The 144,179-nt window shown below is 40.2% G+C and overlaps 4 protein-coding genes across 7 annotated transcripts in view; 1 reads left to right on the top strand and 3 right to left on the bottom strand.

Moving 5' to 3' along the window:
* Positions 1-5,552, bottom strand: part of IL4 (interleukin 4) — a 7,843-nt gene extending 2,291 nt beyond the window's left edge. Inside the window, exons 1-3 of the mRNA XM_019756017.2 lie at positions 5,389-5,552; positions 5,068-5,121; positions 156-284 (exon numbers count right to left, since the gene is read on the bottom strand). Coding sequence (XP_019611576.2) covers positions 156-284; positions 5,068-5,121; positions 5,389-5,520 — 315 coding nt within the window. The 5' untranslated portion in view covers positions 5,521-5,552. The remainder of the gene's footprint in view (positions 1-155; positions 285-5,067; positions 5,122-5,388) is intronic.
* Positions 5,553-16,411: 10,859 nt separating this feature from the next.
* IL13 (interleukin 13) lies at positions 16,412-17,535 on the bottom strand. The gene is made up of 3 exons (XM_019756024.2): positions 17,296-17,535; positions 16,926-17,030; positions 16,412-16,595 (listed from the first exon to the last, which is right to left on the bottom strand). Exons 1-3 carry the CDS (start codon positions 17,533-17,535, stop codon positions 16,488-16,490), a joined length of 453 nt encoding a protein of 150 aa, XP_019611583.2. The 3' UTR covers positions 16,412-16,487.
* Positions 17,536-28,372: 10,837 nt separating this feature from the next.
* RAD50 (RAD50 double strand break repair protein) lies at positions 28,373-125,581 on the bottom strand. Of its 3 annotated transcripts, none has more exons than XM_019756106.2 (25): positions 125,170-125,580; positions 123,217-123,300; positions 108,725-108,876; positions 103,717-103,902; positions 103,180-103,384; positions 93,115-93,243; positions 92,711-92,876; positions 90,679-90,872; positions 90,059-90,265; positions 88,372-88,554; positions 87,688-87,845; positions 84,780-84,955; positions 84,027-84,264; positions 78,473-78,662; positions 77,977-78,103; positions 77,313-77,506; positions 75,548-75,658; positions 75,037-75,129; positions 74,851-74,964; positions 60,731-60,858; positions 58,558-58,782; positions 39,960-40,045; positions 39,266-39,408; positions 36,802-36,935; positions 28,373-35,359 (listed from the first exon to the last, which is right to left on the bottom strand). In XM_019756106.2, the coding sequence occupies exons 1-25, from the start codon at positions 125,296-125,298 to the stop codon at positions 35,173-35,175; spliced, it is 3,939 nt and encodes a 1,312-aa protein (XP_019611665.1). In that variant the 5' UTR covers positions 125,299-125,580; the 3' UTR covers positions 28,373-35,172. The 3 variants fall into 3 exon arrangements, 2 of the variants coding, with proteins under 2 accessions (XP_019611665.1, XP_074169589.1); XM_074313488.1 differs by having other exon boundaries at positions 35,217-36,212; positions 125,170-125,581; XR_012489778.1 differs by lacking the exons at positions 28,373-35,359; positions 39,960-40,045 and having other exon boundaries at positions 36,801-36,935; positions 125,170-125,581.
* Positions 125,582-127,281: 1,700 nt separating this feature from the next.
* IL5 (interleukin 5) lies at positions 127,282-136,308 on the top strand. Of its 2 annotated transcripts, XM_019756016.2 has the most exons (4): positions 134,521-134,658; positions 134,848-134,880; positions 135,736-135,864; positions 135,974-136,308. In XM_019756016.2, exons 1-4 carry the CDS (start codon positions 134,521-134,523, stop codon positions 136,076-136,078), a joined length of 405 nt encoding a protein of 134 aa, XP_019611575.2. In that variant the 3' UTR covers positions 136,079-136,308. The 2 variants fall into 2 exon arrangements, 1 of the variants encoding a protein (XP_019611575.2); XR_012489510.1 differs by lacking the exons at positions 134,521-134,658; positions 135,974-136,308 and adding an exon at positions 127,282-127,385.
* The last annotated feature ends 7,871 nt before the right edge of the window (positions 136,309-144,179 follow it).

The raw sequence follows: 144,179 nt of genomic DNA, 5'->3' as shown, positions 1-144,179 counted from the left end.
GCCTAGAGCAGCACGTGGCACCCACGGAGCCTCAGCAGTACTTGCTGACGAACGAACGGGTTGATTGATGAAGGGCACTGTCACCCGGGAGGAACTCTCAGAAGGGAGGCTGCCGCGCGCCGGGAGCCCCGCTGTCGGCACCCCAGCGTACTTACCATGTTGGCCATGCTGCTGAGATTCCTGTGAAGTCTGCTCAGGTGTTTCGTGGTCTTGCACTGGTGTGTGTGGTACATCTGCCGAAGCTCTATTGCGGCCCTGCAGAAGGCTCCCTTCTCAGTTGTGTTCTAGAAAGAGAAATACCACAGCCATGTACCGGCTCTATTTTGAACATGGTGCAGAGATTTTTCCTTCTGCTTTCTTTTTTGCAGGAGGACACGTGGAGAAGGAAAGTTTGCTCCACTGTGGGTCAGGGATTCAAGGATTCCTGCCGTGGGGATGACAGGCTGCTTGCCACAGCCATAAACCTCTGTAAACAACCTCTCCCAGTTTCCTGCAGATGCAGCAGCCTTTCCTCAGAAGCTCCCAATTTCTTTTCCCTTCAAAGGTTTTGCTGAAAGGGTGCCTGAATAAAGTCACCCAGCTAAGCAAATGACAGAGTGGGCATTTGAATGAAGAACCACCCGTCTGTGGCCCAGGTCCGTTCACATGGTGCAAGATGCCTGCATGACTCATAGTCAGATTCTGCTTTTACTCATTCCTATAAGCTTTTCCTGGAAAGCCTACAGGCTTGTTGAATAAATGGATGCCCGTCCTTCGACTTGGCCAGTGCTGCTGTGGCCATACTTTCCACTTAGCCCGCCCCATGGGAGATGCGGAGTGTGTAGAAACTCAGGGTCCAGGTGAGGAGAGCAGACATTTCTGCATAGCTAGAGGTGAGTACCAGGGTCAGAGTGAGATGCCCCAGGAGTCTGGCCTTGGGAGATCAGGGAAGCTTCTGAGAGAGGGTGCCATCGAGCTGGGCCTGGGACAGGGCTTCTGTCAGGGGACTTCGACCTTGACATGCATGGTCAGACCCTCCTTGGAATGCCGGCAGCTCTGCTGTGGGTCTGGCCACGTGGCTCTCCCTGGGGACGTTTGGGCCTTAGAAGAGGGCATGAACAAGCGGGGAAGCAGATCTTGTGAACCTGGGAGAAGGCTGTGTCTCAGTGTGAACCAGGCCTGGCGTGTCCTCTCATTTCCACTGAAGAACAAAGTCACAAAGCCTGGAGAATGGTCTTAAGCTTCAGTCTGCTCCAGCTCGGACAAAGCTATCTCTACCCTCTGCCAGGACATGTTCTAGTCCCTTGCCACTCAGAGTATGGTTCATGGGCATCACCTGGGAGCCAGGTAGCAATGAAAAGTCTCAGGCCTCATCTCAGACCCACTGAATCACAAATGTGCATTAACAAGATCTCCAGGGGATTCGTATGAGAAGAACTGTCCAAGCAGCTTTTTAAGTTCTTAGCAGTCTCATATTTTTTTCTGGTTATCAAGGTGATGCATGTTTACTATAAAAATAATATATTCAACAAAAATGAATTCACTCATTATCCCACCAGCCAGGGATAACTACTGGTAACTCTCTTCCCAGGTTTTTTAAATACCTTTTTTTTTTTTCAAAATAGGGACCAGCTGTTGGTACTGCTTTGTAGCCTTTTCACACTTAACATATAGTACAAGCATTTCTTAAGTTGTTCATTGGTATTTGGAACATAGGATTGAGAGCTCTGTAGGAACCCATGGCATATGTGGACCCTAACAGATCAACCCCCTATTATTGCAGTTTTTCCTTCTGTAAATAATGTTGCAGTGAATCATCTGTGTAAATCTTGGTGTTTATCTCTTGTTTCTCTAGGCTGAATTCTACAAGCACCAGAATCCCAGACTACAAAAGCTTCCCCTTTCCCCTGTGGGGCCCATGGGGAAGGCCTTTGGAAGGACAGACATATTTAATGAGCTGGCTGAGAGGCCTCCTGGACCCTGGAGTCTAGTTGGAAATTTAAGAGCAGCACCAGTATCTCTGGGCTCAGGGAGTCAGGAATCCTCCCATAAATATGGTGCCCCTGGGGGTAAGCAGAGGTGGTGAGACCAAGTAGAAGGCAGCCACTACCACAGGTGCAAATGTAGGAGACCCCCGTGTGGTTGGAGGGAGAAAGTGAGGTTTAAGAGGACAGGAGACAAGAGCCCCTGTGCTTAGCTTCCATCAAAACCTAAAGAGACTTTTCTGACACTGGCTTGGAGCCTGGAAATTAAACTGCCTCTTAGTTTTGCGTATACAGCCATATAATATAGGGAAAAACCCTGTAAAGATACTTGTGAAAGGACTTCCTAAAGGTAATTAGGATACAATAGGAACTGAAAAGAGTTTGAATCAAATGGAAAAACTTTACAAAAAAATCCCCCAAAAACTAATTCTAAAGGCCTTTTTAGCTAAGGGCCTTAACATTTTAGTTCCATTCATATTGAAGCAACAGGATGACACCCCATCTAGACTGCTTTCAGCTGCTTGTCCCGCTCTCTACTTGTGTGTCTGTCATAGCTCAGGGGCACACTTTGATGACAGCCTAGCAGACCTGCAGTTCAGAACTGCTCAGGAAAAGAGACTCAAAAGGGAGGCCCAGGCACAAGCCATAGGAAGCCCACCCCTCAGGGGAATGTCAAAACGGCCGCTTCCTTCTGTGGCAGTAACTCCGTTAGAGTTCTAACTTGGTTCTTGACTAGCTTAATTCAGGGCCATAAAAATCCAGTCCTATTTGTGCTGTATCCCTTATCTCCACTTTTAGTCAGCCAGTACTGTTTATGGAAAATCCTCTACTTTCACTCAAAAAATATATATATTTGAGGGTTGGCATAGAGCTCTCTGAAAAATTATGAACTTTAGCTCTCTTTGGTAGGAAATACCTCCAATTAATGGCACACCCAAGAAATCCTCCATAGACCAGCCTGCTTTTGCTTGCTTTCCACTTTGCTGTTCCTCAGACCACCTTTATTTCATAGACACCCGGTAGGCATTGCCCATGAAGCGCAGGATTTAGATCCGCACGTTCTTGCCAGCAACTGCCGAGAGCAGGATGCTACCCAACGTGGAGATACAGGAATTCTTGATCCCCCAAAGAAAGTTAATACAATGGATGCGGGAAAGATGTTCCTCTTTGGGAACACAAAGAAGTAACTTTCCTTCCCACATACCACCTTTGTGGGTTTTGAAAAGCACAACCTTTCCTTGTTCTGAAATATCCTGATAGATTAGTAAGCAGCGCCGAGTCTTTGAGGAAAAGAAAAGGATGGAAAAATGCGATTGTTAGTCTGGGAGGAACAGAAGCAGGTCGGGGGAAGGCACCTGAGGCAGGTCAGAGTGAAGGAAGGCAGCGGGGATTTGTTTTAGGAGATGTCTACCTGTGTGGTGAGGGAAGTATGTGAGAACCCAATGAAGAGGCGGGCCAGGAGTGGGAGGAAATGGCGTGGGCAGGGCTGCAGGGTGGCTGCGTCTTCTAGAGACAGCCCGGGTGGGGTGGCCCGGGCTTGGAGTCTTGGGGGGTTTTGATCATCTCCAACCGCTGGCCCCTCCCTCTTAGAATTATTGCTTCTCTACAACCAGTTTTTGCCTTTAATCAAGAGTTATATCATCTTACAATAACACTTTCCACTAACTCAGGAGTTGGATAGCAACCAACTTTCAAAATCACTTTCATTTCTTCAGATGTGGAAACTGAGGCAAAAAGAGGTGTGCAAATTGACCAAAGGCTACACAGCTAGTTAATAGCAGGACCGGGGCTGACACCACAGGCTGTGTCACTTTCAGACCCTCAGCACGTTCTTCTTGGAGCCCTGCCCTTGGCTTTGGTAGAACCCACTCAGCAGTGTAGGCGCCCCCTGGAGAGCCTAGAGCACAATGCAATGGACTCCTGGCTATTTTATATACATATATAAAATATTAACATCACATAAATGTATAAAATTATACATTCATATATAATTTTATATGTATGTAAAATTTCCAAGTCCTTACTTACAACCTATTTGATGGACAGAGTCTGATCCATGATAAGATTCTGAAGGACAAAATTATATATGTTCTTATATAATATATTATACATAATATTATACATAATTACATTATGCTAGTATATATTAGTGTAGATCAGACTCCTGGAATACTCTTAAATGAAAGGAGATATTCAGGTAAAGACCTGAAAAACAGTTTTCTCACGAAGCAGGATGGGCCTGTTTCATGGCCTGGTCCTGGGCTATGGCCCTGCCCAACCCACAGGGCTGCACTGCTGGCCAGGCTGCCCCCTCGGGTACACACGGAAAGCAGGTGGTTAGGAGACCCTGGTAAATTGAAGCTTTGGGTTTTTCATTCTCAGTCGTGTGTTTCCATGAAAACAGGAACTGGAGTGCACAAAGCTATTGATAGGCTGTAGTCAAGTGTTTGTCAGAGAAAACGCACTATCAGCTGTCAAATCTATCTCCTCCCACTGCAGATAGAGGGGCGGGGGTGAGGCGGTGCAGGAGGTGGAAAGGCAAGATGCCCGAGCAGCCTGAAGCAGGGATGGTTGGACCCCACCTGGTAGGATGGTCCGGACCAGGCTGGAGGGCAGCCCGCAGGCCAGAGCAAGGAGCCGGTGGACTGCAGAGCAGGAGGGCTCGGCAATACCTTCTCTGTTGCCATAGGAAGTCTCTTAGACAAAATGAAAGCTCCCTCAACCTGTAATCTCAATATCTGCTTTTGTGAGCGTATTTTCGGAAATGTACGGGCCAGAAAATTCTCTCTTCCAACAAGCGCTTATCGAATGCCTCCTATATGTCAGGTACTAGGCTGGGGCTGGGTGAAACCCTAAAGAGCTCTGCCTTGACCAGGACCTTTGGATTACAAGATCCAAGCTATCTCTTACACGTCTTCTAAATCAAGTGAAACCAGAAACACCAAAACGTATTTTGAGAGTAAAGATCAGAATTCTCATTATAGTTAATTTGGGCCCGTTCGCTTTCTGTTAAAAAAAAAAAAGTTTCCTGTCCAAACACTTATGGATGGCTGTCCTCTCCCAAGTCACCCATCTGCCGAAGCCGACCTGGGGCAGTTCTTACCTTTGGGGCAGGCAAGACTTCTGCTACAGTCAGCTCCATGCACCCGTCCTTGGTCTAGGCAGGAAAAAGAGAGCAAGAGACAGTTACCTCCAACTGTACAGACTACGTCCAACCAAGCATCTCTCCCTCCCTCGAACTGAGAGCACGTCCTACAATCCCTCAGAGAGGAAAAGTGCCAAGCGAGAAGTCTCTGCTCTCCCATCCTGCCACCAACCACCAACTACCAACTTCTCTAGAAGCTGCTATGCTCCTCTCACAGTCGAAGAAATACCCACGGCATCACCCAACATCTGGAGAGATGGTGCCAGATAGCTTACTCACCTTTGCCTCTGTGAGGCGGTTCAGTGTTTCGATGATCTCCCGCAGGAGAATGCGCTCGCGCCCCTGGATGCAGTTGCCGGTACATGCTAGCAGGCAGAGCAGAGCTGGGACCAGGGGGGAGGCGAGATGCATTAATAGGTCTCTATTTGTAATGACGGTGTGAGACAATTAGTTTACCAGGTGAAGCTAACAATGCAATTCTGACAGAGATATCTCTATATATAGATTTAAAATTGCTGAAACTGAGGGAAAATGAGTTTACATTGGAAATTTTCATTACACCAGGTTGGGGCCAATCAGCGCCTCTCTTCCAGGAGAAAAAAATGCCTCACAGAAACAGGTAAAATGTTCCTGTGAAATCAGACCAATAGGAAAATGAAACTTTTTTAAAAAATTAACTACAAAGTATCAGCATAGGAAATTACACCATAATTTGCTCTTTAGATTAATCTTATCAGCTTGGGGTTATGCTGGCTTTTTGCTTTGAAGGAAGAGGCCACAGGTGTCCGAATTTGTTGTAGTGCAATCCTCCTGGGGAAACACAGAGTAATATCAAGAAAGCTTGACTTGAATGGTATTTCAACCTGGCTTTTTCCAAGTATGGGTGGCATCTTGGAAACTTTCCTTTTGTGGAAGAGCTGACCTGGGGTTCTTTCTCTGGGTAGAACGGAGGTAATGACACAGATCCTCTCCACTCCTGGCGCTCAGACAAGCCGCTCTTCCAGGTCTAGGTCTTTGCCAAAGGACGGGTCACACCAGGTGGGGCTTCGTTTGGGTCCCAGCAGGTCCTTAGGTCTTTCACAGTAAGGGGGTCCTACACAAGTTAGGACCATCCCAAAGTTTCAGGAGTGGCCACTGTTGAAATGGAACTTAACTACACGTTCAGCTCGTTAGGAAAAAGAGCCGCAGCCTGACTGATCTACAAATCAGCTGTCTGTCCATGCCCCACCGTCCACCCTGCTGCCTGAGCCTGATTTCCGGGACCTGGTGAGGTGCTGAGTATCTGCTCTGTTCACTCGGGTGCTGCAGGATTCCTGTACCCAAACACGGCACGCTGCTTTCTCCTGGAACCTTCCCTTCCCTTTCCTCTCCACTTCCGTCTCTTGGTTTCTGACCTTCCCCTCTGGGAGATCACACAGAAAAGAATCCTGCTAAGGTCGTTCCTGCATTTTGGATCTTACGACAGTGCCTTGTGCTCTTTGAAGGAGAAGACCTGTCTTATTGTATCAAGAAGGTCCTTCCATCATTTTTAGGACGTGTCCATGGAATGCGCCACAAGTTTGCCAAACTCACACAATGACTCCTGACGCCAACTACGGGGAGTTGGGTCAAACTTCACAGGTGAAGGGCACAGCCTCTACAAGACCGCCTGCACTTCACACACCAGCTGCAAATTTGGGGGTTTCAGTCCTTGCATATATTGTGACATGATTACCTTAAGAGAACATCTGCCATCTCATACAGATGCAATGAAAAAAGGAGAAGACAAAAAGTTCTTTTCCTTGTGATGAGAACTCTAAGCTGTACTCTCTTAACAACTGTCCTCATACACACCATAGAGCAGTGTTAACTGTAGTTGTCATGTTGTAATGACATCCCAGGGCTTTATCTTAGAACCGAAAGGTTGTGGTTTTTAACCACCTTCATCCACCTCTGGTAAGCACAAATCTAATTTTTTTCCTATGACTTTGTTTACTCGTTTTTAGATTCCACCTATAAGTGAGATACAGTATTTGTCTCTCTGTCTGACTTACTTAACTTAGCATAACGTCCTCCGGGTCCACCCATGTTGTCACAAATGGCAGGATTTCCTTCCTTTTTATGGCTGAGTAATATTCCAGTGTGTGCGCGTGTGTGTCACATTTTCTTTATCCATTCATCCATCAGTGGACATTTAGGTTGTTTCCATGTCTTGGTTATGGTAAATAATGCTGCATTGAATATGGGGGTGCAGATATTTTTTCACGTTAGTCTTTTTGTTTCCTTTTGTTAGTGTATGTGTATCCAGAAGTGGAATTGCTGGGTCATATGGTGGTTCTATTTTTAATATTATGAGGAAACTCCATGTTGTTTCTCATAGTAGCTGCACCAATTTACCATCCCACCAACAATGCACAAGGGTTCCCTTTGTCATCACTGGTTTTTGTCATCTCCTGTCTTTTCAGTGATCATTCTAACAGTATGAGGTTTTGATTTGCGTTTCCCTGATGACCAGTGATGCTGAGAACCTGTTCATGTGCCTGTTGGCCATTTGTTTATCTTCTATGGAAAAATGTCTATTTAGGTCCTGCATCCATTTTTTAAATTGGATTATTTGGGTTTTTGCTAGGATAAGTAAATCCTTCACTATACAGATGGGTGGAGTTTATGAGAAGGGTAAACAGTTCCTTTCAGGACAGGTGGGGACTTCAAATTCAGGTTAACTTTTATTTGGAGTAAAAGGGTACATACATATTCCTTTCTTGAGGAAAGGTTCAAGTGAAAACAGCTGTGAACTTGGGAGTGCAGACACACTGGAGGAGTGTCCGGGTGTAGAGTACACCTCTGCACACCCTGGGGTTTGAGGGCAGCTGGAGAGGAGGGAGGTCAGCAGGCTCCTCCTGCGGAGGAGTTGTGAGAGGTGATAGAAAAGCCATGCACATATTCTGCAGTGATTTTTGTGAGCGCCTGCCTTCGCTGAGGACCAGACCCCCGGCTGGGGGCTCTGGGGGCACACGTGTGAGTCAGAAAAGGAATGTAATATGGGAACCAGTAGCTCAGAAGCAGAATACAGCTGCTTCTTTCCTTTTTTCAATGGTCAGATGAGACCAGGGGGAAAAGGACTAACTTTCCAGAACATCGAGGAGTGGCCAGAATGTCCCCTCAAAGGGAATAAGGAGAAAATGGACCATACTTTGCAGTGTGGCACCATGGCAGCTGTGCGTGTGGCTGGCTGGGCAGAGGCCAGGAAGGAGGGGGTCAGGGAATGCTGCTCCCAGCCTGCAGGAGTCATGGGCGCTAACGGTCCATGGCAGGCGGGTGGGCATCAAGGCTCAGAGAGAAACTGAAGACTCTGTTGGGTATGTCCTGTGTCAGCCATACACCCGCTCCCCTTTACCCTGCGTGAGAGCTGACAACCAGCATGGCCCCGTGGGGCTGCAGAGCTTTCCTCTCAGGCTCTGGAATGTACCAGTTATAAGCGCTGGGCTTTGACGTTTAGCTAACAAGCCTCTTGTCAACAATGCGATCATGGGCAGATCACTAACTCTCTCTGGGTCTCAGTTTCCTCACCTGTGAAATGAGAATAATGTAACTCCTCCTCACGGGATTCCTGTGAGGAATGAGTGAGCTATTCCGTGAAAAGTGCTAGGCACACGTCACTCCATGAAGGGTGCCTGTTCCTGGACGCCTCCATGGCACACAGTGGGCCCAGGCAGCCCAGAAGTGCTGGCCGCTCTGCTTTGTCACCGTGACCTTGGCCACGCCACTCAGCTCCCGCCTTAAAGTGGGGGTGACAGTAATACCTGCCTTGTGAGGTGGTTCTGAGGAATAAACACGTTAATGTTTTTAAAGCAGTGAGAACGGTGCCTGGCACATAGTGAGTACTCTGTAAATGACAGTTCTGTTGCTATTATTCTTCCCATCTTTGGTTGGTCAGATGACTATGGTACTTAATCTATTAGGCAAATCCGAGTCTGCACAGGACCAGGGGGAGTTTGGCCAGTGATCACGTCCCCACACATGTCCTCCCTGGATGTGTCCCCTTTATAGTTTTTGAGGTCCTATCCTTGTTTCAGGGAGTCACCTTTAGTTGCTACACTGCAGCCCTCACTTATGTATCTGGATTCAATGCTTTCAGGCAGAAAGCATTTAATGGAGGAAAGTAGGTACTTTTAAAATGTTGGGGGTGTGGGTGGAGGAGCAGGCTCCAGGCTGGGCTTAAAACTTTGAAGAAACGACCCACAGGAAGGACCACTACCCTGGAGGCTGCCACTGCAGGTCTGAAGTTCAAGGACACATGCCTGAAGCTGCAATCCAGGGATCCCCAAGCTGCTGCCTCAGCTGCTTCCAGGCACCCACAAAATGGCTCCAGGCACCCAGCTGGGGGGAGCAGGAAGATGGCATCTGCCTCCCGCCTGCCTTCCTTCCGCAGCTCCCTGGAGAACAATTCACACCCAGATTCTAACTTCAAGGGGGCCTGAGAACTGAAGTTGCCAGCATTCAGGGGGAAAGGTATGGAGGCTGAGCAGGGCAGCCCGGTGAGGATTCTTGCCCCACCCTGAGCCTTGCCGAGCTCAAAGCTCCTCTTCCCTCCTCTTCTGTCAGCTGTCAGGACAACACGCAGAAGGAGCCCTTTCAATGCCTCCTGGGCTTATTCACGAAAACCACTCAGAGGCCTCCAAGAGTGTGACGTTAGCAGAGACTGGAGTGAGTGAGCCCTGGCAAGGAGCAGGGGGACCGCACGTGGACGATCCTGGAGGCCCTGAAGAAAACCAGGGGGACGCCACTCAGAACACTGCCCCGTCCGTGCACAGGGCAGGGCAGCGGGAAGGAGCGCGGTGGGTCTGAGGTCCTCAGCAGGGCAGAGCGTGGGTGAGGGCCGTGGGCCCTGGAGTCAGGGGGACCTGGTCGTTCTGAGTCCCAGCTCTGCCGCCTACTCTCTGGGGGATAATAGGGCTGTGGGAAGGTTACATGAGGTAATAAACATAAGGTGCTTGGCGTGATGCCTGGCACACAGGAAGCCCTCGGTAAATGCCAACTATCATCGTCATTATTGCTGTAGTTTATGCTCATGATTATCATTGGCTGCATATGGAGGTAAGGAGAGTGAGAAGTCACAGGGGACCACAGTTTTCTGGCTTGGGGACCCACTGTTCACGGAGATGGCAGGTTAACTCCGGACACAGAGAAGGGTCTGGGTTGTTGACACAGAGGGTGAGGAAACCAAGGGGACGAGGGAAGGGAGGAAACCAAGGCCCACAGCACTCCAGCGACAGGGCAAGGAGAGAAGACAGGCTGACGAGAAGCCTGAGACAGTCTCGGGGAGAAGTGAGAAGTCAGCAGGGGCAGATGGTTCACAGGGCAGGTGGAATAAGGGCACATGTGCTTCCGCTGGATTTGGTGATAGGAGGTTATCAGTGACATCACAGATACAGTATCTGGAGTGCAGACAGGGCACATAGATGCCTGGCGGGGGTGGGACTCACGCAGTGGAAACAGCAGTGGGGATGCTGCGGATGTTTTCGAGAAGGGGTGCTGGCTGCGAGGGGTAGGCGATCCATCACCCATGATCAGTAGTTATTTTATAAATGGCACTCGCTTGAGCACAGACTTCCCCAGCTCAGTAAATGGCAACCCCACCCTTCACGGGGCTCACACCACCATAAAAACCTCCTGTGCTCCATATCTAGTGGGTCACCCAAGCCTCTGCCTTCCTACTGTCTTCAGAAGTGAATGGAAAGCCCATTTGCATTGGGGTGAGGGAGGGGCCACGAGCTGATAGCTGGTGAAGCTGGGCGATGGAGAACCAGGATTTACTTTTGTATGTGTTTAAAGTTTCCCATAATAGAAGATTTTTAAAACTTATATGGATAGAAAAATTAAATATATATTTAACATTCATGTTACATAAAATACATATGTTTATAATTTTACATGGCCTATGTTCATGTAAGTGATCCAGACATAAGTGTATGTTACACAGACAACGCGCGCGCACACATACATATCTCCGAATCTGACCACATCCCACCCCTCCACTGCCACGTCCACCGTCATTTCCCACCTGGGTTTCCACAGGAGCCTCCTAACAGTCATCCTGCTCCCGCCCTTGTGCCCACTTTCCGCTCTTCACGCCGCAGCCAGAGGTGCCACTCCGCCCCCTCCAGCAAAGCCAGACCCCGCAGCCTGGCCTCCTGCTGCTCCAGTTCTGGCCACACAGATGCTGCTGGAAGGAGAATCCCAGCTCCCTCTGGCTCAAGACCCTGCTGTCCCCTCCCCCTGCATGTTTCCCTCTGTTATGCAGAACGCCTTTCCCCTCCCTCCACCCACACCTCCTGTGCATTAGCTCAGCCGGGAGGACTTCCCTGACCTGCCCTCGCGACAGGCAGCCCCTCACGGCCCTTGCAGCCCCTGCCGCCTCATTGCCCTCGGAGCACCCAACACCACCTGGACGCTCTGTGTTCTCGTGTTTGTGGGCTCTGTTTTGTTCCCCGGGTCCCTGGCGCCTAGAAGAGGGTCTGGCCCCCTGTGAAGCCTCGTGGGTCCTTGTGGAAGGGATGGAGGGGGCTCCACTCCATGATGGGCAGCTGAGACTGGGCCTTCGTCACACCAAGGGACCTCAGGGGCACAGCAGGGACTGGGAGCCAGGGCTGTTTGGACCCTGAAGTCCTGTCCCAATCCCCTCCAAAGGGACAAGGGACCAAGGGGAATCTGGATCCAAGACAGGCAAGGCCTTGGACTCGAGCTTTGCTGAGTGGATGGTGAAGGAGTCTGTAGACCATTGGCTTCTGTTTTCTTTGAGAAGCAGATGGACAGTCGTTCTCCTGAGAGAGAAGGAAGCTGGCTGAGGAGACGGCAGGACCTCTCCATCTGTCCCCAGAGGATTGATGTCACATCAGCCTCAGATCTGGACTGGCAGCCCAGCCTTTCCCATGTCATCCCCGGGTCCCCCTGCCCCAGCCTGGTGGGCCCGGGCTGGATGAAGACCCCCAAGAATGGATGCCTTTCCCACTCTTTGGCAACACGGGGTCTGATTGGCCCGAGGGTCCAGCCCAGAGGAACAGGGTTGCTGGACCTCCTGGCACCCAGGCCTCTGCAAATGTCCCTCTTCTCCTGAGACAGCCGGCTACGAGGGAGGGGCTGGGACTGCACGAGGGGGTGCTGCTGGCCCCTTCCCCCCAGTTGTGATCAGGTCCCTCATGACCAGACATCAATTTCATCTTCTTGTTGTTTTCAATTAAATTTGCCTTTGTCCCCCAGTGGGAAATGAATGTATGCTCATTATAGAAAATGTGGGGAATAGAGATTAGAAGAAAGAAGAGACAATACATGAGAATTTGCCTTCCTAATGTATCACTGTGGCTCCTGGCCAGAGCCCTGGGCTGGGCAGGGGGCATGGACCCTCTGGCTGGTGTGGTCAGCAGGCCATCAGGTACCGCAGGGGACTCCCCTCTGGGTTTCAGGAAGAGCCATTGGGCCCCAGGCTTTTGCAAGTGACGCAGAAAGAGGAGCTGAGGAGAGCGGCTCTATTTAATTTTGGCATCTACGTCACGGGTGACCACACCGCAGTGTTTGCCCAGCTAGTGCACGGGCGGGGACCGCCCTGAAGGTCGCTTTGAGACTCACTTTCCACAAGAGAAGGCACCGTGGAGGGGAAGGGGGAGAGCGCAACAGAAAGTGAGGTTGTAAGTAGAAAACTGCTTCTGGGATCTCTGGCTTCGTCATGGGCCCCCCCCCCCCCCCACCCGGCTGCCGGGAAATCAGTCGATCTGGGAAAGTTTGTTGCAAACTCTTTGCTCTGCTGCTTTGGGTGGAGCCGAGAAATGAAGATAATGAGGCTTTATGAGTTTTCTTTTTCAGAGTAGGAGTGGGCCTCGTGTGTGGGAGTGGGGCGTGACCGTGGATACAGCCACCAGTTCTGACACTGGCTTGGCCCTCTAGAAAGACTAGATAACTGGTCAGCGTGTCCCAGGCCAGGCCGCGCCCCAGACGTATGGTCGGCCTGGACCAGGCTGGGCCTTCTTAGACGGGCGTCAGCTGAAGGGAGAAGGGGTTTTTGAGTTTGCTTTAACTGACCAGCTGGATTAAGATCGTAAGCAGAAGGAACTTCCCTGTTGATCATAATGAAAAAGTCATCAGCTGATGGACTCGATAAACCCATCACAATATGCAGGCCCCTGTCCTCCTGGGTCCTGAGCAGTTCAGAGGGCCAGCCTCAGACAACCCCCAAGGTGACTCGAGTACTTCTGACACCTCATCTGAGCAGCAAACAGAGGTGTTTGGTGCCAAGTTCACCGGAAGCTCATGTGTGTCTCATTTCTCACCTGAGCCCCCACCCCTCTTTCAGTGAAACCTCTCAGGCCTGGGGTTCCTGGGGTGTCAAGGGGCTCCCCACCTTGGGCCCCACGACCAACATCTCCCTCCCACTCACCAAGCACCCTGTCTCTTCCCAACCCCTCGCCCACCTTGTCTCTTTGCTCAGGGGTCACCTCCTCCATGAGAGAAGCAAGAAGACATAGGCAGAGAAAACTCCCAGCAAACACCCCGGGGGTCAGTCCCTAGGGGCAGACACTCCCAGTCACAATGGCTGACTCAGACCTTTTGGTTCTCTTTCTATTTTTCCTTTCTCACTCCTGTCTGGGCCCACCTCCCTGTTGCCCCCAGCAGTGGTTTAGCTGTGTGGCTCTGTGAGGTGTCTGTCTTCTGTGGAAGGCCCTGAGCCCCTCCAGCTCACTGCACAGCACCCGCCTGTGACCACAGGTCCCCAGCCGGGGGTGGGGACAGTCTCAGAGAGCGGGCAGAGAGCTGCCGGTAGCTGAGGATGTGGCACGCCGCGGACCCCTAGTGGTGGAGCCCGGCGGCTCTGCCGGCCCTGTGTACCCAGCCGCGGGGACCTCAGGATGGGCTGGCTTGGAATATAGCCTGGGGACCCGCCCCCATGCCAGCCTCAATTCCAGTCTCTGTTCTTGGGAGAGTCACATGGAATTTCACCAGAAGACTTTCCATCTCCCTTTTGGACAGACAGGCCAATGCTCTGGTTGGACAGAGGACATGGGTCAAAAGTGATGCTGCTGGCAGACGGATAGCTAAGTTTTGTATTTAAATAAATAAATCTTCTATAAATATCCTCTGGCCTTAAAATCCTCGAATCTCTGGATGGAGAGGGATAGGGGAGATCTTGCCTCCTATCCCCACCCCTGACTTTGGAAGCTCCCACCCTCCCAGGATCCAGCCTCCTCTCCAGACGCTCCTTTGCTTAAAGACGCCTTTCAGGGGCTTCGCCTTGAGCTCATGTAGTGTCTTAGTCTTCGCTGGCCCGGGAGGCTGGTACACCACAGGCCACAGGCAGTCTCAGCAAACGTAGTGTGAACCCCGTGGGACCACAGAGACCAGTCCGGTCCCTGCTCTGGACAGCCCGTGGGACACTCAGCTCCTGTGCCCCCTCCCCAGGCCGAGCATCCCTGGCATCCTGCACTGTCACTTCTGGCTTCTCCCGTCACCTCCGCCTGGGTGCAAGTGAGGAGTCCACCCCACGGCTGTCTGTCCTGGTCCTGCACCCCCTGGACAGGTCTGGCCATGGCCTCTGTTGCCTGCGGCAGCCGTTGCTGCTCCTGGCTGGCTGCTTCCACTGACTTCTCACTGGAGCTTTGCTATGCTGTCCCCGTGTGGCTCTGGGGACAGAGAGAACACCTTGCTGCCACTCAGTGTTGGAGGTTGGTCTCTGATGGCCACCACCCACCACAAAGGCCTTCCGTCCTGGGGTAGCGCTCCGCTCTGGGCTCCTCCCAGAGAGGCCTAGTAGGAACCACTGCTGACGGTCATGACCATTCGCTGGGCTTGCGGAGCCCGCTGCTCCTGGCACTCCCGCTGCTGGCCTGGGCCAAAGAAGAAGCAAAACGCCATTTGACCAGGGCCCCTGACCCTGGGTCTCTGTTTCAGCTGCTCCACAGTCCAGAGGCCACAAGTCAACTGGTGTGTCTTCCTTCACAGAGGTGGTGAGTGCATTCTCTAATGATGAGAAGTGGTTACATTGAATAGGCTGTCCCTGGAAAGTAGGTAGTGAGCTCCCCATCAGAGGAGGTGCCCAAACAGGTTGATGACAAGATCATAAAGGTCATGCATTCAGGCCAAATGACGCTTGGACAGAGGGAGGCAAGAGTTGGAGTGAATTTTAGAGTTGGAGTGAATTTTGAGTTTAAAGTCCTGACGTTACTCCTTGTGTGACCTTGGGCAAGCTACCTTCTCTGCTCTGAGCCTCAGAGAGGTTATGAGGGAGACTCCAGAGGCTGTGTAACTCACTGAGAGCTGTGAACGAGACACCAGAGGCTGGCCATTCCTAAAGAGCTGTGATCATGAGATGACTTCTGAGGTCCCTGTCTGCTCCAGACGCCCTCCTTGGACCTTGAGAGCCTGGCCCAAGCTCCCTCTCCCTCCCTGCAGGTGGTAGGTGGGGGCGCTGCCTCCAGGCCAAGGCCTCCCTCCCAAGGGGCTGGCTTGCTTTCAGCACAGCTCCTGTCACTCACTCCCCCTCCTCCAACAACTGGCTTGCCTCCCCAAGAGCTCCAGAGTCGTAAGAACGCAGGCCAGCATTCAAAGGCCAAAATAAAAGGCAAACACCATCGGCCCTCTTGCCACCATCTTTATTTCTGGCTTCCAGCGTGACAAAGTCAATGAAAGAACTTATTCAACGACCCATCTACACAATCCACACATACCATGTACAGTGTTCTAGGCTGCTCATCTATATATTATTATCTCTGATAACATATTTTAATACTTAACTTTAAATACAGGAAAAACAATAAATTACTCCTTGGCTGAGGGCTGACTGCCCTGCTGGCTGGCAGGACCCCAGTGAGGTAGCAGGATTTTGCACACGGTACTTATTCCCAGGGATTCCTTACACCCACTGCTTTAGTGCTAGAGCCCCTCCCTAGCCCCGGTTCAGACAAACACACTTGTTTAAATAACACACAGTAATAAATAAGACCAAGAGGAAATATGCCTGAGCCACTCTGCCTCAGCTGCCCCTGTGGCAAGTAGATCCCGCTCCCACGGTGTGTCTGGCAAGGGTGGCACCCACTGTAATGCTACAATTTGCTCTAAGGAAGGGAAAGTTGTGTGGGGCAACTTTTTTACCCTTGTCCACCGAGCTTGGAGCCCCGGATGGAGGAGGCCCCACCAGGCTGAGCCCCGGGCACCAAGCCAAGGGGCCGCTGGATTGGCAGGGCTGAAGGCAGGCAGCATGGGCTGAGGTCTAAACTAAGGCGATCTTACCCCCCTCCCTCCCCCTCTTCCCTATCTCCCCAAGAAATTTCTGACATCTGAAAGGAAAAAGACTCAACAACTTAAACAGTCAGGGTCGGCTTCTGCCGATAATACTGCTAGCGTTTCATGCTTCAGTTGAACTTTCCGTGGCGAACGACTTTCCTTGCGTGTCGGAGCAGGTCTTTGGCAAATCGGGAAACCTCGATTTTGGTGTGTCTGATGGGCTGGCTGGAAACCTGCTGTGGGGCAGAGGCCGGTGCGTTAGTGGGACAACGCCAGAGGAAGGACGACCGACACCCGCCAGGGGCTTTCCGGGGACAGGCTTGTTGGATCCTCACAGAAGCCCCCATAGGTGTGTACTGTCATTACCCGCATTTTACAGATGTGGCTACTGAAGCACAGGGAGGAGTCAGGAATCCTCAAGCCCAGGTCTGGAAATCCCAAAGACCATGTCCCTGCTGCCACAGTGGTCCCCCTCCCCGCGGTAGACCCTCAGCAGGTTCCCCTGGAGCTCCCTGGTGAGCCCAGGGCTGGCAGGAGGCAGATGCAGGTGGGGGCAGGGGCCTTACCCCGGCTGAGGGCTTGTGGGAGCACAGTGTTTTCAGTATCCTCTGTGTCTTTTGGATGGCGCGGCAGTCAGAGACGTTGATCAGAGATTCCAGGGCTGCACAGGACTGCAGGGAGGACAGTGTGGCCTGTTAGGCTCTGCTGGGCACCCCCAGCCTATAGCTTGGGTGACACCTTCAGTGGGTTTACAGGAGGAGGGGGACTGAGAAACCTGGCAGAGCTGGGTCTGGGTGGGGGGAGGGGCCCCGATTATGAGGGGAGAGAGAATAGGTCTTGCAGCTTGCTTGGAATCCCCAGCCCTAAGAGCAAGGCTCAGAAAAAACAAGCCCAAGCCTTCAGCCACCTCCCTCCCAGCTTCTGAGGGGTCCTTACCCAGTTAGCCGTCAGGTTGACGTGCCACACCATGCTGCCATTGCAGAGGGATGCCTGGGGGAGCAAAAAGACAGTGAACTGAATGCTGGCAGGGGTCCCAGGCCTGCCCCAACCAGCCCAGGCCAGGCGTCCATGGGGATCAGGCCCCACAAGCATCCGAGGTGTAGCACTGAGGCAGGCCTGGTCCCCCTCACTGTCCCTGAGCCCCATTTCCTGCTCTGCACAGTGGGGGAGACCCATCGTCCAGGGTGTTTGAGCCGAGAGAGGAAGATGGAATGACACAACCAGTGAGGGACATGCCTGTGTGAAGCTTGCCATAGGCAGGGCATGAGGACATAAGATACCAGGCAGGTCAAAAGGGGGCCTGTAGGAAGAGCCAGGCCAAGCAGATGGGAGGCGGCGGGATCCAGTGTATAAACATCCCGGCTTCCGAACTGGGAGGCAGTGCAATTTGGAGCATGTCGGCCAGGCCTGGTTTGAATTAGGCTTTTGTGAATTAACCTCACGGAGGCTTAGTAGTGAAACAGGGTCATCATACCTGCCTCTTGAGGTGGTTGGCAGTGATGAATAAGATATAAAGCACCCAGTACCAGGCCTGGCATGTAATCAGTGCCCAGAAAATGTGAGCTGTCACCACCGGGGACAGGAGCTGACTCAAGGAACCATTCCTTAAGAATGGGTTTAACTGAGATGCTGTGAAAATGGCTGTACCATTGCATTCAAATCCCGTTGGCAAAAGCGAAATGGTTCTGAGAGGGTGCTGGCCTGTCTGCTTTCCTCTGTTCAGAAATGGCTAAGTAGGAGCTGGCAAGGCCAGGCCAGGGGAACAGGTGGTCCGTCCATATCGCTGCACCCTCCAGCCTGGGTCCTCTCTCTCCCTCATGGCCCAGCTTGTCCCCTGGTCCATGGCGCTTCTTTCTGACCCACAGGCATCTTAGCACCAGGCCCAGCCTTCCTGGCCCAGACCGTAACCTGTTCTCTTCTGAGAGTCACCCACCCAGCATCCTCAGAGCTGGGGCCCTGGCCAGCAGGCACTCACCTTCTGGGTGATGTTGTCCAGCTCCTCAATCAGCTCCCTGAGGACCGTGAAGGTAGGCACAGGGCCCGGGGAGGCGAGACCACCAAAGCAGGTGAGAGCAATGACCAAGGTCATCCAGAGCGCCATGGAGCCCAGAGCCAACACAGGAGTAACGAGGAGCAGACGTGTAGGTGGGCTGAGCTGACTGACTTGTGGCCTTGGTCTCTTGTGGCAGCTTTTATAGCAAGTGTGATGTTTCATACCCTGGTCTCCGCTTTGTCAAGCACTATCTATAAACCACATCTTTACTTATCTTGATTTTACTTTGTGGAAAATCCAGCATCGCATAAAGGAAAGAGTTTGATTTCTTGTGGACGTAATATTGAGAGGGGCTTGGGGCAGTTTCCAAGACCTGGACGGGTTCGCTCCGGGAGTAGGTGAGAGGGCCTTGAGGGGGCCTGGAGCTCCGGCCGTCTTGCTTGGTGACCAACCCTGAGTGCTTGCCCAGCTGCTGTCCTCAGACCCCTTTGAGTCACCACTGTGCTTGGGCAGACAGAGCTATGACCACCAGACACGGGAATTTGGGGGTTTTATTTTTCAATGAAATGATCTCTTGCGTTACCAAAGTAATACCTGCTTTAGATACAAAATACAAATGGAAAAAGGAGCAGAGTGAAGTTCAGTTCTTTTGGCTCCCCTGGCTTCCCACTGGCTCCATAATGGGAAGGATTATAACAGTTCAGATTCCCAGGTCTCTACTGAAAGAGCCAGTCAGATTCAAGGATCTTCCTGGGAACTTTCCTTCATTCCAGGGCTTTGATGATGACCGAGTAAAGGCGCCCCTCCCAGACCCTCAGTGTGGGCCCATCCTGCTGGGAACCGCTTCATGTGCTAGGTTGGTGGGAGGTGGACCCAGCCTTAGCCCAGGTCAGAGTGTAAACGTTCAGTGCCTCTGAGACCTGGAGCGACACCTTTGCCCATCAGTCTCTGTGGTACCAACCTCTAGCCTCTGGGGGCCTCAATTTCCCTTCTGAACAATGAAGGCCAGCTTCTGGGTCCCTTGCGAGCAGTCCGGCCCATGCAGGGCCTCTGCCAGGAGCCCTTCTCCTGCTCATCCCACGTGTCTCTAGAAGTTCTCCAGAAACCCCCACAACAGAGGCTGCAGCATCTGCCTATTGGGTGCTGATGCCAAGCTCTCTCCCTCACTCACTTCCTCCCCTAAGCCAGTGCCTCCCTCTCCAGGCCCCCTCCTTCTGCCTGCTAGCTCAAGGAGCCTCTGTCATGCCCCCAGGGGGGACTCAACCTCCTCAAAAGGGTCTTCCAAGAGATGCGGGAACTGTATCTCTTTCTCAGAAGTTTCCGAGCCTTGCAGACCCTCTCCTGCCACTAGTAACATGATGCCCACCCTCTCTTGTCCAAACCCCAAGCTGCCCACCCAATTGCAGGCCCTGACTATGGAAGCCAGCCCTGGACCCGCGTGGCCCTCCAGTGCCCGGAGTGCTGCCACCTGTCTGTGTGAGCCTTCTGTGGGCCTCAGTTTCCTCATCTGTAGAATAAGGCCAGTGGCATCTCGCATGGGGTCTCTGTGATGGGGAAAGAAGTGGGGAACCACCGTGGGCTGTGCAAGTCCCAGAGCCCTGCATTAGGATGAGTCAACGCCTCCCCACTCGCCAGGACCAGCAAAACCCAGGCGGGGAGCGGTGGGAGGTGCACCCCCGCGCGTGGGAGAAGGCGCGCTGGCCCGGCGGCCGCGGTGATGCCCTGTGGAGATAGGGGCGCGGCCTTATGTAATTGCGAGATGGGGCCGATACGCCGGCTCCGTGCAGCCCAGCCCTCCTCGGCGGCCTCGGGCGGGGGCCGGTGCGGGAGGGAGGGGTGAGGGCGCAGACCCGCTTCTTGGCGAAGCTGCGCTGCGCCGGACCCTGCCTCTGGTCCACGAAGGTCGAAGGCCAGGTAGAACCCGCCGGGCTGGACGCGCGGGCCCCACGGCGCCCAGAGCGCACTGGCGAGGCGGTGGCGAGTACGTCCCGCTGCCGGCACCTGGCCCAGGATCCCCTTGGGGCCGAGGACCCTGCGGAGGGACGCGGCCCAGCTGCCCGCCCCTCCTCCTGCCCTGCCACCGAGGGCGTCCGGGCCGCGCCATCGGCCGCGGCTCCGGAGACCCTTCTGGTCCTCAGCCGTGGGACGAGACTGGCTGTCCGTGTCAACTGGTCTATGTTGCTATTTCTTGATTTTCTGCGGGGCGCCATTCACACCCGATAATTGTAATCAACACAAACCACAGAAGGGCTGCTCCGGGCACTTGACACCCGTGGCTCGCACCCCCCGACAGCCCGCGGCGTGGGCTCCCGGGTCGGGTCTGGCAAGTGTACACCCGGCGCTCAGGAGGAGCCCGGCTCGCGCCGCCGCGCCGTCCCAGGGAGGGGTCTCTGGGGCTGAGACCGCCCTTCCTTCCAACGAGCCCGCCCTGCGCAAAGTTTCGGAAACCTTCCTTCTCCAATTTTTTCCGACCTTGGGTCTGGGTTGGAAAGAAAAAATGTCCAGTCAGTAGGAGTGAAGGCTGGGCGAGTTGTTTTTAATAATGTTAAACATCTAACTTATTACAGTTTTAGTTTTATGGAAGTTATACATGCATGTAAAAATTTTAAATCAAATAATTCAGGCGGTTAATGAAAAACAGCAGTTTTGAAAATCAGTTCTCCCTGGTCTGTTGCATTTCTGCACGTCTTGTGGGTGAGGCACACTGGCTGCCATACTTTGTTCCCTACCGTCTTTTTAAGGATGTTTGTATAACAAATGGCCTGGGAAGAGAACGTCTTCCTCTGAAGCAAAAGGCAGGCTGATTTACTGACCATTAGTAAACATTCAGGTTCCCTGAGCTCGGGCTTCTGCTCCTGCAAGGCAGTCAGTCCACTGCGTGTGCAGGTTCCATCTGGCTCTCTTGGCATCACTCCGTGAGAAGTGGGGTTCGGGGAACAAAATTAAAAATGCCACTACTGTGCGTAATAAACTGTTCTTTGTCTCTTCTGCCAACAACCATGAAACTGACGGACTAACTTGTGAGTAGGGTAAAATCTCACATTTCAGTTGTTGACAAGCAACGCCCCCCAACCTCTTCTCCAGAGGAATCATGATTTTAACTGTTTCTTTTGATGTTTATCTCCTCCACGTTTCAAAATTTCTTGGCTTTTCAGGTGTAGCCATTACCTGTGGTCTACGATGAATATGTACGTCTCCTGAGTCTTCCCCGTTCTCCTTCCATCTGCATCCTTCTTTATACCATCCTAACAATATACGTAGATCATAATTTGGGTTAAATGCCCTGTTTACCATTTATATAATTATATGAATATACTCACAGCTGAAATATGGTTAACTACGATAATTTTTCTTTTCCATCAAAACTATTTTCCTCTGGATTTAATAATTGTCTTGTTTTTCCATTTGCTTAGTTTTTGTGTTCATCTCAGTGATTTAACCCTAAATTCTACGCCACTTATATAAATCTCCTCTCAAGAGATTTGGGTAAATCAGTTATTCTCACAATTTCATCTTCCCAACAAAGTCTTCCCTGGAGCCTGCTGACATGCTCTGAATGGACAGCTGCCCCTGACCCTTCTACACAGCTGTCACCCTGAAGTCTCCTGCCACCATTGCCCTGGAATTCCCTTTGCCTCTGTCCTGTGTGATTCTTCTATTACTTGCATCCCAGGTCTTCGTCTTTCTTGGGGGGACACATCCTAATAAACACAGAATTTCAGGCAGGAAATAATTTCCTTTCAGAATCTTGACTGCCTGCTATGGCCTCCTGTCTTCCAGTACTGCTGTGTGGATGTCCAAACGCTTTTTTGAATCCAGATCTTTTCTAACTCTCTCTAGAAATTTGTAGGAAATTTTCCTAGTCCCAATGTTCCAAATTTTACAGTGATGTACCTTACTATAGTTCTGTTTTCATCTATGATGACACAAACACAGTGGGACCTTTTAAACTGAAAACATGTTATATTCTGGGAAACTGTTTTTTGAAAAATAAAAATTTCTGTTACCATTTATTAAATTTTGTAAGCCATTGCTTTTTTTAAAACTAGGTTTTATTTATTTATTTATAGCAGTTTTGGATTCACGCCAAAATTGAGGAAAAATTACAGAGAGTTCCCATATGCTCCAGGCCCGCATGTACGCACAGCCTCCCCCATTATCAGCGTCCCCCACCAGAGTGGTCCATTTGTTACAACTGATGAACCTACACTGACACATCATTATCACCCAGAGTCCATAGTTCCCATTAGGGTTCACTCTTGGTGTTGTAGCCTATGGGTTTTAACAAACGCCATAGCCACCGTTCTGTTATCATACAGAGTAGTCTCACTGCCCTAAAAACCCTCTGTGCTCCACCTTTTCATTGCTCCCTCCTCCCTAATCCCAGACAACCTCTGATCTGTTTACTGTCTCCATCTGTTTACTGTCTGCCTTTTCCAGAATGTCATATAGTTGGAATCATACAGTATGTAGCCTTTTCAGATTGGCTTTTTCTACTTAGTAATATGCATTTAATTTTCTTCTATGTCTTTTCATGGCTTGATAGCTCATTTCTTTTTAGCACTGAATAATATTTCATTGTCTGGACGTATCACGATATTTATTCATTCACCTACTGAAGGACATCTTGATTGCTTCCATCTATTGACAATTGTGAATAAAGTGCTATAAACATCCATATGCAGATTTTGTGTGGATAGAAGTATTCAGTTCATTTGCATAAACACCAAGCAGTATGATTACTGGATCATATGGTAAGAGTATGTTTAGTTTTGTAAGAAACTGTCAAACTGTCTTCCAACGTGGCTGTCCCAATTTTGCATTCCTACCAGCAGTGGATGAGACTTCCTGTTGCTCTACATTCTCATGAGCATTTAGTGTTGTCACTGTTTTGGATTTGAGTGGATTTTGACCACTCAAATAGGTATTTCATTCTTGTTTTAATTTCCATTTCTGAGCAGCTTTTCATGTGCTTACTTGCCATCTGTATATCTTTTTTGGTGATGTGTCTGTTAAGGTCTTTGGCCCTTTGTAAATGTGGGCTGTTTTCTTGTTGAGTTTTAAGTGTTATTTGTGTATTTCGGAAAACAGTCCTTTATCTGATAATGTCTTTTCCAAGTATTTTTCCCAGTCTGTGGCTTATCTTTATTCTCTTGACAGTGTCTTTTGAAGAGAATTTTAAAAATTTTAATGAAATCCAACTTGTTATTTCATGGATCGTGCTCCTGGTGTTGCATGTAAAAAGTCATTGCCAAACCCAAAGTCACCTACATTTTCCTATGTTATCTTCTAGGAGTTTTATAGTTTTGTATTTTACACTTAGGTCTGTGATTCGAGTTACTTTTCTTGAAGGGTGTAAGGTCTGTGTCTAGATTATTTTTTGCACGTGGATGTCCAGTTGTTCCAGTACTATTCGTTGAAAAGATTATCTTTGCTCCATTGTGTTGTCTTTGCTGCTCTGTTAAAGATCAGTTGACTCTATTTACGTAGGTCTCTTTCTGAGCTCTCTATTCTGTTCCATTGATCTATTTGTCTATTCATTTTTCAGTACCACACTATCTGATTACTGTAGCTTTATAGTAAGTCTTGATGTAAGGTAGTGTCAGACCTCCAACTTTGTGCTTCTTTAATATTGTGTTGGCTGTTCTTTTGCCTGTCCATATAAACTTTAGAATCAGTTTGTTGATATCCATAAAATAACTTGCTGGGAATTTGACTGGAATTGCATTGAATCATATATCAAGTTAGGAACAACTGATATGTCAACAATAGTAAGTCTTCCTATCCATGAACAATGGACTATCTGTCCATTTATTTAGTTCTTGGATTTCTATGAGAGTTTTGTAGTTTTCCTCATATGGACCTTATACATATCTTGTTAGATTTATACCTAAGTATTTAATTTTTGGGGGTGCTAATGTAAATAGTATTGTTTTTAATTTCAAATTTCACTTATTCATTGTTGGTATATGGGAAAGTGATTGACTTTTGTGTATTAACCTTATATTCTGCAACCCTGCTATAATAGCTTATTAATTCTAGGAATGTTTTATTGATTCTTTTGGATTTTCAACTTAAATAACCATGTTATCTGTGAACAAAGACAGTTTTATTTCTTCATTCCTAATCTGAATACCTTTTCTTTTCTTTTCTTTTCTTATCACATTAGCTAAGACTTTCAGTACAATGTTGAAAAGCAGTGGTAAGAGTGCCTTGTTCTGATATTTGTGGGAAAGCTTTGAATTTCTCACCATGAAGTGTGATGTTAGCTGTAGGTTGTTTTTTTTTAAGAAAAAAATTTTTTTTAAAATTTTATTGGGGAACAGTGTGTTTCTCCAGGGCCCATCAGCTCCAAGTCGTTCTTCAATCTAGTAGTAGAGGGCGCAGCTCAGCTCCAAGTCCAGTTGCCGTTCTTAATTTTTAGTTGCAGGGGGTGCAGCCCACCATCCCATGCAGGAATTGAACCAGCAACCTTGTTGTCGAGAGCTCATGCTCTAACCAACTGAGCCACCTGGCTGCCCCTCTGGAAGCTCAGCTGCAGCTCATTGTCTTCAATCTAGTTGTGGAGGGTGCAACTCATTGACCCATGCGGGAATCGAACCAGCAACCTTGTTGTTGAGAGCTCACGCTCTAATCAACTGAGCCATCTAGCCGCCCCTAGCTGTAGGCTTTTTTTAAATATTCTTTATCAAGTTAAGGAAGCTCCCCTATATTTTTAGTTTACTGAGAGTTTTTTTTTTGTTTTGTTTTGTTTTTATCATGAAGGGGAGATAGATTTTATCAATCTCCACATATTTGGGGATTTTCCAGCTATCTTTCTTTTACTGGTCTCTAGTTTAATTCCACTGTTGTCTGAAAGCAGACATTGTGTGATTTCTATTCTTCTAAATGTGTTAAGGTATGTTTTATGGCCCAAAATGGTGATCCATCTTGGTGAACTTTCTGTGTGAGCTTGAGAAGAATGTGTGTATTTCTGCCTTTTTCGGTTGTTGGATGAAATAAGTCAATAGATGTTCACTGTATCCAGTTGATTGATGGTGCTGTTAAATTCAACTACATCCATACTGATTTTCTGCCTGCTGGATGTATCCATTTCTGATAGAGGGATGTTGAAGTCTCCAACTATAATAATGGATTCATCAACTATAATAATGGATTCATCTATTTCTCTTTGCAGTTCTATCCATTTTTGCCTCATTCAAAACTGACACTGTGTTGTTAGAGGCATACATGTTAAGGATTGTTCTTTTTGGAAAACTAACTCCTTTATCATTATATAATGCCCCTTTTTATCCCTGATAACTTCCATTTGTCTGAAAGTATGTTGTCTAAACTTAACATCATTATTAATATAGCTACTCCTGCTTTCTTTTGATTAGTGTTATCATGGTAGATCTTCCTCCACCATTTACTTTTATTGTATATGTCTTTATATTTAAGGTGGGTTTATAGTTGGGTCTCATTTTTTGACCCACTGTGACAATCTGTAATTAATTGGTGCATTTAGGCCATGATGTTCAAAGTGATTATTGATATAATCAATACCTACCATAATTGTCACTGTTTTCTATTTGTTGCCCTGGTTCTTTGTTCCTATTTTTGTCTTCCACTTTTTTCTGCCTTTTTTGGTTTTAATTGAGCACTTTGTATGATTTAATTTTCTTTCCTTGATTAGTATATTAATTATACTTCTTACTTTTTTGGGGGGTTACCCTAGAGTTGGCAATATACATTTGCAACTAATCCAAGTTCATTTTAAAATAAACTTCATGGGTAGTATATAATAACAAAGTAATCCTAATTCCTCCCTTCCAAACCTGTTCCTTATTGTCATTCATACATATATAAAAATAAGCATGTATGCTAATATATGTTATGTGTATATGTATATATGTTTATATAAAAGCATACACAATCAGATACATTGTTGCTACCATGTTTCCCCGAAAATAAGACCTAGCTTTAATGTGTCTTTTGGAGCAAAAATTAATGTAAGACCCGATACTATATTATATTATACTATATTATATATTATAAGACCCGGTCTTATATTATAGTAAAATAAGACCGGGTCTAATATTAATTTTTACTCCAAAAGACACATTAGAGCTGATGGTTCGGCTAGGTCTTATTTTCAGGGAAACACAGTATTACTATTTTTTTTTTTTTTTAGATTTTACTGGGGAAGGGGAACAGGACTTTATTGGAGAACAGTGTGCACTTCCAGGACTTTTCTCCAAGTCAAGTTGTTGTCCTTTCAATCTTAGTTGTGGAGGGTTCTGTTCAGCTTCAAGTTGTTGTTCTTTCAGTCTTAGTTGTGGAGGGTGCAGCTCAGCTCCAGGTCCAGTTGCCGTTGCTAGTTGCAGGGGGCACAGCCCACCATCCCTTGCGGGAGTTGAACCGGCAACCTTGTGGTTGAGAGGACACGCTCCAACCAACTGAGCCATCCAGGAGCTCAGCGGCAGCTCAGCTCAAGGTGTCGTGTTCAATTTTAGTTGCAGGGGGCAGAGCCCACCATCCCTTGTGGGACTCGAGGGATTGAACTGGCAGCCTTGTGGTTGAGAGCCCACTGGCCCATGTGGGAATCGAACCGGCAGCCTTCGGAGTTAGGAGCATGGAGCTCTAACCGCCTGAGCCACCGGCCGGCCCCACAGTATTACTATTTTAAACAAATTGTTATGTTAGCTCAATTAAGAATATGAAAAATGTTTTTATTTTACCTTCACTTATTCCTTCTCTGATGCTCTTCTTTTCTTTATGTAGATCTAAGTTTCATAATTTTTCTTCTCTCTAAAGAATTTCTTATACCATTTCTTGCAAGGCAAGTCTATTAGCACAGATCCCCTCAAGTTTTGTTTGTCTGAGAAGTCTATTTCTCCTTCAGTTTTGAAGGGTAATTTCAAACAACCAGCCATTGGGCTGGTTGTTACATTGGGGGCCCTCCCATGGCAGCTTCTTTAGGTCATTTTTGGCAGCCAGAGCAGCTTCCCTAGAAAAGATTCTCCCTCTCTTCAGCCTGGCTGCCAGCACTTTGGCAGCCAAGGGCAGGTAGAGAGCTGAGCATGGGGATCTTAGCATCTGTTGTTCACTTAGCACCCTGATTTCAGCACAGCTAGGCCACTCTCAACTGCCTAGTGTTTCTTGGTCCAGATACACTCTCCTGAGAAAAAATGCTTCCATCTTCTGCTGGAGTCGGGTCACTCAACTTTGAAAAGTAGAAATTGGGATCTAACTGCTTCTTAAACCAAGTTTTGACTTATTTTCACCATTCCCCATCCAGAGGTACTTGATCTTCTGCCAATTCCTGAGCATTTGGGGGAATATGTGCATCAGAGCAGGTCTTCTCTGTAGCTAGTTTAGGATTCGGTTTTCTTGGTGCAGCCAAGTAGTCTGCCTGCTGTCAATCTGCTTTCCACCTTTCAATATGTTGTTGATATTGCCCCTTTTGGTGGCATTTTGGTGGGTTTATACCTTTAAAAAATTCTGTTACTGTCATTTTAGATTATCAGGTGGAATTTTGTGTTCACTCCACTGTTTTGGCTTGGAATATATTTTTAGTGTAGAGAATTTAAGAAAGACACAAGCAATGAAAAGCAAACACTAATCTCACACCCCTTTTACTTGGCACTGATAAACCCCAGTATCTCCTAATAGCTCTCTTTCTATGCACATTCATATTCTGTTACAAAACTGGGATAATATATTATATAAATTTACTGTCTTTTTCACTTAACATATAGAGGGGCATTCTCCAATGTTAATATACTGTATTAAAAATTATACAAAAATGTTATTGTGTAAAGTTCAGATATGCAAAGAAAGAAAAATCCCCCCAAAATCCCAGCTACCAGAGAGATAATAATCCCTGTAATATCTGTCATTCTACTTGGGGGATATGTATATGATAAGGAGTTTACTCCCAAACTAAAAGGGAAATCTTTGCCTTTGCAAATATTCAGCCTACTGTGGGAGACATGTTTTAAAGAAATGATTACAAAGAATTCACAGAACAATTACAAGTTCATTCATTCATTCAGTAAATATATTTATTAAGTGCTTCCTGTGTGCCAGACACTACACAAAACGGCACAGTCCTCACCTCTTAAAGATACATTCTAGTGAGTGGAGGCAGGTAACTATATAATTAAGTATAGATAGATATAGATCTGTTCCCCTCATTTGTACTGCTGTCATATAAGTTATATCTTTATACATTATAAACCCGTCAATAGTGTTTAAATTACTTCTTAATGCAGTTATGTTTTAAATCAGATAGAACAGAATTAAAAACCAAAATGCATTTATACTTTTATTTTACCTATGTATTTACCTTTACTGGAGCGCTTTATTTCTTCATGTGGACTAAGGCTAGTTTCATTTCAGCTTAAAGGATTCTCTTTTTAGTATTGTAGGACTAGTTTGCTGGATACAAATCATGTCAGTTTTTGTTTATCTGCAAATGTCTTAATTTCTTCTGTTTGAGGATAGTTTTACTGCATATAGAATTCTCTTAGTCCTTTTCATTCAGCATTTTTGTATGCCAGCCCCTGCCTTCTGGTGTCAATTGTTTCTAAGGAGAAGTACCTGTTAATTTTATTGAGGTTTCTTCACTTCTTTCTCTTGCCACTTCCAAGATTATCTTTGTCCTTGTTTTTGAGTTTGACTGTGACACATATAAGTGCAAATTTCTTTGAGTTTATCCTACTTGGAGTTTGCTCAGTTTCTATGAAAATTAGTATTTTTTCATAAAGTTTGAAAAACAAATTTTGGCCACTAGTATTTCAAATGCATTTTCTACCATTTCTCTCTGCTCCTCTGTGATTCTTATTGCGCTTGGTACAAGTGGGTATGTTGATATGCTTGACAGTGTCTCACAGGTCTCTAAAACTCTGTTCACTTTTGTTCATTCTTTTTTCTTTCACACTGGATCATCTCAATTGAGCTGTTTTCAAGTTCATTTTTTTTTCTTCTGTCAGTTCAAATTCACTGTTGAGCTCCTCCAGTGAATTTTTATTTCAGTTATTGTATTCAACTCCCTAATTTCTATTTGGTTCTCTTTTTAAAAATGTAATTTCTATCTCCTTAAAGATAGTCTCTGTTTGGTAAGACATCATTCTCATACTTCCATTTAGTTCTTTAGACATGGTTTCCTTTAGTTCCTTGAACATATTTATACTGACTTAAGTCTATGAGGGCTTCCTCAGGGACAGTTTCTATTGACTGCTTTTTTAGACTGTGTATGGGCCATATAGTTCAGTTTCTTTGCATATCTTATTTTTTGTTGAAAACTGGACATAATGTGTCAACTCTGAAAATCGGATTATCCCCCTCCCCAGGGTTTGTACTTGTTGCTGTTTGTTGTTATTGCTATTTGGTGACTTTCTGGACTAATTATGTAAAGCAGTATTCTTTGTCATATGTGGTCACTGAAGTCTCTACCTAGTTAGCTCAGTGGTAAGTTAATGATTGGACAGAGATTTCTTTTGATGCCTTGAACTAATAAGTTTTTAAGCCTTTGTTGAAGAGCTGTGTGTATGAGAATGTGTGTGTGTGTGTCTGTGTGTATGTGTGAGAGAGAGAGAGAGACAGAAAGAGAGACAGAGAGAGACAGAAAGAGAGAGAGAGAGATTGAGATTGTTTTTTGGTCATGTTTTCAATGCTTCAGCAATTTACAACTGTGCCTTAGCCTTCACTTCTTGCATGAGTCAAATTTCAAGGTCAGCCAGAGGTCAAAGTGTTGGGCCTTCTCAGGTCTTTCCTGAAAATACACAAAGCTCTGACACACACATGAACTTCTGGATTCCCAGGAATATGTTCAAGCTTGTCAAAGCCCCCATGGACATCTCATTCCTTATTTTTCCTTTTTTTTCTTACTCTCTTGTTGGCCCCAACTAGTAATGCTGCCTCTGGCAGTTGCAGCATTAACCAATTACCATTGATTGCCTATAGCAGGTAGGGCTGTTGGTGGAGTGAGCTTGCGTCAGCTCTAATAAAGACAGGCACTAAGGATGAAGAGTTTCAGTGAGCTGCCAGACGCATCGAAGAGCAGCAGTTCTCTTGGGCTGAAGATCTGGGGGCACTCCAAATCCATTCTACTTCCTCCAGTGGCTGCTGGCTTTTCATAGGTACTGTAATTATGTTGGTTTTTAAAGCTGGCAGAGACACAGGGAGAGGGGAATGTGGTTATGGCAAGTTAAAATGCACTGGCTTTTCTCACCTTGATTCATCCGTTTTCCTTGAATAAACACTTTTTGGCTTGTTGCAAGCCTTTAGTTAATTTCCAAAGTTCTAAAAAAATTTGTTTGCCAGGGTTCATTGCTTTTATGGAGCCGATTATTGGCAGTCCTTACTCTTCCCTTATGGCAGTAGAAATCTTTTATATACCAAAACCATAAATTCACACTGATACTTTGGATTTAATCTAACACTACAGGGTTCTTTTTATAGTCTTTTCCCATTCTAGATATGCAAACATCTTTGAGAAATTCAGTTCTTATTATCTATATGCTTGTTTGATTTTGGTATATAAAGTGGTTTCATAATTGCTAACCCGCACACCTGTGAGAAATATTTACTTTCAAAAAGATGATAGCTGCTGTGTTGAGAACTGTGGGGGGCAGAACCAAATCAGTTAGAGTCATTTGGTGGTTACTCCGGTTATTTGGGTTACAGATGATGGTGGTTTGGGCCAGAGCAGTCAGATTCTGGATTTATTTTGAAACTTGAACCCACAGCATTAAACTATGGATTGGATGTGGGATATGAGATAAATGGAAGAATGATGCCAAGATTTTTGCCTGAGCAACTGAAAGAATGGAGTTGCCATGAATTGAAAGCCTATGGGAGGTGCAAGTTCTGGGGGAAAGCCTGGTTTTGGTTATTTTAAGTTTCGGATGTCTATTAGTAATTCAAGTGGAAGTAAATGTTGGGTATGCAGCTCAATGTGAGTCAGGAGTTTAGAAGAGATCTGGACTAGAAACTTACTTGTGGAGTAGCATCTAGGCGATTATTAAAGTTGCTGTCAGGTAGCTAATACACCTTGCATAGCCGTTAGTGACCGCTGAGAGTATGTACACAGCCCCCTTCTCTTGCCTTAGGTGGGATAATTCTGAGGCATGTATTTTACCAAATTTCGCAGAGTCTCCCTGTGGGATTAAGTCCCAATTACCTACTATGGTAGCTGGCTAAAGAACACTCTTCATTGGCTGTCTCCTTATATAATTTCCAGTCTCCTACTGTGCTCTGAGAATTGGTCTGCTGTTTTTTCTCGTGGTACCTTTATCAAGATCTTTCGCTTGAATCATTATTTCAGGTTCTGCTCTGGGAGAACCCAAACTAAGATAATAATTTTAAGGCTAGGAGTCTGGATGAGACCACCAAACAAGGGAATGTGGAGAAGCAGAGGTGCAGACTCAAACTGAGCACTAAAGCACCGCAACCTCAGAAATTTAGGGAGATGGGGAACCAGCATAGGGAACTGCATGTGCAGGGAGAAGGCTGGGGGTTGTCAGGGCGGTGTGAGGACAGAAGAGGGGCCAGACAGGAGAGGGTCTATGCACGACGGTGATGTCCTGATGGGCCATGGAGTCTAAGGTGTACAAGGAGAGAAGGCAAGAGGGAAGTGAAGAACTGAAAAAAGTGGTAGAATCAGTGCACCGACATTCTGGTGGGCTCAAAGAATTGCTGGGGTTGGAGGCCCCAGGAGTGAACTGTAAAGTACCAGGGCGTTGTTGGAGCATGAGATGCTTCAAATCGAGGTTGTGGAGGTTGCTGTTGTTATTAAAAGGACTGGGGTCTGGAGTAAGACTATGGAGTGAGAGTCTTCTCATTGGAGGAAGGAAGGAGGAGCTGAGGCCAGGGAGTTGTATCATCATTTGGATACTGAAATCACCAATGACTATGAAATTAGTATTGGAGATGACAGTGAACTGGGAGCTGAAACTGTCAATGAGTAAGAAAGGGCAGTGAAGCAAACTGCAACAAGAAAGTAAACTGAAGGTGAAATTTTTCCTGAACACATGGTACTTACTATGTGCCACACAGTTCTTAGTTTATAGTCTTTTAATCCTTGTAACCCTACAAGATAGGTACCGACTTTACCTACTTTTACAGATAAGGAAACAGAAGCAAAAGAGGATGAATGACTTGCCTAATCCCAAACCTAGTGAGTGGTGGTGCTAAGATTTGAGTCCAAGTATTCTGGCTCATATTCTTAACCTCCATCCTGTAATACCTATTCATTCCAAGTGTGAAGGACAGGGCTTAAATGGGAAAGGGGGAGAAGAATGATCTAGAAGTAGCAATGAAAAGTAAGGGCACCTGCCCCACCTCCAAGCCCAGTGATACAAGGAGACCAGGAGAGAGAGCAGTGCTCTCAGGAGGGCTGCAAAGGTAACTGCATGCTTAGGAGAACACCAGACTCGAAATTGGCAAGTCCATTTTGGTTTACAACTATTTCATTGCCTATTATATTTATCTTGTATTGCCTTTTTTCATCATTCCTTATTGCAATGGCTTTCAGAACCTGTTGATAGAAGCTATCTGGTTTTATTATTTAATGGGAATGTTTCATCTTTTGCTATTTACAGTTGAATTTTGATTTGATGGCAAATAACATTAAGAAAATATTCTTTGAAATATCTTAAGTTTGCTAAAGCTAGATGTTGATATTAAATAATGGCCAGTATTAGGCATCTATCAGAATTTTTCCCCTTTGGCTTTATGATGTTGATGATTTATGAACAAATTTCTCATTTTCTGAAATATTCTTGCACTCTTGGTGTGTTTAATATGACTGGAATTGATTTGTACTTAAATTTATGAATTCCTGGATCTGAGCTCTGAGAACTGTTTTTTCTTGTGGTACCTTTGTCAAGATCATGCTAGATCAGTAAATAATGGGTAATTTTACTTTTTAAAAGTGAATTAGGATGACTGAACACTGTCATGAGAAGGAGCCTTGGGCAAGCAGTTGGTTGGAGTGGTGGCTATGCTGCTTGGCCCTTTCATCCAGGGATGGGGTAAGGGTTTTTCAACCAGCCTTTTTCATGTGAACCACAGAACACAGGGAATGATTTGAGTAACTCTTTTTTTCAATTCACTCAAGGACAGTATGTAACTAGTGTTTTAGAAGTATAGAAATGGATTACATAATGAGGATACTATATTAGTTTCTTACTGCTGCTGTACAGATTACCACAAACTCAGCAGCTTAAAACAACACAAATTTATTCTCTTATAGTTATAGAGGCCCAAAGTCCAAAGTCAGTTTTACTGGGTTAAAAGTCAAGGTGTCAGCAGGGCTGGTTCCCTTTAGAGGCTCTGAGGGGAGAACTGGTTTCTTTCCCTTTTTTAGCTTCTAGTGGTCGCTTATAGCCCTTTCTCCATCTTCAAAGTACATCACTCCAGTCTCTGCATCTGTCAACACAGTGCCTTCTCCTCTTCTGTAGTCGTTTCTCTTTGTGTCCTCCTTATAAAGATACTAGTGATTCTATTTAGGGCCCATCAGGATGTCATATTAAGATTCTTTTAATTACATCTGCAAAGCCCCTTTTGCCATATAAGGTAACATTCACAGGTTCCAGGGATTAGGACCTTGGTATCTTCGGAAGCCATTATTCGGCCTGCCACAGATACGTGAGGACTTAGAGCTTAACTCTCTTCTAGACCCTGGCTGAGAAGGGCTGTCTAGACCATATCCTCACTACGTCTGCTGATGGCACAAAACTGTACCACATGACTGACAGATAAAACTCCACAAAGTCTAATCCAAAAATGTGTTACTTGGTAGCATTCTGTGTGCAATGCTTGTAAAAGGCTTCAAGATGTCAGCTGGCAATTCTAAGAAAACGTGTGATTGGGCTTTTGCTAGAAGTGACATCTGGAGTGAAAATGAGAGGCCTACACTTCCAGATCTGGCTGGACACCACTGGGAGGAGGTCATGACTTTGTGAAGGAGTCTTGCTTGCCTTCCCCCCTAGAACGCACATTTGGAGAGCAATCAGGGTTGACGGTGAGCCTGAGACAATGCACAGGATAGACTTAAGAGTTAAAGACTTCTTCATGACAGCAGATCAGGCCCCAAGTGAAGGGAGGCCTTGCTCGTGGTCAGTTTTCCAAAGGTGCATGTGTGCAGTGGGGAACGTCCTCTCACTAGAGAGAGCCCTCAGTCTGGATGACTACCTACAGAGATATGGGGAGAGGGAAACAGTGGAGATGGACCCAGCTTACTTAAGGTTCCTGTCAAATCCTGAGCCCCATTCAACTACTTAAATATTAGTTGGGGAAACAGGCCCAGAGAAGGAGGTTACTTGGTTGGATTTATAAAGTTAAGAGCAGAGCCATATATTAACATCTCATTTACGGTCATCTCCAGATATTAATACTCACTGGTAACTCAGTTTCTTAAAACCGTATCCAAAGAAACAAATTAGGTGGTAACACTTAACCCTGCTTTTTCATTTTTATGCCCAACCCATGAATTGTCAAGGCAGCAAGCACCTCTTCTCAACAGCGCTTTGAGAAGTGCAAGGCAGTCGCTGCAGGGCCCAGGGAATCATACATGATGCTGGGGAGGGAAGGGGAGAAGCAAAGCCAAGTGTGCTGCTGAGGGCCTGTGCGAGGCTTCCGAGGGGAGGGAGTTCGGAATCCATCCAAATTTCATGTGAAACAACTTTAATCATTTTAGAACCTCTCAGACATTCAAAACCTAGATACAAAGCTCCTTTTAAAGAACATATTTTCTTACTGACTAGTTGATACCAGAAATAAGCAGTTGCTTGACGACTTGTGTTTCTAAGGCGTTTAAGTACTGACTATTTTTAATGAACATAAGATCCCAGGGAGCTAACACTGCATTTCACAATCTCTGAGCACTGATCAATGTTCTTCTTAATCCTGTAGAATTTCTCCATATATTCAGATCGCCCTAAGAGCTCCACAAAATCTTCATCGTGAGTGATTACCAGGAGCTGGAAGTTACGTTGTTGTGAGCGACTTTTTATTATCCTGAAACAATATATTTAGAACAATTAATTACTAAAGAGCATAAAGAACTTTCTTTAATTTGAATAAACCACTGAGAACCTTGTCAGACACATGACCGTGTGTGTGTGGGACGACCAGGCCTTTCCTGTGCCGTGTGTCAGGGCTTCTGACAGCCCTGCAGGAAGTGGGGGATGGGCAGGGTCGACCCAGGCCCCCGCCCAGGCAGGTCGGATGGAGCCCCACCTCCTCTCCAGACAGTGGGGATGCATGCCTTGATTCTTCACCTAGGTCTGGCTTACGGACTTGTAAGAATATGTGATCTAGTTTGTTCCAGAACACAGTTTTTCTTACTACAGCAGGTGGAAATGTTTTACTGAGTTTTTCTTAACACCTATGCTGTTCAACTTTAGGAGTCTTTAGTCCTTTGCCTGGGGTTTTCTTGACCTGTGACTAGTTTTCTCTGGAAGAAAATAAAAATGTTGTTAAAAGACAGACTACAGGCAAGGGGAATAACATATGCTGCCTTCTTAGGATCTGGCTCTACTGAGAATTCTGCCACCACCAGTCACTAGATGCATCATTAGTATGACACACAGGGGGCCCGAGTGGGTGTACTGAGAATATTTGTGCTTATTACCTATATGCTGAGGTAACTAGCTATGAAACTGAGACCTGAAAGACTTTTTCTTTTAATTAACCACTTCTTTACCCCTTACCTGAAGGTGGATGCACTTGGGTTTCAAAAGCACTAGCGCGTACTTGCTGGTTACTGGGCGATGGCTGGAGAAAGTTGGCTCTGTGGCCGCTCAATTCTCCTACTGGCCCAATCCGGGCTGTCAGACAGGAAACATTGTGTCTGCCAGAAGGAGTCTACCTGGAGTTAGGAGTACCCGGAATAGCTTCTCTACTTCTGGGGAAGTGCCTTTCCTTCCCAGCACAGTCCTTAAGAAGGGCTGCCCATCCCTAGAGCCCGCCCCCACCACAGGTGAATGTGGTAAGAGGTGTGTACTCTTTCTGGAGCCTACTTAACCACTAATACACTTTTTGAGTAAGAGCTGTCTGTCATTCCTCACAGATGCTTGATGCATGTGAAAAGCTGGGGAGACAGTCCAAAACCACTGTCACCACTTAGCAGTGGCTTAGCAGGTCACGCAAACTCCTGTACATGACATGTGGGTTCCTCTGGTAGGTTTACAGGAAAGCCAAACCCAGCCAGAAAATGATCACCATGAGTTTCCTATGAACACACTTGGGGAGACAGATGCAGCTGTGTCTGGAGTTGCTTTTCACCATCTCGTTCTTTTTAAAAATCTGACAAATTACTATCAAAATGTAAAGCCTAAGGTCTGGCACCAACCAGCCTTTCCCAAGGAAAACACATTTAGAGAGGGGTTTCATCACAGAACTCTCTTAATCTTACTTTAAAAGCTATCATAACCTATCCCCACATTTGAGAAACTTACTCAACCAGAGCATGTGCAAGAGATTCAATGTTTTCTCGATCGAGATTTGTTGTTGGCTCATCCAAAGCAAGGATTCCACAGTTCAAGCAGAACGTCTCAGCCAGAGCCAGGCGAATAATGAGCGAGGCTAATACCTGGAAAAAAGCACCGAAGCTGAGCGGCACTGCACAGACCTTTTTCTCACTCACCTTAGCAAAGCACAGAGACCTGGCTTAATCTCTTTAGATGGGAAAGGTCACAGGGTCACTGACCTTAGGTAAATCACTGCTCTTTTGCTTAGAAGAGGCTGGCACTGTGCCCAGGCTCTGATGCCCTTCCAGAAGGTGAACTATCAGGTGCATAATCTCAGCCTATCATTTGCAATAAAGTGAAATGCTAAAGGCAATGCTGACTGCCCCCCTCGGCGCCCCCCCCCCACAAATCACAGGAGCTATAACAAAACTTGAAATCACACATGTGAATCAGAAATGCATTACCATTTATCTGTAACTAATAATTTTAATAATGGCATAAGATTAACAATCTTACAAATTCACGACCTGGCTATTTTCTTGGTAATAGGATTTGTTAGAAAACTTGGACACATTACATTTTTCAGAGCCTCAGAGACCTTTTCTCTCTTAGAGACTTCCTTAAATCTCTACGTTCTGTGGTCCAAACGAGGCACCTAACCCACATCATGCTCTAACCCACAAATGTCGGTGTATATAATTTTGAGAGAGAGGATGAATTCCTGGGTCAAGTATCAAGAGCACATAATTATGACTTTATTTAAGCTCACCTGTAGTAAATCCAAGTAACTGAAACTGAGGCACTTCCATGGTTAATAGAAATCTAATACTAAACCCCTCTGACCCAACTGAAACCATCTGAGGGTACGAGAGACACAGAATTAAGAGAGAAGAACTATTCTAGGAAGTCTAAACTACCTTTGTGTGAGCTGTAAATTCCCCCTCCCCCTGAATTGTGACTGAAGGAGCATCAGTGAGTGAGTTAGTGGTTTTAGAGCAGTTTACAGCTTCTTTTGATGCCTGGGGCAGGCTGGCAGGTTGCAAAAGCCAGGACCATCCCTTAGCCCTACAGACAGCCCTTCCTTCCTGTATTTGAACCCCACTGCTGCCACCCCCACCCCCACACACTCAGAAGGGAGTCTAATGGCGCTCCTGGCCCACTTCTACCAAACTATTTGTCTGCCTGCTCCCCCAACACCAAAGAAGCATTTACTGCAAATTAATTTTTATAATTTAGAGTAGCTACAGGAAATCTTTTGTTCAGAAGTTATTTTTGAAAGTATTTTTAATACAAAGAGATGTTTCAAACTATATTTTCTCATTCACAATTACCACTAAAAATCACCAAAGCAAGTAGGAGATACTGGTTATAGGTCAAAAATTTGTCATTTTTTGCAGACTGATTTAAGATAATAATCTGCAGATGCCTTAAATTGGTATCAGCTGTCTAGGCTGACAACAAAATACACACTGCATGCATGGACAAAATGCATGGACTATCTTTGGGTAAAAATAGTAAATTATGAAAAGACCTCAGATAAAGTGAACATCCATTTCTAGAATTTTAAAATTTTAAGAAAATCAAAGGTCCAGAGATGTCAAGTATAATCTGCTTCTAATTTGAAAGGAGGAAGCTCAAGAACCTGTGACATCCTGAGTACAAACCTGTGCACAGTGAAAGGACTCAGCCTTGTTCCCAAGGATGGCAGGCCCCTTTCCGGACTCTACAACTTCCTGATTTGCTTTGTGCTCCATCAGCAGCCTGTGCTCTCTTCCCAGAGCCTCACGTAGAGCCAGGTGGCCTGGCCCAGCAGCTGAGGCTCTGTGTGAGGGGGGGAGAGGCAGGGGCTTCTGTGGGTATCACAGCTTCTGGCTCTAATAGACTCTTCTTTTAGATGGTCTGCAGGCCCAAAGGCTAGGCTGGGGGCGGGGGGGCTCTCAGTCTTATAACGGGGCTGCTTTCTCAGTGAGACTCTCTCATGCACTGTGATGCCTCATCTGGCTCAACCTAGGATCTGGTTTGCTAATACTGTATGCCACTGATTCTGACCCTCCCCCATCCCCGACTTCTCTGAAATCAGGACACATCTTATAATCACAATTGCGCTTTTTCTTTCTTGCTGGCATATAAAATAGTGGTGTGTCTACCAATAACATAGTAACCTTATTCTCATAAGGAGTGCTGTGAAACAATGGTCTTCATTGAGCCTACCCTGTGAGAATGTTTCAGGCCCTTCTCCTAAGAGCCTACTTTACATAATGTTGCAGGCAGTTAGAAATGCGGGAGTGTAATGAGGGTAGCCGAGCCTGGTTTACTTTACATGGCAGCCAGGAGCGCTGTAAGGAGCTTCCCGCCATTCAAGGGCAGCTTCGGGTGCCTCCACCACCCTGACATTTGTGTCTCTGTCCATTCTCCGGGGAAAGGCGACTCCCTAGGTTCCTGTGATACCTGCCTTTTGTCCGGCACTGCATCGTCCTCGCATATCCAATGCTGTGTCTCCCTTCAGCATCACCACTCGGTAGTTGTAATTCCGCCTTTTATCAGAAGCTGATACGTTCTCATCGGCATCAGACCGAATTTCTATATATTCGATATCTGACATGAAAGAAGATTTCAGACAAATTTACACTCTGTAGCCTTTTGTCACTTGCAAACATCAAATAAGCCTGGGAGCGACGTGTGAGCGACGTGACATTACAGGGGAAACCCTGGCTGTTTGGAACCTTTCTCTCTGGCTGAGGAGTCACAAGGTTCCTGGGCCAGAAGCAACCCAGATGCCCCAGCCATCAGTCCCAGCTCTGCTTCTCTGACTTAGTTCCTCTATTAAGAGTTTCCTCTTGATGGTTTTCTTCTTATCGCATTTCGGCTTATCCCTATCTACCCTTCAGCAGAACCTATTATGTCACCAGCTAAATATAATGTACACTGTAGCCAAATATGTAAGTCCTGTCAAGGCTCTAGAATAGAAACTTTTGCATTTTTTCTTGCTATAAGATATTGTCAAGATAAGAATTCTTAGAAAACCTCAAAGAGATGTTCCGTAAGGGGTCCTAGAGGTAATCCTGGCATGATGAGAAGACGGGGCAAGAGCTGGAGACAGGGCTATGGAAGAGCACTTGTGATACACCTATTTATTAGTTAATCACCTTGTCCGCGATAGGTACTGCGCCAAAGGTCACGAATGATTTTATTGATTTCTTCCATTTTCATACTGTGAAATTTCATTATTGCTCTGGAAAAAAAGCCATGGGTACTTTAATGGAATAATATGATAATGTATTATTATGTATAATAGGAATATATTTACAATATATGAAGTATATAATAATGTATATAATAATAATGCAAGTAACACCATAACAATTTCATGAAATAACTTCCCCAATATTTTCAGTGATAAAAGTAGGCTATAGTAAGAGCTAGAAAAAAATAAGACCCAAACCTTGCTTCTTGGCTAGTACTGAAAACTGCCAGGCATGTTTCCAGTGCTCCAGGGTCCCCCGCCTTCTCTATGTTTACTATGATATGACAAACACTCCCTTAAATACATACTTAAACAGAGTGAAATTTTCAGAAAGCAGTTTTATAGACTTTTTCTTAGCCTTATTGGAAGGACTGTTTCCAGTGATGACCACAGGTCACACAGGAAGACCTGCTGCTGGACGGGAGTGAGTTAAAGGAGTAAGGGAGGTGTACAGGGTCCCTTAGTCTACGGGGAGATAGGAGAGTCTTTGCAACTGCCCTTTTCCGCTCCTGTTACTGTCAAGGTTTACCAAAGCCAGCCTCTCAGGCTGCTTTCAGTTCTCAGATCTGCGAGGTTTTTATCCACTAGAAGCTTTCATTCAGAGAGGGTGATTTAGAGGCTTAAGCTGAACTGAAACTCAGAACTTTTATTTTCCCTTCCTAGAAGATGGAGAAATCGTAACTCCAAATATGTGTACCCCTCCCTGCCCCCCTGCAACACTGTTGAAAAAACAGTAGTTTCTGAACACTAAAAAGAAATGTTTGTAAAAAACAAAAGTAGCCTGTCAAAATCTGACACTGTTCTTACTACAGTCACCTTTCATCAAAAAGCCCTTAGGTTCTTTGGAAGTGGGTTTATGAACTAATAAATGTTGCACCAGTGACAAAGAGGAAAACATCACTGCCACTACCATACAAAGGATGTGAGGAGGCCTTACTTCCATTTGCAAGCTCTTATCTGATATATACAAAAAAAGAAACTGAACGTAATGCTACTGCCTCTTCATAATCATTTCGTGATCTTCTGGTTCACCAGCAAAAGAGAAAGAAATGACTCAACATAAATACACTTTAAATATCAGATGAAGGATTCTGAAGTAATAAAGACTGGGAAAAACCATATTTTGCTTGTTGATGAGAATGCAACAAGTCTCCATTTTCTACTTTATACATCTACCTCAGCCTAACATTTTATACTCCCTTTAAAGGGTGGAGACAAAACTTCTAAGTATTTGCTAAAAAAAGAAAGAAGAAAACCTCAGAATGTTCATGTAATCCATAGCTTTATACATTATAATCCTGATTTTGGAAATGACTTTTTTAAATAGTCATCTTTCCATTCCAGTTAAAAATCTTCCATAAATAACATAAACACTTCCAACAAGCTCCAGGTGGAGTGCGGGCATCCAGGCTGCAAACACACTCTGCCATGGCTCCCTGTACAACAGAGGGGTTGCATCCTAGCCCATGGGTAGGGCTGCTGAGACAGCACTGCAGGAAAAAGCTTTAGTCCTGAGAAAGATCTACAGTCAGCAAGGGGTGTATCAGATAGTTGACAATGCCTAGCACTGTTGGCTGAACCGTTAGCTTTTGTATCCTCTCTGTCTAGTTTGAGTTTACAGCCCCACAGTGCAACAGCAGGGGATGGTTAGGGTAACTCCATTGATCCACTTGAGGGAATAACAATAATAATAGTTGTTACTATTGAGGAGATTACTTTATGTGAGGCACAATTATGCTAAACAATCATATTATCTCCTTTAATCCTTACGACAATACTGGGAGTTAGGTCTGGTTATCTTCATTTTACCATTAAGAAAAGTGAGATTTGACGAAGTTGGCAAGTTGTTCTAGATCAGAGAAAAGTGGTGAGGATATTAATAGCCCTTGAATATGAGAATTAAAAAAAGGCAGTCAGAATGCCATCTTTAAAGCCACCAAGCTCAGATAGTTTTATGAGTAAATGTTATCAAATCTTCAAGTTACACTTAGCTCTCCAGTACATAAAGTATTACATAGCAAGGAGAAAACAAGGAGAAAAAAGTATAAGCCTATTTTGCTTATGAATATAGATACAAACATCCTAAATAAAGTCAAATTTAGTGAGGGTATGAAAAACAATATATCATGGCCAAGTAGTGTTTATCCCAAGAAAGCAAGAATAATACAACAGGAAAAAAAGTTGAAGATGATTTGTTGCGTTAATGGATTAAAAGAAAAAAACTGATTTTCTCAATAGCTGTCAAAAAGTATTTATTATAACACTAAGTTTTGATTAAAATCCTCAAAGAAAATAGAGGTAAATTTTCTTAATATGACAAAATCACTCTATCTGATATCCACAGCAGCTTCAAATTTAGTATTAAAATACACAGAAGTGTTCCTCTGAAAGCTAAGAATAAGAGAGAGAGGCTTCTTATTACAGCTATGCTAAAATAATGTCCTGGAGAGCCCTAACAATTCAGTAACATAATAAAAAGAACTGAAGAATAAATGAGGAGAAAAAAATCCCAAAACTTTCTGCAGGTGATATAATTGTACACTTAGAAACCCTAAGAAATCAACTGAAAAACTATTAAGATTAATAAGGTGGTCAGAAATAAACATACAAAATTAATAGTTTTACTATCGAGTAGCAAAATCCAATAGGAAACATGATAGAAAAAAGGACCCTATTGACAATGGCAAAAAAAACTATGAAACACCTAGGAATCTAATAGGTACAGGATCTAGAGGAAAACGCTACAAAGCTTGACAATAGCACAAAAAGAGCTGATTAAATGGGAGAGACATACTGTAGGGTCTAAATTGGGAGATACAATATTGCAAAGATGTCCATCTTCCTCAGTAATCCATAAAGTAAATGCAATCCAAACAAAACTCCCAACAAGATTAAAAACATTTTTTTAAATGAAATTCATAAGGTGACTCTAAAGTTTGTATTTCAGAAGAATAAAATCACAGTACTGGGACAGGAATAAAACAAAATAAAACCAAATACATACAGAACTTCAGTTTATAAATGACATTTTAAATCAATAGGAAAGGTTTTAACAGTGTTGGAGAGACGAAAAAAATAAATTTATATCACTATCCTTTATCGAACCTCAAACTCCAAATGAAGGATTAAAAGTTAAATAAAACTATCAGAAGAAAACATTTTATAATCTTAGGACTGGGAAGGCCCTTCTAATCAAGAAGCCATAAATAAAAAGACTAAAGATTTGCCTACCTAAAAATTAAGTCACAAATAATACAATAGAGAAAGTTAAAGGACAAATGACTAACTAGGAATAACTACTTGCAATGTACATGAATAGGATTAATATCCAGAATATAAAAAAAAGTGGTACAAATCACTAAGAAAAAGACAATCTAATTGGCAGAGAAATATGAATAGGCAATTCTCAGAGAAGAAATACAAATAGCCAATGTATGAAAAGATCTTTAACCTCACTAGTAAACAGAAAAATGCAAAATAAAGTGAGAGGATTTTTTTATGTAAGCAGACTGGCAAAAATTAAAGAGTGATAATATGAAATGCAGACATTGAGAAAGGGATACTTACATATATGAACGTAAAAGATTTTCATCGCATGTGAAGTGAATGAAAAAGACAACAGAAAAATAACTACAGTGTGATACTATTCACATACAAACAAAAAAGATGTATTTGTGTGAACATACATGCAAAAGCACTCTGAGGGAAATAAAAATGTCACCAATGTAACAATATTTAAGTGCTGAATAAATGTTAGACAGTGTCATGGAAATGAACCATGCTGTCATTTGCATAGTAATGGAATACAGGGAAGCATAAATATCGGTGATACAAGGCTGAATGGGTTAAGTGGTGGAAGTCCTACAAAATATTATGGAGCACAAAGGAAGGAAAAATCACATGTTTGGGAAGGGCTTCATCAAGGTAACATTCCAAGGAGAGATCACATGGGAAACTGTGAAGAGTCTTAAGGGAATCAAATTGTTCAGTTTGCTTAGAACACAGTGAGTACTGAGAGAAGAAATGGGAAAGGCCAGCTATGGGACTCTGTCCTAAAATTAGCAGGAACAGAGACCACCACCTTTAGGAAAATTAACCTGGTAGAAGTATAATAACCTGAAAGGAGGGGTAAGAGGTGGGGGAAGCTACCCCAATAATACAGGTAAGAACGAGGAGGGTCTGACTTAGGAGGGGCTGTGGGAAACAAGCAGCTCTGCGCAGAAACCCTGTGAGAGCAGATTGTTTGTTGATTGACAGATACCGGCCCACAAATTAACCCCTTTTAGCACCTGGACTTTACAGGTAATTAACATTTAAGAATGACCTTGAAGGACCATGACCTCTAGTAAACAATCATTCTACTGAGGCAAAGATATGAATTTCATGGGCTGGAAACTGTGTGGGTAAGTGGTCATCAGCCCCCACACTGTGCCTGGGATGCAATCGCCCAGCTGCATGCATATACAAACTCACATGAAGTGGTATGTTTTGTGAAAACTGAGTCCCAAAAGAAAGTGTAAAGGTCTAAGATCTAAGAATATAGTGGTTTATAAATTATTTGGTCTTATATTTAAATACTCTTAAGAATCTGAAAGATTTCCTTAATAATTTCAGTAACAATAGATGGCATTTTATGAGGACAAATGATGGCTTTATTAGTATTGATAATTTTGGTGATTCATGTAAGCCTTAGATGTGATCCTCACAAATGACAAGGGCCTACCAATTTCCTGCTTGAAAGAGGGTACCTTGAGGCCAGAAAGACAAAAAGACATGTGCCAGTGAAACTATTCTGTATACTATAATGGTACATACACATCATTGTACATTTGTCAAAACTTAGGTATGCAATGTACACCACCAAGAGTGAACCCTAATGAAAACTACAGACTTGGGGTGATTATGACATGTCAAAGTAGGTTCACCAAATGTGCCGCTCTGGTGAAGCATGCTGATAATAAGGTAGCTTTGGTTGTTGGGTGGGGGAGGAATATGGGAAATCTCTGTACTTTCTGCTCAGTTTTGCTGTGAACCTAAAACTGCTCTAAAAAGCCTATTAAAAAGAGAGAGAGATAGAAAAAGATACACGCCAGTGTAATGTGTGGAGCTGTCTGCATCCATGTCCCTCTCCCTTCTTTATACAGACACCTCCTTTAAATGTTAGGATGACTGTACTGTCCTTTAGCACCTTTATACCATGGCTGCTGTCCCAGCAATGAGATGATTTTCCTTTTGGTTCTAAGCTGTCCAACTGCATCCCACACTTGGACATTTAATGAAAAGCTTCTGAGTTATCTTCTTCCTAAGCATACATGTGTTCTAGGTTGACATCACAAATGAAACAGGTTAGGCCTCCACAGGACAATAATTCAGGGTTTTTGCTGCTGCTCTGAGGCCACTTTTTAAATCATCTTAGGACTTAGTCGTTAGCAGAGAACTGAATGCCTGAAATGCAATCATTACAGAGCAGTATCTAAGGGGTTGGAAAAATATCATCTACACAGACCAAAAACCTCAGCTGCCAGGAGAAGACCTTTCCAGGCCTGGCTTCTTTCATTATTTAAACCAGGGGTGTCCAAACTGTGGCCCGCGGGCCAACTGCGGCCGCAATCCATTTTTAATTGGCCCACAGCAAATTCCAAAAATATATTTAGTTTACTTAAATAAACCAGGTGAGGCAATACGTACTTCACCTCGAGTGAGTGGCCCGGCTGTTTGTGTATTTTACCACATATGGCCCTTGGTGAAAAACGTTGAAAAAAGTTTGGACATCCCTGATTTAAACCATCTCCAGCACTCAAGGTACTGAGTAAGGTTAGCTACCATTTTGCAAAATTTGAACTGATGCTCAAAATGAGAAGTACACATAAAATGGCAAACCTTGTGGATTTCCAGTCTCAAGCTATTTTCTTGAATAAAATATTGATTAAGAGGGCCAAATACAAACATGCCTTTGTAATAAAAAATACTAGTTCAGAAATATGAAGATATAGTAAGTTAATAAAAATTAACCAAGGTGGAAAAAAGTACAAAAGATTATACTTTTATAAAGGACATTTCCCAACATTATTCTCATCCTTGTATTTAAAATTGTATCAAACTTTGAGTTGCTAAAAAATTGGCTATGACCGTTATTCATTATTACATTGGATACTCTTCCCGACTGCCCTGGTACTTACTATTGTGAAAAATTCCTTTCTCAAAATTTCAGAGGAAGCCCTCTCATATCAGGGAAATGGTATCATGAGTATCACATTCTGAGTTTCATGTTCCAAATTAATAAAGATTTTCATTATCTAGCAAAACTAAAAATCCCTGATTTGCCACATTTAAGTTGCACATTTAAAAGAAAAATGACTCTTTTTCAAGATAAAACCCTTAAGACTATTAAACTAAATACTTAAAACCCTTAAAACTATTGAATTAATTTCCTTTAGCCAGACTCCCCAAAAAATCAGCTTTTAAAATTCAGGCAATAGTTCAACCACAAGTGTAAGATAAATATTTGGTTAAAAAAACTGCAGTGAGTGTAAAAAGCGACTGCCTATCTTTTGGTTTTGCAATCAACCTGCTCGCTGCTTCAGGGGCTGCTGATGTGAAACTGCACACCCATGGTGAGGAGGAGAACGATGGCTGTGAGAAGTGGGCCCAGCCACGGCCTCCACGCACGTGCCAGGAGCTAGGCTCTGAACAGACTCACAGGTTTGGCTGCCTTGGATGCAAAACTGTAAAAGTTACATGTCGGCACTTATCAGTCTCAGAAGAAGTGTGGCTTTCTATGCAACATTCCATGTTTGGAGAAGAATGACAGTGGAACACTGGGCATAGGGTAGAACAGTATATTTTGAGTGATATATTCTACAATCATTTAATTTTAATCGACGTATTCTATTAAGGGGAAAAGAAGTAATACATTCTAAATGATGGATAACTTCCCCCTTCTCATCTAGTGTGTCTCTGACCACTGGCAATACTTATAATCAGTGATGTTTTTAGATGATTACTAATAACAGATGGCAATCTGCTTTTCTTGAAAATGCATTGCTAATTTCCTGTGTTACCTTGAATAGACAGTTGAATGCAACAACTGCACTGACTGAATGCTTCATTCTAAGAGGTGAAACAACGAGGGAAATTTTTACCTCACTTTATTCTAGGTGAGAGGGCAGAGTTAAGGCTCACAGTATAAACCTTAAGAAGGCCACAGTTGGCAGGCACAAGCCCACAAAGACTCAATTTGGAGGAAATCTGTACCACTTCTTTTCTTCCGATTACCAGATAACAGAACTTGGTAAACAGCTTAGCTTTACCCCTTAAGTAAGCCTAATTGCTGGAAAGTACCCCTGTACCTCCCTGCCTCCGCAAGCCCCTCACATACCCTCACTCTATTCAGTGTGATGCCTCTGTGATGGAGGCACTTTTCTCTACTGAAATGCCCTTCCTTCATTATTCAAGGCCCAGGTCAAACACAGACTATGGTCTCCCCTATTGGGCTGTTAGCAGTTTGCAGGATGGATGGCATGATATCTCTATCTTCCCAGAGCCTGACAAGAGAGAACAGAACAGGGATTTATGAATGAACGGGTGCCTTACTGAAGGTGTTCCTCTTCTTCCTGCTGTCACTGGCCCTCAGGGTCTGTAAAGATATCTGGGGGGCTCCTAGGTGTAGTTTCCTATTCAGTTACTGCATATGAAACCCAGGTCAGCAGTCAATGTACTAAGTAAGTGGAAGAGCTACCTTGAAGCAGAATATGTGCAAGTAAAATTGAAAACAAAACCCATCAAACTTACCTAACTGGGCCCCTCATTCCCCTTTAGCCATGACCCCATTTTACTGCTCCCCTTTACAGAAGAACTTGTTGCAAGAATTATCTATACTCATTGTCTCCATTTCTTACAACCCATCCTTTCCTCATCCAACTCCAAGGCTTCAATTCCAATCAGGCCACTGAGATTGTTCTGGAAGTGATTAACAATATCTATTTTGCCCAATTCAAGGGTTGGGTCACTTTTTTTTTTTTAAATTTCAGTGAGTTTCTGATTTTTAAAAAAATTATTGAAAATTATAGTTGACATACAATATTACATTAGTTTCGGATACACAACATAGTGATAAGACATTTAGATACCATACAAAGTGATCATCTAATAAGTCCCATACCCATCTCGCAACAATTATGACAGCATTATTGACTATATTGCCTATGCGGTACTTTACATCCCATGACTACTTTTATAATGGCAATTTGTGCTTAATCCCCTTCACCTTTTCACCCATTCCCTCACCCCCTCCTATTAGATGACCATCAGTTTTGTTCTCTGTATCTATGAGTTAGTTCTTGTTTTGTTTAATTCATTTTTTAGATTCCACATATACGAGGTGTAATAAAAAAATATGAATATTAAAAAAAAATTATTGTAGTAAAAGACAGATTGCTATTAATCCCCCTCAAAATACTCCCCCTCTCTTTGAACACACTTATCCCATTGTTCTTACCACTTTCTGAAGCAGTTCTGGAACTCTTCTTTCATGAGTGTCTTTAGTCGAGCTGTCACACCTTCTTTGATGTCCTGAATCATTTTGACTTTGGGGAAGAGCCAGAAGTCGCACGGTGCCAGATCCGGTGAATAAAGTAGATGAGGACACACCGTAATGTTTTTATTTGACAGAAATTGCCGTATACCAGAAGTGATGTGTGACACGGAGCATTGTCATGATGGAAGATAATTTACAGCACACTTTAAAACACACCTTTTCTCAACTGTAGCTCACATCCAACTGACTGCACCGAACAAGCTGAAACTTGTCACACACTGTTACTAAGGGTCGACGCACCACTTCCCGTATTGAAGATCCCTGCCTTTCCGTTGGATGGGACTCAGCAGCAGCATTCACCATAGTTTTTGATCACAACGGAAAGGCTCTGTGTCACACATCACTTTTGGTAAGGCAATTTCTGTCAAATAAAAACATCATGGTGTGTCCTCCTCCACCTTATTCACCAGATCTGGTACCATGCAACTTCTGGCTCTTCCCCAAAGTCAAAATGACCATGAAAAGTAAATGTTTTGAATTGATTCAGGACATTGAGGCAGCCACAACAGTGCAACGAAAGATACTCACAAAACAGCACTTCCAGAACTGCTTCAGAAAGTGGCAAGAACGATGGGATAAGTGTGTTTGAAGTGAGGGGGAGTACTTTGAGGGGGATTAATGGTAATGTGTCTTTTACTGTAATACATTTTTAAACATTCGCTATAGTTTTTGATCACATCTTGTAAGTGAAATCATACGGTATTTGTCTTTCTGTCTGACTTATTTCACGTAGCATAACACCTTCTAGATCCATCCATGTTGTTGGAAATGGAAAATTTTCATTTTTTTTTAATGGCTGGGTAATATTACATTGTCTATACCTATCACATCCTCTTTATCCATTAATCTACTGATGGACACCTAAATGGCTTCCATATCTTGGCTACTGTAAATAATGCTGCAATACACATAAAGGTGCATTTATTTTTCTGAATTAGTGTTTTTGATTTCTTGGGATAAATACCCAGTAATGGGATTGCTCAGTCATATGGTAGTTCTAATTTTTTAAGGAACCTGCATACTGTTTTCCATAGTGGCTGTACCAGTTTACAATCCCACCAATAATAGTGCACGAGGGTACCTTTTTCTCCACATCCTCATATCTGCTACTACAACTTCTTCTTTTGGATAATAGCCATTCTGACAGGTGTGAGGTGATCTCACTGTGGTTTTGATTTGCATTTCTCTAATGATGAGTGATATTGAACATCTTTTCATGGGTCTGTTGGCCATCTGTATGTCCACGTTGGAGAAATGTCTATTCAGGTCCTCTGCCCGTTTTTAATGGGATTTTTTTGATGTTCAGTTGTATGAGTTCTTTATATATTTTGGACATTAACCCCTTATTGGATAAATCATTTGTGAATACCTTCTCCCACTCAGTAGGTTATCTTTTTGTTTTGTTCATGGCTTCCTTTGTGGTACAAAAGTTTTTGTTTGATATAATTCCATTTATTTTTTTTTCTTTTGTTTCCCTTGCCTGAGGAGACACATGTGAAAAAATACTGCTAAGAGCAATGTGAAAGAGTTTACTGCCTGTTTCCTTCTAGGAGTTTTATGGTTTCAGGCCTTACATTTAAGTCTAATCCATTTTGAGTTTATTCTTGTATATGGTGCAAAAAGGTCATCTAGTTTCATTTTTTTGAATGTATCTGCCTAGTTTTCCCAGCACCGTTTATTGAATAGACTGTCTTTATCCCATTGTATATTCTTGCTTCCTCTGTCATAGATTAACAGACCATATAGGCATGGGTTTATTTCTGAGCTCTCTATATTCTGTTCCATTGCTCTACGTGTCTGTTTCTATGCCAGTACCATGCTGTTTTGATTACTATAGCTCTGTAGTGTAGTTTGAAATCAGGTAGCCTCCAATTATGTTCTTCTTTCTCAAGATTGCTCTGGCTATTCGTTGTTTTTTTTTTTTTTTTGTGGTTCCACAAAGTTTTTAGGATTATTTGTTCTGGTTCTGTGAAAAATGCCATTGGTATTTTGATAAAGATTGCACTGAATCTGAAGATTGCTTCAGGTAATATGGACATTTTAACAATATTAATTCTTCCAATCTCTGAGCATGGTATATCCTTCCATTTAGTGGTGTCTTTTTCAATTTTTTTTCATTAATGTCAGATAGTTTTAAGAGTACAGATCTTTTTGATGCAACTGTAAATAGGATTGTTTTCTTAACTTCTCTTTCTTATAGTTCGTTATTAGTGTATAAAAACACAATCAATTTCTGAATATTAATTTTGTATACTGCAACGTTACTGAATTCATTATTAGTTCAAATAGTTTTTTGATAGAATCTTTAGGGTTTTCTATACATAGTATCATGTCTTCTGCAAATAGTGACAGTTTTACTTCTTCCTTTCCAATCTGGATGCCTTTTATTACTTTTTCCTGTCTGACTGCTGTAGCTAGGACTTTCAATACTATGTTGAATAAAAGTGGTGAAAGTGGACATCCTTGTATTGTTAAAAAGCTTTCAGGTTCTCACCACTGATTATGTCAACTGTGGGTTTGCTATATGTGGGCTTTATTATGTTGAAGTATGTTCCCTCTGTACCCACTTTGCTAAGAGTTCTTTTTATTAAATCATAAATGGGTGCTGAATTTTGTCAAAAGCTTTTTCTGCATCTATTGATATATTATTTTTATCATTTAGTTTGTTTATGTGGTGTATCACGTTAATTGATTTGTGGATAATGAACAACCTTACATACCTGGGATAAATCCCACTTGACCATGGTGTATGAGCTTTTTAATGTATTGCTGAATTCAGTTTGCTAATATTTTGTTGAGGATTTCCGCATTTATGTTCATCAGGAATATTGGCCTATAATTTTCTGTTTCTTTTGCTGGCTTTGTTATCAGATAATGCTAGCATCAAAAAATGAGTTTGGGAGCTATCCCTCCTTTTCAAGTTTTGGAATAGTTTGAGAAGGGGAGGTATTAATGCTTCTTTGAATGTTTGACAGAATTCACCTGTGAAGCCATCTGGTCTAAGATTTGTTTGTTGGGAGTTTTTTGTTTTGTTTTTGGTTTTTTAATATTTTATTGGGGGAGGGGAACAGGATTTTATTGGGGAACAGTGTGTACTTCCAGGCCTTTTTTCCAAGTCAAGTTGTCCTTTCAATCTTAGTTGTGGAGGGTGCCGTTCAGCTTCAAGTTGTCCTTTCAGTCTTTGTTGTGGAGGGCGCAGCTCATCTCCAGGTTCACTTCCCGTTTCTAATTGCAGGGGGCACAGCCCACCATCCCTGAGGGACTCCAACCTGCAACCTTGTGGTTGAGAGGACGCACTCCAACCAACTGAGCCATCCTGGAGCTCAGCGGCAGCTCAGCTCAAGGTGCCGTGTTCAATCTTAGTTGCAGGGGGTGGAGCCCACCATCCCTTGCGGGACTCGAGGAGTTGAACCGGCAACCTTGTGGTTGAGAGCCCACTGACCCATGTGGGAATCAAACCGGCAGCCTTTGGAGTTAGGAGCATGGAGCTCTAACCGCCTGAGCCACCAGGGCCGGCCCCTGTTGGGAATTTTTAGATTAATGATTCGATTTTGTTACTAGTAATGGATTGTTCAGAATTTCTATTTCTTCCTGATTCAGTCTTGGAAGATTTTATGTTTCTAGGAATTTATCCATTTCTTCTAGGTTGTCCAATTTGTTGGCATAAAAATGTTTGTAGTATTCCTTTATAATACTTTGTATTTCTGTGGTGTCGGTTGTCACTTTTCTACTTTCATTTCTGATTTTATTTATTTTGGCGCTGTTTTCCTTGATGAGTCTAGCTAAAGGTTTATGAATTTTCTTTACCTTTTTAAAGAACCAGCTCTTAGTTCCATTGATATTTTCTATTGTTTTTAAATTTTCTATTTCGTTCATTTCTGCTCTGATCTTTTACTATTTCCTTCCTTCTACTCACTTTGGGCTTTGTTTGTTCTTTTCCTAGTTCTTTTAGGTATAAGGTTGAGATTGTTTGAAAAATTTTTTGTTCCCTAAGGAGGTAGGCTTGTATTGCTATAAATTCCCCCCTAGAACTGCTTTTACTGTATCCCATAGATTTGGGGTTGTTGTATTCCCATTTTCATTTGTCTCAAAGTATCTTCTGATTTCCCCCCTAATTTCTTCCTTAACCCATCGATTATTTAGTGGCATGTTGTCTACTCCATGTTTGTGTTTTTTTCCCAGTTTTCTTCTTGTAATTGATTTCTAGTTTCATACTATTATGATGGGAGAAATTGTCTGATATAATTTCAATTTTCTTAAATTTACCGAGACTTGTTTTATAGCCTAACATGTGGTCTATAAAGGAAACTATTTCGTGTGCACTTGAAAAAAAATGTGCATTGTTTTGGGTGGGATGTTCTGTAAATGTCTATTAACTTCACCTGCTCTGTGTCATTTATGGCCACTGTTTCCTTATTGATTTTCAATCTGGACAATTTATCCATTGATGTAAGTGGGGTGTTAAAGTCCCTTACCATTATTGTATTACTGTTGATCTCGCCCTTTATGTCTGTTAATATTTGCTTTATGTATTTAGGTGATATTATGTTGTGTGAGTAGACGTTCACAAGAGTTATATCCTTTTATTGGATTTATCCCTTTATCATTATGTAATTCCCTTCTTTGTCTCTTGTTACAGCTTTTGTTTTAAAGTCTATTTTGTCTAACATAAGTACTGCTACCCCATCTTTTTTCCATGTCCATTAAATATCTTTCTCCATTACTCCACTTTCATCCTGTATGCATCTTTTGATCTCCAGCAAGTTTCTTGTAGGCAGCATATGCTTTGGTCTTTTTCTTTTTAATCCATTCAGCCAATCTATGTCTTTTGATTGAAGCATTTAGTCCATTTACATTTAAAGTAATTATTGATAGGTATGTAGTTATTGCCATTTTATTGTTTTCTGGTTATTTCTGTTCCTTTCTTCTATCTCTCCTCTTGTACATTGATGACTGTCTATAGTGGTTTGTATTCCTCTTTATTTTTTGTGCACCCATTATATATTATAGATTTTTGGTTTTTTGGTTACCATGGGATTCATATACAAGTTTTGTTTATAGCAGTCTATTTTAAGTTGATGGTCACTTATAAAAGTTCAAATGCATTCTAAAATCACATTACATTTTTTACTCAACCCCTCATATTTTTTTTGTCATATTTTACATCTTTTGTACATATTTTACATACTTTTGTGTATGTATCCCTTAATTTATTATTGCATTTACACATTGTATTATTACTTTTGTCTTTTAACCCTCATATTATTAGGTTGGTGCAAAAGTAATTGCAGCTTACAAGGTTAAAAATACGGGCCGGCCCAGTGGCTTAGGCGGTTAGAGCTCCATGCTCCTAACTCCGAAAGCTGCCGGTTCGATTCCCACATGGGCCAGTGGGCTCTCAACCACAAGGTTGCCAGTTCGATTCCTCGACTCCTGCAAGGGATGGTGGGCAGCATCCCTACAACTAAAATTGAACACGGCACCTTGAGCTGAGCTGCCGCTGAGCTCCCGGATGGCTCAGTTGGTTGGAATGCGTCCTCTCAACCACAAGGTTGCCCGTTCGACTCTCGCAAAGGATGGTGGGTTGTGCCCCCTGCAACTAGAAAATGGCAACTGGACCTGGAGCTGAGCTGCACCCTCCACAACTAAGACTGAAAGGACAACGACTTGACTTGGAAAAAAGGCCTGGAAGTACACACTGTTCCCCAATAAAAGTCCTGTTAAAAAAAAAACAACAAAAAAAAACTGTCTTTAAAAAAATAAATAAAAATAAAATAAAAGGTTAAAAATAATTGCAAAAACCGCAATTACTTTTGCACAACCTAATAATTTTGTAATTCATTGACCCACAACTTTTAGTAAGTATTTGCCTTTACCGGTGAGATTTTTTTCTTTCCTTTCCTATATTTTATTTTCAGTTTTGGCCTTTTGTTTTCCACTTCAAGAAAGTCCTTTAACATGTCTTGTGATGCTAGTTTAATGGTGATGAACTCCTTTAGTTTTTGCTTGTCTGAGAAACTTTTTATCTTTCCTTTAATTATGAGTAATAATTGTGCTGGGGAGTATTACTGGTTGTAGGTCCCCCCCCCCTTTCATCATGTTGATTATATCTATCATGCCATTCCCTTCTGCCTACAAAATTACTGTTGAAAATCAGCTGCTGGTCTTATGGGGGCTCCCTGGTACATAACTGCTCTTCTCTTGTTACTTTTAAGAGTCTCTCTTTATCGCTAACTTTGGGCATTTTAATTATGATGGTCTTGGAGTGGGCCTCTTTGGCTTCATCTTGTTTGGGACTCTCAGTACTTCCTGAGCTTGTATGTCTATTTCCTTCACCAGGTCAGGAACGTTTTCAGTCATTATTTCTTCAAATAGGTTTTCTATCCCTTTCTCTCTTCTTCTTGGACTCCTATGATGAGAATGTTGGTACACTTGATGTTGTCCCAGAGGTCCCTTAAACTATCTCATTAAATTTTTTCTTTTTGCTGTTCCAATTCGGTGATTTACATTACCTTGTCTTCCAGATCACTGATTTGTTTTTTTTGCATCATCTAACCTGCTGGTTACTTCCTCTAGTGTATTTTTCATTTTAGTTATGGTATTTTTTAGTTCTGATTGGTTCTTTTTAATATTTTCTGCCTCTTCGTTGAAGTTTTCACTGAGTTCATCCATTCTTCTCTTGCATTTGAGAATCTTTATAACCATTGTTTTGAACTCTTTATTTGGTAGATTGCGTGTCTGTTTCATTTAGTTATTTTTCTGGAGTTTTGTCCTATTCTTTCATTTGGAATATAGTTCTCTGTTTCCTTATTTTGGCTGTTTCTCTGTGTGTTTCTATGTATTAGGTAGATCTGCTAAGTCTCCCAGTCTTGAAAGAGTGGCCTTATGTAGGCGTCCTCTTTGGCCCAGTGGCACAGTCTCCCCCTGTCACCATAACCAGATGCTCCAGGGGTGTCCTGTGTGGGTTGTGTGTGCCCTCCTGTTGTAGTTGGGCTGTGACTGCTGCGGCATGTCGGTGGGTGGGCTTGTTCCTTAGGCCTCCTGGCTGTGAGGACTGGCTGACTATAGTGGAAGAGCTATTGTGTGGGGGCTGGTCCCATGGAGCAGGAATCCCTCCAGCAGGACTCTGATGCCAGGTGAGGTTGCCCATTGGGTGTGTCACTTGTGGAGCTGCTTGGGTGAGGCTCTGGTGCAGTTGTGGCTGGCCACCAGGTATGTCAGGTCTGGAGCCTCTTGGGAAGAGCTCTGGTGTGGGTTGTGGCCAGCTGCTGCCACTTGTGCCAAGTTTGGGGCCACTTGGTAGGAACTATGATAATGTGAACTGTGGCTGATCCCTCTTGTGCTGGGCTTGGAGGCGCTTGGGAAAGATTATAATTGAGCTGAGGAAAGCTGCCACTTGTGCCAGGCATGGGACTGTTGGGTGGGAGCTATGATGTGAGCTGAGACTAGCCGCTGCTGTGTTGAGTGTGAGGGTGCTTGGGAGAGACTGCAGTGCAAGCCGAGGCTAGTCACCACTTGTGTGGAACTTGGGGGTGTTTAGGAGAGACTGTGGTATGGGCTGAGGCTGGCTACTGATTGTGTGGAGGGTCTGGAGTTGCTGGAAGAGGCTCAGACCAGGTGAGCAAGTTGGCTGGGATAAGGCAAACAGTGTTAGCCAGGTTAGTGGAGGGTGACAGATTTTGTGCCCACCGATGTGAGGCCTGCTAGGGGAGAAGAGCTCAACCAAGGAACAATGACATCTGCCAATGCTTCCATCCCCTGAGAGAATTCCAACTGATGCCTGGCCTTCCATCCTCATCCTAAAGTTGGTCAATTTAATTCCCTCCGTATGATCCAGGCACTTCTTGAACTGCTGCCTCTGTGATAGAGCTTTGTGCGAGTTTTTGTGCAAACTCTTTAAGAATAGCATTTCAGTCTCCCACTGTCCTTCAACTCTCCTGGATATCCCTGCTGATGTTCAAAGCCAGATGTTATGGAGACTCCTCTTCCAGCACCAGTGCCCTGGGATGTGGAGCCTGGTGTGGGGCTGAGACCCCTTGCTCCTCAGGGGGAACCTCTGAAGTTGAGCTGTGTTTATTAATCTCCACACTGTGGGTGTGGGACTGCATCTCTGCCCGTCTTACCTATCTAACAAGTTCCAAGGTGACACTGATAATGCTGCTCCAGAGCTACTCTGAGAGTCAATGCATTTGATTTTAAAATATGCATGTTAAAAATTTAAAGGTAAACACCTAAATAACTAAAGTAGAATATAATTATTTACAATCCAAAGGGAAAAAAGAGGAATAAAGAAAAATAATTCAACCCCACAAAAGGAAGAGAATAGGAAAAAAGACAGAAATTAATACAACTCTGTTAAGTAATCATCACAATTAATTGAAAGGACTAAATTCACCAGTTAAAAGACCAAGATGGTCAGACTGAATAAAAAACAAAATTCAGTTATATGCTGAATATATTAAAGTTGTAGTAAGTAAAACAGTCTCAGCAATGGCACAGAAATATACAAAATTACCAGTGAAATAGAATGGAAAACCCAGAACTGATATATGAAATTCTGATATGTGACATACGTGACACTGCAGATCATTAAGAAAAGGATACTCATAAACAGAGCCAGGATAGTTATCCATAAGGGAAAAATGAAATTGGATTTCTACCTCATATTGTACATAAAATTCAACTTAAGATTAAATACTTAAATGTGAAAAGCAAAACTAAAACGTTTTGAACACAACATAGTAGTAGGGAAGGATTTCATAAAGACATAAAAAAAAGCTAACCAGAAAAGACTGGTAAATTCAACTACCTTAAAATCAAAAATGTTCATTAAAAGACACTATAAGAAAGTGAAAAGATAAACACAAAAAGCTTGAGAAAATATTTATAATACATATAACTGAAAAAGAATTAAATGTAGAAGAGATAAAGAATGCCAGCAAATCAATAAGATGACCAATGATACATTAGAAATGGGTAAAAGACACAAATATTTCAAAGAGGAAACAAAATGATCAAACATGAAAATATGTTCAACGATATTAGAAATCAAGAACTGCGAATGAAGACCACAATGATTTACTATTTTAAACCTCTTAGATTAACAAAAATTAAGACAAAATCAATGTCAGAGGATGTGTCAAAAAATCCTATACTTTGCTAGTGGTGAAAACTAGTAAAATTATTTTGGCAAAAAAATTAACATTATTTTGTAAAATTGAGCATATCCTGCAACCCATAAATTTTACACCACACATGTATTCTATGGAATCTCTTACACCTTTGTTCCAGCAGACATGACAAGAATGTTCCTAGCAGCAAGGGTAAAGACCCAGAAACAACTGAATGTCCATCTACAGGAAATGGATACATAGTGGTATATTCCCACAATAGAATTCTGTACGTCAGTGAAGATGAAAGAACTACAGCTACAAGCAACATACATATATAAAAACAAAAGAAAATTTAAAAAAGCAAATCCTAGAAGAATACACAGAATATGATATTTTTAAAAAGCTCGAAAAAACAACATACATAGAAAAAATTATTTTTTTTAAAAAGCATAGAAAGCAAAAATCTGTGCCAGTGGTTACAGGGAGTGGGAATGTCAGAAGGTAGAGATAAGGAGGAACATTTAAGTGGATGCCAGTTAGTGATAATGGTAGAATTCTTGGGTTGGGTGTGTGTGTGGGGGGTGGTATCATGAACACGCCTTAGTATTAATATGCATTATAACTTACCTTCATAATTTCAGCATGTGTGTGTATCCCATACATATACATAGTTTTTCATTCTTTGGTATGAATGAAATATAATTAAAAAGTAAGAAAGGAAAAAAATATGACTAAAATATACTAGTTGATATTCATTGCAATGGGAATCAAATCCCCAGCCCAATACTTACTGGTCAAGGGTCTTATAATAAATGTCCAGATCCTTATTCACAAGCTCTGTTGTTCTCATAACAATCATCATTTCTCTATACTTTTCCTCAGCATCTCGAAATTGAGGTTCTCGAAGCTCTTTCTTAAAACGAATAATTTCTTCCTCATAACCTGTCTGTCGCCCTGTTGCCACACTGTGATTTCTTTTTATGCTATCTATTTTTGATTCCAATTCCTGATGTTCACTATAAAAGGGAAAAATGACAAATGAGGACTATTTTTAGGTTTTAGCAGCCTGAAGTGGAAAAGCCAGATCTCATTAGAGAGATACATATCATTTATCATTCTCTTTATCAGCATATAACAGAATCTCTCCTTGCTTTTTAAGGCTTCAGTATGAAAGAAAATTTTCTTCCTTCCAAATCCCTGAAACATCCCGTTTTCTAAACAACTGATTTTTGTGTGCTGAATAAAGAACTCTCATAACATGTGAGCAGTGAGAAAGTTCCTGCCTTTTAGACACTGACTAACCTAAGTAAAGCACTGTTGGTGATTAATATTACAAATTCACAAACTTCTCAATGTGAATAGAGAAAATGCAAATACAAATACTGACAAGTTATTGAATAATAGGTGTCATAATTTTTTCACAATGTCAAAACAAATATAACTTTATCTCAATTAAACTAATTTCTACAGTAATGATTATTAAAAGTTTGTACTCCTTTATGAAAACAAACTCTCTAACACAAGTATACAAAAAAGACATAACCCTGACCCAAAATAGTAAAATATCCAAACTTTTCTGATAACTTAATAGATAATACAGATTTTAATATATCCTTTAAAAATCTTCATTCACTTAACAATTACCCTTTTACATGCCAACCACTGTTCTCAAGTTCATGAACATCGTTATAGAATTGGCTTGATTATCTGTTTTGTTGACATTTTTGTTGTGTCCTGGTTGAAGAAAGGTTTGGAAAAGAGCAGTTGTACTTAGTAGTTTTAATGGATGCAAAAAGCATTGTTATGTACCAATCACAGAAGGAATTATAAAAATATCTGGTTTTGGTCTTTGGTAGCAAAGAATAAATTGTTTCACTTAAAACTTTCTTCTAAAAGCTTTACTTTTTCCAACTTGCCACTGAGAGCACTAACATTACAGCGTTAAAGAGCTGAGGGCTGGGAGTTGGGAAATCTGGGTCACATTCCTGGCTTTCCTCATCATTTCCTGTGATACTTTCTGGGTCTCAGTGTCCTAAAGCATAAAAAAATGAAGAAGCTGAAGAGCACTTCCAGTTATGAAGTCTAATTTCCTCGTTATATGAAAGAGATTTTAAATAGCCAAACCAAGTTTTTACAATAACAGGATTAACCATTTGTTAGGTTTTATAAATTAAATTAAAATTACAATTTACTATATTCTTTAGAAAAACTTAAGCATTCTTTGATTCAGATTTTGGTGTAAAGTCAAGAAGACAAATGAAAAATCTACAAGGAATGGCTGAGTGAATGAGAGACCTATATTTAACCAGCTAAGGTGGTTCAAAAGTATTTGGCGAGCACAATTTTTTGTACCAGTCTAGTGCCTTAGCATCAGTCGGGTTCTTACAGAATTCTTAAGGCAACTCTAAGGCAGAGAAGGCAAGAATAAAATCTTTTCTGCTGCACTAGGAAGGTAGCAACTACCAATAAGACCAGATTAAAGAAGAACCACGTGAATCTTAAAACAAACAAACAAACAAAACAACCCCACCCTGCCCTAGTTGGCACACAATCACAACTGGGACCAGATAGAAGGGTCTCCAACAACAAATCACTTTGGCAATAACTCCACTAGCAATATTACAGATTGCACAAGCTCGGTCGCAGGCAGGATCCACAGGGTCCATATATTCTTTTTGCTCAATACCATGATCTTGTGAGGCAGGCTAGCAGAAATCTGTAGATGTGGCATTTTTAATCCTGCCCATCTTTGCAGTATCACTATAAAGTCTATATCACTTCTTCATTAATTTAATTTGTAAGGCCATGAAATATATTTGCATAAAAATACTGTCCACCTTCCTGTAAGTCTCAAGGGACACTTATGCTAAAGGCTTAATCCTTTTTTAAAAACATGTATTGAATAGTCTTCACAATTCAATAATAAAGGCCTGTATGTAAACAAAAGACTTTTTAAAAACATACTTTTTCATTTGTAAAACTTGCATTTGACCCATTTCCTTCAAATGTTGTTTTCTTTCTTCTTCAACTTCTTTCAGTTCTTCATTTCTTTTTCTTAATGTAAGGTTATCCTGCAGCCATCTTTCTTGTATCTAAATGTAAGTATTAAACCAGTTAACAAAAATAATCAAGTAACCAACATGTGATTCATAACAGGCAACTGCTGACAGGTAGTGATAATTCTGCCTTACTTAGAATCACGTTAAAACTCCAAAGAGGGAGAATAAGCCAGTGTGAAGGAATCTTCAGGCCTGGACTAATCTGGAAGGCACACATATACACAAAACAGAGATTTAAATAATTAAACAAAAATATTAACTAGATGTTTAAATATTTTATACCTATATCCCACTGGATCATCTTGCATAGGAACCCTATAATGGAGCCTACTGAACTAAAAGATCACAAGAGACCAATACTACTATCAAAGTTTCCCCCTAATTTTTTTGCCTACTTCTATGTCTCCTAATGTATGCAAATACTTAGATATTGTTTTAAGTATGTGAGATAAGGTCTTTACATTCAAGCTGACAAATAATAATCATACAAGGCAGTAAAAAGTGCCACAAAATAGTATATACTTATGTATTTGATGACACTTTTCTGGCCATTGAATTTAAAATTTTAGGAGTTGGCTGCTTATTTTGAGTAGTTTTGTCCTTAAAAACAGACCTAATCACTTAGTAGCAGCAGCAGCAACACAAACACAATTATTTCAGTAGTTTGGCTGCTGATTATAATAATAGACTATGTTGTCAAGAAACAAACATTAGTAAAAAAATTTGTAAGTTGACTCTGAAATTTAGAGAAAAAATAATGTTGGGTTGGTCCATAAAAGCAGCCTGATTATAGAAAACTCATCACAAGTTCAAAGTCAGGACTTCTCAAAGATGGAGCTAGGAGTAACTCTTGTCCAGGAGGTAAACTCAGTCATGTGGGAAGTGGAGGGAGAGGCAGATCTTTGGCAATATCTTGTTGTCAACAGTAATGCCAGAGTCACCAGGAAAATAGGATTTGGGACGTGAGAGAGAAGAAATGGAAGCCAAGACATGTGCTTAGTGTTCTTATCCAACCCTGCCCATCTATGAATCACTATTTTGAGGTTGTTTTGTTATTAACTGGCATTAAGGCTACCTTCAGTTTTACTGGAAATAACATAAACATAGACCTATCTATTAAAGGCATCATTATAAGCAGTTAAAGGTGATTAAATAATACCGTTTCCCCGAAAATAAGACCTAGCCGGACAATCAGTTCTAATGTGTCTTTTGGAGCAAAAATATAAGACCCAGTTATTGTATATTATATATATTAGAAAGACCCGGTCTTACAGTAAAATAAGACCAGATCTTATATTAATTTTTGCTCCAGCTGATTGTCTGGCTAGGTCTTATTTTCAGGGAAACACGGTATGGTTGTAAATATCCTTTTGTTGTCAAAGCAACCTGATGTACCACTTCAGATGCTGTGACTCTAAAATTCTTCCATGAGGGACTATCCTTGTACTTTTTCTTTATTAGGAAGAAGAGAATGTGTTATTGCTTGCTTTTATCTATTATGTAACACTAGAATTTGCTTTCATGATTGCAAGAAATAACTCCTTTCATAAATTATTTTTCAATTACAGTTGACATACAATATTATATTACCGTACTTTCAGGTGTCTAACATAGTGAACAGACATTTCTGTGCTTACAAAGTGATCACTCTGATAAGTCTAGGACCCATCAGATACCATACAGATTTACTACAATATTATTCTCTATATTCCCTATGCTGTACTGTACATCCCTGTGACTTATTTCCTAAGTGCCAATTTAATCCTTTCACCTTTTCCACCCACCTCTCCAACCCCCCTCCGATCTGGCAACCATCAATTTATTCTCCGTATTTATGAGTTCTGTTTTGTTTGTTCATTTATTTTGCTTTTAGGATTCCACATATAAGTGAAGTCATATGGTCTTTGTCTTTCTCTGTCTGCTATATTTCACATAGCATAATACCCTCTAGGTCCATCCATGATGTCACAAATGGCAAGATTTCATTCTATGTTATGGCCAAGTAATATTCCATTGTGTGTGTATATATATATATATATATATATATATATATATATATATATAGCTCACATCTTCTTTATCCTTTTTTTTTTTAAGATTTTATTGGGGAAGGGGAACAGGACTTTATTGGGGAACAGTGTGTACTTCCAGGCTTTTTTTCCAAGTCAAGTTGTTGTCCTTTCAATCTCAGTTGTGGAGGGCACAGCTCAGCTCCAGGTCCAGTTGTTGTTGCTAGTTGCAGGGGTGCCCACCATCCCTTGAGGGAGTCGAACCGGCAACCTTGTGGTTGAGAGGATGTGCTCCAACCAACTGAGCCAGCTGGGAGCTCAGCGGCAGCTCAGCTCAAGGTGTTGTGTTCCACCTTAGTTGCAGGGGGCGGAGCCCACCATCCCTTGCAGGACTCGAGGAGTTGAACTGGCAACCTTGTGGTTGAGAGCCCATTGGCCCATGTGGGAATCGAACTGGCAGCCTTCGGAGTTAGGAGCATGGAGCTCTAACTGCCTGAGCCACCGGGCCGGCCCCTTCTTTATACATTTTTTAATTGATGGACACTTAGGTTGATTCCATATCTCGATTATTTTAAATAATGCTGCAATGAATATAGGGGTGCATGTATCTTTTAGATTTCTTTGGGTAAATATCCAAAGTGGAAGTGCTAGATCTTATAATAGTTCTATTTTTTTATTTTTTCAGGACCCTCCATACTGATTTCCATAGTGGCTGTACCAATTTGCAATCCCACCAACAGTGCATGAGGATTCCCTTTTCTCCACATCCTCACCAACACTTGTTTGTTAATTTATTGATGATAGCCATTCTGACAAGTGTGAGGTGGTATCTCATTGTGGTTTTAATTTGTATTTCCCAGATGATTAATGATGTTGAGCATCTTTTCATGTTTATTGGTCATCTGTATGTCCGCTTTGCAGAAACGTCTCTTCAGTTCCTCTATCCATTTTTTTAACTGGATTGTTTATTTGGTAATAAGTTGTATGAGTTCATTATATTTCTTGGATATTAACCCTTTATTGGATGTTATCATTGGCAAATATCTTCTACCATTCAGTAAGCTGTCTTTTCGTTTTGTTCATGGTTTCCTTTGCTGTGCAAAAACCTTTTTAGTATAATGTAATCCCACTTGCTAAATTTTGCTTTTGTTTCCTTTCCCAGAGGAGACATATCCAAAAAAATATTGCTAAGAGTGATAGCAAAGAGTTTATTGCCTATGTTTTCTGGTTTTGAAACTTATACATATAAGTCTTTAATCCATTTTGAGTTTATTCTTGTATATGGTGTGAGAAAGTGGTCTAGTTACAAGTTTTTTGGGGTTTTTTTTGCATGTTATCTGTCCAGTTTTCCCAACACCATTTACTGAATAGATTGCCTTACCTCATTGTATATTCTTGCCTCCTTTGTCATAGATTAATTGACAATACGGGCATGGGTTTATTTCTGGGCTCTCTATTCTGTTCCATTGATCTATGTGTCTGTTTTTATGCCAGTATCATGCTGTTTTGATTACTACAGTCTTGTAGTATAGTTTGCTATCAGGCAGCATGATATCTCCAACTTCTTTCTCCAAATTGCTTTGGCTATTTGGGGTCTTTTATGGTTTCATATAAATTTTAGAATTATTTGTTCTAGTTCTGTGAAAAATGCCATTGGTATTTTGACAGGGATTGCATTGAATCTGTAGATTCCTTTGGGTAATATGGACAGTTTCACAATATTAATTCCTCCAACACGAGTGTGGTATATGTTTCCATTTATTTGTATCATCTTCAATGTCTTACAGTTTTCAGAGTACAGGTCTTTTACTTCTTTGGTTAAATTTATTCCTGTTTTTTTTTGTTGTTGTTTTTTTACACAATTATAAATGGGATTATTTTCTTTCTGATAGTTCATTATTGGTATATAAAAATAAAACTGGTTATTGAATATTAATTTTGTATCCTGCCACATTTATCAATTCTAATAGTTTTTTGGTGGAATCTTTAGCATTCTCTACAAAGTATCATTTCATCTGCAAATAATGACAGTTTACTTCTTTCCAATTTGGATGCCTTTTATATCTTTTTCTTGTATGAATGCTGTGGCTAGGACTTCCCATATTATATTGAATAAGAGTGGTGAAGAGTGGACATCCTTGTCTTGTTCCTGATCTTAAAGAAAAAGCTTTCAGCTTTTCACAGTTCAGTGTGATGGTAGCTGTGGGTGTGTCGTATCTGGCCTTTATTATATTGAGAGTTTTTAATCATAAATGGATGTTGGATTTTTGTCAAATGCTTTTTCTGCATCTCTTGATATCATCACATGGTTTTTAACCTTCATTTTCTTTATGTGGTGGATTGTGTTGATTTGTGGATATTGAACCAGCCTTGCAACCCGGGAATAAATCCCACTTAATCATGGTGTGTGATCTTTTTAATGTGTTACTGAATTTGGTTTGCTAATATTTGTTGAGGATTTTTGTATCTATGTTTATCAGGGATATTGGCCTATAATTTTCTTTTTTTGTAGTGTCCTTGTCAGGTTCTGTTATCGGTAATGCTGGCCTCATAAAATGAGTTTGGGAGCCTTCCCTCCTCTTCAATTTTTTGGAATAGTTTGAGGATAGGTATTAATTCTTCTTTAAAAATTTGGTACAATTCACCTATGAAACTATTCAGTTCAGGACTTTTGATTGTTGGGAGTATTTAGATTACTGATTCAGTATCTTTAGTAGTATTCGATCTGTTCAGTTTCTTTCTTCCTGATTTAGCCATGGAAAATTGTACGTATCTAGCAATTTATCTATTTCTTCCAGGTTGTCCAATTTGTTGGTATATAATTGTTCATAGTATTTCGTTATAATCCTTTATATTTCTGTGGTGTTGGTTATCACTTCTGATTTATTCACCTTTTTTTGGTGAGTCTGGCTAAAGATGTTATCACATTCTTTTCTTAAATCTTGTCAAAGAACCAGCTATTGTTGAACTTTTCTATTGTTCAAGACTCTATTTCATTTATTTTCACTCAGATCTTTATTATTTCCTCCCTTGCACTCTGTTTAGGCTTTGTTCTTTTTCTATTTCCATTAGGTGTAGGTTAAATTGTTTATTGGACATTTATCCTGTATCTTGAGGAAGGCCTGTATTACTATAAATTTCCCACTTAGAACTTCTTTGCTTATGTCTCATAGATTTGGGGTCATTGTGTTTTCATTTTCATTTCTCTCAAGGTATCTTTTGATTTCCCCCTTGATATCATTGTTAACCCATTCATTGTTTATAGCATGTTATTTAGCCTCCATGTGTTTGTTTTTGTTTTATTCTTGTATTTTGATTACTGGTTTTGTCTTACTGGGATCAAAGAAACATGCTTCATATGATTGCAACTTCTTAAATTATTGAGACTTGTTTTGTGGGCTAATGTGGTCTATCCTGGAAAATGTTTCATGTGTACTTGAAAAGAATGTATATTCTGCTCCTTGTGGGTGACATGTTCTAAAAATATCAATTAAATCCATTTAGACTCATGTGTCATTTAAAGCTACTGTTTCCTTGTTGATTTTCTGTCTGGATGATCTATCCATTGATGTCAATGGGCTGTTAAAGTCCCCTACTATTCCTATCGATCTCTCCCTTTAAGTCTGTCAATATTTGCTTTATATATTAAGGTGCTGCTATGTTGGGTGCATAAATGTTTACAAGAGATATAACCTCTTGTTGGATTGATCCCTTTATCATTATGCAATGTCTTTGTCTATTGTTACAGTCTTTGTTCTAAAGTCTATTTTGTCTGATATAAGCATTGCTACTCCAACTTTTCATTTTCATTTGTATGAAATACTCTTTTCCATCCCTTTACTATTAGCCTGTGTTTTTCAATCTGAAGTGAGTCTTTCGTAGGCAGCATAGGTACAAGTCTTATTTTATATCCATTAAGCCACCCTATGTCTTTTGTTTGGAGCATTTAATCCATTTACATTCAAAATAAGTATTGGTAGGTATGTAGTTGACATTTTGTTTTCTGATTGTTTTTGTAGTTTTTCTCTATTCCTTATTCTCGTTCTCTTGTGTGTTGATGACTTTCTATAGTGTTGTGTTTGGCTTCTTTTCTCTTTATTTCTAATATGTCTCTTGTAATTTTTGGTTTATGGTTACGATGTGCATCATATATACCAAACTATGTTTATAGCAATCTCTTTTAAGTTGATGGTTGCTTAAGTTCAAACACATTCTAAAGTCACAATTTTTACTCACCCCCTCCATTTTTGTTTTTGTCATTTTTTACTCCTTGTGTGTGTGTATGTATGTGTATCCCTTAATTTATTGTTGTAGTTACACATGACCTTCCTACTTTTGCCTTTTAACTTTTGTACCAGATTTATAGTTGATCTACTGCTTTTACTGTGTTTGCCTTTGTCAGTGAGAATTTTTTCCTTTCTTGTATTTTCTAATTCATATACTTTATCTTTTCTTCTTAAAGAAGTCCCTTTAACATTTTTTGTAATACTAGTTTAGCGGTGATGAACTCTTTCATCTTTTTTTGTCTGGGAAGTTCTTTATCTCTCCTTTGATTCTAAATGACAGCTGGCTGGGTAGAGCAACCTTGGTTGTAGGTCCTTCCTCTTCATTACTTTTTGACTATTTTATCCCAATCCCTTCAGATCTACAAAGTGTCTGTTGAGAATCAGCTGACAGTCTTATGGGAGCTCCCTTGTAGGTAATTACGTTTCTCTTGCTATTTTTAAAGGCAAAGATTCTCTTTGTCTTTAACTTTTCACATTTTAATTATGATTTATGTCTTGGTGTGGGCCTCTTTGGGTTTGTTTGGGACTCTCTGCACTTCCTAGACTTGTATGCCTATTTTCTTCTCCAGGTTAGGGAAATTGTCAGTTATTATTTCTTCAATGTTTTCTATCCCTTGCTCTCTCTTCTCCTTCCGGTACCCTTATCATGTGAATGCTGGTACACGTGATGTTGTCCAGAGGTCCCTCAAACTATTCTAATTTTTAAAATTACTTTTGCTGTTCTGATTGGGTGTTTTTTGCTACCTTGTCTACTAGATCACTAATTTGATCCTCTGCTTCATTTGATCTGTGGTTGATTCCCTCTAATGTAGTCTTCATTTCAGTTATTGTGTTCTTCATTTCTGACAATTCTTTTTTGTTTTCTATCTCTTTGTTCAATTTCTCACTGAGTTAATCTATTCTTCCCCTAAGTTTATTGAGCATCCTTATAACCAGTGTTTTGAATTCTGTATCTGGTAACTTGCTTGTCTCCATTTCATTTAGTTCTTTTTCTGGAGTTTTGTCCTGTTCTTTCATCTGAGACATGTTTGTCTTCTTAATTTTGGCTGACTCCCTGTGTTTGTTTCAATGTATTAGGTAGATCTGCTATGTCTCCCAGTTTTGGTAGGGTGGCCCTATGTAGTAGGTGTCCTGTGCGGCTCAGTGTGGCACAGTCTCCCTGGTCACTTGAGTAGGGTACTCCAGGGGGTGTCCCTTGTGTGGGTTGTGTGTGCCCTCCTGTTATAGTTGAGCCTTGATTGCTCCTGGCATGTCAGTGGGTGAAACTGACTCTCAAGCTGACTGGTTGTGACAACAGTGGACGAGCTGTTGTGTGAGCGCTGACCCCTTGGAGCGGGATTCACTGCAGTAGGTCTCAGGTGCCTGCCAGTCAGTTCTTCGGGTATGTCATGTGTAGAGCTGGTTTGATGGTGCTCTAGGGTGGTCTGAAGCTGGTCACTGGGTGTGTTGGTTCTAGAGGCTCTTGGGAGAGGCTCCAGTGCAGGCCAAGGTCAGTTGCTGCATGTGCCCAGCCTGGTCAGTTCATAAAGTGATCTGCAGTTGGCTGCCACCTGTGCAGGGTTTGGAGGCACCTGGGAGAGGCAATGTTGCAAACTGAGGTCAGCTGCCACTAATGCCGGGCTTGGGTCCACTTAGCAAGAGGTACAGGACATTCTGAGGACAGCTGTTGCTTATCTAAAGTTTGTGGACCTTTGAGAGATTTCAGGAAAGTCTGCAGCATGATCCAAGGCAGTCTGCTTATGTGGAAAAGTCACTGAAAGAGGTTTGGGTGGGCTGCAGGAATTGGGTGGGGTGAGATCTCAGGTAATCACCAGGGTGGGGTGAATGGTATTAGCCATGTTAATGGAGAGCTCACACTGGGCACCTACCTGTGCCTGCTGGCTGGGTGGTGGTGGCAGTGGTGGAGTTCAATAAAGGAAAAATAGTACTCTGTGCCCGGAGTGAGCTGCCCTGACTCCTGCCCCTCCAGCCCTTGTCCTGAAGCTAGTCAATAGTTCTTCCGTGTAGGTCCCTGGTACTGTTGGAACTACTGCACCTTTGCTGAATCTCAGAGTGAGTGAGTTTATACGCGAGTTAAGTCTGTGCCTGGACCCTTTAAGACCTCCATCGCCTAATTCTCTAGCAGCCAGTTGTCTTTCTCCGATACAATCCCCACTGGTTTTCACAGCCAGATGTTATGGGGACTTCTCTTCCTGGTATTGGTGCCCCAGGACGGGCGGCCCAGTGTGGGGTTGGGGAGACCACTGTGAGGCTGGGACCTGTCACTCCTCAGGAGGTACCTCTGCAGCTGAGATATCCCTCCCGATTCTAATCATTACACCATTGGTATGGGACTGCCCGTTCTGAGTTTCCGCACCTCTTGCCAGTCTTGATGTTAGTTCTTTACATCTTTAGTTATAGGAATTCTGTTCATCTAGTCTTCAGGTGGTTCTCAATGATGGTTGTGTTGTAATTCAATGTGGTCATGGGAGTAGGCAAGCAGTGTTTACCCTATGCCACTATCTTGACTGGCAGTCACCATGAAAGAACTCTAAAGGGACATCACATTTTTGGGCGCAATTGACTTTTGGCATGAAATAGTGTTCCTGGTGTGTTTACATGCATAGTCACCAAAAAGGTAGGCATTTCTTTCTTTTAGGTTAGCAGCTATTGCTCTTGCTTTCATATTGAAAGACAGTACACAGCACATTAAAGATCACAGGCTTCGAAGTCAAGTACCCCTAGGCTCAAATCTCAGGGTTACAACTTTCAAACTGGATGACTTTGGACAAACTAAATTCTCTGAACCTCAGTTTAAGTGTAACATGGTGATAATAATACCACCTATCATATATAAGATTGAGTTAATGTGTGTAAAGTAATCAGCACAGTGCCTAGCTCAGTAATTGCTAATGAAAGACTTTTGGGTCATATCTGTCCTTATATTTTAAGAAGTGAGAATTCCAGTTACCAGGTCGTACAATTAAGTTCACGGATTCATCCTAGAAAAAGTGCTACATACCTCATTGCTAAATATCACTACAGTCACCTTCGAAGTACTCCCCTTGGGAAGCTACGCACCCATGCCAGCACCTAGTCTATCCTTCAAAGCAATTTTGGAATTGTTTTTTTGGAATGGCTATCAGAGCTGTCATCATATTACCCTTGATGTCCTGAATGTCATCCAAATGTCTTCCTTTCAATAATTCCTTTCTCTTCTGGTAAAGGTCATTGGGAGCCAGATCAGGTGAGTAGGGAGGGTGTTCCAATATGGTGATTTGTTTACTGGCCAAAAACTCCCTCACAAACAGTGTTATATGCATTATCGTGATGCATGAACCATGAACTGTTGGCAAAAAGTTCAGGTCATCTAACTTTTTCACACAGCCTTTTCAGCATTTCCAAATAGTAAACTTGGTTAACTATTTGTCCAGTTGGTACAAATTCATAATGAATAATCCCTCTGATATAAAAAAAGGAATTATCCCTCTGATATTATTGCAGTAAGTTCATGAACTTAATTGTCAGACCTTGTATATTCTATAAACTATAAAGTATCAGAAAAAGGCAGGAACAAAAACCAGCTGCAGTTATAGTACACCAGAATTGTTTTTCTATTATACTAGCATTTGACAATGTAGGGTCAAGTTCTACCTCTGTTACTATTTTCTTTTTTTTTTACTTTGGGTAGTAAGTTAGGTCACCTCCAGTTCTCTTCATCTGAAAAATGAGGGAGGCAGATTATTAAACTTCCAAAATTTTTTTCTGTGGACTAAATTTGGTAGGGTGTCATCATGTACATAAGCTACTACTAGGCTCCTCAATTCTTAAATATTAATCCCTATCATCCAGCTCAGATGACAGTTAATGCATGCAGCTGGCCACCTAAAGGAAACATAAAAATGAGCTGTATTCTAGGTACCTATGATGGAGCAATACACTGAATAGACTACAGTCCAATATCCACCAAACGTCTGGTTGGGAAAAATGCCTTTTATAGAGGATTGTCTGAAAGCTATGCAGCACTCTAGCTCAGTTATTAATAGTTATAGATATACATCAAAACCCTTGAAGGTATTAATGCCTCTGCCCATGCCCCAGAGATCCTGATTTACTGGTCTGGAATAGAGACATAAACGTGTATTTTTAATAATCCAGGTGATTTTTTAAAAAAATTGAGATGTAATTCATATACCATAAAATTCACCATTTAAAAGTATACAATTCAGTGGTTTTAGTATATTCATAAGGTTGAATAGCCATCACCACTAATTCCAGAACATTTTATCACCCCCAAAAGAAACACCATACCCATTAGCAGTCACGCTCTAATCTCTTCTCTCTCCTTCCCTCCAGTTCCTGGCAACACTAATCTGCTTTCTGATTTGCCTATTCTGTACATTTCATATAAAGAGAATCATACAGATGTGGTCTTTTGTGATTGGCTTCTTTCACTTAGCATAATATTTTCAAGGTTTGTCCATGTTATAGTATATATCAATATTTTCTTTTTATGGGTGAATAAATTTTATAGGTCAGTTTGACTGGGCCATGGGATGCCTAGACATTTGGTCAAACATTATTCTGAGTGTGTCTTTGAGGGTGTTTCTGGATAAGATTAACATTTGAACTTAGGACTGAGTAAAGCAGTTTGCCCTCCCTAATGTGGGTGGGCCTCATCCAAACAATTGAAAACCTGACTATTAGGTCTCAGAGACCTTGACTTACAGACAGAGCTATGTCTGCAAGAAAACAACAAAATGTCTGTTGGCCTGCACCTACAGACAGAGCCAAATCTGCGATAACAGAAAACGCCACAAAACAGCTACTGGCTTGCAGGCAAGTCAGCATTTTCTGTCCAAACAGTGCTCCCCTGTCAGCACAGCCCCTTATAAAAACCCTCCTCACCCCCTCCCTCGGGGCTGCACGTCTCCTTTAGGTGTGCAGCCCGGACTGTAGCGGTCTTTGCTCAGTCTGATACACTTTTCTGTCTTACAATAAAAACTTTCTTAACTTGCCTGACCATGCATGTTCTTTTACTGGCCGACCTATCACTGACTATCATAAAAAAGTTGAGTAAGAGGTAACTCCTGCCTGACTGTGTGAACTGGGACAGTGGTCTCTGCCTGCCTTTGGACTCAAATTGAAACCTCAGCTGTTCTTTGGCCTACTGGCTCTCCTGCTTCTCAGGCCTTCAGATTCGGACAGGAACTGTAACATCAGCTGTCTCCTGAGTCTTCAGCTTTCCAACTACAGATCTTAGGACTTCTCAGCCTTCACAATCATGTGAGCCAATTCCTTACAAGTTTATATGTGTGTGTGTGTGTGTCTGTGTGTATGTGTGTGTGTATACACACACACACATTCATTCATCCACCCATATCCTGTTGTTTGTTTCTCTTGAAAACCCTAATACATATGATATACCACACTTTGTTTATCCATTCATCAGTTGATAACCATTTGGGTTATTTACATATTTTGACTATTATGAATAATGTTGCTATGAACATTCTTATACGAGTTTTTATGAGAACGTATGTTTTAAATTTTCTTGGTTAAGTTCTTAGTAGTGGGAAAAAACAGATATTTGTGATGAGTGCCCCTCTCTAACCTTTGCTCTCTAAATATTCTAACATTTATTTTAGACTCCAGTTACACCACCCTCTATGGAACCTCATCAACGGATGATAAAGATCCTAAAACACACTTTAAAAAAATAGCCCCATGAAGTTTGCTGAAGACATAGTTTTTATCAATCTATAGTGTCTTCCTTCTGTGACTGCCTATGAAGACATTTTTCTCTGCTCTCAGTACAGGGAACTGGTTTCCTTTTAGCTTTGAGACAATGTGAACCTTAACTAATTGTAACTTCCTTTCTTCATATGACTACTAGAATCTTTAGCAAGCATATCAGATTTCACGGCCTACATTTTATCTACAATAAGTTTTCACTTGTCATCAATAGGTTCTGCAACTTTAAGTCAAATGATATATAACAAAACCAATTTTACTACATAGCTTAAATGATATATCACTGGTTAAGTTCCTAGGTATCTCATCAACATTACAATGAAACAATGTTATTCAAGGATTTGTTGTACTTAACGGCTCTCCTTGTCTCATTTTCCCATTAATTTAAAATGTTATTTGGCATTGCTCTATGTATATAACTTAGTAAATGATTTCTGGAACAAAGTAGGTTATAGAAGTAAACTAATACAGTCAGAACCTCTAAGTTTAGAACATCAACATGAAAAGGACCACAGATTGGTAAATCTTACTCATCTTAGTATACGTATATGGAGAGATATTACTGATTTATAGATAGTGATTTTAAATAGGGAACCCACATATAAGCTAGTACTAAGTATTTTGTTATATATGCATCATAAATTTATATATTCAGCATATATTAGACGGCAGAGATTTAATTTACCTCTGACTCATATTCATATATTTGAAATTCCTGGCACTACAGTCAGAGATCCTCTAAAAAGCTGATGTGGCTAATCTTCAGAGAATTTAACAACCACTTATAACCAAGTGATTAAAGCATTCAAATAGCAAATTTTGTTTAAAACAGCAGGAACAGAGAAATTGTATACAGTTGACCTTTGAACAACACAGATTTGAGCCGCACACTTATATGCAGATTTTCCCCAAAAAATACCTGTACTTTTTTCAATGACGGTTGGGAGCGGATGCAGAGGGTCAACTGTATGCACTGATCTATACCATTTTATACAGGAGATTTGAACATCCTCAGGTTCTGGTGTCTGTGTGGAGGAGGAGGGAGAGGGTTTCTGGACCAATCCTCCACAGATACTGAGGGTCAACTAAGTTTTGGGGGAGTCAAAAGTTATACACGAATTTTTCACTGTGTAGGGCATTGGTACCAACCCCTGCATTGATCAAGGATGAATCGTAGTTTTTAAAGGTATATTAACTATCAGGCTTGCATAAGGCATGTTGAAGATAGTTTCTCAATATGATTTTAATTATATTATGGAAATCAATTTAATACAGAAAAATAAATGCTAGAGGAATCAACTAAAAGATGATTTAATATATATTTTACCTACAGACAACTTTTAAAAATATATTATTATACCTCAATCCCTGTTTTGTGTGATTTATCCTATATAAAAATATGTAAGAAAAAATAGATATATGTAGGATATTTACTGCCACAGTTTGCAATAAGGAAAAAAGTAATCAAGTAAGTTATGGTACATATAACTAAGTTATATGGTACATACAAGTAAGTTACATATAAGTAAGTTCTGGAATATTTTATAATCATTAAAAAGAATATTATGAATCTGTGAATTGAGTTGATAGGTAAACTCAAATTGCAAGTGAAAAAAGCAAGGTGCAGAATATGTGTGGTATGAGCTCAACTGTAGAAGTAAACATACCTACACACACACATATATTATCTATCTATCTGCTGGTATATGAATAAGAAACTCTTTAATAACAAACAAAAAGCTGTAACAGTAATGACGTCTAGAAGTGAGATTGAAATTAGCAGAAAGGGAGGGATACTTTTAATTGTAGGCTTTTATGTTTAAATTTTTACCAATAGATTTTTTTATTGAAAATAAAATAAAAAAGAATATGTTATTAGAATTGATTTTATCTATTATTTGAATTTCTACTTAATGGACCTATTGAAAATAAAAGTACAAAATGAAGAATATTATTGGTCTAAGTGATACCAAAAGCCATAAACCAAAAAGACCTACCTTCTGTGTATCGATATCTTGCCTCATGATTCCCATTTCCTTATTTATCTTTTCTTTGTGTTGCTCACAGTCACTTAGTTGAAGTATTACTTTATTAAGTTCAGTTTCTTTTTGCTACAAAGAAGAAAATTCTTTAAGCACAAGAAATAAAAATATAAACAAATAAAGTTTTAAGTTCTTAATTACCTTCTTATAGTCGTCTTTCCCATCTTGAATGTAATTCTCAATGTTTTTCACATAAACATGAATATTTTTAACGTTCTCTTTAATGTCATTCATCTGTAGAAAAATATTTATTAAATATAGACTGGTTGAGGACCAGGGCATTTAAGATTTATTTCCAAGGAAATATATTTAAGTAACAAAAACTTAATTAGGAGAGCACAGTAAAGCACTGGCTTGGAAGTTAGGAGCCTTGGGTTCTAGTTTTCATCACCAGCAAATTTTATGATCTCAGACAATTCCCTTTATAACCTATGGGATTGGATTAAACAGTCTCAACTTCTATTTTAGGTCAAGAAGCAAACTAAGTTTAATCCTTATTTTAACAAGAATTTTTAAGGTCAAGATTATATCACAAATCTAAGAGTACTGTATCTTATCATGTTAATTTCATGTGACATAATGGTGTCCAACATGGTGCTGTGAACACAATGTTAGTATATATATTTGGTCAGAAACATATAAATGATCTTACTTTATCCTGTGTTACTTTGTTGCTTGTATTTTTTTTGTAGATTAATTCTTCTTTTTCCTGCTGGAACTTTTCCAATGTTGTTTCCAACGGGCCTACCTGCTCTTTAGCATCCTAAAAATATAAAAAACAAAGGCTTATATATATTCCATTATCTTATTTCGGATATCAAGATTTTACAGTCATAAAAGCACTTTCCTATGTGCCAGGGTTTAAAAATCAACTCATTTGCTTCTTCCAACAACCCTACGAGGAAGGTACCATTACTTTCATCCCACAGTTCAGATGAGCAAACAGGCATAAAATATCTGTCCAGAGTCACAACAGCCAGTAAATAAAGGAGCCAGGATTCAAATCCCATCCAGCTCCCAAGTCTCTCTCTGAGCCACCGCGATATACTGCCTCAGCCACTGTCTCAATTCTTAATCTACATCATGTACTCCCAATTATATGAGCATGTGGCTTCAGGTTTAAGTTTTTATGAGTTTGCAGGGGCCCAGCCTGTGTGACCAAAGAACAAGGAAGCTCATTCACTCCATACCTCTCTTTTATAGGGGGGAATATGACTGTAAAGGACACTGTTGTCCTTAAGCTTAGTTTGCTAAGACCAACTAGTATTTTACGGTAAGAAAAATGTACTAGTACACAACTATATTAATGTGTACACACCAATGTTGGAAGGAAAGGGGCTTTTAAGTGACAAACTAGTTTACTAATCAGAAATCTGCATTATTTAGCCTTGTAATATCTCTACAGCATATTATATGATAACCATTCAAAACAATAATGCTCAAACATTTTAAGAACCTGAAATATCTAATGAATCCACAAAGGTAGAAAAGAATATTTAGTATTACCTCAATGCAGGTGTATTTTATCGTATTGGGAAGTGAATGGGGTAGTGTGAAGTCAAATGTAGTCGATGTCGGAAGACCTAGTATCTGAAATTAACCCTGCTATTCTTACTTAGCTGTGTGAACTTGAGGAAGTCACGGGACATCTAAAAGTCTCAATTTCATTTTCTGTAAAAGGGGATTTAGTCACATATCTAAAGAGGGTTACTGAGACACTAAGTGGCTTATTGTCAAAGTGTTTTATAAACACTAAAAATTATACAAATGTAAGGTAGTACTATTTTATATCATACTCTAAGCCTCTGATACTTTGTAATCTAAAAATACTTAAGAACATTTATAGTAACTGCAGATTCAGTAATATATTTAGTGCTTACTAAATGTATATAATTATGAAAACCTACGTAAGATTGTTATTTCTAAAACTGTTCAAAAATGTAATTGGTTGGGTCTTAGATTTGATTAATCAAGATGAGGGATTCCAAACGGGTTCCACTCCATGTAGCAACTAAGTGCCTGTTCACTGTTTTGGGAAGGATTCCAAGACTACATCTGAAATCAAATAGGAAAGGTGCTATGACTGAGAGGCAGTGTCTGACGTGTATATAGAATCTGTAAATAAGACAAAGCTCCCATACAAGCAGAAATCCTTATACAGAGTTAGCCACCACCTCCAATAACAGGAAGTTCACTAAATTAACCAGGCAGCCAATGCTTCCTTATTATGACCGAAATCCTTCTCCCAGAAATCTTTACCTGTTAGTACAAGCTCTGTCACCCAGGAGCCACACAAAGAATTACTATACCATTTTCATTTTATCCTTACAGTAACTATAATTCTAATTACTACAATACTAAGAACATTTCATACATTTGAACTAATTTTAAAAACAAACATGTACGAATATTCTTACCTTTATCTCTCTGTGTAAGGACTGAACTTCAGTGGATAATTCCACAGACTGCTCCTCCAGTTGCTGACGACGTTGTAAATTAGTGGATATCTGAAGTTTCTCTGATTTGAGTTCATTTGTGACACTTTTTAGGTGCTGAATCTGTTCCTGCTGGTCCTGTATAAGCTTACGATTCAATTCAATCTTACTGGAAACTACAGAAAAATGTATTGACACAGTGATTAATGTGAGGGTACAGAAAATGCTATGAGCAGCATCCTTCCAGTTTTATAGGTCTATTGAATCCACAAAGGCTGGTTTCTATGGGTCCCACCTACTGCAACAAAAGTGCCACAAGAACCCTGCAGCCCCCAAACCAGCTCTCTGTCCTCTCCTGGATGATGAGTATCAAATGAGCTGTCCTCTTTCTCAGTCATACCTGCCCTGTGGGTATGACTGAGAAAGAGGACAGCTCATTTGATACTCGTCATTCAAAATGTGTTGTGCAAAGAGAGGAAACTGAGGAGTAGTGATGCTTCTGAGAAAAGAGAGTGCATACACTGCAGGCTGGAAGGAAGAAAGGCAAGTTCCTTGTCTATATAACAGGTGTAACATTTATGGTAACAAGCATATGCTGGAAGTGTTGACGTCTTTAATGGGAAAGGGAGGAAATAGACTGTATTACCTGTATCTAATTTGTGTTGTTTTTCTTGTTTTTCCTGGTTTACTTGTTGAACAGTTCTATCCAAGTCTAATCCTTGTAGCTTAGCTGCTTGTTGTGCAATTTTTCTTTCAACGTCTTTAAGTTCCATCTTAAGAATAAAACAGTATTTCCTTTAAGAAACTTACTACATTGTCATTACTCAAAAATCTTTAAAAATTAATTGCTATTATTTTTTAATCTAAATTTACAACTACTTTGAGATCAATTTGAACAAAGTTTAATAGGATGAAAATGAAGTTAATTTTTAATAATTTCAATGATGTAAGCAAAAGCAAGCAGACTGAAAATGAAAATAAACAAGACTACTAATTCCTCATAATCTATGAATAATTTAGGATGGGGAACTCTAAACACAATCTGTGCCTGAATAGTGGCTACTGTTCTTAACACTCTCACACTTCACACTCAAACCACCATGAAACAAGTTTTATTCTACCTCAAACTACAGTAAACTTACCTGGAACCTCTCCATAATTGTAACATCTGTCAGACACACTTTAGCACTTTCTTCTTCAGGCATTATTGTACCCAAGAGTGTTTCCTGTTCTTCTATGTCATTCTTTAGGCGCTGTATGTCTCTATTGACATTCTGCAGTTTGTTTCTTAATTCTGGTATTTCCTTCTCTTTCAAATCAATTATGCTTTGCCTAAATAGAAAACACAGTTAAAAATTAAGTTATCTATTGTTTTCTCAAGAGACGGAGGTTATGTATTTTTGGCAATAATATCACAGAAGCGATACTATACCCTTCTCAGGGCATCATATCAATGGGTACATGATGTCAGTATGACTTATTACTGGAGATGTTAAACTCACTCACTTGGTTAAGATGGTGTCAACCAGATTTATCCATTATAAAGTTACTATTTTTCTTTTTGTAATTAACAAATATCTTAAGAGATACATCGATTGAAACTATGTAATTATCCTGTTTCTCCTCAAACTTTTGCCCATTGATTTTAGTATCCACTGGTACTTGTTGCTCATAACAATTATTACTATGTTGTTTTCCAAACAGCTATATTCTACAAATTAACTGACAACACTCATCAAAAGTGTCAAGATGATGAAAAACAAAGACTGAAGAACTGTTACAGACTGCAGGAGCCTAAGGAGAGATAATAACTAGATGCAGTGTGGGATTCTGGATTGAGTCCTGAAACAAAAAAAAGACATTTATGAACAGACTGCTGAAATTCAAATACGGTCTGTAGTTTAGTTAATAGCATTCTACCAATGTTAATTTCTTGATAATTGTATTACAGTTACATAAATTGTGATCATCAGAAGTTAGGTGAAAGGTTATGCGTGAATTCTCTGTACTATTTTTGTAATTTTTCTGTAAGTCTAAAATTTTTTTCAAAATAAAAAGTAAAAAAAGTGATGGAAAGAAGGAAGGAAACTGTATAGCCAAATGCTACATTGGGGTTTACGGCACAAAAACTGTTAACTCAGTTTACTGCTGCTATTCTAGCTAATATGACAGTTACTATATATATGTTTGTTCTCATTATTTTATTAAACAACCCTTTTATGGTTAAGTAGAGAAATAATAAGAGTAGACAAAATTCACACTAAAAACATTTGTCTTAAATCTTGGCAGCCCAGTAGCGCTAACTAGGGAGAATTTTTTCCATTTTGCCTTCTAAATTCAAGATGTCTGAGATGACCTGGGCCTATGGAACAGAGCTATTCCCTGATACTGGAACACAGTGCCTTCCCGGAAGCTTATCAAATCCCACCCAATCTTCAAGGCAGTCTAGTCTCTCTTCCTAGAAGTCTCCTCTCAGAACCAGCTTTTACTTGTCTCTTCCTTCTCTGACTGTGTACACTCACTTCATTACCACCCAGCTTAGCACTTGAGCATTGTCTTTCTCATATAGTTTCTTCTTTTCCTGGTTTAGTGTCCTTTAAAATTTTTTTTCAATTATAGGTCACATAAAATATTAGTTTCAGGTGCACAACACAGTGATTAGACATTTACATAATTGACGAAGCTGCTGACACCTCTAAAACAATAAAACTTGTATTTTATCTTTTAAAAAAGCTATCAAGTTTATTTCAGAAAAATTCCAAATTCTTAATTAAAGTTAAATTAGTACAATAAATTGAATTGGTTTCTAATGGGAGTCTTATAATAAACTAAGGGAAAAACTAGAAACTCAGGGGTTAGCTCTTGCCTACTGCTATTGAGTTAATGTTTTTTAAAAAGTCTATACTATGACTAAAAAATGCCAACCTGAATTGATTTGTGACAACAGAAGACCTATAATTTTTTACACCACAGAAATGAAAAAAATTCCAAGTAAATCTGAAGGCATGCGATTATGAGTAACTCCATGCTCTCGTCACTTCCTAAATGCTGTGATCACAGACCACAAGTTAGCCTTAAATTATGTGCGCAGTACCTAAAAAGTGACACAGCTATGATAGCCAAATGACAGTCAAGCATTAACTTCACTGGGGACATCTTTGTGGAGAACTACAGACATCCATTCCCAGTTTGAACCTTAGTTTTACATTTTCACACGCGCACACACACAAAAACCCTTATCGATGTGGTCCAGGTTTTGGTGCTTTCTTTTTTGGTCATTACCTAAGATGTTAAAAATTAAGTATTCTAAGAAAAAGTAAAGATATATCCCGAGAATGGGCTATTGAGACCTATTAGAGTCTCTATTTTTTCAAAATTTTCAGAAAACTCAATTCACCTATTTTTGTGACAGCATTTCTTTTCCAGGGGGATTTTAGTAAAAGAGACCAACACAGATATAGTACTGAAAAAACCTTTGGGAGAAATGGAGAAAAACATTAGTTGAGTTTTTATTTAAATGAGGTGTTACAATAAATGAACCTGAGTTAGTACTAAGTAAAATATAAACAGGTATAGTTTTATCTGACATTTTACTCATGACGGTGGTCTTACACGTATATTAAGTGTTGGTAAGTTTGGGGCTTTAAATGAAAGTATTAGTTTCCTCAAAGAGGATAAGCAAAATTTGTCTCCTTACTACCCCTCTGAGCTCATCTTCAACCATTTTCTCCTTTGGCCGTCAGGTCCAACACGCCTGAGGGATTTTGCACCACCTGGAATGCTCGTCTCCTGGAAGCTGCATGGCTGGCTCCCTCACTTCTTAGATCTCTGCTCAAATGCCACCTTCATCAGTTAACTCCCCTCCTACCACCCCTCAGGTACTATTACCTTACGCTGTATTTTTCCCCACGGCACTGATCATCACCTGACAGACTATATATTTAATTTAGCTTCAGGTCATCTTATTTTATGTGTGGTGACCAGAACGGTACACAGGAGCCACTCCAGATATTGGGGTACTATGTGGATTAAAGTTAGCTACAAATTCTTTGCCACGCCTCCCATCAAGAGGTGAAGTCTGTCCTCCCATTGAATCTTGGCAGGCTCTGTGACTACTCTGACCAACAGAAAACAGCGGAAGTAACAATGTGCCAGTCTCTGCGCCCAAGCCTTAAGAGACTTGCAGCTTCTCTTTACTGTGTCTTAGAATATTTGATCGTAGGATACGTCCTTTGGTAACACAGCCACTATGCTGCCCAAAGCCCATGACACATGTGGAGGCCATGTGAAGACATTCTGTTTGACAGCTCCAGCTGGGCTCTCAGCATCAACAGTCAGCATCACCGCCAGCTACGTGAGCAAGCCATCATGAATGTCCAGCCCAGGAGAGCCTGGAGAGGACTGCAGCCAACATCTAACTGCCACCACGTGAAAGACCCCAAGTGAGAACCACCTAGCTAAGCCCAATCATTCCACAAAATCCTGAAAAATCATAATAAATCGTTGTTGGGAGGCACTAAGTTTTAAGGAGGTTTGATACACAGCAATAACTAACTGAACCAGATATTACAGTTCTTGTTCATTCAGCAAATAGACACCAAAGTTAAAAACCACAAAGAATTATGGAGGTACAACAATGAATAAACAAGGGGAGCTGCGACAGCAAGTGTCCCAAAATATAAGTGTTGATTTCTGCTATTTAAAATATATCACTATTACAGAACTAAGCTCACATTTCCTCGACATGCACTTTCTACCAACTTTAAATTTTATCTTTTATTTTATCTTTTACTTTTTAAGATATTGCCTTACTCCTCTCCTTCCTTTTCATTTTCATACTACTGCTTTTGTCTCCTTATCATCTCTCTATAGCCCCAATTATTTGGTTTTCACCCTTGATGACATTAGTTATCTACTGTTGCAGAACAAAATAGCCTACAACTTAGCAGCTTAAAACAACAGCACTTATTTCTCACAGATGTGAGAATCAGGAGAGGTATCTGGGTACTTTTGACTCAGGTGTCTTGTTGAAGCTGCAGTCACTTCAAGGTCTGAGTGCTGCAGAATCTGCTTCCAGACGGCACACTCCCTCACATGGCTGTTCCAAGGCCTCAGGTCCTCACCAACTGGGGCCCTCCACAGGGCTGCTCACATGGCAGCTGGCTTCCCCCAGATCCAAAAGAAGAGAAGAGCAGAGCAGGAAGCCTTAGTGCCTTATGTAACCTAATCCCAGAGGGACATGCTATCACTTCTGTTGTATTTTATTGGTTACACAGACCAATCCTGGAACATGAAGACTATAGAAAACTATGAATACCAGGAAGTAGGGATCAGTGGGGCCCATCTTGGAGGCTGGCTACCACAAAGCACACCTTAGACCTGTCCTACATTACCTGAAACTCCTCTTTGGTTTCTAGGATAACATACCTTCTTGGTTTTTCTGCTTCTAGAGTTTTTCTCAGTCTTATCCATTTGATACATTAACATTAATTTTCCTAAAATACACCTCTGATTAAATCCCTCAGAATGGCTACTCATCACCTATCAGTCAGAGTGGTAACTAAGCCTGAATATAGTACAATCCTGTCTTCCCAATTTACGGGAATCAATCCCTACAAATAACTCCCCAAACTCCAGATACTACCTCTATTGTTGTATAGGTCATACTCTCCTTCCCTTTATATTCATTGCTCTCATTTCCTTCTCCCCTTTCCTTCTCTTAACTGGGTTGAACCAACTTCCCTATGGTTTACATTCCCCTTCCTACCTTCTTCTCAAAATCCTATTTTTTTTTTTTAATTCATTGGGGTGACAATTGTTAGTAAAATTACATAGATTTCAGATGTACAATTCTGTATTACATCATCTATAAATCCCATTGTGTGTTCACCACCCAGAGTCAGTTCTCCTTCCATCACCATATATTTGATCCCCCTTACCCTCATCTCCCACGCCCCACCCAAAATCCTATTCTTTATTCCATAGTCCACTGGCTTCTCTGTTCTTAATAAAGTACTTAATTGGTTCCAACAAATGCATTATTTAAGTACTTTATTTAGCCCAGCTTTCTAAATGTCTAATTCTGAGAGCTTGTCTCCTTTCTTAGACTGTCAGCTCCTTGAGGGTCATGTCTTACTGGTCTGTCTCTGTGACCAGCTCTGTGCTTTGTTCTTGGGAGGCACCAAGGCAATCATCACACACTTTCTGATTCTATTTTATTTATATATAGACCATTGTCTGAATTTCTTATAAATGCAAGGGAAAAATAAACAACAGAAATACTGTGATTCATTCTTTTTGAAAGTGCAAAAGACATAATATAGTTTAAAATTTGTCTCCTGGTGAGCTTTTCAGTCTAATTCTTTTGCTGGGTTTAAAAAGTTACATCAGCAAAAAGTTCTAAATCTGTCAAAATTTTTGCCCTAGCCAAGACTCAGAAATTAAACATACACACACACACAGATTGTATCTGCCCTATGACTAGAATCAGAGGTAAACTTGCCTTTAAACAAAAGAATTATTTCTTATCATGTAAGTAACATGAGATGGGGCATACTGGCTCAGAATCCTGACTTGAACTTTTATTCATTCAAGACGTATTTACTGGTCCCCGCCATATGCCAGCCATCAGATGGGCATCTCTGCAGTGCTGTGGCTGTTGCTGCTATGTGTGCGGTAATAAGCCCCTATTCTCACCTCATGGGCACAAGCCCCAGCATTTCATCACGCCGTTTTTCTTTTTTCTTTAGATCTGATTCTGTTGACTTGAGTTTATCTGGAGCAAGCCTCAGCTTAGATTGCAAATCACTGATGACTTCTTGTAATTCAGCTTCTGTCTGAAATACTCTCTGACAGACGGGGCAACAGGACTGATTGTCATCCGTTAGCTGAGTAATGAATTGGGAGTAAACTGCTGTGGCTCCAGCCAGCATGGCTATTTTAAGAAAATAAATATATATTTCCAGTGAGAAGAATATAAAATGTAATTTTGTCAGTATGGTTACATCATCTTCTGTAAATATATGACATTCTTCTTGCTTTATAAATACATTATGAAAGAAATTGAAATTCTCTGATATGTAAATATTTTTCCAAAGGGCATAATACATTCAGACTGTACAAATTATTTTCTGGTAACACAAAATGCATAACACAATGTTAGAGCTGTGCCAAAAACTGCTCTAAGAGCTTTACTTCCATAATCTCATTTACTCCTCCCTGACAGCCAAGGTGGTAGGTAATTACATCTTCAGCTGATGAATCTTAAGTATAGGAAGGTTTCTATAATTTGCACAAAGTTACACAACAAGTAAGTTGTGGAACCGGGACTACAACTTAAGCCATCTGGCTCCAAAACCAAGTTTTTAAATCTCCCATTCTTACTAGGTACCTGTCCATGAAAATTCAAAAGTGTCACAGTGCCTTGATAATATAAAGCAGGTAACTTACCTCGTTGTTTTGAGGACTTTTCAATTTCTTCTTTAAGTCTGTCTAAATCACTTTCAAAATCCTGGCTACCACAAACATCAAACAGCTTATCTTCATAACTGGACAACTGCTCTTCCTTCCTTTTTAGCTCATTGTTTATATGATTTTTATTTTGCTCAGCTGAAGCTAGTTCCTTGCTAAAATAAGAATAAACATGGATTACAATGTTAAAACATGAGAAATGAGTTTGAAAAGTTTGAGTAGGTAGATATACGACAAATTCGGCCAAGAAACATTACAAAGGTGTGTTGCAACCAAGTACTTTTTTTTAGAAGTCACGGCAGTAATCACTTCCACATACATGAACTATCTCCCCAGGACACTCACTTGCCAACAGTGGTCATGGACCTGCTCCCAGAGAAATGGGTAAAGTAGGTGAAATTCTGCCTGGTTTCTAGGGGTTCACAGTCTTAGATCTTGAGTTAAAAGCCTCAGCAAGGAGAATATACTTGCTGGATCTATTGGCTGTATCTATTGGAGGGGAATATTCTCCTACTTCCCTTTGGACCCTTTCACCATATTACTTCCCTCCCATAAAAACGTTTCCTTTGTCACCTCCTTCTTGTTGTCAACTACTTACATCCTGATCATTTAATCCCTCTCATTCATCAAAGACTTTGATCACGAGTACAATTTATCTCCAATCCAACTCTTAAATATCATCCTAGCCAGCCTTCAATGCCGACATATTAGGTTGGTGCAAAAATAATTGCAGTTTAAAAGGTTAAAAATAACTGCAAAAACTTCAATTACTTTTGCACCAACCTAATAGATCAGGGTTTTTCAATTTGCAGGTTAAGATGCACTAGGAAAGTCATGTGATCAATTGAATGCTTCAAACTCAGCGTATTTTTTTAAAAATGAAACAGAACAGAATATATTGCGGTAGATTGTGCATAGTTATGACAAAACTATTTTGAGAAATCTGTTTCAGATAAATGTGTGTGAGGGCACATGTGCTTCATATTGACACTTCCCATTGTTTGAGTCATAGTAAAAATTTGGAAGACATCCTGACCACTGAACACTGCTCACCAAGGTTACCATCTTAGCAGCACCAAAAACTGCTGACCTCCCCCCCACCCCCGTGAAGGACTATTTCCTCAAGGCACCCCACACACCCCACACAGCTGGCTCTCACCCCGGCTGCCTGGGCATGTCCCAGTTTCCTTTACTTGCTCCTTTGCCTGCCAACAGTTTACATGTTGGCGTTTCCCAGGAGCCTGACTATAACCCTTTCTCTTCTCTTTGCATAACTCCTTCAAGGTGGCATGACTCCAGTTATCACTTACAAAGCAACAACTTCCAATCTTCTGAACTTCAAACTGCAATATTCTATTCCCTAACAAGCATTTCCACAATAAATACAAATTTAACACAGCCCAAGCCAAATCCACTATCTTCCGCAAAAATGTGTGTGGAATTTTTAACTTTCTACCACCACTCAAGGTGACATTTAAAAAAAGCAATCACTTTTTTTTTTTATTGTGGTAAAAAACAACACGTAACATAAAACTTACCATCTTAACCATTTTTAAGTGTGCAAGTACAGTAGTGTTGACTATATGCATATTATTGTGCAACAGCTTGAATAGATGAGTTTTGTCTTGCAAAACTGAAACTCAACACCCAGTGAACAGTAACTCCCCTCTCCCCCTTTCCCCAGCTCCTGGCAACCACCATTCTACTTTGTTTCTAAGAGTTTGACTACTGTGGGTACCTCATATAAGTGGAATCACATATTGTCTTTTTGTGACTAGTTTATTTCACTTAGCATAATATCCTTAAGCTTCATCCAAGTTGTAACATATGAAAGGATTTCCTTTTTTAAAGTTGAATTAATATTCATTGTGCGTGTGCACACGTGCACACACAAACCAAATTTTCTTTATTCATTTGTCTATCAATGGACATTTAGGTTACTTCCACCACTTTATTATGAATAATGCTGCAATAAACATGAATTTGCAAATACCTCTTCAAGATTAGGTTTTCAATTCTTTTGACTATATACTCAGAAGTAGAATTGCTGGATCATCGGGTAGTTCTATTTTTAATTTTTTGAGGAACCTCTATACTGTTTTCTATAGGGACTGCACCATTTTATATTCCCACTAACAGTGCCACAAGGGTCCCAATTTCTCAATATTCTCACCAACACTTGGTATTTTCTGTGTTTTTGAGGCCATCCTAACCAGTGTAAAGTGATAGCTCACTGTGGTGTTGATTTGCATTTCCTTGATAATTAGTGATGCTGAGCATCTTTTCATATGTTCATTAGCCACTTGTATTTCTTCTTTGGAGAAATGTCTATTCAAGTCTTTTGCCCATTTTTTAATCCAGTTGTATTTTTTTTTAATTTTTGAGTTGTAGGAGTTCTTTATATATTCTGGATATTGCCCCCTTATCAGATACATGACTTGCAAATATTTTCTCCCATTCTGTAGGCTGCCTTTTCCCTGTTTACTGTTTCTTTTGCTGCGTAGACGTTTTTAAGTTCAATGTAGTTCCATTTGTTGAGTTTTGCTTTTGTTGCCTATGCTTTTGGCGTCATAGCCAAGATATTATCACCAATTACAATATAACAAAGCTTTTCCCCCTACGTTTTCTTCTAGGAGTTTTATAGTTTCAGATCGCGTTTTAATAAAGAAGAATTTTAATCTTCTCACTTAATTCTGCAAACTTTCAAAGAACAAGAGGCCCAAAATCACTATCTGTTACCATTTTACTTAATTTATAAAATATAGGAAAACCAAAGTCAATTAACAAGACATACCATTTCATGACAATACATAATTTTAAAACAATTAAAAATGGAAGCATGAAATAAGAGATTTCTATTACACCTCCAAATGTTGCAACTACTTACTTCAATTTGGCAAGTCTGTCCCTGGTCTGATTAATTTCTTTTGATTTACTATGAAGCCAGTCTTCAAGCTGTTTTTTGTTGGGAAAATACCCTAATAATGAATTTAATTCATCACTGTGTCTAGATTTTATTTTTCTGATTTGTTCATCTTTGTCAGTCTATAGAAAAAAAGAAAATCTTTTAAAAATAAAGCTCAATATTTCCACATAATATCAAGACCAAAAATAAATTCTAGATTGATTAAAGTTCTAGGTTTAAAAAGTAAAACTATAAAAATGCAAGAAGTATAAAATTTCTTAAAGTCTTATAGTGGGGAGAACCTTGCTAAGCCATAAGAGAAAAGACTAACAAGTCTGATGATATAAAAATTAGAACTGCCATATATTAGGTTGGTGCAAAAGTAACTGCAGTTTTTGCAATTATTTTTAATCTTTTAAACCGCAATTACTTTTGCACCAATCTAATATATGATAAAAATTAACAGCAATGTGCGCTATACTTCTGTATTATTTTTTTTGTAATTAGAAAATAGTTTTTAAGCTTGAAAGTCTATTTTATAGAAAATTAAGCTCACTTGTACTCTAAAATATAAACACTGACTAAATATATCATTAGTGTATTAATTATGAATGTGAGCTAAGCTATTTTAAATATCAGAAATTAGAAGAAGAAGAAAGGTCGTACTTTGTCTTTGGTCAGCATCTCCAGCTGGGTGCGTGTTGTTGTATGATGGTTTAACTGCTCCATCTCCTGGTCCAATTTACGCAGGGTCCTATCCAGATCTGCTTTCTCATATTGAAGGCTTATTACTTCTGTTTTTAGAGTTTCTACATTGTTGTTTTTCTCAGCCTTGCTTAGCTCACGTTCCTTATCAATAATTCAAACAAATACACAGGTTTATGTAGTTTGTGTTAAAATAATGACAAAGTGCATTAGAAACCAACTATTCACTCAGAATGATCAAAATATAACCGGTTGCTTTTATTCAACAGAGAAAAAAACATAAGGAATAAGCATTTTAAGGAAAATATTATAAATCTTATACTATGTTATAATGCTAGAGAATCAGTGAATAAATCTGGAAGGGTCAAACAAGGGGGTGGAAACGAGAATTAGTGCAAAATTAAGAAAAATGTGGCCAAGTATATACAGTTCAGTGACTCTTAGTCAACACTCACGTATTTATCAAGTACCCATGTAACTCACTGCATTGCTGGGCATTTAGAAACTATAAAAATAGTATAATAGGGCCGGCCTGGTGGCTCAGGCGGTTAGAGCTCCATGCTCCTTACTCCGAAGGCTGCCAGTTCGATTCCCACATGGGCCAGTGGGCTCCCAACCACAAGGTTGCCAGTTCAATACCTCGAGTCCTGCAAGGGATGGTGGGCTCCGCCCCCTGCAACTAAAAAATTGAACACGGCACCTTGAGCTGAGCTGCCTCCCGGATGGCTCAGTTGGTTGGAGCACGGGCTCTCAACCACAAGGTTGCCAGTTCGACTCCCACAAGGGATGGTGGGCTATGCCCCCTGCAACTAGAAACGGCAACTGGACCTGGAGCTGAGCTGCACCCTCCACAACTAAGATTGAAAAGACAACAACTTGACTTGGAAAAAAGTCCTGGAAGTACACACTGTTCCCCAATAAAGTCTTATTCCCCTTCCCCAATAAAATCTTAAAAAAAAAAAATAGTATGATATGGTCCCTCCCCATTATTATGATAAAGTGCTCAACTGACAAAAATGTACAATAGATGTTAAGTTAGGGAGCAAAAAGAAATGTTTAAATTATCAATATGGGATCTGAGAGGGGGATTTACCAAGCTTTCGGATACTCACTTTGGTGGTGGAGATATGAAGGAAGGTGACAGATTAGAAACAAGGATGAAAATTTAGAAATTCATGAAAAGAATAGTTGGGCTAAGAAAATTTCCACCAGAGAAAGTGATAACATGGCAATAATCTTATGAAATCTACAGTGTGTAGAACCCAGAGGGAAAATATTTGTGTTTTTTTTTAACTTAGGTAAGTGGTTCTTAACCAAGGTACTCATAAGAATCACCTAGTTTTGTTTTAAACACACACTTCCATGCTCTACTCTTAGAAACTGATTTGGGAGGTCTGAAGTAAGGTTTAAGCGTAAGTATTAATAAAAAGCTTCCTAGGTGATTCTAATTCTTAATCCACCAGGTTCCAGAACCAAAGAGTTGAATGATTAAGATATCAGGTGAATTTGTTTTACATGAGATTGCTAGACAAGGTTGATATTTTTATTAACATGCCATAACCTTAGGATTAACAACAGATAAAATACTTCAGAACGCAAGATTCTAATTACACCTTAAAATTATTAGATTACTCAAATAATATCTTACAGCTTTTGTGAGCTCCTGGTCCAGTTCAAGAATCCTGTCTGAAGATCCTTCCAACTGCTGTAATTCATACTTCACATTTTTCAGCTCATTCTGCTTCTTACTTAGGATTTCTGATTTTAGCTCAATTATTCTTCCCAGTCCAATTTTCTTATCCCTTATCTCATCTATCTGTTTTTGTTTCAGAGTTTCTTTTTCTGCAAAATCATTCTAAATACACAGAAGAATGAGTATTAACAATTTTTTCACTAAACAATTCATTAAGCAACAGTTTCTTCATTGTCAAAGTGAATATGCACACTGAAGAAAATATTGAAAAGTATAAATATACGGAATGGACTTCACTGAGAGATAATCATTATTAACTCTAAGCAAACTTTTTCTTTACCATTAGTTTTGAAAAGAAATTTTACTTAAAATCAAATTTAAAAATGTAGATCTGCATTTTCTTCATATTTTTATCCTTATACACATTAGAAAATGTGCTTCCATAAAGGGTTTTTCTATCTTGTAGCAGAGTCTATCCTAACATTAACCCAAAAATATGACAAAACAAGGTCCATCCAAAAATTGAAACAATTCAACTAGAGAATCTGACACAAACAAAAGAAAATAATTTTTACCATCAGTTGGCTGAGAGTTTCTGCTTCCCTTTCTTGTCTCTCTCTCACAAGTTTGTGAAAATTTTTAATCTGTCTTTCATTGAATGGTCCACGCTCAAAGCCATCCAATTCTAGATGTGTTGCCAAAGATTGGATTAATGAATCTCTAGCTCGGATATTTTCTTGATGGCGATCTGCTTGCAGCTGAAGACGACCTTTGAAAAACCATAATTCTTTTGTTTACCTGACTTTTTAAAAATCGAGATAATTGTGCATTCACATGTAGTTGTAAAAAATAATACAGCAAGATCTCTTGCATGCTTTGACCAGTTTCCACAAATGGTAACTGTGATATTGTGATTTATAAGAAATACATATTTGGTCTTTGTCCTTGGTTCCTGGCACAGAGCTCTAAAACTCTTAGAATTTCATGAGTGGTAAGAGTGAGAGGAGTGTCTTGTTATTCACAAATCCCTTTCAACCATTCCTGAATTTATTTCTAATGAGGTGATTCTTGGAGGATGGGAGCTGGTTATCAGAGGAACCAACTGTGTGATTACTGTGTTTCCCCGAAAATAAGACCTAGCCAGACAATCAGCTCTAATGCGACTTTTGGAGCAAAAATTAATACAAGACCCAGTCTTATTTTACTGTAATACAAGACCGAGTTTAATATAATCATAATATAATATAATGTAATGTAATGTAATGTAATGTAATATAATATAATATAATATAATATAATATAATATAATATAATACTGAATCTTATATTAATTTTTGCTCCAAAAGACGCATTAGAGCTGATTGTCCGGCTAGGTCTTATTTTCGGGCAAACATGATAGTGAGCAGGAATTTTTAGTATCTTCCTCTCCAACTCTGAGGAGGGGCTGAAGATTGAGTTCATCACCAATGACCAACAATTTAATCAATCATGCCTACACAATGGAACTTCCATAAAACCCCTACACGAGGTTCTGAGAGCTTCCAGGTTGGTGAACACATGGAGGTGCTGGGAGGGTGCCACACCCCTTCCCCACACCTGGCCCTATGCATCTCTTCCATTTAGCTATTCCTGAGCTGACTCCTTTATAATAAACTGGTACTGGTGGTTCCGAGTTCCATGAGCAGTTATAGCAAATTATTTAACCTGAGGAAGGGGTTGTGAGACCGCCTGATTTATATAGCCAGGTGGTCAGAGTACAGGTGACAAACAACCTGGCCCTTTCAATTGGCATTGGACATAGGAGGCAATCATGTGAGATTGAGCCCTTAATCTATGGGGTCTGTGCTAATTCTGGACGGTTAGTGAAAGAACTGAATTACAGGACATGCAGTTGCCGAGAACTGGATATTTGCTTGGTGTGGAAAAACCCACAGATCCAGTATCAGAATTATTGTGAGTAGAAAAACTGTTTTCTTTTAGTAACATTTTGCAAAACTATACATTTTACAAAACTATACTCACTTAACGTCATGGATAGGTTCAGCTTTAAGTAAAATGACATACAATGAAACCAAGTTTACCACAGGCTAATTGATATAAACAAGAGTTAAGTTCCTACGCATCTCAAAAACGTTATAACGAAATGCTATTATATATTACATACTACCTATTGTAGTATAATATCAGTAATAGCACTGGTACAATCTATCAATCTTGTTCAGATTTCCCCAGTTTTACTTGTACCCATTTGTGTGTGCATTAAGTTCTACATAATTTTATCACCGCACTGGCTCATATATCTACCACAACGGCCAACATACCAAATAGTTCCAATACCACAAGAATCCCTCTTGTTGCTTTTATAACCATAACCACACTAACCTTTTTCCTGTCCATCCTCCTACTAAGTAACCCTAGCAAACACTAATCTGTCCTCCACTTCTAAAATTTCAGCATTTCAAAACTGTGACATAAATGGAAACACTGTATATAATCTTTAGAGACTGGCTTTTTTCACTCAGCATAATTCCCTGGAGATTCATCATTCACGCAGAAAATACATAATATTACAATAAAAAAATAGATCATGTAGACACTTTGTCCTACCCTGTTCAACAAGTAGTTCTGATTTTTCTTGATTGAGAAGCCTAGATTCTTTATTTAATTTTTCCAGTTCACGCTGACAGTCTACCAGTCTCCTTTCTTTCTCCCTTACTGTTCTCTGGTGATTGTGATATAAGTCATTTAGTTGCTCATCGCTCCCTTGAAAAACCTATGTAGAACCAAAATGAAGAGCTTCAGTGAATAAGCATAAGAAACTATCACTCTGAGATACAAAATATAAACCAAAGCTTATTCAATATCCTTTCTTTTAACATATACATGGAAGTAAGGCAAACATCACAGTTTGTACATTTCTTTCAAAATATGGGTGGCAAAATGGATTCAAATGAGGTTCACTACAATAATCTCAAAATTTTGAAGTAGAACAAAATTCTACCATCACAAACCTTTTCCATTTTCTGTTCCAGTTCACTATTATCTTTCTCCATTTGCTTCTTTCGGCTTTCCAAGGCTTTAATTTCATTGTCAAGTTTCATTACTTTAGAGAGATTGTGTTCAATTTCTTTTAGACGATTCTGAAAATAAACAAACACTCTACATAAATAAAATTACCTATAGTTTACACTACAGATGGATGAAGAGAAATAATACGTGTGAGGGCCAGGCACTTAGAAATGATTTCATTTAATGCTAACGATGCTGTAAAGGGGGCACAGAGAATCTGACAGTTAAGTAACTTGCCCAACTTCTCAGAGCTATTATAGCAAAGAAAAGCAGGAATTAAACTCCAGTTCTAACTCCAAGTACATGCCCTGTCTTCAACACCTCCCATAAGTCATTCATTCATTTGGTACTTAGAGCTACATTATGTAAAGTTCCACATTTTAAGAATTTAATCCTCAAAAGGCTATTTATTTTTTAAAAATTAGAACTACTGAGTGGGCTAGAAACTCATGGTGAGTCACCAGTGCATTCTGAGCCTGTGGGTAAATTTACAAGGAAGATCAAACTTTAATTCAAAGTTTGCTCAAGCACAGCGGACTCTGAACAAGCGACGTGTGACAAATCATCTCAGTGGCCTGCTTCTAGGGAGAGCTGGCTGCCCCATCTCCTAGGAATGTGTGTGCCCTGGCTCACAGTGTTCTCTCTTTGATGATGCTGGGTATACTCTTCCACTGTTTGCTACTACAATTCCAAGACCGACCAATTCCTCTTCTAAGACATCTACAGAACCTAATTTTTAAACTAACACATTACTAGTGTTTAGATATGAACTATAAGCTTTTAAAGCTGCACCAAAACACATCCTCAACTTTAATGCCATTTAATAAAATTATACTAATACCAAATCTTGTGATTAGTATATTAATCAGTATGTAATCACCATAAAAACAAGAACTTTGTTTACTGTGCTCACTGATGTGTCACCAGCACATGTAATAGGTGTTCAGTATGTTAACTAAATGAAAGAATGGGAGATTTGAAAAAAGTAATTTTACAGTAACAGTAAGAGCTATCATTGATCACCTACTATATTGCAGGTATTGTACTAGGTGCTGCTATACATTCTCTTTATCCCTTATGAGGCTGTATGTGCTAAGAGACTCGGACAACTTATATGAAGCTACACACTTAGCAATAAGAGATTAAGATTGGGAGGCAGGGTGATATAATGGTTAAGTGTGTGCTGGAACAACTGGACATCTGTATGCAAAAAAAGTAAACCTCAACCTTACTTTGCACCATATTAAAAAATTAACCTGAAAAGGAGCACATACTTAAGTGTAGGAACTCAAACTACGTATAAAACTTCAAGAAGAAAACACAGAAGACAATCTTTGTGACCTTGGGTCAAAGATTTCCTAGATAGAAAACAAAAAGCACAAACTATAAGAGAGAAAATTGATAAAATGGACTTCATCAACATTAAAAACTCTTCCCCTTTGAAAAGCACAAAATATTTGCAAAATACATCTGATAAGTGCTTGTATCCAGATTATATGAAGAACTCTTAATATTCAGCTCAGTAAGGCAAAAAAATCACATTGAAAATAGGAAAAAGTTGAACAGATATTTTATCAAACATTCAGATGGCAAATAAACACATAAAAAGGATGCTCAACATCCACAGACATTAGAAAAATGCAAATTAAAACCACAATGAAGAAAAAAATGCTCAGAGATACAACCACGTGTGTATTATGATGGCTAAAATAAAAAAGACTAACAATACTAAGTGCTGACAAGGATGCAGAGCAACTGTACTCTTAGACATTGTTGGCAGGACGATGAAATGGTACAGTCACTTTGAAAGATAGTTTGGCAGCTCATAAGGTTAAACATACACTTACCACACAACCTAGCAACCCCATTCCTAGGGACTTACTCAAAAGAGATGAAACATATTCCAAACAAAGACCTGCACACAAAAGTTTACAGCTTTTTTATTTGTAATAGCTAAAAGCTGGAACCTAGTGTCCATCACCCAGGGAATGGATGAACATACTTCAATATATGCATACAGTAAAATACCTTCAGCAATATAAAGGAATGAACTACCCATATATGCAACAACATAGGTTAATTAAAAAGCAACGTGTTAAGAAGCCAGACCAAAAAAGATTACTTATCATTCAATTTATGTGACATTCTAGAAAAAGCAGAACGATAATGACAGAAAACCAATCAGTGGACACGAAAGACTGGGAGGGGAGGAAGGGGCTAACTACAAAAAGACTTAAAAGAACTTTTTGGGGTAATGGAAATTTTCTGTATCTTGATTTAGTGGTGGTTATGCTACTACATTCATTTGCCCAAACTCATTGGACTATATACTTTTAAAAGGGTAGATTTCACTATATGTAAATTACACTTCCACAAATCTGACTTTACAAAGTATGAGCTTAGGAATCAAAGAGGCCTGGACTCAAATCCTGGCTTTAGCCCTTCCAGTGTACACACTTGAGTCTCAGTTTTCTTGCCTATAAAACCTCATAGGGTTAGTGTGGGGCTTACATTTTAAAGCACTTTGATCAGTGACTGCCATACAGTTGGCCTTCAACAAATGGGACCATTCACGTCACTTGTGAAAAAAATTCTGTGTTTCAAAAATATCTTTTGAACAGTCTAACAAAGAGTACTGGATTGATTCTCTGGAGCACTGAATACAGGCATACCACATTTTATTGCGCTTTGCTTTATTGTGCTTCAAAGATGTTGCATTTTTAAAATTGAAGAAAAGACCCTCCACCATCAAAAAGATTACAACTCGCTGTATTGCAGTGGTCTAGAATCAAACCTGTAATATCTCCAAGGTATGGCTGTATTAACACCTCTGCTTTGGTACTCTACTTCTCAGAAACTTCTTGGCTTCTCTCTAGCAATGTTTTCACTGCCTCTTGGTGGCAGTAACCTCTGGGCTTGAATCTGCTGTGACATCTACATGTTTCATTTTCTAAATCCAGCCAGTCATCAGATCCTATGGATTCCTTCTTTCTCATCTGTGTTTTGGCTCTATCCCCAGAGTACACAACCTAATAAAAGGGGCTAAGATAAATTTGCAAACAACAAAAAATATAGCAGAGTGTTTCAAGCTTAGTCATTAGTGTGAAATGAGACAAATGAATGGGGAGGTTGGGCTACCAGGTATACCAAGACCATGAACTTGAGGGTGGAAAAAATAAACAAGAGGGCCAAAGGGTGTTTTTGAACTTGAAAACAAGTTTCTCAAGCAGTTTGCACTGAAGTCAAAAGAAAAACAGCTAAATGGGCCACAGTCAGGGTAGGATGGTGTGGGATGGAAATAAAGTAGTTTAAGAGAGGCTTCCTAAAGATGGAGGGAATCTATAAAAACGGGAAAGCACAAATTATAGTGCAGCAGTGAAATGAAGCTGTCTCTGGATGGCTGCTAGGAAGGTGATTTGACCCAAACTTTATGTTGAGTTCTACGAAGGGGAGAATTCTCATATATCAGAGCTAAAAAAGGACTTTGAAAATTATCCACTTAATAAATACCTATTGAACCACCAGAGAATAAAATTAAACCCTTGGAGAACTAGTCAATATTAAACATAAGTAAAGAAATTTGCAAACACCTCAATTTCCTACAGCCTCAGAATCCTGGCACCACTCAATAAATATGAGGTATTACCACAGACCTCTCTTGACATTAATTCCTATACAAGGGCTCCATTTCAACTATGTGGACTTCCTTGGTAGTGTTCAATGACAGCTTGCATTTTACTGTCCCTATGTCTCTCTGATTAAATATCCATTTATGGTCAACAAAATCATACCCCAAATTCAGTCCCATAAAATCCTCTCTGACCAACTCAGAGCTCTTACAACTTTTGTCTTTTTCTGACTTATGTGTGCTTGTCATCTTTCTAACCAGGCTGCTCCTGAAGAAAATGAAATGTGTTCAAGTATCTTGGTAATTACTACAGTACCTACACACAGTTATCAAGGCAACTCATCCTGAGATATAGCATACTTTGTCATTCTTTTGTCTACTGCACTAAATTCTAAAGCCATTAGCTCTTCATAATTTGACTGCAATTCTTATCGTTCACCCTTTTACCTGATTTATTTAACCCAGGCTCCTCCTCACACAATCCTGTTCTGATAAGCTTGTATGTATAAATATATTCATATATACATATGAATGCATACACATATGTATTACATATATGCAAAAAAAGCTGCTGGTAGGATATATCTGGGAGGTCAGAAACAAGGAATGGGAAGAACATCTCTTACTCTTTAATATTCTTTCATATTTTTTTCATTGTGAGCATATATTACTTTTAAAAGAAAAAAATGCAAAATAATAAAAAAATATATAAAATGCCTTCCAGTCACTTTGATTTTTCCCCATTCTGTAAGGTGCAGCTCAGTTATGCCTCCTTCATGAAGGCCTTGTAGATTTCTATTCAAGGCCATCACTTTTTTGAACAGCATTACTAAGATATAATTCACATACCATACAATTCATCCATTTAAAGTGTACAGTTCAATGTCTTTTAGTATAGTCACAGAGCTGTATAACCATCACCATAATCTAATTTTAGGACATTTTCAACTTCCAAAAATAAACCCTGTACCCATTAGCTGTCACTATTCAATTCTCTCTACCACCTACCCTAGGCAATTGCAAATCTATTTTGTCTCCAGATAAATTTGCCTATTCCTCACATTTCAGATAAATGGAATCATACAGTATGTGGTCTTTTGTGATTGGCTTCTTTTCCTTAACATGTTTTTTAGGTTCTTGCATGTTGTAGCATGTACCAGAACTTCATTCCTTTTAAGGCTTAATAATATTCCAATATGTGGATGTCACATTTTATTGATCAGTTATTGATAGGTTAGTGGACATTTGAGTTGTTTTCATTTTTTGGCTATTATGAATAATGCTGCTCTGAACATTCATACACAAGTTTTTGTGCAGATGTACGTTTTAATTTCGCTTGGGTATAAGATACTTCAGAGTAAACTGCTGGGTCATATTGTAAGTCTATGTTTAACATTTTGAGGAGATTGCTGAACTATTTCCCAAAGTGGTTGTACCATTTTACATTCCCACCAGCATGTATGAGGGTTCCAATTTCTCTACATCCTCACCAACACTTATTATACTATCTTTTTTATTTGTAGACATTTAAGTGGGTGTGAAGTGACATCTCACTGTGCTTTTGATTTGCATTTTCCTGATGAACAATGTCCTCAAACATCTTTTTATACACTCATTGGATACACACACACACACTTTGCAGAAGTATCTATTCAGATCCTTTGCCCATTTTCAAATTGTTATTCATTTTTTTATTATTGCGTTATACTTGTTCTTTATATGTTCCAGATACAAGTCCCTTATCAGATATAAGACTTGCAAACATTTTCCCCATTTTGTGGGTTGTCTTTTTGCTTTCTTGATGGTATAGTTTGTAGAACAGAAGTTTTTTATTCTGATGACATCCACTTTTATCTTTTTGTTTCTTTTCTCACTTGTGCTGTAGTCACCATCTTTAACTCCTAGACAACCTATGTTCTCTATGTTCTCTAGGTGACAGGCACACTGTATCATTCGTGTGCCTCTTCAATTTACTTCTTTGTAACCCTATTTTCTAAAAGTTAGTTTCTCCAACTAGATTTTAAATCCTTTAACACTTTGTAAGTGGGCATTTTCCCGCCAAATCGCATCGTAACGCGGTGTTTTGATATTTTCTCGCCAAAATTAGACTTTCCGTAAAATATTCATATCTTTCGATCTATTTGATATTTTTCTATGAAACTTTCAGTGTTTTAGTTTAAAAAGAGGTCTCTATTTATTTACTTTGCAAAATTTTTGCCGGTTCCAACTAGAGGCGATATGATGAGTTTACTCGTTTCCCACAAAAAATGTGTTAAAAGCAAGGTCTCAGTCTTCGGCTTCCTTATCCCAAAGAGCACCTAGCACAGTGCTATACACAAAACAATAAATATTTCCTGAGGCATGCATTAATGTCAATCAGCATTGGGACACAAACAAAACCAAAGCTTTTATAGTTTATAATTCAAAGATCTACACCAGTATTTATAGGTGAGTTTAAAAAAAATTCAGTAATTTTTAAATTTTTTTTTCAAAAAAGAAAAAATCTTCTACTGTCTAAAACCTAGAAAACAGCCATTTTCAGGAATACTCTGATTTACTTACATCAGGAATACCTTAAGAGCAAGGATGCTATCTTGTCCTCGTAGTACCTGTGGCCTCAAGCATAGTCTACCCATGCACACAGGACACTCAGCAAATGCTTGTGAAATGAATGGGATTTGCTTAAGGTGTTTGTATAAACCAAAGAGTTTAGAAAGCCATACATCTGCAAATACAGCCAGGCATTGGTTCATGACAGGGATGTCCTGAGAATGCACTGTTAAGCGATGTGTCATTGTGCAAACATCAGAGCACACTTACGCAAACCTAGATGGCACAGCCTACCACACAGCTAGGCTGTACGGCAGAGCCTACTGCTCGTAGGCTACAAACCTATACAGCGTGTTACTGTACTGAAAACTGTAGGCAACTGTCACACAGCGGTATTTGTGTATCTAAATGTAGAAAAGCTGCAGTACGATTGACCCTTGAACAACACAGGTTTGAACTGCATAGGTCCGCTTATACATACTTAGCATGAATGGAGCTGGCAGGACTGGAAGTTGCTCTGGGTGAGTCAGTGAGTGAGTGGGGGTGAATGAGAAGGCCGATGACACTACTGTAAACTACTGTAAACTTCATAAACACTGTACATTTAGGCTACACTAAATTTATAAAAATATTTTTCTTCAATAATAAATTAACCTTAACTTACTGTAACTTTTTTACTTTGTAAACTTTAAATTTCCCATTCTTTTGTAATAACACAGCTTAAAATACGAACGCATTATACAGCTGTACAATATTCTTTCTTTATATCCTTATTCTATAATCTTTTTTCCATTTTTAACTTTTTAAACTTTTTTTTGTTGAAACCTAGAACACAAACATACACATTAGCCTACGCCCACAGAGGGTCAGGACCATAACACCACTGTCTTCCATTGCCACATCTCATCCCACTGGAAGGTCTGCAGTGGCGGGAACACGCCTGGAGCTGCAATTGCCGAAGACAGCAATGCCTTCTTCTGGAAGACGTCCTGAAGGACCTGCCTGGGGATCTTCTTAAGTGGGTGTCACTCTTCAGAAATAGTCCGTGGTGGTTTCTTTTTCTCAACATAGGTTTGCTTGTAAGCAGAAAATATACCATGAACATTCCTCTATTAATGAAAACCTTTCAGTGTTGGGATCCATGTTATCAAACTTCTTAAGGAGTTTGTTGAGTTCTGCAAAAACTTCTGCTAAAGCCTTCACTATGAATTTTCTTGGGGGTTCTTCTTTTTCTTCTCTTGCAGTTTTCTTTTCTCCTGCCTCTTCTCCAGTTATGTGTTCCTGCTCCAGTTCTAACAACTTCTCATTAGTCAATTCCTCAGGAAGCCCTCTAGGAGCTCCTCCATGTTGTCCTCATCAACACCCAGGTTCAAGTTGTTTGCCCTCTCAACCACAGCCGAGGGGATTTCTGCAACCTCCTCATCCTGGCAAGTCCTGGGAAGTCATGGTCAACTTCTTAAATGTCTTCTTCCAGATGCCATTCATACACTTCTTGGTGATATCACCCCAAGCTCAAGCAAAGTTCTTGATGCAGTCATAGAGGTTATAATTCCTCCAGAATTGCATCAGTGTCTTCTTAGAGTCTTCTTCAGTTGTAGCAATAGCCTGGGCAAAGGTCCTCCTCAGGCAGGAGGCCTTAAAAGCTGCCATCACTCTTTGATCCATTGGTTGGATCAAAGAGGTGGTGACCGGAGGCAGAAGCACCACTTTGATATTGCAATGAAGATCACCAATGAAAGGAGGACATCCGGGAGCATTATCAACAATAAGCAAAATCTTGATAGGTATGTTATTCTCCAAACAATACTTCTCCATTTCACGGGCACAGCAATTCAGGGGGACATCTTGGAAGAGGAGCTGGGTCATCCATGACTTCTTACTGCTCTTCTGGTACTGGCAGTGTGTGCTTACTGATATGCTTGAAGGCCCTGGGGTTCTCACTATGCCAGATCACAAAGGGTTTCAATTTGCAGCCTGCAAGATGGTCCCCAAGTAAGACTATTATTCTGTCCTTAAAAGCCTTGAACCTGGCATTGACTTGGCCTCCTTATGGATGAAAGTCCTTTCAGGCATCCATTTCCAGAATAGGAAGGTTTCATTCATATTGAATATTTGCTCTGGCAAGTAATTTCCCTCTGAATAAGCTTTTCTAGCATTTCCAAAACTTCCTCAATTGCTTCACACCAGCACTCACAGACTCACCACTCACTTTCACATTACGTAATGAATAACTATTCTTGAATAGCTTAAACCACCCACAGCTAGCAGTAAATTCACACAGTAGTAGGGTCCAGCCTTTTCTTTCAACATTGCAAACAAACTTTTTGCTTTGGCCGTGATCGTCATGGTGCTGAAAGGGATACACTTCTGTGTTTGGTCTTCAATCCAGATCATTAGAAGTTTCTCCATGTCTGGTACAGGTCCTTCTTGAATTTTCGTCAGTCTTTTTTACTTCAGTGGAGCAGATCCTTTACTGTGTTTCTCCGAAAATAAGACCTAACTGGACCATCAACTCTACTGCATCTTTTGGAGCAAAAATTATGACTGGGTATTATGTTATGCTATGTTATGTTATATTATATTATATTAGACCTGGTATTATATTATATATTATATTATATAAGACCAGGTCTTATATTAATTTTTGCTCCAAAAGACGCACTGGAGCTGATGGTCCGGCTAGGTCTTATGTTTGGGGAAACACGGTAATAGTTTCCATCACTTTGCTCTTGTTCTTCAAGATTGTAGCCATGGTAAAATGGGACATGCCTGATGGGCAAGTAGTAACCATCACTGATTTTCCACCTTTGTAGTCTTTAATCACTTTTTTTTTTAAGGAGGACGCAGCTCACAGTGGCCCATGCGGGGATCGAACCGCAACCTTGGTGTTATTAGCACCACGCTCTAACCAACTGAGCTAACCGGCCACTCCCTTAATCACTTTTAATTTAGTTTCCAGGTCAATCCCTCAATGGGGCCTCTTACTAGCAACATTAGCAGTGGATTTTGTACACTTAGGGGCCATGATGAACAAAATAACACAAGATTAAATCAAGCACAAGAGAAAATGATGCAATGAAGAGACACGGTACACATGAGATGAGGCTACTGTCAGCATAGTGGAGCACACTGTTTTACAGCAAACACGTTTTATAAGTAAAAAGAATACAGTATAAAAGAATGATAAAAGTACAGTACAGTAGATAGTCAGTAACACAGTCATTTATTATCATTGTCAAGTATTATGTATGTGCTATACTTTTATACAACTGGTAGCACAGGTTTCTTTATACCAGTATCACCACAAACCCAAGAGTACCGCACTGCCCTATAACGTTAGGATGGCTACAGAGTCACTAGGTGATAGGAATTTTTCAGCTCTATTATAATCTTAGGTGACCACATCATATATGTGATCCGTTGTTGGCCAAAACATCATTACATGGTGCATGATTGTATATCAATATGCTATGCATCAATTCCAAAATTTGTCAACAACATCCTGCAAATTATAAAAATTCCCTAGAAATATCTCAGTTAAAAAAAATATATATTAAGAATACAGAACAGTACAGTTGGGCCATTACACTGATATTTAACAACTAGTGATCTGCATTACTAATCTCTCAAATCCAAGGTCTTTGGGCAATTTTAAGACTAACCATCTAATGCAGACCTAAGACATTAAACCATAACATTCTATAGTCTCTGATAATTTTTTTAAGCAACATGTACACAACTCAAATTCATATAAAAATAAAGTGCTTAAGGGCGAGTGCTACCATAGTAAAAGGTGACTTTCTCCTTAACATACAAGAAATCAAATTACCTTCAATGGATCAAGTTCGTTCTCATAGGACTTGACAATTTCCTTTGAAGATCTTAACTGAGCTTCCTTACTAGTAATCTGATCGCGAATCTCACAAGCTTTTTCCTTATTTTGCTTCAGGTATTTTAGTTCTGTTTGACATTCTTTTACTTTCTGACCTTGTGTCTGACGTACCTGCCGAAGTGTTTCCAAGGCTTTAATGTACCTTGAAGATATTAAATAAAAATTAAATTTCTGGGTAAGAAAATGATAGTATATTCAAACAGAGTATTACATAGTCATTAAAAGAGTTTTTAATAACTTAGAAAACACTTATGACATAACGGTAAATGAAAAAGTTACATATACACTGTCAACCAGGTAAGTAATCATGCATAGAAAATAAACTGAAAAGAAATACGCCCACTGGTTGCTACTGAGCAAGAGTTAGTAACTGATGACTTATTTGCTTTTAAAATTTTATCAAAAAGAAGAATCCAATTGCAACCATGGCTCAATAACTTAATGGGATACAAAGTCTAATTAAAGGTTACAAACCTTGTTGCTGAAAAAATGTCATCAAATTTTTGCTTCAAAGCCTTTCCTTCACTTAAAGGCCAATTAGAATCTTCTTGATGACAGAAAATGACATTATTCAGCACAGACTTGGAAACCCCAAGAGAACTTATCATCTCTCGGTCAATTTCTGCACACTTAGAGCTGAGACTGACCTTTTCGCCATGCCTATAGAAAACGAAAATCAAGAATTCACGTAAAATAACCTCCAGTTGAACCTATTCTATTGCTTAACCAATCCTTTATGGTATACTTGTACAAAACAAAGTTCCCTCATTCATCCTGTGTTGCAATAGCTTTCTCACACTAAAAAGTATTCTGAAATGATTCAGCAGCTCACTGATGAAAAAGTATGTAAAACAGGGTGGTAGAGAAAAAGATGCCAGAATTTATTTGTCCTATTTGGACTTTTAAATGTAATAATTTAAAATATTTATAGACAACACAGAGAGGAAAATAAACTATCGCCCACCCCTAAAACCTAAAAATAAGGAAAACAAGAGACTTAAAAGAATAGAACAAAACACGATGATCCACAGCAGACAGGCAAAGGGGATTTAAACAAAAACACCAAAAGACTGTGTAGTTTAGATAAAGATTTGTTCAGTAACAGACACATGGTAAAGGAGAGTAAAGGTAACCCTTTGTGGTACCCATCTAAGCAAATCCAGGGAGGATTCTTAATCAGTAGGCCTCAAGTTCTAGGGTCACACTGACAAAGCAATCCAATAGAGAGAACTCCCTCAGGGTCCTTTAAATGATTTTCCTACATCATTAAACCCAGGGCCAGGAACACCCCTACCCCTGGGTTCCAAGAGATCTCTCAGTATCTTTCAGCAGAACGACAAATCCACTATTTTCTTTCACATCTTCTGTCCAGTATCTGTTAACTAGATTAGGTGGACAGAAGCAGTGGCTGTCTTTACTGTCGTTTATATATTTCAATACGTATGTTACACTGAATGAATTGAGAATGTTTTGTAAGGAGATGACACAGATAGATCAAGAGGTTGTCACATTAAACCAGGAAAAGATGATGGTACGTAGCTTAAACTATAATGGCCATTGTAGAAATTGAGAGAAACACACTCAAAAGACATTTATGTTACATCCATACGAGTTGGTACCATGTTTCCCCAAAAATAAGACCTAGCCGCCAGACCATCAGCTCTAATGTGTCTTTTGGAGCATAAATTAATGTAAGACCCGGTCTTATTTTACTATAAGACCTGACCTGGTATTATCTAACATAATATAATGCAAGACCTGGTCTTATATTAATTTTTGTTCCAAAAGACACATTAGAGCTGATGGTCCGGCTAGGTCTTATTTTCAGGGAAACAGGGTAATGGACTGAATATGGAGAGCAAGGAAGGTGTCAGGATAGACTTAGGTTCTTGGCTTGTGTCACTGGATGGATAGTGGTGTCATACACTGGGAGGCAGAGCACTGCAAGAGGACCAGGTTGTAGGAGATTTTTAAGGTGAGTCAAGTGTGAAGGATCATGAACTTGGTATGGTTGAATCTGAGGTGTCTTTGAAACAACTGGTAGAAAATGAGAGAGGCAGTTAGGCACATGGGTCTGGAAACAAGTCTGGAATGGAGAGATACATTTGTGAGTCACCTATGAATACACAGTAATTTTAGTGATATGAATGAGATTATCTAGGAAGAGAATACAGAGCACAAACAAAAGAGGATCTAGGGGTAAGCCTATAGAACTCCAACCTTTCCTGATGGGTAGAATGTGGGTATAAGGTAAAGAAAGAGGGATCAGTGTTGTGACATATCATGGAAGTCTAAAAAGACTGTTTATGTAAGAAGTGATTAACAACTACCATTTACTGAGTTGTAGTACACAGAACAATGGCCCTCCAAAGATATCTATATTCTAATCCCTGGAATTTGTGAATGTGTTAGGTTATGTGGCAAAGAGGAATTAAGATTACAGATGAAATTAAGGTTGCCCATCACCTGACTTTAGATTATCCTGGATTATCTGGGTGGGGCCAAGGTAGTCACAAGGGTCCTTAAATGTGGGAGAGGGAGGTAGAAGAGGTGAAAACTGTCCACCATTGCTGGCTTTGAAGATGGAGGAAAAGGGCCATGAGCCAAGGAATGTGGGTGGCCTCTAAAAGATGGAAAGAGCAAGGAAATAGATTTTTGCTTACAGCCTCCAAATAGGAACATAGCCCTAACAACACCCTGACTTTAGGCCAGTGAGACCCAACTCAAGCTTCTAAATTACAGAACTGTAAGATAATAAATTTGTGTTGTACTAAGCCACTGGTTTGTGGTTTGTTACAGCAGTCACAGAAAATAAATGAGCTCTTACTATATTCGAGGTCTGACAACTAAGTTCGCGAACTCATCCTAGAAAAAGTGCTACATACCTCACTGCTGAATATCACTACAAGTCACCTTCAAAGTACTCCCCCTGGGAAGCTATGCACCCACACCAGCGCCTAGTCCACCCTTCAAAGCAATTTTGGAATTCTTTCTGGAATGGCCATCAGAGCTGTCATTGTATTACCCTTGATGACCAGAATGTGATAAAAATGCCTGCCTTTCAATATTTCCTTTACCTTTGGGTAAAGAAAGAAGTCGTTGGGGGCCAGATCAGGTGAGTAGGGAGGGTGTTCCAACACAGTTATTTGTTTACTGGCTAAAAACTCCCTCACAGACAGTGCTGTGTGAGTTGGTGCATTGTCGTGATGGAACAGCCATGAATTGTTGGCAAAAAGTTCAAGTCATCTAATTTTTTTCTTGCAGCCTTTTCAGCACTTCCAAGTAGTAAACTTGGTTAACTGTTTGCCAGTTGGCACAAATTCATAATAAATAATCCCTCTGATATCAAAAAAGGTTTAGCAACATCGTTCTGACTCTTGATTTGGACTGACGGAACTTTTTTGGTCATGGAGAATTGGCTGACTTCCATTGTGTGCTTTGACGCTTTGTTTCAGGGTCGCATATGTACACCCATGTTTCATCACCAGTGATAACACGGCCCAAAACATCATCTTGCCTCTATAAAAGGTCTTGGCAAACTTCGATTCTCCTTTGCTTTTGTTCATTGGTGAGCTCCTTCAGGACCATTTTTGCACACACCTTTCTCATGCCAAGATTTTCAGTTAAGATTTTCCCGACTGTTTCTCTATCGATGTTTACTTGGTCTGCTATGCTTCTCAGTCAACTGACGAATTTCACACACAATTCGATGAATTTTTGCAATGTTTTTGTCAGTTCTGCTCATTAATGGCTGCCCTGACTTCTCTTCATTAGTGACGTGTTCTCTCCCCTCAGAAAAACATTTAATCCATTTGTACACTGCCATTTTCTTCATGGGATTAGCCCCATAAACTTGGACAAACATGTCCCTGATTTCACTTCCACTCTTGCCACGTTTAATGAGAAATTTAATGTTTGTTCGTGAATCTAATTCAAGCTCAGACATTCTCGCTACGGCACACAAAAACACGCAACAACAGCGAACGCCACTCAGCCACATGTCAATACGAACACAGCTGTGAGATACTGATATACCAAGGTTATGAAACCTTACTGAGCTGTTTGTGCAGTGCTGCCAACGTAAGTGCACAGTGGCAAGTTCGTGAACTTAATTGTCACACCTCGTATTAGGCATTTTATATGCAATAGCTCAGTCCTTGTAACATCTTTCTTGACATATACAGTGATAATGAACCCTATTTACAAATGAAAAAATAGAGGCTCACTCACTATGAGGTCTATTTTATACAGCAACAGCATTATCTTCTTCATTAACACAGAGGTTATTAGTGATCTTAGTTGGAGCTATTTCAATAGAATAGGGCTAGAGGAGAAGTGAGGAGGAAGTAAAGAAATGGAAACAGTAAGTATCAACAACTCTTTGGGAAGATTAGCTGTAAATGGGGAAGATGGACACAGTAACTGGAATAAAATGAAATCCGAGGGTATGGGAGAGACCTGAGTGTGTTTAAAAGTCAATGAAAACAACCCGCCTGAGAAGCCTGTGGCTACTGTAAGTGTCTCTAGCACAGAACAGGTACTAAACATTCTTGATTAAATAAAGGAATTATTTAATTAGTTTAACAAACAAATGAGTGAAAAGCAGGCTTAAGGTGATCCTTAAGTAATCTGTTCAACAAAGATAAAGCCTTGAAGCCAGGGCAGCCTAATTTCAAAATCCATATTCACTATAAGAGGACACCTGCTCTAACAGAATGCTAACAGTTGAAAGAGACAAATTATTACTCTTTCCTACTTGTCTACTTCTAATCTCACCCATCCCTACACATGACACAGCAGTACCTCCGTTTTCGAACGTAATCCGTTCCAGAAAACCGTTCGAGTCCTGAAACTTTCGAAAACAGCCGACAGCTAGGCCTCAGGATCTTGCACTCAGCGGACGCCGCATGACATGTTTGACTTCCGAGGTGTGTTCGAAAACTGAGGCACTTACTTCCGGGTTTACGGCGTTCGTAAACCGAAATGTTTATCAATGGAGACGTTCAAAAACCGAGGTACTACTGTACCAGCATTTTTCATTCATTCAATCTGTATTTGAGTGATTATGCACCTTCAATTCAGCAACTGTTCATAAATTACTCAAAGGAATAGAGCATTGTCATAAATCTTCAATGGAATCATTCTGTTTGACTGATAAATATCAGGTTGGTACAAAAGTAATTGCAGTTTTTGCATTATTTTTTACCCTTTTAAACCAATTACTTTTGCACCAATCTAAGAGTAATCAAAATTAAAAATTTAATGGTGATAGTGGGTGAGGCTGTGCATATGTGTGAGCAGGGAATATACACGAACTTTACTTTCTGCTCAATTTTACTGAGAACCTAAAATTGCTGTAAAAAAACAGTCTGTTAAAAAAATTAACATGCTCCCTAAAATAAGCTAAAATAGTAGGGAAAAAAACATAAAGAAACTGAAAGGCAGAAAAATGAAGATATTCAAATATAAAATATACACCTACTTTGTTCTAGTAATGACTCCTTCCAGGGTTTTAAATTCGGTCTTTTTGCTTTTCTGAGTACACACCATGGATCTCTGCACAGCTATGAGCTCTCCATTGACATCACGAAACTGCAGACGAATCTGGGCTCTAACGTCTGTTTCTTGAGCAATCTTTGAAGGTAGAATAGAAAAGAATTATGCTACTTTCATAAGTATTAGAACGTTAGTTCTAAAAGAATATATAAGCAATCTTACGGAAAATGAGAGGACAAAAAAAGAATTTAATTTTACTATGTAATTGACTTACTAAAATTGTATTATATACCTCTTTCTGTTATTCAGCATCATTAAGAGATCATGCATGTGATTTTTCCAATAAATTTTATATTTTTAACTACCAAAAGTATTTTTAAAATATTTAAAATAATCACAAGGTTACAGAAAAGTAGAAATACAGTATACATAACTTTTTCCGCCTGAACCACTTGACAGTAAGTTGCTGACCTGCTGTCCCATTACCAATAATTCCTACAACACAAGGATACTTCCAACCATAAAAATCAGGAAATTGATACTGATATATTACTACCATATAGTCTTCAGATACCATTCAAGTGTTGGCAATTGTACCAAAATATCTTTAACAACAAAAAAATCCAGCTCAGAATTACGCATTGTATTACACCCTGTTCCAAATTACACATTGTTGTCATGTCTCTTTAGTTTCTTTTAGTCTGGAACAGTTCCTCAGATTTTCTTTGACTTCATGAGTGATAATTTTGAAAATTACAGAATGTCTCCCAAAATTTGGGTTTGTCTAATATTTCTTTACGACTATAATCAGATTATGCATCTTTGGTGGAATATTACAAAAGTGATGTGTTCGTTCATTGCATCTTATCAGATGGAACATGATTTCAATTTATCTCATTACTGAGAATGTTAATGGCAACCACTTGATAAACATAGTATCTGCCAGGCTTCTTCACCATAAAGTTGTTTTTTATACTTTGCTATTAATAAATATTTGGGAGAGAGATATATTAAGGCCATGTCAATATCTCGTACCTTATCAAGCTATTCTCCACTAGTTTTAGCATCAAGTAACGTTTCTTACATGAATGATTACTATACTTGTCAAATAGTAACTTTGTAGTTCTATTATTCCTCCTACACTTATTAAGATTCTATGAACTTCCAGTCAAGATGGCATAGTACATAAATGCTGTGCTCACCTCCTCCCACAACCACAGAAAAATTACAACTAAACTACAGAACAACTATAATTGGGAACCACCTGAGGTCTAGCTGAACAGAAGCCCTATAACTGAGAATATAAAGCAGCAGCCAGGTCATACTGGTAGGAGAGGCGGAGACATGGAACAGGCAGGTCCCACACCCACATGTGGTGGTTAAGAATCGGGAAGGATATCTTGGCTGCAGAGGTCCCCCCTGAGGCGTGAAGGGTCCCAGCTCCACACAGGACTCCCCAGCCGGGAGCACCACTGCCAGGAAGAGGAATCCCCGTTAACACCTGGCTGTGAAAATCAGCAGGGATTACATCCATGTGAAACAGAGCGCTGCAGGAGATCAAGCTGTCCTCTTAAATGGCCCGCGGATGGACTTGCTCACTCACAAACTCACTCGTCTAGGCTCCAGGGCAGGGGCAGCAGCTTGAAAAGTACCAGAGATATACAAAGAAGAACTAAATTGACTAGCTTCAGGACAAGGGATGGACGGGCAGGGGCCCCCCCCCAGGCAGCTGTCCCTGGGGACGGAAGTGTTGGCAGGCGCCACTGTTATTTTGTTGAACTCCCCTCCCACTCAGCCAGCAGGCACAGGTGGACACCCAATCTGACTCTCCATTAACCTGGCTAACACTGTTTACCCTGCGCTGCTAACTCTCTGATACCCCATCATACTCAAGTTGTGAGCACGGCCCGAACCTCTTCCAGTGCCTGCTCCACACAAATGCCCTGCCTCAGCTCATGCTGTGGACTTTCCTAAAATCTTTCCAAGGTCCACAACCCCAAACCAGCAGCATCTGGCTTCAGTGTACCCTGTACTTCTTGCTAAGCACCCCTAAGCCCAGCATAACCAGTCTCAACTTGCATTGTAACTCCCATCAGGTGGCCCCAGGCCTGGCATAAGTGGTAGCCAGTCTTGGCTTGAAACATAGCTTTAACTAAGTAGCCACAGGCCCAGCACAAGTTGGCACTGGCTTCGGTTCACAAAATGACATCTCCCAAGTGCCTCCAAGCACAGCACAAGCATCAGCCAACAGGAGATCAGTTTATATCTCTTACCAGGCAACCTCAAGCCCAGCACAAGCAGCGGCTAACCTTGGCTTTCACCAAAGTCCCTCCCAAGAGGCTCTAGAACCAACACACCCAGTAGCCAGCTTCAGACCACAGCAAAGTACCACCCAACCAGCTACACAGATGACACACCCAAAGGGCAGACTCAGCGGGCACCAGAGCCTCGCTAAAGCGATTCCTGCTCCATGCGGTCAGCCCATACACAAAAGCTCATCCACTGTAGTCATGGCAAGCACTCACAGCCGGTCAGCCTGAGGGTCAAACACACCCACTGATGTGCTAACAGCAATCAAGACTCAACTACTACAGGAGGGCACACACAATCCACACAAGGGACACCCCTGGCACACCTGGCTCAGGTGACCAGAGAGACTATGCCACTGGGCCCCACAGAAAATGTACTACATAAGGCCATTCTGCCAAGACCAGGAGATACAGCAGCTCTACCTAATACATAGAAACAAACACAGGGAGTCAGCTAAAATGAGGAGACAAAGAAACATGTCTCAGATGAAAGAACAGGACAAAGCTCCAGGAAAAGGCTAAATGAAATGGAGACAAGCAACCTACCAGATACAGAGTTCAAAACAGGGTTATATGCTCAATGAACTTAAAGAAAACAACGGATGGATTCAGTGAGAACTTCAACAATGAGATAGAAAACATAAAAAAGAAACAGTCAGAAATGAAGATCACAGTAACAGAAATGAAGAATACACTAGAGGAAATCAACAGAAATTACATGAAGCACAGGATCGAATCAGCAATCTGGAAGATAAGTTAGCAGAAAACACCCAATTGGAACAGCAAAAAGAAAAAAAGTTTTTAAAATGAGGACAGTTTAAGGGACCTCTGCGACAACATCAAGTGCACCAACAGTCACCTCATAGAGTTACCAGAAGGAGGAGAGAGAAAGAGATTGAAAATCTACTTGAAGAAATGACGAAAACTTTCCTGGCGAAAGAAATAGACATATGTGTCCAGGAAGTGCAGAGGTTTCCAAACAATATGAACCCAAAGAGGCCCACACCAAGACACATCGTAATTAAAATGCCAAAGGTTAAAGACAAAGAGTCTTTAAAGTAGCAAGAGGAAAGCAGTTAGTTATGTACAAGGCACCTCAGATAAGACAATCAGCTTATTTTGCAACAGAAACTTTGCAGCCACAAGGGACTGGCATGAAATATTTGAAGCGATGAAAAGCAAAGACCTATAACCAAGATTACTCTACCCAGAAAGGTTACCATTTAGAATCAAAGGCGAGATAAAGAGTTTTCCAGACAAGAAAAACATAAAGGAGTTCATCAGCACTAAATCAGTATTACAAAAAATGTTAAAGGAACATCTTTTAAGAAAAAAACTATAAAAAATATGAATAAGAAAATATAGAAAAAGAATTCTCACCGACAAAGGCAAACACAATAAAAGCAGTGGATCAACCAATTATAAAGCTGGTACAAAGGTTAAAAGGCAAAAGCAGGAAGATCATGTGTAGCTACAACAACAAATTACGGGATATACAAACGCACACACACATACACATACACACACACACACACACAACAAATTACGGGATATACAAACGCACACACACATACACATACACACACACACACACACACACACACAAGAAGTAAAAAATGACAAAAACATAAACATGAAGGCATTGAGTAAAAATTGTAGTGATTTTAGAATGTGTTCAAAATCAAGTGGCCATCAACTTAAAAGAGACTGCTATGCACACAGCTTGAATATATGTGAAGCACATAGTAACTACAAACCAAGTCTACAAGATTTTTGAAATAAAACTAAAAGAAAGCAATCCAAACATAACACTATAGAAAGTCATCAATATACCGGAGAGCAAGAAAATAAGGAACAAAGAAGAACTAAAAAACATTCATAAAGCAGTAAAATGATAACGACATACCTATCAATAATTACTTTAAATGTAAATGGACTAAACGCTCCAATCAAAAGACAGGGTAGGGTGGATGAATGGATATAAAACAAGCCCCATACACACATATACTGCCTAAGAGACCCATTTTAGGTCAATAGACACACAGGGCATGAAAGGAAAGAGATGGAAAAAGATGTTTTGTGCAAACGGAAATGAAAAATAAACTGGAGTAGCAATACTTATATCACACAAAATAGACTTTAAAAATAGACTTTAAAAAGCTGTAACAACAGTCAAAGGACACTTCGTAATGATAAAGAATCAATCCAACAAGAGGATATAACTCCTACGAACATTTAGACACCCAATGCAGAAGCACCTAAATATATAAAGCAAATATTGACGGACATAAAGGAAGAGAGCTTCAGTAATACAATAATAGTAGGGAAATTTAACACCCCCCACTGACATCAATGGATAGTCATCCAGACAGAAAAAAAATCAACAAGGAGACAGTGGCTTTAAATGACACACTAGACCAGATGAATTTGACATTTCATAACATTTCACCCATAAGCAGAAGAATATACATTCTTTTCAAGTGCACATGGAACATTTTCCAGGATAGACCACATGTTATGCCATGAAACAAGTCTCAGGAAATTTAAGAAGACTGAAATCATATCAGGCATCTTCTCTGATCACAATGCTATAAAACTAGAAATCAATTACAAGGAGAAAACTAAACATATGGAGGCTAAATAACATGCTATAAACAATGAATGGGTTAACAACGAGATCAAGATAAAGATCAAAAGGTACCTTGACACAAATGAAAATGAAAACACAAAGACCCAAAATCTATGGGACACAACCCTTAGAAAGCAGTTCTAAGACGAAAGTTCATAGTAATACAGGCCTACCTCAAGAAATATGAAAAATCTTAAATAAACAATCTAATCTTATACCTAAAGGAACTAGCAAAAGAAGGATAAACAAAGCCCAAAGTGAGTAGAAGGAAGAAAACAATAGAGATCAGAGCAGAAATAAACAGTCTATTTAAATGTAAAACCCAAAACCATAAAACTTCCAGAAGAAAACATGTACACTCCCTATATTTCACAGCACTCTTAGCTGTAGTTTTTTGGATATGTCTCTTTGGGCAAGGGAAACAAAAGATAAAAATAAACAAATGGGACTACATCAAACTAAAGAGTTTTTGCATAGTGAAGGAAACCAATAAAATGAAAAGACAACCTAATGAATGGGAGAAGTTATTTGCCAATGATACATCCAATAAATGGTTAATATCCAAAATATACTTGCATTTTCCTGACTGGGGATTTTTGGTGTTAAGATGTATTAGATTCTTATCTTTATCAATTTTCCTCCTTTTGCTTATTTTGAGTTTAATTAGCTCTTCTTTTTCAAGTTTCTTAAGATGAAAGCTCAGGTCATTAATTTTAAACTTTTTTACTTTTCTAATATAAACATTTGATTCTACAAATTTTTAACCATTATTCAGCTATATCCCTCAACTTTTTATATGCTACACTTTAAAGTATTTTCTAATTTCCTTTGTGATTTCTTCTTTAATCCCTGGGTTATTTAGAAGTGCTGTTTCATTTTCAAATACTTGGGGATTTTCCAGTTATTTTTCAGTTTATTGATTTCTATTTATTGATTTAATTTTTGTGCGGTCAGAGAACACACTCTGAATGACTTCAATCCTTCTAAATGTATTTCCCTTTTTTATGGTCCAAAATATTTGTGAATGTTCCATATGCTCTTGAAAATAATGTGTATTCTGTTGTTCATCAAAATGTCCTATAAATGTCAATTAGGTTAATTTGGTCAACAGTGTTCAAGTTTTCCATATCCTTACTGATATTTGTTCTTACTTTTCTGTTTCTCTATTGAGAGGGGTGTTGAAATCTCCAACCATAATTATAGATTTATCTACTTTTCCTTCAGTTCCATAGATTTTGCCTCTTCTGTATTAAAGTTCTACATTTAGAATTGTTGTATCCTTTTGGTGAAATGACCATCATCATAAAATGTCTCTTTTTACACCAGTAACATTCCTGGTTCTGAAGTATACTGTCTGATACTAATTAAAACTTCAGTTTTCTTTTTATTAGTTGGCATATTTTTGTATATGTTTTCCATCCATTTACTTTTAACCTATTATTTTTTAAAACATTTTTATTCCTTTTGCTTTATTTGGGTCTTTTTATTCTATCTTCCATTTCTCTTGATATGCTTGTTTTCCTTTACATCTTTCTAGATATTTGTAAGATTTATGTTTTAAGGTTGTCTGCTAATTCTATTATCCCTTTCATCTTGGACCTGTTTTTATGATTGAGTTATCTCCTGGTTGTTTTCCCTTTGCATGCCTGGTAATTTTTGATTGTGAACTTTATTGTTGAGTGAAGACTATTTTTACTCCTTTATTGAGTGTTGAACTTGGCTCAGCATGCAAAGTTTCTTGAGATTTGATCCTTTTGAACCTTGTTATTAAGGACTGTAAGTGGGAGAGGCCTACAGCAACCTGTACTCTAGGAGTAATTTAGGATCATTTTCCCTCAGTCTCAATAACCTCCTTTAACATTTCTTATAGTGTAAATCTGCTAGTGACAAAAACTTCTGCCTTTAAAAAAAAAATCTGAAAATGTTCTCCATTTCATCCTCAATTTTTGAAGGATATTTTTGCTGGATACAGAATTTTAGGGTGACTTTAATTCTCCAGCCCTTTAAAGATGTCATCTCACTATCTCCTGGCTTGGACAATTTTTGATGAGATGTCAGCAATCATTATTTTTCCCCTCTGCATAATGTGCTACTTTTTCCTCAGTCTGCTTTTAAGAGTTTCTTTAAGTCTTTGGTTTTCAGCAATTTGAAAATGATGTGCAACATAAGTGTGTTTATGCTGCTTGTGATGTGTTGAGCTTCTTGGATCTTTTACAGTTTTATTTCTTCACTGAGATCTTTTCCCACACATCATGGCCATTTTTCCTTTAAATTCTTGAATTTATGTGTCATAGCTTTTATAATCCTTTGTCTGCTAATTCCAAAAATCTATCATCTCTGCATCTGTTTCTATTCACTTTTTTCCTTCCAGTTATGAATCACACTTGTTTCTTGATATGTCCACTAATTTTTATTATATCCTGGTATTAGAGATGCTACATTCAGAGTTTGGACTGTGTTGACTTCCTTTAAAAAATGTTGAGTTTTGTTCTGGCAGGCAATTAATTTATTGGAGAGTCAGCTTGGTTCTGTCAAAATTTGTAGGATTTGTTAGGATAGCCCTTCTGAGGTTTCCAAAGCGCACTAGGGAGTTCCACAAGCTCTCCCTCCTCCAGCATATCAGGACACAAATGCCCCCCACCTCCCAGCATTGTGTAACCTCTACAATCTCCAGCTCACAGTGCCACCCCTTTACCCCAATCATTGTTCTCTGCTAGCCCTCACTCAATCTCATCTTGGACACGTGTAGCTCAGTATTTGGCCAAAGACTCAAGGGTTCCTTACACACATTTCTGGTGGCCATCTCTGCACAGCAACCTCATTCTTGTACCCTGTCCATTATTTACAGCCACCCAAGCAAACCCAAACTTCTATCTTTGTTTCACCTGCCTAGTGATACCACTGTTCTCTGTTGGGTTCTAATTCCATGTGCCAAAGCTTACAAAATATCCCTAGCTAGGAAGCTGAACTGCATGTGTAGTATAACCTCCTATATTTATCTTTCCTGAAAGATCACAGCTCTATACCATCTGTTGTCCAATGCCTGAGAACAGTTGCTTAAAATATTTTTTCCATTTTGTAATTCTTCATCTTGGGAGCACATGTTTAAGACAAGGTAAACAGTATTAGGTGTAGAGACAAATTAAAACAGGTAAAAGGAAAGACAAGAGAAGCTGAAGATATAAGAGGGTGAGAGGAACTGAAATGATGAGAAGAACATAGCAGGTTAGGAAAACTGAAAGGATGCAGGCAATTCAGGTGAAGGGAATGGCTCCACCCACAGAAGTAGGTGTGAGGACTCAGGTGGGAAGAGTTGATGAACAAAACAGCGTGGGTGGGAGCTCAGAACTGGGAAATAACAGCAGCTGAAAAGTGGGTAGCAGGTGAAAAGAGCTAAACCACCAAGGCCAAAAGAACCACAGGGAGGACATGAGCAGACAGCTGAGAAAAACAGCTCTAGAAAGATGAAAGCATTTGGAAAGGGGAGTGGGTGATAAATTGAAATTGGTAGATGTTTTCAACATGGAAACATCAGAATGAATGAATGAGTGAGTTAATTTAAAAAAACAACAGGGCCGGCCGGTGGTTCAGGCGGTTAGAGCTCCATGCTCGTAACTCCGAAGGCTGCCGGTTCAATTCCCACATGGGCCAGTGGGGTCTCAACCACAAGGTTGCCGGTTCAACTCCTCAAGTCCCACAAGGGATGGTGGGCAGCGCCCCTGCAACTAAGATTGAACACGGCACCTTGAGCTGAACTGCCGCTGAGCTCCCGGATAGCTCAGTTGGTTGGAATGCATCCTCTCAACCACAAGGTTGCCGGTTCAACTCCAGCAAGGGATGGTGGGCTGTGCCCCCTGCAACTAGAAACCAGCAACTGGACCTGGAGCTGAGCTGCGCCCTCCACATCTAAGATTGAAAGGACAACAACTTGACTTGGGGGAAAAAAAGGCCTGGAAGTACACACTGTTCCCCAATAAAGTCCTGTTCCCCTTCCCCAATTAAAAAAAAACAACAACAAAAGAACAACAAAAATAGACAAAACTCCCCTTGATCCTGCAAACCTTTTCAGCTACTGCCCTATCTCATTTCCACTTACAGCAAAACTCATAAAACAATTCTGTGTATTTCACTTCCTTACCTCGTTTTCTCAGATTACTGAAACTGGTTTTGTCAAGATCACCAGTGGCCACTACGTAGCCAAACCTTCCTCTTATTTCGGCTATCAATATATTTGACACAGTTGATGACTCCTTCCTTCTTGAAACACTTTATTCTCTTATCTTCCAAGACATGACTCTCCCAGTTTTCCTTTCTTTACTACTTGTTCTTTTAGCATCTTTTGCTGGCTCCTCCTCCTCTAAATGCTAATGTGCTCTAGGTTCAGGTCTTGGATCTCTGCTCTATATTCACTTTCTATGTGACACCATCAGGCTTTAACACTAACTATATATAAATAATTGTACATATCAATGATTCCTAATTTTCTTTCTCTAGTCCAAACCTCTTCCCTGGACATACTTCTATTTGCCTAATGGACATGTCCTTTGAATATCTAACAGACACCCCAAATTTACATGTTTAAACCACAGCCACCCAAATCTCTTTTTGCAGAGTTTCCCCATTACAATAAATGGCAACATTATTTTATCTAGTTGTTCACGTCAAAAAACTTGGAGTTAAATGCTTGATGATCCTACTTCTTTCATATACCATCATTTAAACCATTAGCTGATCTGTTGGTCCTACCTGTAAACTACATCCCCAATCCAAGCATTTCTCACCATTCTACCACCACCATCTTAATCAAACCACTAATATTTATTATCACATAATCCCCTTTATTAGTCTCTGAACTTCCACCCTTGCCATTTACAGAGTCTTCTCTCAGCAGCAAGACCAATTACTGTAAAATGCCCCTTCCCTGCTTAAAAATCTTCCAATAGATTCCAATTTAAATAAAGTCCTATAGGATCTATTCGCTTCTGTCGCTCTGACTTAATTTTCTACCAGTCTTTCCCTCACCATTTTTCTACTGTGATTCCTTGAACACACCAAGCACGGTCCTACCTCAGGGACTTTGCACTTAGTATTAACACTCACTGTTCTTCCTCCGGATTTTGGATAACTCACTACCTCTTGAATGAAAATATGTAAAAGATAACTCGGGTTGCTGTGTGAAAAAAAGAACTTCAAGAATGAGGGCAGACAGAAATAAACCCATGCCTATATGGTCAATTAATCTACAACAAATGAGGCAAGAATATACAATGGGGTAGAGTCTCTTCAATAAATAGTGTTGGCAAAACTGGACAGATACATGCCAAAAAATGAAACCAGGCCACTTTCTTACTCCGTATACAGTAATAAACTCAAAATGGATGAAAGACTTAAATTTAAGTCCCAAACCCATAAAACTTCTAGAAGAAGACATGGGCAATAAAGTTTTTGACATTGGCCTTAGCAATATTTTTTGGTATGTCTCCTAGGGCAAAGACAACAAAAGCAAAAAGAAACAAATATGACTACATCAAATTAAAAAGCTTTTGCACCGAAAAAGAAACCTTCAATAAAATAAATGGCAACCTGAGAAAATATTTGCAAACGATATATCCGATAAGGGGTTAACACTCAAAATATGTAAGAACTCATACACCTCAACATAAAAAAAAAAATCCTATTAAAAAACGGGCGGAGGACATGAATAGACATTTCTCCAGAGAGGACATACAGATGGCCAACACACAAGAAAAGATGCTCAGCATCACTTATTACAGGAAAATGCAAATCAAAACCACAATGAGATACCACCTCACACCTGTCAGAATGGCTATTATCAATAAATCAACAAACAAGTGTTAGCGAGGCTATGGAAAAAAAAGGAACCCTTGTGTATTATTGGTGGAATTGTAAATTGGTATACCTACTATAGAAAACAGTATGGAGGTTCCTCAAAAATTAAAAATAAAACTACCATATGACCCAGAAATTCCACTTCTGGGTATTTATCTGAAGAAACCCAAAATACTAATTCAAAAAGATATATATGCCCCCATCTTCACTGGAGCATCACTTACAATAGCCAAGATATGGAAGCAACCCAAATGTCCATCGATAGAAAAACAAATAAAGATGTGGTACATGTATACAATAAAGTAATACTTGGCCATAAAAGAGAAAGAAAACTTGCCATTTGCGACAACATGGATGGACCTACAGGGTATTATGCTAGGTAAAATAAGTCAGACAGAGAAAGACAAATACTATATGACTTCACTTATATGTGGAATCAAAAAAGAAAATAAATGAACAAACAAAACAGAAACAAATTCATAGATACAGAGAACAAATTGATGGTTGCCAGATTGGAGGGGGGTTGGGAAGATGGGCAAAGAAAGACAGGGATTAAGTACAAATCGCCAATTATAAAAATAGTCACACAGATGTAAAGTACAGCATAGGGAATATAGTCAATAGTATTGCAGTAACTATCTATGGTGCCAGATGGGTACTATTTATCAGGGTAATCACATCATAGGAGTACATAAATGTCTAATCACTATGCTGTACACCTGAAACTAATATAATATTGTCAAGTAACTAAAAAATGAATTTTAAAAAAATGTGGGCAGGAAAACAAGTTTGGAGTCTATTAGAATACCGTATTTTGCTGTGTATAATGTGCACTTTTTTTGCCCAAATTTGTGAGGGAAAAATAAGAATGTACATTATACATGGGTAGTAATTCTGTATCTATATAAATGTTTTTAATTTTTTATTTATGCTTATGAGTTAAAGTGTAACTCTAGAAGTGAATAACAATATCCGTATGCAAAATAATACCCTGGAATATGATAATCAGTTTTACTGAACTTACGACAAACTTGCAACAACAAACAGTTCTTGACCTTCCATGATGCCTAAATATCATAAATTTGTTACTGGTACATAAAATTTCTTGTACCTTGTATCTGTTCTTGTGTTTTGTAATTATTTGTTACATTAAAATTTCTTGTACCATAATATGTTAAAAAATAAATGCTAAAACTCCTTTATAAAACAAAAAACAAGTACCTAAATGTAATCAAATAAAAATTTGAATTAAAACATTAAAATGAAAGATCTTTTTCCCTGAAAGTTTGGGCCAGAAACATGGGTGCACATTATACACAGGAGCGCATTATACATGGCAAAAATACAGTAGTTCAAAGGAAAGATGGTGGCTTAGACCAGGAAAAGAGCAACAGAGATGGAATGAAAGGGCAAATTCTAAACATATTTTAGAAGAGTAGCTAAGAACTGCTTATGAATTTGAAACAAGGTGAGATGAAGGAATCAAAGAATGACACACAGGTTTTGGTATGGGCAAATGTGTGGATGATGACATCATTTATTAAACTGGAGAGTACTGAGTTTGAGAACGTAACAGGGAATGAGAGTATTGGGAACGAAGAGTTCTGTTTTGAACATGTTAAATTTGAGATGCCCATTAAATACCCAAACAAACAGCTGGACATATATGTCTAGAGTTTAGGAAAGAAGTTAGGGCTAAATATATAAATTTGGGAGTCATCAGCATATAGCCAGAACTTAAAGCGATGAGACTGAGTGAGATCATCTAAGAAGAGTCAAGCAAAAGAAGGCTCAGCAAAGGAGAGTACGGTGTGGCCAGTGAAAAAGGAGTTATGATATTATAATGTCATGGAAGCCAAGAGAGCAATGTTTTTTAAGGGAATAACCAACTATATCAAAGCTGCTGAGAAGTTACTTACAATTAGAAAATGACCACTTTATCTGGCAACATGGAGATTACTGGTGACAAGACCAGTTTTTGTGAGGGGGAGAAAAAAATCTGAACAGAGTAGGCTGAGGAGAAAATGAGAATGAAGACAAAAAAAAAAAAAAAAGAAGAAAAAAGAAATGAAGACAATGAGTACATACAACTCCTATGAATTTTGCTATAAACTGGAACAGAGAAGAGGTAGTGGCCAGAGGATGGTTTGGAGTAAAGGGAGTTTTTTGTGTTTGTAGATTGGAGCTACTAGAGCATGTTTACATGTTGATATGAATGATCCTATACAAAGGGGAAAACTGCTGATAAAGGCGCAAGAAGGAACTGAAAAGCAAAATGCTTGACTTGACAAAAGGGATTGGATCCAGTCTCCAGGAGGAGTTGGTTGACCTTTACATAAAACAATAAACAATTTACCTTTAATAAAGAAGAGAAAATAGACAGTATGGGGTACATAAGCAAAGTAGTTTGATAGATTTTATGATTGGAAAATGAGGGACTTTTCATGATTCCTCCTATTTTCTCAATAAAGTACAAGGCAAGATCATCAATGGAGAAGAGCAGATTGTAGGCTTAAAGAGAGAGAAGGTGTGAACAGTGACTGTAAAGAGGGCTCAGTAAATGCACTAAATGATATTTCTATTTCTACGAGGAAAATTAATAAATATTTTCATTATTACAGTTATCTATAGTCATAAAAGTAGAAACAACTTAAATGACCATCAACAGGGGGTCAGTTAAATAAACTATAGAATATAAACTCAATGGAATACTATTTAGTGAAACAATGAAATAAAAGTGTGTGTATATATACAGACGGGGCCAAAAAAATGTATACACATTTTAAGAAAGGAAAAACTGTATTAAAATAGTAATACTCAATATATACTGATAACAAAAGATGAATACAAGTCATGTGTATACATTTTTTTGGCACCCCTGGTGTGTGTGTGTGTGTAAACACATATGCAGTATGTCACTAAACAAATGTTTGATTTATACAGTGGTATAATAAAATGTATTTAAATGTATTAAATAATTTAAATGTATTAAAATACATATGTGAGTATATTTATATACGCACACAGATGTTTTCATAAACACAGAAAAAAGCCTGGAATAAATATACAATGAACTCTTGTGGGGGGGAGATACTGAGAGAAGCACATGACTCCACTATAGTATATGAAACAAGAAAAACCTATAGGTCAAAATATGTATAGAAAATTCTATGTCCTTTACACACATTAATATAAACACCATAATTCAAACAAAGATTCATACACAAAGAGTTTCATCACAGTACATTTTAATGAAAAGCTAAAAGCAATTAAATGTAAGAAAATTATTCAGTTATTAAAAATGTTCAAGATTACATATCTTAAGGAAGAACTATTTCACACATACAAAACGTATAAAGATTTTAAAAAGCACCCATGTTCAAAACACCAAGATTACGATTTTAATATAGGTTTTTAACGACATGAGACTTTATGAAGTTAAGCGGGGGAAAAACCCCTCAGAATACAAGATTCGAGTATGACTTCAGCGATGTAAAATAATATATAAAGCAGAAAAGAATGCAAGAAAGTGTCAACAATGGTTTTCACTGGGTGCTAAGACTTGTGTGTGGGTGACTTTCATATCTCTTTATACTTTTCCACTGCCAAGTTTTCTACAATAAGCTGTTACCACTTTCATAATTATAAAAATTTTATTTTAAAAGTACAAAATTTTACTAGCACCATTACCTTGGGATCGTGAACAAATGTATTCCCTTTGGTTCCAGGAGGGAAATCTCCAGTACAAATATATTTTAGACATTCAATGATGGTCTAAAGAAAGAGAAAATTATATTATTTAGTGAAAAGAGCATCAATCACATAAGTTTATCATAAAAATATTCTTTATAAATAAAAATATTCATTATAAAAATATTCTTTACCATTGAGACTATGAAGGATACAAGCAGATAAAACTGACATAAAACCTGTAATACAGATATGATTAAGTGTTAAAGAATAATTGCTATGAATTGACAGAAAAGCCATATAACTAAGAAAGTATACTAAAATAAAATAAACAATTACTATTTGGAAAAAATTTTTTCTATTTCCAATTAAAACCCTTTAAGCTAATTTAGGTTAATAACAACAATGGCTAACATAAAACATGGTTATCATAGTTGATAACACTGTATTGTATAATTGATATTTGCTGAGAGTAGAACTTAAATGTTCTCACAAAAAAAAAAAAAGATAAATATGTGAAGTAATGGATGTGTTAATTAGATAGGGGGAAGGAATCCTTTCACAATATATAGATATACCAAATTACCAGACGTATACTTTAAATATCTTACAGTCAATTATACTTCAATAAAGCTGAAATTCTTGAAAAAGTTAAAGAAAAAACCCACCCAAAACCAATGACCAAGTTACATAGACCTTACTATATGCCAGTTATTGTACTAACCACATTTACATAATCATTTAATTCTAGACATTAATCTAGACTGTAGAAACTATTTTTATCTTAATTTTATAAATGAGAAAACTGGGGCACAGAGCATTTAGGTCACTCTTGTCCACATTCACACAGCTAATGACGAAGCAAAAAATTTGTGTTCAGGCAGCCAGTGCTCATAAATACTAGTCTCCTTTACAGTATCTCCTTAATATAATGCTACGTACATAACAGGCATTCAAAATGATATTTTTACATAAACAAAAGTAGACAAGTCAGGCTTTCAACTCTCAACACTAAACCTTTCCTTTTTCTATGCTTTTCACAAAACTGCATTTACTCTTCTCCCTGTTACACTGTCATCACTTTGCTTTTTCTCAAGCCACCCTTCCAAACAGACTCTTGGCTATACTTTTTCCGTAATTGCTTGCCATTCCAGGGCCCAACTCAAATTTCTAAATATTTCCAGTGCCTTAAAAAGTCACAGTAAATAAGTTGTGCTCAAATTTTTTACACATCTTAACAACAAAATACAGGCACAGCTTCAGACATATTGCTGGTTGGTTCCAGCCCACCACAATAAAGAGAGTCCTAATCTTTTTGCTGGGTGGAGGGGCTAGCCTTCAGTAAAAAACATAACACCTGTGAAGCGCAATAAAAGCCCTGAGCAATAAAACGAGGTACGCCTGATGTTTTCCATTTTAACTAAGCCCCACCGCATCAGTTTCATTTTAAAACTAAGCCATGTTTCCCATTTATTATGCTTAGACAGTTGGCATACGTGGAAACTCACATATTTATATTTTATAACTTTTATACAAATCCCTATATTGGGACAGTGGGTGCTATGCTTTGCGGGCAAGGCGAGTATTAAAAAACATCAATGCAGACAAAAAAGCTCATTGTAGGACTGTGAACTCTTAAGAGTGCGAAGCGGTAGCTCCGGCTCTCGTGGCATTCTCAAGAGAAACCTTGTCCACCAGACAGGCCTGGTCCGGCTTAGGACGCTGGGTCTGGTTGACTCAAGTGGCTGTAGCTAAAGACCACACCAGGCCACGCCCCAGGGCCGGGGAGTCACCCGGAGGAACAGGCACTTCTTGGGGCCCCAAGAACGCAGCCGCTGAGCCGTAGGGACGCCTCTCGTCCTAACCAGCGTTCCGAACTCTCCAGATATTTTATTCTCCAGATTCATAAGATGTGGTGACACGAAAAACTGAAGGCGGCTATTTATGACTTACCGTCTTCCCCGCCCCATTGGGTCCAACCAAAATTGTGAGAGGACTGAAGAAAGTGATAATTTGCTTATCTTTGTCCTCTATTCCAAAACTCCGCACGCCAAGAATACTCATCTTTTCGATCCGGGACATGTTTGTGAATGTTTCTTATCTCAACACCAGGGGCCTAGAGACCAGCAAGGTTTAGCAGGGAGGCCGCAGCAGAGCAAGGGCCGTGAGGCTCCGGGGGAGCGAAGGCTCTACTGGAACCCTTCCTCTCACACCGGCTTCCTTCCCGGCTGGCGGGCGAGAGCGGGTGGGTGCCGGCCAGGGGATGCCCACGGGAGACGGAACACAAGCCCAGGGACACCCCAAACGTGCCCACTCACAGATTCCCGCCTCGGCTGCCCGGCGGGTCACGTGAGTCGCGTCGGCCTGCGTGCATTTACGCCACAGTCCCGGGGTACGCTGGGAAGTGGAAGGCGGGCGGTGCGCGCGCAGCTCTGGCTTCCAGGAGCAGTTCCGCCCACGGGGGTTGGGTGCTGGGACGGCTTAAGAGTGGCGGTATATTCAGGTTCCTTGCTGGGGACCTGGACAACACTGAAAGCCACTAACTCTAAGGGGCCACAAAGGCTTATGACGGACAGCGGTTCTCAACGTGTGATCCTGGGACTCTGGAATGGAGGGGTGGAGGGGTGTGGAATCCGCTTATGTCTAAACTGTTTTTCTAATAATACTCAGACGTTATTTGCTCTTTTCACTCATTCGCTCCCTAATATATTTTCCAGTGAGCACATGATATGTGGTGACGCCATCGCAATGGTGACTCTTGGAACGTGTGCTTGTACATTCTTGTGCTTAAAAAATGTCAATTTTAATTTCTACTTGAGTAAACACTGACAGTTTTAACACATAATATCTCTTTGGAAATGTAGTGTACAGCACTGGGAATATAGTCAATAATACTGTAATAACCTTACAGTGACAGATGGTTACTAGACTTAGTGTGATGATCACATCATAAGGTATATAAATGTCAAATCACTATGTTGTACACTTGCACCTGACATTGTATGCCAACTATAATTTCAAAAAGATTTTTCAAAAGCTCTTTGGGGCCCTCAGTACTTTTTAAGAATGTAGAGAGGTGTTTAAGACAAAAAGCTAAGTGCTGTTATAAAACTAAAATATCAAATATGATGTGAAAGAAATCCACTCCTATAAGTACTGACACAAGATAGGAATAGACACCGTTCAAATAGACAGTTTTGGTTATGCAAGATGAATAATAAGAGATCTACTGTATACCATAGTGTCTACAGTTAGCAATATTGTATATTTAAGAATTTGCTAAGAGGGTAGATCTTAAGTGTTCTTACAAAAAAATAAAGAAGATGGGAGGAAATATTTGGAGGTTATGGATATGCTAATGGTATTGATTGTAGTAATGGTTACACTACAGTATATTCATCTTCAAAGCATCATGTTGTATACATTATGTACACCTTTTTGTATGTCAAATAAAATTACTGTTCTCAAAAATGAGAATAGTGCATTTTGGAAACCAACTTAATGGAGGGACATATAGTGGAAGACATTACAAAAACAATAGTGGAAGACATTAAAATCAAAACAAACAAAAATTTTGGATTACTGAGATAGAAAAATGTAGGAAACAATCTCAAATTACACACTCCCAAGACAATCATTTATAGAACTTAATACCTAAACTAAAAAAATGCACATGTTATGATCAATTTATATGATCTTGTTTCCTATTTCGCTGAGAAAACCAGAAGACATTTAAAAAAAATTTTTTTAAATAAATAAATAAAAATTAAAATTAAAAAAAAAAATTCACATGTTAAAGGATGCAAGTGGGGAAGGCCAGAGAATTGTGTCTTAATTTACCAAGTAAGAAAATACGAAAATGTCAGTTATTATAGTAAATATTTTAAATTATCCATGGAACAAAACAGATTGCAATTTTACAGTAATAGCTTATGTGACTAACCAAATGTAATAGAACAATGATGAAAGATTAAAGACCTTTTTTTTTATTAAAAAAAGTTGGGGGTTTTTGTTGTTGTAGTTTTTCACGCAATACCGGAAATTTACTAGGAGAAGCTAAAGGAATGAATGTTTAGCGTCTCTGTTTGGCTGTACTTCTCACGTACAATTTTTCTCATTGGGGCTTTTACAAGGTTTCCATAGAAGACGATTCAAAATTGACTTTACTGGTAAGTTCATTATTTTCACATCTATTCTGTATGGCTGATTGAAAGGAGATTCTCATACTAGGACTCCAGACGTGTAAACAGTGAGGAAACTAGGACGTCTGATTTAGGCTTTTGCCCAGTAGTAGGGCCTTAACATAGTGAAAGCCCATTTTTCTAAAGTCAGGTTTACTGAAGCATAATTTACATACAGTAAAAATTCACCCTTTCCAGTGTATAGTTCCATGAGTTTTGACAAATGTAAATAGGTATGTAACCACCATGACCATTTCCCGCCCCCCACCATTTAAATAAATATTTGGATACATACTTGGATGTCAAATAAAAAGAAAAAAGCAAATCTATACCTTATTGTATTTACCATCATCAAGATGGATGAATCTAGATATTTCTGAAAGCAATAAAAGAAATGCTCAGAAATGTAATTAATTACCCTCTTTCAAAGCAGAATTTTATGACTCAGAGTAACACAAGAAATTAGCAATGACTGGGACAACCAGATATTATATCTCCTCCTGTGAGCTTAACATGAAGTATCCAACCAACATCACCTCTTATGCAGTTTTGTTTTCTTTAATCAAGTTAAACTTGAAATCTAATCACACGTTTAAATCGAACTTCTAGTTCACAGGAATTAAGGATTATGCTAATAACACTATAAGAATGGAAAAGGCAAATTTGAAAGGTGGATGTGTTACAAGACACTAGCCCAGGCTCTCCTTGTCATTAAAACAGGAACTATTGTAGATTATAAAAGGCTTAAAAAAAAAAAGACTTGCAAATCAAAAGAGATTTGAGTTACATGTCACCCAGATACAACACATGGTACCAGATTTGATCCTGGTTTGGACATACTGATGTGAAGGGAATTACAGGGATATATGGGGAAACTTTTTCTGAATGTAGACAGGAAATTAAATGTTAAAATAGAATTATTGTTAATTTCATTATATTAGATGTGATGATATTTTGCTGTGTAAGAAAATGATCATTTTTGAGGTGTATATGGAAGTGTTAATAATAGTGTCATGCTTTCTGTAATTTAAAATACTTCCGAAAATAAATTACAAGTTGAAGGAAAGAAATGGACATGACAAGGTAGCCAGATTCCATTACAAAAGTTTTCAACTTTGTAACAATAGGAAACTATAAAACTAAGATAACTCTAGGAGGAAGGTGGAAAAGATTTGCAATAAAAATGATTAATCCCGAAAAATAAAAAGAACTAAAAAGGTAAATCGGTCAAGTTCCCAGTTCTCAGTAAACTACTACTGGAAAATGTTTGGTTTCGCTTATATCTGACTTAACAGAATGGAAAATAAAACTACCATGAGACACCATCTTATACCTGTTAGTGAATGTCTTTATCTTTGTAATACTTTCTCACATAAATTCTTTTTCTGATATTGGTGTTAGTATAATACATCAGCTTTCTTTTGGTTAGTATTTGTCCAGTCTTTGATTTTCAACCTTTTAATGTTGTTTCTCATGGAGCGTATCTCTTGAAAATGGATGAGATTATTTTTGATACAATTTGTAGTGTTTTCCTTTTAGTAGGTGAGTTTAATTTGTTTTCAATTACTGTGATTCCTGATAAATTTGGATGTATTTCTCATGTATTTTCTGTGCTTTTTCTTTGCTTCTTTTTCGCCTTTCCTGGTTTCTTCATTGATTGAGCTTCCTTTTCCCCATGTTTTATTCTACTGGTTTTGGGAGTTATGCATTCTATTTCTGTTATTTTAGTGGTTACTCTAAAATTTTTTACATGCCTATTTTGAAGTCTAAAGTTAATATCTTTAGCATCCTTCCAAACAGTACAAGAACCTTAAAGTGCTCCAACTCTGATCACTCCTTCCATCTCCTGCATTATCATTGTTTAGTATTTTTGTTCCTCATTGTATTGAAATCCCCTAAATAGGTCATTTTTAAAAACAGCATTATTTATTTAGGTTTACCAATACATTTATCAATCTCTTTAATTACCACTGCTTCTCGCATCATACCTTCCTTCAGGGTTCATTTCACTTATTATATTATATTAGTAAAATTATTGATTTCTCGTGCTAAAGAATCTTCAAGGAAAGAAACCTATCCCACAGTAAAAATATGAGATTTTGCTTTGAATATTTTCAGAGGAGTGATCTGGTAAAAATGTAACAAAAGCTATAAAAATGATCACATGCTAGGGAACTATACTTTTTTTTTTGAGTAGAGTTCTCTGAAGTGTCAACATAAGGAACGTCCAAACCTGTACATAATTTTTATAAGAGTTTATTTGAGTTAAACTGATGACATATGCTGAGGAGCAAAATCTCAAATGGTCCCAAGGAAATATATATTTTTTAATTATACATAGAGCTTTCTAGTAGCATTGTTTACACTTATGGAATACTAGAAACAAACCAAATGTGAAGTAAATCATGGTACATCAATTTCATCTAATAGCAGTTAACCTTTAAAATAACAAGCAGATACATAAAAGAGAAGTATTAATAAGCAAAAAAGATAAACACAGATTGTATATATTCATTGATTACAATTCTGTAAAGCTATCTATGTGTTAGTAAAGATTGGAAGAAGTCATCAAAAAACTGATAGTTGCAAAGCCAAGAGGAAGAAGTTCTGTGTTTATTTTTCTATAATGTTATTTATTCAATAAAAAATTATTTTAAAGATGCTTGGGGATTGAAAGGATAGAGGTTAGAATAGGGGCAAGGAAAGAAAAAGATATTATCACTTTACATTTAGTCACTGTGTGGCATCATGCCCACTTGATTGATTAGAATCAGTTCATAGAAAAGTCATTTGACCTTAAATGACTACACAGTTAGTAAAAACCACAGTTAACAGTCTCTACAATCAGGTAGCAAATTTGGGAACCACTAATAGAAATACAGGTTTTAGGGCAAAAGAATGGGTGTTACTCACTAAATACAACTTTTCGCCACTATTCAAATTCCTTTTTCTAATGTGTGTAATTACTAATACTTCTTTAAAATTCTGAATACTGGTTGCTAATTTTTTTGTTCTCCTAAAATAATGTGGGTTTTTTAAAATGCCATGATAGTTTACATTGTCTTGCTCTGTATAGCTTAGCCTCCTTAAAGCTTCGTTCTATCTTTTTTTTTTTTTAAGGAGTCCTATTAAAGTTGCGGTATTCCTTCAGCCTCCTTGAGTTTCTACAGTAGTCATATTAATTTGTTCAACTAATACAACCAAATGCCTGCTTATTCATTCAATTATGTATTCAACAAACATGAATTGAATGCCTACAATAGGCTGGTCCTTGAGAATGAAGAGATCAATTAAATAAAATCCTTATTCTCAAGGAGCTCACAGCCTAGTGGTGAAGGAAAAAAGTCTCAAGTGCATGACATTGATGGGATACAAAGTCTCTTTAATAATAATAGTAAAAACAATCATTAACTTTTTTCAACCTGCAACGTTATTTTTAATAAACTTTTTATTTTAAATAATTTTAGATTTGCAGAAAAGTTGCAAGAATATTCTAGAGAGTTACCTGGCAACCAGTTTCGTCTGTTGTTCACATTAGTAGGGCACATTTGTCACAACTAAGGAACCCACATTGGCACATTACTAGACTCCACTGGTTTTTTGGGGGGGAATTTCTACTGTTTGGGGGGAATTTCTATTTTTGGGGGGGAGTTTTACCTACTGTCCTTTTTCTGTTCGTGGATCTCATGCAGGGTACCACATTACATTTAGTCATCACGTCATCACGTCTCCTTAGGCTCCTCTGGGTTATTACAGTTTCTAAGACTTTGCTCATTTTTGATGACCTTGACAGGTTTAAGAAGTATTGGTCAGGTATTTTGTCCTTCGATTTGGGTATGTGTAATGTTTTTCTTATGACTCGACAGAGCTTATGGGTTTTTGGTGGGAAGACCACAGAGATAAAATGCCATTCTTATCATATCATATTAAAGGCACATGCTACTAACATGACATCACCGTTGATGTTGAACTTGATCACCTGGCTGAGGTTTGACAGATTTCTCCACTACAAAGTTACTCCTCTTATAATCCCTTTTCCATGCTGTACTCTTTAAAATGAAGTCACTGTAACCCTCACTTAAGGGGGCGGGGGGGTTTACACTCTACTTCCTTGGAATATTTACAGAAGTTACTTGGGATTCTTCTGCACAGGAAATTAAAACTATTAACTTCTGTTTGGAATTTTGTAATGAAAAATTTCTTTCAAACACATTATTTTATGATGCTTGCTCTGAGAGAGTCTGCAATCAAGTTGGGGGATCAGACTCATAGAGGAAAAGTTAGTGACTCTGACAGCATTATACGAAATATGATTTTGCACACCTATGTTCATGGCAGCATTATGTACAATAGTCAAAAGATGGAAGCAACCCAGTGTCCACTGATGGATGAATAAATAAACAACGTGGTATATTTATACAATCAAATATTACTCCACGTTAAAAAACGAAGGACATTCTGTCACATGCTACAACATGGGTGAACCTTAAAAACATTATTCTAAGTGAAGTAAGCCAGTAACAAAAAGACAAATACTGTACAAAAGTTACCTAAAGTAGTCCAATTCATAGAGGCAGTAAGTAAAAGCATGGTTACCAAAGGCAAGGGAAGGGGACAATGCGGCATTGTTTAATGGGTACATAGTTTCAGTTTTGCAAGATGAAAAGAATTCTGGAGATGGATTACACAACATGGCGAATGTACTTAACACCCCTGGACAGTACACATAAAATGGTTAAGACGTTAAATTTTATGTTATATGTGTTTTGCCACAATTTTTTAAAAATGTAAAAATAAATGTAATTTTGAATAGGAGTTTTTAAATAACTAGCCCTTCAATAGAGACTCACAGTTATACTGTAAATCGAGGCTACAAAATGGCACCCTGTACACTTTTTTAAAAATATGAATTGCCAATATTTAAAAATCAGGAGATTATAAATAATAATCAAAATTGCTGGCTTCTTCAAAAAATTGGCAACATGAGCCCAGGGTATCATATGGCAATAATCAGGTGGAACTGAGTAGCACCTTTAGACAGGTCATACTTGCTGTAGTTTACTGTTGCCCCGCCACCTGTGTCGTGTTATACCTTGCTCATTTCACTTATTTTCATAGCCAGCCAGTATGACTTTCCTGAAAACAGTGTGTTTGATGAGTTTTCTCCTGCTTAGTGAAGGCTGGTCTAGTAGTGTCTCAGTTATCCACCACATAGATTGCCCAAGCGGCCCTATAATAGAGAGGAGTTAAAAACTCAGAACTTTGCATATTTAAAGTACTAAAATAACAAGTCACCTGGCAGTTCCTCTGAAACCTTCCTCTAAGCCCGCACTTCCTCAGTGTAACTCAAAGGAGCCAGAAGAGAACCAGAGCAACGAACACTTTCACAGGAAATCCTCTGGGGAGGGAAGGCTCCAACCAGAACTCAGCTTTAGTTCTGAGAGCACCATTTTAAGGACACCTTGTTCCAAGTCTACTGGGATTCCTACCTGACTCCTGAAGTGAACCAGTATCTCTCCTGCAATCTCAAGGAAAAGGGCTTTCCAGTGTTCAAATAAGACGTGTCTAACCAGGAGTCCAAACCTTCGGGAAAACAAAACCAGACATGGTACAGGAAAGCCACCATCGAAGTCCTACACTACCTTTATCCTGCCTGTGCAAAGCGGTGATTACATGCACGTAGGAAGCATGTCTGTCTCCCAGCTGCCTCTACTTTTCCTACAGAACTCTGTCTAGCTTTGGAAAAGGGTTCTAGGTAGTAATTTGTGTTTGGTATCATCTGCCCTGGATATTCAAGATAGTCCTAAAGTCAGGCTTCCACCAACACGGAATCACTTCGGGATGCTCACTGAAACCCTCCGTTCAAAGCAAATGGCTTATAGCTCCATTATGTGCGCTCTGGCCCAAGAAGAAGAAAGCGTGTAAGTTAGAAAGGGGCCTCATTTGCTCCTTTCTGGGATTACAGGTCTGAGCCTAAGGAACACAAAGGTTGAATCCCCTGATCACACATATTTATACGTGACCCACCCAGGGTGCGAATGGACGCCCCAACCCTGTCAGACGTGAAGGAGAGGCCATGTCCATATGTTACGTGGCTGTGATGGATGCTGATTGGTCACTGTCCCAGCAACCATATCTCTCTTACTACCACCTAGGACCTCAAATTACGCAGGTATGTCATTTGGGTGAGAAGAAGCCCACCTCCAGATCCGGGGAGAGCCAATCAGTATACCCCTATCTCCCGGCCACTGTTCAAGGGTGAACATGTAACCGCTTGGCACAACGAGGCTGAATTCTAAGACTTTTGATTGAGCAATCAGAAAAGCACAGTTTGCTGTTTCCTGCTGTTCGTCAACAGGATACACGTAGATCCAGGGGTTTTGACGTCATCTTGGGACCACAGTGGGAGAGATGCCTGACAATGGAGCTGAGAAAGAGTCACTGAGCCGAGCAAAATATAAAGGAGCTTCCATATGGGACCATTTGGTTATAAGAGCTAATAAAGTCCGTGCTGGGTTCAACCAGTTTGGATTTGGTTTTTGGTCACTGGCAACAGAAAGGATCCGAATCGAGACCACAGTGAACACAACTTGACCCCTCTAAGTTTTGATGGACTCTGCTCTACTCACCATCTTCCCACCAGTATTTTCAATTCCTTTTAAGGCAGATCAATCTAGCTACAACCGTGATAGAATTTAGTAGACCTGAAAAACCAAAAGTTCCCTAAATTTATGTATTTTAGCACAAAATTCTATTTATTAGTTTACATTATACTTCTGTTTTTTATGTACATCTTTTACAAGGAAGTTCAATCTTCTGATTTTAAGAAATGCAAATGTGGGGCAATGATGTGTCAACCCAAAGATTTTCTTTTTCAGTAGAAAATGCTTTTAAAGGGGGAAAAAATAGGGATTTTTATTATTAAAAGATAAAAGTAAAATTATTTTTTTAAGATACTAGGCATTGGAAACATTTAGTTTCACAACATGCCATTATTAGACATTCTCTATCTGATTGTTGAAAATTATTCATTTCCTCAGAGAGAGAGAATAAATTGGTTGGGGACATAAGCTAGTACAATGCATTTTCTCTGCCCAAGGCAAAGGCTGAACCTATCAGAGCCATGAGAATGCTTCTGAGTTTTCTAGCTCTTGGAGCTGCCTACGTTTGTGCCATTGCTGTAGAAAGTCCTATGAATAGACTGGTGGCAGAGACCTTGACACTGCTCTCCACTCATCGGACTTGGCTGCTAGGCGATGGGGTAATTTTCTTTTTTGAGTCCTACAGTCATCGGTAGTCATTCATGGTGGTTAATTGTTAAAGAGCTTTTACTAATAATGAAATTGTAAGAGTTAGTAATAGATAATTGATAACCATGTTACAATCATTTTATTAAAAGGTATGAATACTAGAGTGCTTTAAAAATGAATGTATGTCCTTTCCTTTTCAGAACCTGATGATTCCTACTCCTGAACATAAAAATGTAAGTTGAATTATGATTCGATAAAATTATTGCATGAATAAGTAAATTGCATATTTTAAGCTATAAAGCGTTAGTTATCATTGGAACTCTTTAACGTTCTGTATTTTTTTTGTGAGTGTGTGGATGTGAATGTATGTACTTATAAATATTAGGAATGACTTTACAAGTAGAATCCATTAAACAAGTGGATAAGGCCGTTTGGGGATATTATCAGTTTCCCATCTCAAAGAGCCTGTGTCAGGCATTCTTTCCTGAAAATTCCACACACTGGGTGAGAGGTGCCTCCTAGTCTCCTTTCAGCTCTGACTACTGCTTTCCTTACTGTAGAGTATTTTTGAAAGTATTAGCAACTTAGAATTATATTTTTAGAATCATGGTCAGTAGACCTTAAAATATACAACAAATGCCCTATATTAATAGTCATTTCCACGTATTTAAATGACCACGACGTATAATAGAAATGTATACATGTGGAGTATGTCATAGTCATATTAAAATGTAAAATATATGATTTCATTAGTCTAAATAGTATTAAATTCCAGCTAGAACTATAAAAAGAAACTGATATGAGGTCAATCAGTAATGCAGTTACATTAGACATCCTAAACATTTTATTTTTACGTAAGTACCTAATTTATGTAACTTGTAAAATTTCTCAGGAATTATATAAACCTCATCTACTTTGGGAAATTATATCTCAATAGGAGTTGATTTGCCACCTAGAAAAAGAACAAATAAAAAACTCTTTGGAGAAGGGAACTTATGTAAATACCACAAAACAAGAGTCTAACTTTTCAGACCAAATTTTAATACCTGGATTTGATTACTTATATTATTTAAATCTTCCTCATTTAGCACCAACTATGCATTGAAGAAGTTTTTCAGGGGATAGACACACTGAAGAATCAAACTGCACAAGGGGATGCCGTGGAAAAACTATTCCAAAACTTGTCTTTAATAAAAGAACACATAGACCGCCAAAAAGTAAGTTAAAAACATGTAGTGGAAACTCCCATGTATTTGTCTGGCTGTGCCTGTTTTTTATAGGAATTGACAGTTCCCTACAATACTTATTGTGTGTTCTTTTTCACAGAAAAAGTGTGGAGGGGAACGTCGGAGAGTAAAAAAATTCCTGGACTACCTGCAAGTATTTCTTGGTGTAATATACACTGAGTGGAAAACTGAAAGTTTAGACTAAACTGGCTCATTGTAGCCAACGATTTTGGAAGAGGAGAAGGCTGTTTTGTTGCAATGAGAGTGAGAGCTAACCAAGGGTAGAGCCTTCACGTTCAGTGTAATTAATCACCGGAGGCAAAGTAGCAATTATTTCAGGCGTACTGCTACTTTACTACCTCATAGGGGCAGAAAGCCTAAAAATAAAATATTTGTGATACATTTCAGATAGCAGAATCACTGAAAATTTTTCCTCCAGTTTTCTCCAGGCAAAGTAGATGTAAACTTTTATCTTATTTAACATAGCATTCTGTAAGATGTCTGTTAACTTAATATTATTTATGAAATGGTTAAGAACTTGGAAAATTAATATTTATTTCATGTTAGGCTATGTTCCAATAAAACAAAAATCGAAAACTCCGGTTCAATTTGTTGCTGACATTTATCTAACACTTGAAGTGAGCACAGTCTGTGTGAGAACAGGCTGAGTTTGGAGGGAGGGTCTGTATGTGTGCCGGCTGAGCTCTGCCATCTCCCTGATGGCAGAAGTCACAAGATTGCTAGGCATACGACCAGTGGAACTGACCCAGCAGGCCTGAGTGGGGATGTGGGCAGCAGGGACATGGGCAGGGGCTGAGACTGGTTTCCTCTAGAGTATATCAAAAACATAGGATGGTGCAGGTTAAATGGTAGGTGGTGAATGAATGAATGCATGAATGAATGAATGGGCCTTCCAGGACTGGCGATAGAATTAAAATGAGTTTCAAGGCTCCCTCTGGGAAGAGAAACGTGTAGGAATCTGTAACTAGGTCTCATCCCAGCCTATGAGAAGAATTTGGCTTGCTGAGGCCCTCACCCCCAGGTTGGGGAGGACTTGGAGCTCTCGCCCTGCGGAGGGGGTACAGATTGTGAGGCTCACAGCCCTGGCTGAGTCCAGGAAGTCTGGCTGTGCCCAGAGAGAGTGGCATTGCCCTGAGAGCCCTGGCTGAGTCCAGGAAGTCTGGCTGTCCCCAGAGAGAGTGGCAGTGCCCTGAGAGCCCTGGTTGTGCCTGGGGAGACTGGTGGTACCCTAAGAAGCCCAGGAAGTCTGGCTGTGCCCAGAAGGACTGGTGGTGCCCTGAGAAACCCTGGCTGTGCCCAGAGAGCTTGGCTGTGTCCAGGATATTGCATTCACCTCCAGGTTCCATGCACAGGGCCCCTTGTGGAAGATGCTTGTCGAGTAAATTGTGAGGCAAGACCCTGTAGGGGTGGAGTGTGGGGACAGACCCAGGAGTGCAGTTTCCAGGCTTTCGGCCTCACGTGGAAAGGTGCTGGCTCAGGTAGTAAATGGCCATCAACTGTGATTGGATGGCCATCAGCTGTAACCAGTGAGCCATTGGCCACTAATATAACTGCTGTGGCTACGCTAGCAGCAAATGGGGGCTAGCAAGAAGATGGTGGCTGAGCTAGCAAGAGCGGATTGCAGTTAGCACGGCGGGTTGCAGACAGTGTATGTCGTGCAGGAGACCCTGCTCGCTGCGCCATTTGTCGGGCGGGGCAGCCTGCGGGGTCTCTGCTCCCGCTCCCCACACAAGAACGCAGGATATGGTGAGGCCAAAAAGGAACACCCATGGAGCCACAGGTAGGGGAGTCATACCACTATGGTCTCACTGGAGGCTGGGCCCACCAGACGCGAGACCTGCCGTCCGCCTTTCCGCCAACCGACCGACGACTCTCCTCCACTCTCCCCCACTCTGTTCCTCTCCTCTCTTCCGCTCTCCTCGGCTCTGTTCCTCTATTCTCTTCCGCTCTCCTCCGCTCTCCTCAGCTCCGCGGCAATCCTCGGCAATCCTCGGCAGTCCTCGGCAGTCCTCGGCTCTCCTCGGTAGCCACAGCAGTTATACCAGCAGCCAATCGGCTAACCGGCCACAGCCGACAGCCAATCAGCCACAGCGACGGCCATCCACCACCCGAGCCAGCACCTTTCCACGTGAGGCCGAGAGCCTGTAAACTACTCTCTGGGGCTCTGTCCCCACAGTGTGGCTCCTGCTTCCTGTGTCTCCAACCCAGCAGCCAGCGAGAATATAGTGGGGTGACTCCCCTACATATGGCTCCGTGGGTGTTCCTTTTTGGCCTCACCATATCCTGCATTCTTATGTGGGGAACGGGACCTGAGACCCTACATGACTCCCCACGTGACACCTAGACTCAGCCACGACCAGCTTCTCACTTCAGGCTCTCCCCATGCCTGTAAGTCATGGCTGCTGATAAAATACACTCGTGGGCCATAGGTCACTACTAGGCTTACTGCTATCTCAGGTCCAAGTTCCTTCACAGGTCATACCTCTGCCCCAGGCATCTCTCACTTAACATTGTTTGCAAGAAAATGCTAACCAGGAGCCTTATTCCCATTATTTTAAATTTGTAGTCCATTACTACTCAATGGAAAAGCCTCAACCAATTTTCCAAAACATAAAACACAGTAAAATAACTGTATATAAGCAACAAGCTAACACGTTGGGTTATAAAATATTTTGAATTAATTTTTTCTATTTATTTATTTAATCAACTAGTAAAATAAGGTTGTATAATCTGTAAAACAGTACTCCCTGATCACTAAACCATTAATTCAGCTGCTTTGTCTGTGTAACAGGGTACATGTCCCCTTGGCTGACATTCAGAGCCTTTCCAATTGTCATCTGTGAACTTGGATATGCTACCAATTATATGTGGAATGAACTGAAAAACTTTCTCTGTTGAGCTCCCTCCCATCACTTTATTTTTAAAAAATGTATCGAGTTTGGGGCAATATAAATATAATTTTTTCCTATATAAATATCGGTAGAAAGGCATTGTGTTGAAAGATACATATATTCTACGCAGAAATGTTCTATGTGGAAAATATTAACTGGGAAGGAAGTGCAGAGTTCCTAGACATCCTCTAAACCACACATGCACAGCCTCCCCTACTACCAATACCCTGCACAGTACATTTGCTACATTTGCTACAATCCATGAACCTACATCAACATGTCATCATCACCCAAGGCTCACAGTTTACATTACGGTTCACTCGTTCATTCTATGGGTTTTAGAAAAGGTATAATGACATGTATCTGCCATTAGAGTGTCATATACATGTAGAATAGTTTCACTGCCCTAAAAATCCTCTGTGCTCCACCTTTTCATCTCTCCCTCCCCGCTAACCTCTGGAAACCACTAATGTTTTCACTATCTCCATAGTTTTGCCTTTTCCAAACATCATATCATTGGAATCATACAGTAATGTAGCCTTTTCAGATTGGCTTTTCCACTTTGTAATATGCATTTAAGGTTCCTCCATGTCTTTTCATGGCTTGATAACGCATTTCTTTTTAGCATTGAATAATATTCCATTGTCTGTGTTGTGCGGGAGACCCTGCTCGCTGCGCCATTTGTGTGCGCGGAGGCCTTCTCGCGGCGCCATCTTTCAGGCGGGGAGGCCTGCGGGGTCTCTGCTCCTGCTCCCCACACAAGAACGCAGGATATGGTGAGGCCGAAAAGGAACACCCACGGAGCCATAGGTAGGGGAGTCATACCACTATGGTCTCAGTGGAGGCTGGGCCCACCGGACGCCGACCTGCCGTCCGCTTTTCCGCCAACCGACCGACTGACGACTCTTCTCCACTCTCTCCTCTGCTCCTCTCTCTCGGCTCTCCTCTTCCGCTCTCCTCGGCCCTCCTCTTCCGCTCTCTTCGGCTCTGCTCGGCTCTGCTCGGCTCCTCGGCAATCCTCGGCAATCCTTCCTAGCCGCAGCAGTTATACCAGCAGCCAATCGGCTAACCAGCCACAGCCGACGGCCAATCAGCCACAGCCGATGGCCATTCACCACCCGAGGCAGCACCCTTCCACGTGAGGCCGAGAGCCTGTAAACTACTTTCTGGGGCTCTGTCCCCACAGTCTGGATGTATCACAATTTATTTGTCCATTTACCTACTGAAGGACATTTCGGTTGCTTCCAAGTTTGGACAATTATGAATAAAGGTGCTATAAACATCCATGAGCAGGTTTCTGTGTGGATATAAGTTATCAACTTATTTGCATAAATACCAAGGAACATGAATTGTTAGGTCATATGGTAAGCATATGTTGGGTTTTTACAAGAAACTTCCAAACTGTCTTCCACAGTGGCTGCCCCATTTTGCATCCCCACCAGAAATGGATGAGCATTCCTGTTGCCTCACATCCTTGTGAGCATTTGGTGATGTCAATGGTTTGGATTTCGGCCACTCTGATGGGTGTGTAGCGGTGCTCGTTTTAATTTGCAATTCCATAATGACATATGATGTGGAGCATCTTTTCATATGCTTATTTGCCATCGGTATATCTTCTTTGGTGAGGTGTCCATGTCTTCTGCCCATTTTTTAATCAGCTAAAAACATTTTAAGATGAATAAAAACTTAGAAACCTTATTACCAATAAGTTCTCACTAAAAGGACATTAATAGGTTGTACTTGTGGAAGAAGAAACACTGTCTCAGAAGGAATGCAAGAAGGAATTATACATTTACTGTTTTATACAGGATAATGTTATCGTCCTCCAGAAATGATTTACTTTACTTTTAGCAAGTAATTAGGGTAAGAACAGATCATCTTAATTTAGTCTGAGTTACAGCTGACGGAAAGCTGGGTTTTGGTTTTAAAAGACTGGTTTATTCTAAGTTGGTTCTTACTCTTAGAGTATAACTCTTCAGAGGTCCCAACGGAAAGCCTGGAAGTATTTACAGAAACCCCTCCTAGTTGGTGGCCCTGTACCCCAATTTTTGTTCCTTCATACCCATGATACAGCCCCAAACTCTGCTTCATCCACAGTCCCTCAGCCACAGCTTTTCTCTCAACTTCTCCACTGCTCAGCTTCTCAACCTCTAGACTGCAGCTTTCGGATCAGTAAATGCCTCAAGGCAAGAAGCTATGCCAACTGTCAGACTCACTTCTAAGCTTTCCTTCTAAGAACTTAGTCTCTTAAGTCTTCACTGCCATGTTAGCGCTCTGATTCTTTCAAGCAGATTTTTAAAACTATTTGATTTTTAAAAGCTTTCCTAATTGTTCTTAGCTAGAGCTAGTCTGTACAAGTTAGTCTGCCATAGCCTGAATTGAAATTTTTGCAGAGGCCAGAGAAGTAAATTGAATGGGAGTGTGAGAGGGGCCACCACTCTTTCGTGTTCAAGCCTTTCATGGTGGCAATCACCCAGGAATACAGCATTGCATTGGATTTACTATCTTGATCAGAGATGGGATAGTTTCAAGGCCTTCTCCTTGACCCTTACTTTATAGATCAGAGAACTTATATGAAGTTTCTCTCAGGTGCTAGTAGGTATGTTTATCCTATATATACAGTAAAGAACTAGAAAAACAATCACAAGGTATATAAAAGATTCATGTCATAGCTCCATTTATCACTTATTCGATATAAATTTCATTCTAACCAGGTGGCATTTAGGTTTTCCACGTATCAGTGACAGCTCAGACCTCATATGTATCCATCTTTGAAAGCCTGAGGATTTCCGTTACCAGTGCACGGTTATTCTGATGATTGCTCTAGGTCTCTTCAGTAAAGAACTGAAGAAAGTTTACTACATGCCCATGCAGTGGGGTTGTATGGTCCTCCTGTTTAATGAATGGACACTGGATTTATGAACTGCCTTAGATCTGGGAAATGGGTGAAGGGCCTGATTTTCCACTGTGGTGACTGATGTCACGCCTCTACCCACAAACTCTTGATTCTGTGTGACTACATATACATTGAACAGCATGTTATTGATTATCCGCCTCTTGCCTCGAGGAACGCTTTAACGTATCTAGCACCACTACCTACCCCTGAGGGTCAAAGATCAAGGCACCCTAATTGCCACTAGAACCTTGCTGCTCATTGTAGTTATTGTATCCCATGGCCGCCAAGGATAAAGTGCTCCCAGTCTAGCCTCTGCCGTTCTAGGGTTCCCATCTTGCCCACTGATATTAGGGAGCCCATGTCAACAGCAGCATCCCCGACCTTCAACCCACCTTACAGAGAACACCTACGACCAAGCTTTGTAATGATGACTCTGTCTCCTCACTAGTGTATCTGTCACTGCATTAGAGAAAGGAGTGTTCTCTGTGCCCCCCAGGGAACATAGTCAGATTGTGGCTTCTCAGACCACATACAATAAATCCATTTAGTTTTCCCCGGTCCCCCAAGCTATCTACTCTCTTCTTCAACATAATGGAAAGGAAGTTCTGGCATCTCTATTTCATATTCTGTAGGCCATCCTCAGGGTCAGATTTCAAAGAGTCATTCCAACAAACCATTAGGATCAGCTCTAGGTGTTCTTGCCCAAACATTAAATCCCAAGTTCATAGGGACTCGCCCCCATATCAGTGAATTCAACCCTACGGGACTCTATATTCTTCAGAATCCATTCTGCCCAGGATTCTGACAGTCCCTACGAGTGGGCTCCCGTAGGCCCTGTTGTTCGCTGCGAGGATTATATGTCAGTTGTGAAGCTATTGTCCTTTAAAAACACTTTCTTTCTTTCCTTTTTTTTGGATCCCTCCAGCTTGTGGGTCAGTGCTTCTCGGGTGGGGTCCTGGGCCAGGCCGTGTCTCTGCCTTTCCTACCCTTCTTGGGCATCTCTTTTGTCTTATTGTGGAGGCTCTGTTCCTCTAGTCCTCAGGTCCTTTTCAGAGGAAGATTATTCCACGTGCAGCTGTGAATTTGTTGTGGGTGGGAGGAGGCGAGTTCAGTGTCTTCCTAGGCCGCCATCTTGAAACCCTCCAATCAAACCCACCTGCTATACTCTGCTGGAACTGTATTATGGAAACTTTTGCTAGGGAGTGCTCTTTTAGGATCTGTCAATAGGGGGTGCTGGACTAGGAGGCTGGAAGAAGAAGGGACTTGTTCCTTCCTGTTTGCTTCTTATTTCTTGTTTTTGTTTCCTATTCCTGTCCTTTTAAATTTTAATTATTTATTTTTTTCAGTTACAGTTGACATTCAATATTATTTTATATTAGTTTCAGGTGTACAACATAGTGGTTAGACATTAACATAATTTATGCAGTATCCCTCTGATTAGTCTCCTACCCACCTGGCACTATACATAGTTGTTGCAACATTGTTGACTCTATTCCCTATGCTGTACTTACATCCCTATGACTGTTTTGTAACTACCAACCGTGCTTCCCTGAAAATAAGACCTAGTCAGACAATCAACTACAATGAGTCTTTTTTTTTCTAAGGGGAACAGGACTTTATTGGGGAACAGTGTGTACTTCCAGGACTTTTTCCAAGTCAAGTTGTTGTCCTTTCGATCTTAGCTGTGGATGGCGCTGCTCAGCTCCAGTTCCAGTCGCCGTTGTTAGTTGCAGGGGACGCAGCCCACCACCCCCTGGGAGAGTCGAACAGGAAACGTTGTGGTGGAGAGCCCGCACTCCAACCAACTGAGCCATCTGGCCACCCAGAAGCTGAGCGGCAGCTCATTGACTTCATTCTAGTTGCGGAGGGTGCACCTTGCTGGCCTACGTGGGAATCCAACCGGCAGCCCCGCTGCCCAGAGTTCATGCTCCAACCAACCAAACAACCAGTCTGCCCCTCTAATGCGTCTTTTGGAGCAAAAATTGTTATAAGACCCGGTATTATATTGTATTACATTATAAGCACATCTTTGAAGAGAAAGAATTAGTCTGTCTCCAAGCAAGAAGATACTCTCCTCTGGCAAGAGGAAAGCACTGCTTCTGACAGTCAAGGAGGTCTCGGAAGAATTTGCAGTTTCAAGAGTCTCAGGTTTCTACACTCCAATGTTCCTACGTATCCCTGGTCTCGTGGTCCCACCCTTTTCCCATAAGGGCTACAACTTGGACAGAGATGAGAGCCCAAGGTACACAACTATTCTCCTTTGAAGCTATACAAAGACCTGCACGTGATAAGACCCTGAGCCCAGTTTTCAGCTCAGTATGCCTTGTGGCTGCAGGAGATGTGGGTCTCTTTTCAAGTTACCACAGAAGTCTTCTAGCATTCAGAGCACAGCTTAAATTGGAATTAGATTGCCCTAAGCCTGTCATTCTCTTTTGGTGGGATCGCCAGTGCTGTCAGAAGAGTCACTGTACTCTGCAATCCTTGTAATTAATATGGTT

Source organism: Rhinolophus sinicus, linkage group LG10 (assembly GCF_036562045.2).
Source record: "Rhinolophus sinicus isolate RSC01 linkage group LG10, ASM3656204v1, whole genome shotgun sequence".
NCBI lineage: Eukaryota > Metazoa > Chordata > Mammalia > Chiroptera > Rhinolophidae > Rhinolophus > Rhinolophus sinicus.
Note: the sequence above shows the minus strand (reverse complement) of the source record. Positions and strands in the feature narration are given on the sequence as shown.

Coding starts and splice junctions, on each gene's coding strand:
- RAD50 (XM_019756106.2), bottom strand. CDS start 125,298: ATGTCCCGGATCGAAAAGATGAGTATTCTTGGCGTGCGGAGTTTTGGA. Junction 78,104..78,472: donor CAATTATGGAGAGGTTCCAG/GTAAGTTTACTG, acceptor TTTATTCTTAAG/ATGGAACTTAAAGACGTTGA. Junction 40,046..58,557: donor TATTATAAGACCCTTGACCA/GTAAGTATTGGG, acceptor CTTTTTTTCCAG/AGCAATAATGAAATTTCACA.
- IL13 (XM_019756024.2), bottom strand. CDS start 17,535: ATGGGTCTCCCCCACTGTGCAGAGCAGGAAATGGGGCTCAGGGACAGT. Junction 17,031..17,295: donor TCAACCTGACGGCTAACTGG/GTAAGGACCCCT, acceptor TCCTCCCTGCAG/TCCTGTGCAGCCCTGGAATC. Junction 16,596..16,925: donor CCCACAAGCCCTCAGCCGGG/GTAAGGCCCCTG, acceptor TCTGCCCCACAG/CAGGTTTCCAGCCAGCCCAT.
- IL5 (XM_019756016.2), top strand. CDS start 134,521: ATGAGAATGCTTCTGAGTTTTCTAGCTCTTGGAGCTGCCTACGTTTGT. Junction 134,881..135,735: donor CTACTCCTGAACATAAAAAT/GTAAGTTGAATT, acceptor TTCCTCATTTAG/CACCAACTATGCATTGAAGA. Junction 135,865..135,973: donor AACACATAGACCGCCAAAAA/GTAAGTTAAAAA, acceptor TCTTTTTCACAG/AAAAAGTGTGGAGGGGAACG.